At 40.0% G+C, this 144,179-nt stretch overlaps 1 protein-coding gene across 1 annotated transcript; it reads left to right on the top strand.

Moving 5' to 3' along the window:
* The first annotated feature begins 92,825 nt into the window (after window positions 1–92,825).
* Window positions 92,826–137,126, top strand: LOC108696164 (G-protein coupled receptor 54). Its single transcript, XM_018225266.2, has 5 exons — window positions 92,826–93,708; window positions 116,704–116,828; window positions 131,774–131,909; window positions 135,614–135,852; window positions 136,715–137,126. The coding sequence occupies exons 1-5, from the start codon at window positions 93,417–93,419 to the stop codon at window positions 137,069–137,071; spliced, it is 1,149 nt and encodes a 382-aa protein (XP_018080755.2). The 5' UTR covers window positions 92,826–93,416; the 3' UTR covers window positions 137,072–137,126.
* Window positions 137,127–144,179: the final 7,053 nt, after the last annotated feature.

The following is a 144,179-nucleotide window of genomic DNA, read 5'->3' as shown; positions in this document are numbered from 1 at the left end:
GAATCGTTCGATTCGAAGTCGAAGTCGTAGTCTAAGGTCGAAGTAGCCAATTCGATGGTCGAAGTAGCCAAAAAAATACTTTGAAATTCGAAGTATTTTTTATTCTATTCTATTCCTTCACTCGAGCTAAGTAAATGTGCCCCTCAAAGTGATAGCGTACAAGACATCCATAAGATGTCTGGCAGTAAATGCAACCCCCGACATCACCAGTCCCACCTGAATTCACTGGCCAACCCCTGATATCATCTATCCCACCCTCTACGTCATCCACCTCGCCCCCTGCCAGTTTTCTCCCACAAACTAAAAAGGTGGCACCCTTCCAATGATCCAGAAATGAGGGGTCTGGGAATCAGGCTTAAATAGCACTATAACAAGCTGTTGCCCATAGCTGGATAGGGGGCATGGGTCAGGGAAGATTGACTTAGTGGCAGCATCACAGAAGGCACTTTGTCAGGATCAAGCTGCTGTCACATTGCTTCCTGTGGCTCAAGCGGGAGGAGCAGTGGCAGATATACAACAGGTCCCTGGTTTGAAACCAGGGAGTTGCTGACAGTCAGATGTGCAACTTAAAGCAATAAGTGATTTGTGCATGGCTGTATGAGGTACAGATTAATTAGACTTCCCTATTTACAGAACCATTGTAAAATATCCATCTGGTAAGTATTTTAAACCTTTTAATTCCACTAATAATAGCATTCACCGAGAACAAACATCCATTTTTGGGAACACCAGGACAACATTTTGTGTAAAATGTAGAAAGGAACCAGCAGCACACTGTGTTCAAGTTGCAAAAGTGCACCAAAATTTATTAAGCCCACATCATACAATTAGGCAACGTTTCGGGCCCGCCAGGCCCTTTATCAAGCCCTACATGTTATTATGACCCAGTGACAGGAGTGGGTCCTCCAGTTACAGCACCTGACACTACAAGAAGTGTGTATCAGTAAGGTGAGCGCTCCATGTTTACAGGTGTAAACATTTTGTGTAAAATCCAGAAAAACATGTAAAATCAGGGAAAAACACCTACTGAAATGCATTATAAACTGGGGGGACCACAAAAAATTGTGTAAAATATGGCTAAAGTAATGGTTTGTAAAACTAAGGTTTCGCTGTAATTATTAAGTAACAGCAGCTGTTTGTTAGGATCTATTTACTCAATTATATGATTATATAATATTATATATTATATAGTGCACTCACATTTCTGTCTGCAGGATAAGTTAATGGCCCCTAATATATATGTAACCCTGTTTTAATCCCTTCCTTTAATATGGGATATACACCAATGTCTTACTATACAGGTCCTGAATTCCCTTTGCTAAGTGAAAGGATAGTGGGAATTTACCTATCATGGCAGTGCCTCCACCTAGTGGGATCCCGGAATAGACCTGCGGGTGGCCCCACTAGGAAACAATAATTACACAGCAAGTGCTGTATAACAAATGGAACTTTATATGACAAGAAAAGTGCAGATTAAATATGCAATTCACATATCAATGTCCCACTACCCTGGGAAACCTGTTGCAGTCCAATCCTGGCACATCCTTACCAGACAAAGTCCCACACTCCACTCCTGGTGGACAAAGAGTCTCAGTTCCTTTTCCCCAAGACTCTTGAATTATCCCCAGGTAGTGCTACCTGCCCAAATACCTCTCCAGATGGACAGAGGTAGTTGCTCCCGTGTAGCAGGCACATGAACAAAGCATGTTTCTCAAACAGGGGACACATGCTGGATCCTTTCACTGCCTTCAAACAGGCACAACTCACCTGTGGGCCTCACAGATGGGTCAGGCATCTACAGCCAAGCCCACAAAGCTTGCTTAAATCTTCAGGGTACAGCTCCCAACACTATCCACAGTGTGAGCACAACAAACCCCCTTTACTCCTCTCGACACAGCTCCCAGCAGTGTGAGCACATTACATCATCTCCACATGGAATTTGAACTCAAGACCCTTCTTGTCAAGCTCCAAGGCTTGGGGCTCCTGTACCCCAAGCCCTTCCAGGGGCTTCTCACACCTTTGGCCCCTACATCTTTGCAGCAGTTCCTGTTCACTCTTTTCTTAGTGAAAGTGAAAGCAGAACTCCTGAGCCTGAACACATGTTCTAGCTATATGAAGCAGTTATGCAGTGACACAATCTGGCCAAATCCAGTATCTGCTAGGGCACACTGCATTGGGCAAAAGAACACTTCCCCTCCCCTCAATTTAGGTCCAACCCCTTGCTGGCCAGGCAGGGGATTTCCCACCATGTCAGATTTCAGACCATAGGGGAAATTAACCGTATGGATCCCTACATATCCTAAGACGTTTTACGTCTTAGCAATGACAAATAAGTATATTGAGATGTTATAGCCTCCAGTGAATTATTGATAGAAAAGACTTGACAGTATGGATATAACCACAGAATTACCAACAATGCAAAATATATGGAAATATATAAAGTATGATAAATATAAATAAATAACACCTACACATTCCACATATTTCACAGAACACCTGCAACACTATATTAAAAGTAGAAAATTAGAGATCACTAGATCCAGTATAGCAAATATTATTTTTTGGGCTTCTTTATCAGCCCAAGGTAACTACAGCCCTTTAGAAGGTAAGATCTGTCTCCAAAGATGTTCCAGTAGCTCCCAGTCTTCTTTTCTGCTGATGTACTGCATATGCTTTGTGCTGTCAGTTACTAAGCTTAGGGTCTCACAAAATACTTAATAGATATCATATAAATGTCACATTATAAGTCTGATTAGTAAATCATTCAGATTATCTGTACATGCCAACTCAGAAACCAGCACAATTAGAATCAGAGTGTAATAATCAGCCCTGTAGCATCAGTTTGTATGACAGTCAAGCCTATTTTTGCTTGATGATTTCCAACAGTTGTTGCAGATGCCCCTAACAAAATTCAAGATGAGACACTCCTGTAACAACGTTGATTTCCTGGATCATTACTACTATAGAGATGTTGAAGTTCAGTATAGCATTTCTAGCTATATTCGTTTTTTTTAAATTAATTTAATTTTTTTAAACTCTTATTTAAATAGTTCTCGCCCATTACTGTGACTGATACTCTATCTAAAGGACAATTAAGACACCCAAAAGAATTTGGTGAATATGAAATACTGATTATTGTGAATGGGATGCAGCACTGAGCACAAGTATACTGAAGTGCAAGGAGTGCATTTTGACGTATGGGGTTTTACGCGCAACTGTGCTTGTGGTCTTAAATGACTCTTTTGTAGGAATGCAAAAAGCATAGAACTGACATACAGGTGCAGCAGCACCAAAGAAATAATGGATGTTAACACTGGTTGCTGTCTGGGAAATAAAAACTTGCAGCCTAAAGCTGGTGTTAATGGATTTAAGGTAATGATCATTTTTAGCATAAAGCCTGCAACTAAAGTACTCTTTGCTGATATTGCTGGTTCATTTAGAGAACAGATGAAAAAGCTCTACGTAATTGTGTTGTTTACATCTGCTTAGAGGCACTGTGTGTATTGCAAATTGCATTGCATATATGTCATTATTAATCCTACCCTTATATAATTATTGATGCCCCTGCCTTGTTAACTACCATGTTGACTCCTGGGATTAAATGGATAGTGCTTCTTTAGAATTTCCTATTTTGTATAGGTCATTTGGTTTTTCAAGGCCATCCCTGTTCATGATTTTTGTGATTAGATCCATTTGCCACTTAGCTCCTTTATTCTTATTATACATGTTCAAATAGGACAGCTTTAATTGTGCTTCCAGTAGAAAGCCTTTTTTTAAAAAAAATCTTTTTTCTTGGAGCTATGTTTCAGAACCTTTCAACTAAATACCAGTCTGTTGTGTTCTGATACTTGATTGTTAGATTAGTTTAGATTAGATTAGATTAGTTTGTTGTTAATGACTGATGCATGGAGACAAATTTGCTGTGAAAAGTCCCGGTCTAGCGGGGCGTCAGGGATGCCCGCAGCCTTAGTCCATTGCGTGCCGACGCACACTAGTCCTTCTGCCTTCTGGCTTGTGTGCCGGCTGCTTCCAGGGTTATGTCCGCCGGCGCGTGATGTCATCACACTTTGTCGCAAAATTTCACAATTTAAGTGGGCCTTGGCCAGTTTCTCACTGCCCAATGTAAAAGTCTTTTCATAGTTCCTGGGTGATTTATATTCTATGTTCTGAGCAAGTCCGGACTGAGAATTAAAATAGGCCCTGGCATTTCAGGTACACAGAGACCCAATCAGCCTACATAGAGGCCCAAACAGCTCCCACCAGCCCACTAAATACTGACTTTCTATTGGACCTCTTAGCAGCCCCTCTGGCATTTGCCAGAACCCACAGATTTCCAGTCAGGGCCTGGTTCTGAATTATTGCTAACCCTGCCTGTCCCTGACTTTGTCCAGTTTGCTGCCTGTCCCGACCTCTGCCTTTTTTTGACTTCTCTCTTGGATTCTGCTCTTTGACTCGGCTTGTGACCCTGACTACGCTTACTACACGTGGTTCCCTTGCCTGCCTAGAACTCTCTCATTGGTCCTCGAATTGACCGGGACCTTGGGGATTGTTCTGGGTTTGGGATACCTATCGTAACATCTGCCTATTGACTCTCATGCTTGATAAAAGACAGATGGCGGTCTACTAATTGGAAGGCACAACTGCTGACTAAATAACCTGTTGAAATATAGCTAGACTGGTAATGGAAGATTAGCAGGTACTTCATTTTAAAGTATTTTATTTACTTTTTAACAAATGGTAAAAAAACAACAGAAAATGACCTGCAAATATGGGAACAAGGGACATATTGGCATTACACTGCTACACTTTTTTTTTTTTTTACCATAATGGAGGCTCTATTGTTCATTTTCCCTAGATTTTGTTATTTTAGGAAGGTTGGAAACAATATTGTGAAAAACTGTCCACACTTTGAAAAGTTTCAATTTGGTAGAGACAATCATGACCAGGACAACCAGGGTAAGAATATCAAGGTTCAGCGTTTCAGTTAAGGAAAGATGAGATGGACTCTTATGCCATCTGTGTGTACTAGTGTTAGCCCACCAGAACTTGTATGTTATTGACTGTCCATAACTTAAAGGGATTTTTATGATGTAGTTTTCATTTCTAAATTACACTGTTTACATAACAAACAATTCACTCTAACACATAAAATGTTATTCCTGAACCAAAAAATGTATTTAGTTAGTTGTAATATTGGTGTGTATGAAGCCATCTCATTTCATTTTGCCTGATCCTATGCTTTTAGAAAGAGCCAGAACTTCATAATGGAACTGATTTCAGATCAACTATTGTTACTCCTACTCAATGTAACAGGAGGAGTCATGGTAGAACTTGGATTTTTTCCAGTGAGTGCTATTCTTTAGTGAAGGGCGAATTTGTCCCATTTCACTTCTCCCGAAGAATTAGCGAATTTCCCGCAAAATTCGCGAAACAGCAAAAAATTTGCGGTAAAATCGTGAAATCGGAAAGTTTCACAGAAAAAGCATGAAATTCTGACATTTTCACGAAAAAATCGTGAACATCAGACATTTTTACAAAAAAATCGTGTAAATGGGACATTTTCACAAAAAATCGTGAGAATCAGAAATTGACGTCCGCGTCCAAACTGACGCTGGCTTTAAAGTTGGTGGGCGTCTAAATAGCGTTGACGCACGCAATTTTGACGAAAGCGACTTTTTGGACGCATGTCCAAAAATTTTTGGAGATTCACTAATTTATTCGCCGGCGGCGAAACGTGGAAATTCGCCCATCACTAGTGGAGATAGTAAGTAGATTCCACTTCTCTTATTTTTTGTTGTAGTATGTTTAATTCATGGTCTCTTTGTTTACATAGATTTGTTGCTTGTGAGATAATTTCTCCCCATAGTGTGGCAATATGTGCAAACCAAATTGTTTTACAGTCAGTGTCCTGAGTTGTGCTGTCTTTCAAATAGGTTTGTATTATGGATTTAATACAGTCATAAAGAGTTGTTTAGCCTCCTGGGGGGGGGGTTGGGGTGTTTTTCCTATATGTTGGGCCTATGTCTGCTGTCTGGAGCATGTTTGCACCATAATTGTAGGCCTATCCATGCCCTCTTTACCTGTGAAGTGGTTTGGGTGTCTGCCAGTGTAACATCTATTCTGTAGTACATAGAGTGTCTGGGGGAGTAAAACACCTAGGGGCACATTTACTAAGCTCGAGTGAAGGATTCGAAGTAAAAAAAATTAGAATTTCGAAGGTTTTTTTGGGTACTTCGACCATCGAATAGGCTACTACGACCTTCGACTACGACTACGATTCGAATGATTCAAACTAAAAATCGTTCGACTATTCGACCATTCGAAAGTCGAAGTACTGTCTCTTTTAATTAACCCTCGATATTCGACCCTTAGTAAATGTGCCCCCTAGTCTGTTTCAATGGGGTGTTGAGCCTTCCAAACATGAATGAAGGCAAATTAAAAGAGCTTATTTGCTTTATATTTGTGTGCTTTGTTATGGCCTAGGTTCCTTTTTTGTGGGGTGTTTAGGTCCCTAGAATTTAGTGAACAAAATCGAACTGTTGCATGCATCACTCGCTTGCTTTGGTTATATAGGGCAGGCCCATTGGTGCAAGGCTCAAGAGTCTCACCTATCTTATTAGTTATAATTGTATCTAAGTGCATTTAACAAAAATTGCACCATATAGAAAGAGCACAGTGCCCTAGTCCCTGCAGGTAGCTATGATGTAGTAAAGTGCTGCCTGCTGATTGACTGAACAGCTGTCAATCAAACTCACTTCCTGTTGTCTGGTGAACTGGCTTCAGCCTGCAGCTTCCATTTGTGACAGTTGGGCTGGCTCAAAATAACTGTAGAAGTTTTCTCCACTAACAAGTAAGAAAAAAATGAAAAAATAGGGCAATTTTATTGTGTTGGAGGGGCGGGTGGGGCAGAAATAACCCAATAGGGGTTTGTAGAATTATTGTATACAGAGAAATCGAAATTGTATCAAAATTGTACCAGTGAATGCAGAAGATGATTATGCCTGGTCATTATGAATGAGGTCATAATGAGCAGGCATAAAGGAACTAAGTGTTATTCTGAATGGATATTGGATAGTATAGTAAAGGTATGGTATGATCCGAACTAATATATATTTAATCCTTGTTGAAAGCAAAACCAGCCTATTGAGTTTATTTAATGTTTACATGATTTTCTAGTAGACTTAAGGAATGAAGATCTAAATTATGAAAAGATCTGTTATCTGGAAAACCCCTGGTCCCGAGCTTTCCAGAAAACAGGTGCCATAACTTTAATGGCATTTGTAACATTGACCATGAGAAATGACCTGCTCATCCCATATGACATTTTATATTGGCATTATAGTAAACCAGTTCCATCCTTTTATGTGAAAACAACATTTTTATTTGGTTTTTGCTAGACTTTTTTAAATGTAGTTTTGTCACATTAGAAATGATTGGCTGTTGTTAGGACACATGATCATATGTAAATGACTGGCAAATTCTAAGCAACGTTTCAATTGGTCTTTGATATGTATTATTTTTTATAGTTTATTTGCCTTTTTTCTGACTCTTTCCAGCTTTCATTTAAAAAACAAATACTTTACTATACTATACTAAAGCTATACATTTATTGTTTTTGCTACTTTTTATTAACTATCTTTCTATTCAGATCCACTCCTATTTGTATTCCAGTCTCTTATTCAAGTCAGTGCATAGTTGCTATGTTAATTTCAACCTTAGCAACCAGATTTCTGAAATAAACTGGAGAGCTGCTGAATTAAAAGTTAAATAACTCAAAAAACACAAATAATAAAAAATAAAAACCAAATGGAAATTGTCTCAGAATATCACTCACTACATCATACTAAAAGTTCACTCAGAGTCTATAATTTGGTAAAGGCTTATCTTAAGCAAGGTATTTGTATCTCCAACCTATATAATTTTTGCTATATATGTGCTTTTTACTAATGCATACTAGGGATGCACCCAATCCAGGATTCATTCGGGATTCAGCCAGGATTCGGCCTTTTTCAGCAGGATGCCTGGCCGAACCGAATCAGAATCCTATTTTGCATATTCAAATTAGGGGCTGGGAGGGAAATTGCGTGACTTTTTGTCACAAAACAAGGAAGCAAAAAATGTTTTCCCTTTCCCATCCCTAATTTACGTATGCAAATTAGGATTCAGATTCGTTCAGTATTCAACATAAATACAGGTGAATACAGTGATTAATGCAAACATCATTTCACCATCCATACAAAATGCACACTACACATTTTACTAAACTTAGCTTTTCTTCTGGCTTTTTTTCTTTTGCACATATTGAGACACATGCACCTATACAAACATTCACAACCTATTTTCTTTAGAACTATACATACATGAATACACAAAGACAAACATATTCTTATTTTTTTAGTTCTTTATTTTATCATTTTGCCTTTGTATACTGACCACTAACCACATTGTCTGATCAGATGTGATTATGTTATTGATTTGCCTGATTTGATTTTTGTGATTTTATCATAGTTTTATGCTTGCATTGCTGCGTGTTACATTTATTTAGCGTAGATTTGCAGTTTGATATTTACACAGTCATGGGAGGAGCCTTGTTCACATACATATTGGGCATCAAACTGTTTAATAGACCCTTGGCGTTCATGTTTAGGGTGAAATGTAAGAAATTTTGCTGGGCCCAGTGAAATCTGCATATGAAGGGAGCCGGCTGAGTGGTAAAATTCATATAACTTGTGAGAAAAATTGCACTGACCACCAGTAAATCAAAAAAAATGGACTTATTAGCACATTAACTATTTTCTTAACTTTTTATATGGAAGCTTATTGTAGAGTGACATTGGCTGTTTCTGTTGGGATCTATTTACTGAATAATGGGAACATTAGTAGTGAGCATTAGGCAGGCAATATATGGCACACAGGAAGCATAGGGCAGGCAGAGTATGGCACACACAGGGAGCACAGGGCAGGCAGAATATGGCACACACAGGCACTATAAGGCAAGCAGAGTATGGCACACACAGGTAGGCACAGAAGAGCACAAACAAGCAGCATGGGCTGGTAGAGTGTGGCATACACAGGTCGGCAGGATATGGCACACACAGGGTGCATAGAGCTGGTAGCGTAAGGCATACACAGGAAACATAGAGCAGGCAGAGTGTGGCACAAACAGGCAGCATAGGTTAGGCAGAGTATGTATACCCAAGTAGGCAGTATATGGCACACACATGGAGCATAGAACAGGCAGAGAATGGCATAACACAGGTGGGTAGAGTATGACATGTAGGCAGATTATGGAGCACACAGGGAACATAGGGCATGTGGAGTATGGCACACACACACAGGGAGCATAGGTCAGGTAGAGAATGGCACACACACAGAGAGCTTAGGGAAGGCAAAGTATGGTACACAGAGGCACTATAAGGCAGGCAGACTGTGGCATACACTGGTAGGCAGGATATGGCATACACAGGGAGCATAGGACAGGTAGAGTATGACACATAGAGGGAGATAGGGAGCTTAGGTCAGGCAATGTATGGCACACAGGCAGCATAGGTCAGGGAAGGTATGGCACACACAGGCAGAGTATGGTGCACACAGAGTAAATTGTACCGAAAGAGTATGGCACACAGGGAGCTTAGGACAGGCAGAGTATGGCACACAGGGAGCATAAGGCAGGCATAGTATCGCACACACAGGTAGGCACAGAATAGCTCACACAGGCAGCATAGGGCAGGCAGAGTATGGCACACACACAGGTAGGCACAAAATAGCTCACACGGGCAGCATAGGGCAGGCAGAGTATGGCACACACAGGTAGGCACTGAATAGTTTACACAGTCAGCATAGGGCAGGCAGAGTATGGCACACACAGGTAGGCACAGAATAGCTCACACAGGCAGCATAGGGCAGGCAGAGTATGGCACATACAGGGGGAGTATGGCACTGGTAGGCAGAGTGTGGTGAACACACAGGGAACACAGTGCAGGCAGAGTATGATACTCATAATGCATAGGTAGATGGGGAGCTTAGGTCAGGCATGGTCAGGCAATGTATGGCAACCAGGCAGCATAGGGCAAGCAGAGTATGGCACACACAGGCAGAGTATGGCACAGGTAGTCAGAGTATGGCACACATAGGCAGCATAAGGCAGGCAGAATATGGAACACACACTGGGAACTTTGGGCAGGCAGAGTATGGTACACACAAGGAGCATAGGACAGGCAGAGTATAGTACACACAGGGAGCATAGGGCAAGCAGAGTATGGCACACACAGGGAGCATAGAGCACTGGTAGTCAGGGTATTGGATTGGACAGACAGAGTGTGGCACACAGGCATCTTAGAAAAGGTAGAGTAGTGCACAACGATGGCACATAGGCACCATAGGGCAGGCAGAGTCTGGCACACACAAAGGGTGCTCAGGGCAGAGAGAGTATGGCATACATAATGAGGCAGAGTATGGCACACAGGGAGCATAGGATAGGCAGAGTATGGCACACAGAGCATAGGGCAGGTAGAGTGTAGCATACACAGGCAGTTTAGGGCAGGTAGAATATGGCACATACAGTAAGATAGGGAGCTTAGGTCAGGCAATGTATGGCACACAGGCAGAGAATGGCACTGGTAGGCAGAGTGGGGCACATACAGGGAGCATTGCGCAAGTAGAATATGGTAAATAGGCAACATATGGCACAAGTAGGCAGAGTTTGGCACACACACAGGGAGCTTATAGCATACACAGGTAGGTATAGAATATAGTCTTTAGTAATGTAATGCCAAGATATATGATGAATATGTCCCTCTATTTAAATGCAAAATTACTTTTAAGCTGCAGTTTTCTGAGTTCATGATATTGATTGGGAGGGCTGTGATTTATTTGAATTTTGTACCATGAGATTCAATGGAAATTATTTAGTTTCTGCAATAAATTAGCTAGTGGAATATGTAATTTAGTCAATGATAGTATGATATCCTCGGCGAATAATCCTATAGTATGACATCCTGATTTTGTTGTTATGCCAGATATATCTGGGTTTTGCCTAAGTTTTACTGCTAGGGGTTCAACATATGGGCAAATATCAAGTAATCGTTAATATGAAAGGCTTCCAACAGAACCCCTGCGGCAATGACCCTAGCTGAAGGGTTGGAGAAAAGAGGCGATATAGCTTTCATAAATCCCCCCTCCAGGTCAAACTCACTAAAGGGGTTGTTCTCCTTTAAATTCACTTTTAGTATAATGTAAGGAGTGAGACAAATTGCCACTGCCATTTATTCAGCAGCTCTCCAGTTTGTAATTTCAGCAATTTGGTTGCTAGGGCCTGAATTTTCCAAGAAACCATGCACTGATATTAATAAGAGACTGTAATATGAATAGGAGAGACCTGAATTAAAAGATGAGTAACACAAGGTGGTAATAACAATACATTTGTAGCCTTACAGAGCATTTGCTTTTTAGATGGAGTCTGTGACCCTCATTTGAAAGCTATAAAAAGCAAGAAGAAACAGGCAAATAATTAAACTTATTTATAAATTTATTAGAAAATAGAAAAAATGAAGAACATTTGAAAAGTTGCTTAGAATTAGCCATTCTATAACGTTATAACTTAAAGGTAAACCACCCCTTGAAAAGGTGAATTATGTGATCCAAGTGGATCCTGTGGGAACGCCTTTTCTGCATCAAAAGATAGTAAAAATTCTGGGATTTTTTTGTTGTTTGATAAAGTGTCTGTAAACTTCCTTGCGTTGCCTGGGGCTTGTCACCCGGGTACAAATCCTATCTGGTTACAGTTTATAAGGAAGGGTAGGACTTTGTTTAATCTTAGGGCTAGGATTTTAGAATAAAGTTTTAGGTCTGTGTTCAAAAGTGCTGTTGGCCTATAGTTTTGGCATTGATCGTGTGGTTTGCCTGGTTTAGGAATACTGGAGATGCACGCCTGAAGAAATTCTGGTTTAATTTGTCCTATGTTCATAAAATCCTGGAAAATCTTTAAAGGGGATGTTAAGGCAAAATAATAAAATCCCATTTTACTTTCTTTAATGAAAAAGAACCCTATCTCCAATATACTTTAATTAAAAAATGTAACCCTTTTTATAAGAAACTTGACTGTATGCAGTGAAATTTCCCCCTCAATGAGGAACGATTATACTTTCAAGCACAGGGGGGAGGCCCCCCACCTTACTTCCCAGAACTGAAGCAGCTTTGTTTGTTTCCTTGTAAGGGCATAGACACACGGGCAGATTAAGGGAGATTAGTCACCTGGCGACAAATCTCCTCTTCTTCGAGGCGCCTAATCTCCCCGAACTGCCTTCCCACCAGCCAAAATGAAAATTGCTGGCGAGACGATACTCAGAGCACTTTGTTTTCCGTAGTCATCCAAAGTTTCCTCGAGAGGCAACTTCAGGCAACTTCGGAAAATGAAGCGCTCCAAGTGCCACCCACAAGCGCCGCAGGGAAGGCAGGGATGGCAGTTATGGCAAAGTAGTCGCCCCCGAAGAAGAAGAGATTTGTCGATGGGCGATTAAACTCCCTGAATCTGCCCATGTGTCTCTGCCCTAAAGCAGCCGGCAACCGTGTAGAGATTCATATCCGCAGACCCAGTGCAGTCTGTATATTCTGATTATTAATCAGTCTTGCTGTATTGGCTTCTATGGCAGATATTATTTGACATGTGCTGTTTTGATCATTTATGATTAGTGATGGGCGAAAAATTCGCGAAACGGTGCCGGCGTCTTGTTTTTGACGCCGGCGCCTGTTTTTGACGCCAGCGCCCGGTTTTTTTACACCGGCGCCCGTTTTTGACGTCGGCGCCCGTTTTTGACGCCGGCGTCCGTTTTTTCCGAAAAAAATTTTCCAGACCACACTGAGAATATGCATGGTCTTGGTCTTGCAACGATGTTTAACATAGTTACTAGATGACCCCCCTGTGGCCAATATTGAAAGCATAAATCATTTGTTTAATTAGGCTTCTGGTGCAATAAATTCATGTTTAATTTTAGTATACAAAAAGCAGCATTACTAGCATTATTCTATTTTAGACTTTAGTTCCCCTTTAATAGATATGGGTGGGAGTCAAAACCTCTGAATATATGTGTGTATATATATATATATATATATATATATATATATATATATATATATATATATATATATATATATATATATATGTCTTTATTTGCTCCACAAAGATACATATAGTGTATGAGTGTGAATGTCCTGAGTTGTGTTATCTTTGAAATATGTCCTTGTGTGCCAGTAAATTGTTGTTTTGCCTCCAGGATGTTGGGGTGTTTTTCATAGGTGTTGGATTTATGTCTGCTCCAAGTGGAGCATGTTTGGACCAGGTTTGTAGGCCTATCCATGCGGTCGTTACCTGTGATGTGGTTTGGGGGTCTACCAGTATAATATAGTGCAGGGCCGGGCCAAGCCGACCGGGCACCCTAGGCAACCCAGCTAGCAAAAATGCCCCTCCCGACATTGAGGGGGGGCAGCGGCAGAGAAGAGGGCTGGAGTGGAGAGGGGAAGCGGCGGAGGGAGGCAGAGGAGAAGGGAAGTGGCAGAGGGGAGGGCCAGAGATTAGAGGGGAAGCAGCAGAGGGGAGGGCCAGAGATAAGAGGGGAAGCAAAAGAGAGGAGGGCCAGAGATGAGAGGGGAAGCAAAAGAGGGGAGGGCCAGAGAAGAGAGGGGAGCGGAAGAGGGGAAGGCCAGAGATCAGATGGGAAGCGGCAGAGGGAAGGGTCAGAGAGGAGAGGGGAAGCGGTAGAGGGGAGGGCCGGAGTGGAGAAGGGAATGGGAGGCAGTGTTGAGGGGAAGCAGCAGAGGGAAGGGGGAAGAGAGGAGAAGGGAAGCAGCAGAGGCAGGGTAGACCAGCACAAGAAAGCAACTACTTACTGGGGTTGGGCAGAAGAGGTACCTGCACAGTGCCCCCTATTGTTGCGCCCTAGGCAGGTGCCTCTTCTGCTTACCCCTAGTTCCAGCCCTGATATAGAGTGTTTGGGGGAGTGAAATATTTAGTCTCTTTTAACGGGGTGTTGTGCCCTCCAAACATCAATGACGGCAAATTAATGAAAGATCTCTCAGTTTCTTAGCTGCTTATAATTGTTGTCTGTTAACAGGCTGTGTAGAAGATCTATGGATATTTATAAGGGGGTCTGATACACTGTTTATGTCTAACGCCATAATACATTTGACTTTATGGTGCAAATAGGATTGCCACATTTTTTGCAAAAAAATACTGGCCTTCCTATATATTTATATTTTTCCCTATTAATAACATTGGGATTAGCCATCATTTTTACCTTCCGGGCCAATAAAATACCGGCCAGGTGGCAAGCGTAGGTGCAAAGTCTGTTAATGTCTTGGTAAGGAACTGTAGTTGGTTCTTATTGGAAATGTAAAGAGTAATTGTGGTATATAGCTGGTTATCTAATGAACAAATTAACATCAAGTATATGCCTAGGAGATCTATAAGTAGGTGATGCATCTGAAATGGGATATCAGCTCTTATTAGTATAGATACCCCTTAGATGTGGGAACTTTCTATTATAGAGTGGTGGATGGTATAATAGCTTGAGTCTCTTGTTTTAAGTTTATATTCTCTGCTTAGTGCCCAGTGAGTAAAATCTAACCATTGTATGCACTTGCTTTGGCCATAGTTCTGCATAGTACAGAACTAAAGGTTTCAGCCCTGTAATTCAAGGACACTAAGATGTGTTTATTTCTTTTAAAGAGATAACAAAAATGCAACATCAGTTTGAACAATAAGTAAACGTACATAAAACAAAGTAATCTAGTGTAGTTACTCACAGTCAGCTGCAATTTAAACCAAGTGTTGTCCGTGTAGTCGTGGTTCCCTGGATACTCCGTCTTAGGCATCGAATTATTGTCAAAACATCATAGAAGATTGGGAATCACACACTAGTTTTAAAGGTCAAGGCAGGAAACCCCACCCCCAATTACCACAGTGCAAACCATTAACCCTTGCGTGGTACAGTCTTTTTTGTGTCCATGAATACCACATATAAAGTCATTAAACAGCAACTATTTCCACATTTTGCCGTATCTTGAAAAAAGTCCCATTCTGATTCATCCCAGCTGTGGACCATTTCTGTACAAAAGCTGGTGATAAATACATAAATATATACAAAAATTACAAAGGAACTGCTCATCTTTAGAGCCTACCTCAATTGTGCATTGGTTTACTATGTGTAACATACTGGACTGCTGCCCTCTCACAAAACATTATATAAATCTTACCTTTAGATGATTATAGGTGTGCAAATTAGTCTAACCTGGGCAGTCTGTTAGTATGTTACACATAGTAAACCATCTATACCATAGCCTTTACAATGAAAAATTCTTCTTGTCCTTTTCCAAGCTTTCATCTTATGATCTTGTTGAAAGAAATCACTAATTTGTATTTTTCTCTTATCTTTCCCAAACAGAGCCCGGTAAAGTGAGCTGCAGAGTGTCAGTCTGACTGGCAAAGAGATCTGCAGTGTGCCGGGCCTTACCTTCAGATGAGGAAAGTAAAGACATTTGGACATTATGGACTCTCCAGTGAAGGTAAATTGATGCAATCCTTGATTATCGAGTAGATGTCTGCAAAGCCTAAAAGTCACTCTTGTAAAACCCTATAAGTGTTTAAACTACAGGCTATTGCTTTACCACCACTTAGTGCAATGTGCTTCTTTTAATACCCTCCTAGGAATAATCATTTCTTCTAGTCCTTTTCCAAACTTTCTTCCCTAAAGGATCCTTGTTTAATAAAGTTACTAATTCATATGTTTCTCTAATCCTTCCCAAACAGAGCCCGGTAAAGTGAGCTGTAGAGTCTCCGTCTGACTGGCAAAGAGATCTGCAGTGTGCCGGGCCTTACCTTCAGATGAGGAAAGTAAAGACATTTGGACATTATGGACTCTCCAGCGAAGGTAAATTGATGCAATCCTTAATTATCGAGTAGATGTCTGCAAAGCCTAAAAGTCACTCTTGTAAAACCCTATTAGTGTTTAAACTACAGGCTATTGCTTTACCACCACTTAGTACAATGTGCTTCTTTTAATACCCTCCTAGGAATTATCATTTCTTCTAGTCCTTTTCCAAACTTTTTTCCCTAAAGGATCCTTGTTTAATGAAGTTACTAATTCATATTTTTCTCTAATCTTTCCCAAACAGAGCCCGGTAAAGTGAGCTGCAGAGTGTCAGTCTGACTGGCAAAGAGATCTGCAGTGTGCCGGGCCTTACCTTCAGATGAGGAAAGTAAAGAAATTTGGACATTATGGACTCTCCAGCGAAGGTAAATTGATGCAATCCTTGTTTCTCGAGTAGATGTCTGCAGAGCCTAAAAGTCACTCTTGTAAAAACCTATTAGTGTTTAAACTACAGGCCATTGCTTTACCCCCACTTAGTGTAAGGTGCTTCTTTTAATACCCTCCTAGGAATAATCATTTCTCTTGCCTAATTGGGGGACACAGGCACCTTGGGGATGAAGTTACTGCAGCTGGAGATGGACACTAACATGTTAAACTTGACTCCTCCTCCTGCTCTGGACTTCATCCCCTGCCTCCTCCTACAGTCTCCAGTTTCGTTTAGTGTCCTCAGAAGGAGAAGACACAATTTTTTTCAGTGGCTGGAGCAAATGATCAGGACTTCGGGTTAAGATCATGCCACACTAAGGGGCCACTGATTTTTTCAGAGCCCTTCCAGCTAATACCTACTCTGCCCTATAGCCTTCCCGCTCTACGGAGGTCTGCAGGCTTGCTCCTGTCTCCCTGCGCTGTCTTCCTGCTCCCCGGAGGCCTGCAGCAGTGCCATATACCCTACAATGGTGTATACACTTATACAAATATCGATATATGTGGGGAATTCTCTTCACATATTTTGCTATTTGTGTATTTATAGGGAGAAAAGAATCCTCTCGTGGGCACAAACAAGCATCCTTGGTGAGTATTACCACCATTCCTACAACAAAGGAGAAGGATATTCCTCTACCCCTCCCCGTCTATAGACTCCCCAGACTGCTTCTACCCTCTTACTGTGCGTCGCTGCTTTCCGCGCTTCTCAGTTCTTTCCTATACTGCGCCAATCCCTTGCGTTCCACCCTGGAACGCACTTCTGGTTCCGTCTAAGCGCAGCTGCTTGTGCGCGCACCTTCCCGCTCTCCCTTCACTGGCGCCATCGGTTCATCTTCCAAGGACCCTGACTCCACGCGCACCACACCGCATCCTCTGCAGGGACAAGTGGCAAACCCCCACCATAGGGACCCTGCTGCTACCCGCAACCAGGGACCGTAGTGAGAGGAACATTTCGCATCAGCACTTAGGCAAGTTACCTCTCCTTACTTACGACGCACTACATAGAGGTGTTATGCTCGCGTTCCTTACCTCCCTTCTGTCTCCACAGGGCCCAACCCGCACCACGGAGCATTTTTTCTGCCCTATACTCTGCTTCAGGCCGGATTCCCCTGCCTCCTCACAGTTTTAAAAAAATTAAATTACCCTTGTTTCAAGGGGGAACGAGCATTATGACAGACAAAGCAGAGGAGCCCAAGACATCAAAGTCCTCGGCACACACGCGCCCTATAACACAAATTGCCTTTCCGGCCTGCTCAAATTGTAAAGCCAAATTTCACTCGGCCTCCGTGTGTATGGCCTGCAGAACTTCAGAACCCTCGCCACCACCCATGGCTAGCACTTCTGAGTCTGAGTTAATTAGGGCACTCTCACACTCACTTGCAAAACCTGGCCCGCATACCCGAGACCTTAGACAGGGTCCTCGAGCGCTTGTCCCAGCCCAACAGGCCTGCTGACCCCCCTAGCTCCAAACGCTCTGCACTTTCACCTCCAAATTCCCCGAGGGAATCATTCTCCCTCTCTGACGAGGAAGGTCAGGTCCTATCAGAGGATGGCTCTTATCAAGAACACACAGATCCAGACCTAGACACACCCAGAACCCAGAAGGAGGTACTGTATAAGGTCTCATACAAGCAGTGCTTAGTACCCTTAACATAGAAACCGTCTCTACAGTTGAACCTGCTAAAAATATCTTCAAGAGACAAAAGAAAAGCTCATATGTGTTCCCAGCTTACGAACAGCTTGATGAATTAATCAAAGCCCAATGGAAACACCAGGATCACAGGGTACAGATTTCCAGGCGCTTCGCGCAGACATATCCTTTCCCTCAAGAGTGCACTGATCTCTGGGCGTCACCTCCAGCGGTCGACCCTCCGGTGTCCAGACTTTCCAGGAATACCACTATCCCCGTGGCGGACGCGACAGCATTCAAGGACCCCATTGACAAACGTTTAGAGGGGTTCTGCAAGTCATCCTTCACAGCGTCCGGTTCCGCTTTTAGACCTATCTTCGCAATCGCATGGGTCGCAAAAGCCATGGAGGTATTGATAGAACAAGCAGCACAACTTATTGGGTTAGAGGACCCGAATACCGACAATCTTCTGTCACAAATAGCTGACACTACCAACTACATCGGGACGCTGCAATCGATGCAGAAAAGATGGTAGCACGGGCCTTAGCACAGTCCGTGGCGGCTCGTCGGTTCCTTTGGCTAAAAACTTGGTCAGCCGACTTAACATCAAAACGTTTAGTGGTCAGCCTCCCCTTCCAAGGGAAGCTCCTCTTCGGATCCAAACTCGACAAAATAATCTCACAGGCAACTGCGGCAAAAGCACCCTGCTACCAAGCGACCACCTTTCAAGAGGCGACCCTTTTTTCGTCCCTTTAGGCAAGTACAAAGGTCAAAGACTCAGACATACAAATCCAACTCCAACTTCCGCTCACGCTACCAATCCAAGCAGAGATCCAGTTGGTCATCCAACAAAGCACCAACCAAGCCTTCCCAAGACAAGACCAACTCAGCATGAAGGGGTGCCCACCCCGAAGGGATCCCCCTAGGAGGCCGTCTCCAATCCTTTCGGGAGGTGTGGGAGCAAAAGATTCAGGACCAGTGGGTCCTTCGTGTAGTTTCTCAAGGACTTCTAATAGACTTTACCCAACCACCACCCCACAGGTTCTTCATCTCCCGGTTGCCCAGTCATCCACACAACAGAAACAAATTCCTCACAGTCATCCGGGACCTCGTCTCAGCGGGAACAATTCAACCAATCCCACTAACAGACAAGGGACGGGGGTACTACTCAAACCTTTTTATGGTCCCCAAAAAGGACGGCTCCCTGAGACCCGTCTTAGACCTAAAGTATCTCAATCCCTTCGTGAAAAGGTGTCACTTCAAGATGGAATCAATCCAATGTGTTGGCGTCCATGGAAGACGGCGAGTTTATGACCGTCATCGATATCAAAGATGCCTACCTCCACATACCCATACATCCAGCTCACCACCGTTTTCTCAGATTCTTTGTAAACGGTCAGCACTGGCAGTTCGTAGCCCTACCATTTGGACTGTCATCAGCCCCCCGCACGTTCACCAAGGTGATGGCGGCAGCACTAGAAGAACTAAGACTCCAGGGAATACCTGTCATCCCGTATTTAGACGATTTACTCGTAAAGGGCCAGTTCGCATCAAAAACCCTCCACCACACATGCGTGGTTCTACAAACCTTGACAGACCTAGGGTGGATGATCAATTTCAACAAATCGCACCTCATTCCGACTCAGACTATAGAATACTTAGGTCTGATATTGGACTCCGAGAAGGGGAAAGCCTTTCTTCCTCCGGACAAGACCAACACCCTACAGAGCAGGATTCGGAAGCTCAAGAGTGCACACAGGGTGTCTCTCAGAACCGCCATGCAAACCCTCGGTATGATGGTAGCGTCCTTTCCAGCAATTCCATGTGCACAATTCCACACCAGACCGCTACAACACGCGATTCTGATGCACCAACACAAGAATCGACACGATCTAGACCGCCAGATAGTCCTGCCGTCCCAGGTGAAGCTCTCACTAGACTGGTGGATACAGACACATCGGACAGCAGGGGGGAGGCCATTCCCACCCCACCAGTGGACAGTCCTAACAACGGACGCCAGCCTACAGGGACGGGAGGTGTTTTGGACCAGACAACAGTCCAAGGCCTCTGGGACAGGGAGGGGAAGTCCCTTCCTATCAATCTTCTGGAACTAAGGGCGTCCGCTGCTCCCTACAAAGTTTGACACCATTACTCCAGGGCCAAGCAATATGGATACAGTCCGACAATGTAACCGCGGTGGCTTACATAAATCACCAAGGCGGCACCAGAAGCCCCGCAGCCCTGAAGGAAGCAAGAGAGATTCTTCTGTGGGCAGAGAACAATGTTCCAGCGATTTCTGCGGTGCACATACCAGGGGTAGACAACTGGATAGCGGACTACCTCAGCAGGGAAACGCTAGATCAAGGAGAATGGAGTCTACACCAGGAGGTCTTCCAACTTCTCGTGGACAGATGGGGACTACCGGAAATCGATCTGATGGCCTCTCGAAGCAACCGCAAGGTCCCTCGGTTTGTGGCAAGAAGCCTAGACCCAACAGCACACGCAGTAGATGCACTAGTGATTTCTTGGCCGTTCTCCCTGACGTACATCTTTCCCCCTCTGGCTCTACTACCAAAGGTTGTCAAGAAAATCAAACGAGAAGGCACCGCGACAATCCTGGTGGCTCCGTTCTGGCCCAGGAGATCGTGGTTTGCGGACATAGTGGCATTAGCGAAGGACGAACTCTTCCACCTACCTCAAAGACAAGACCTTCTAACTCAAGGCCCTGTGGTTCACCCAAATTCTCGTCAGTGGGCTTTAACGGCATGGCTCTTGAGGCCCTAGTGCTAAAGAGAGCAGGAGCACCAGAGGATGCACTACCCACTATGCTACGCGCACGCAAGCCTGTTTCTTCCAAAGTGTATTATAGAGTATGGAAGACATTCATCACCTGGTGCGAACACAGAGATATCGACCCCCACAGAGCTAGGGAGAAAGATATCCTCTCCTTCCTTCAAGATGGGATGTCGAAAGGCTTGGCCTTGAGCTCTCTGAAACAGGCCCGGACTGGCAATCTGTGGGTTCTGGCAAATGCCAGAGGGGCTGCTATAAGATTCCATAGAAAGTCAGTATTTAGTGGGCTGGTGGAGGGCTGTTTTGGCCTCTCTGTGGGTTGATTGGGCCTCTGTGTACCTGAAATGCCAGGGCCTATTTTAATTCTCAGTCCGGACCTGCTCTGAAAGTACAGGTTTCGGCATTGTCCATCCTTCTCCAAGACAAGTTAGCACTCAGGAGTAATATCAGAACGTTTCTCCCAGGAGCAACTAGGCTGATACCTCCGTATCGCTGCCCGGTTCCACCCTGGGACCTTAACCTGGTACTCTATGTTCTTCAGGAGGATCCATATGAGCCGATAGACAAGATTCCCCTGGCTACGCTGACAGAAAAGGTAGTTTTTCTTCTGGCCATCACATCAGCTCGCAGAGTCTCAGAACTGGCTGCACTCTCATGCAAATCACCCTTCCTCATCATCCACAAGGATAAGGTAGTCCTTCGACCTTCTCCGGATTTTTTGCCTAAGGTTGTTTCCGAATTTCATCTCAACCAGGATATAGTCGTGCCCTCATTGTGCCCAGACCCCAAGAATCCTGGCGAGCGCAAGCTACACAACTTAGATGTCGTACGAGCTATTGAGTACTACTTACAAGCTACAAAGGAGATCCGAAAATCAGATACTCTTTTCGTTATTCCTGATGGCCCCAAATGTGGATCCAAAGCAGCCAAGACTACTTTAGCCAAGTGGATTATGAGTACCAACACAAGAGCCTATGCAGTTAGAGGAAAGCAACCACCTCTGAAAGTGAAAGCGCACTCTACAAGCTCACTGAGCACTTCCTGGGCAGTTCGGCATCAAGCTTCGGCGGAACAAGTTTGCAGAGCGGCCACCTGGGCGTCCCTTCACACTTTCACGCGCTTCTACAGGCTACACACACAGGCCTCAGCCGAAGCCAGCTTTGGGAGGAAGGTGTTGCAGGCTGTTATCTGTTAATCACCTGTATGGGGGTTCAGTGTCCCACCCTCATGGGTTGCTTTGGGACATCCCCAAGGTGCCTGTGTCCCCCAATTAGGCAAGAGAAAGAGTGATTTTTGTACTCACCGTTAAATCTTTTTCTCTTGTCCTATATTGGGGGACACAGGCCTTCCCTCCCTGTATTGACACTGAATTGCAACTTTAGTTTTTTCTCCGCGTTGGGAGTACTTTTACATTTTACATTTTACAAGTTTAAAGTTTTAGAGGGGATTGAGGAACTCCTTTTCTTTTGGGTTATTATGCTCCTTCTTTGGTCAAAACTGGAGACTGTAGGAGGAGGCAGGGGATGAAGCCCAGGGAAGGAGGAGTCAAGTTTAACATGTTAGTGTCCATCTCCAGCTGCTGGAACTTCATCCCCAAGGTGCCTGTGTCCCCCAATATAGGACACGAGAAAAAGATTTAATGGTGAGTACAAAAATCTCTCTTTCTTCTAGTCCTTTTCCAAACTTTCTTCCTAAAGGATCCTTGTTTAATGAAGTTACTAATTCATATTTTTCTCCAATCTTTCCCAAACAGAGCCCGGTAAAGTGAGCTGCAGAGTGTCAGTCTGACTGGCAAAGAGATCTGCAGTGTGCCGGACCTTACCTTCAGATGAGGAAAGTAAAGACATTTGGACATTATGGACTCTCCAGCGAAGGTAAATTGATGCAATCCTTGTTTATCGAGTAGATGTCTGCAGAGCCTAAAAGTCACTCTTGTAAAAACCTATTAGTGTTTAAACTACAGGCCATTGCTTTACCCCCACTCAGTGTAAGGTGCTTCTTTTAATACCCTCCTAGGAATTATCATTTCTTCTAGTCCTTTTCCAAACTTTCTTCCTAAAGGATCCTTGTTTAATGAAGTTACTAATTCATATTTTTCTCCAATCTTTCCCAAACAGAGCCCGGTAAAGTGAGCTGCAGAGTGTCAGTCTGACTGGCAAAGAGATCTGCAGTGTGCCGGACCTTACCTTCAGATGAGGAAAGTAAAGACATTTGGACATTATGGACTCTCCAGTGAAGGTAAATTGATGCAATCCTTGTTTCTCGAGTAGATGTCTGCAGAGCCCAACAGTCACTCTTGTTCAATCCTATTAGTGTTTAAATTATAGTCCATAGCTTTACCCCCTATTTAGTGCAATGTGTGTGAAGCCTTTCTTCCAACATCCTATAAAAAAATTTGTTTCCTTCTTTCTTTTAGTTGCTACACTTAGGAAACCATGCATTTTTAGCACTCTGGATTTGTTTATAAAGCATTTTTAATAATTTTAGAATATTATTGTTTAAATTAAAGGTGAGCCATCTGTAGGCTCACAAGTCTACAATTCTCAATTTAACTTCTCTTTTTAGTTTGCTCAACTTTTGTATGTATAGTGAAGAGTTTATGGTTAGGTGGTTTGTACTTCTGTATCCGTGGTACTAAATACCACAATAAGTGAGCATATATTCAGGCGTTTACTTTTAATCACTTTTGGGAGGATGATTTGAGGCATTTTGATATTGCTGTCTTTAGAGGTGAAAGTCCCATGGCCAAATTTAAAAAAATAACCTAACTATGAGGTACAACAAAGAAAGTCCAGGAATATAGAGGGTTATCTTGTATCTTAATTTGTAAATTTTCTAATTTCCATTATCTGTTTGTTTGCAGAAAACTGCTGTTATCTTGGAGATAATCCCAGGAAGCCCAAATTCTTCTACACACACTAAAGAATTCTTTACATTAGTCTGATCCTTATTCAATGTAACTTCTTAATGCCCTATGGGAAGGGTAGTCCTTCATGTCATGGTTCCCCAGAGGTTTCCTCCACAGGGGGGTTTTTCCTCTCCTGAGTGCTGAAGGATGACTCTCCCTGAGGCCACAGGTTGCACTAAATATTCCCTACCACAAAATACTATTTTCTATAATAAAATGGTGTTTTATATTAATACTTTTAATGTGTGAACCTATTGTTCTTATTGGACCGAGATTGTTATATCTGTTGGACATGTTTGTTATAAATTAGTTTACTAAATTTTATTACCTTGTTAATACAAAATTGAAACTAATGTAAGACTCTTATGTTGTACTACAAAGGCAACCAAAATCTATAAAAAAAAAATACCAAGCAAAAAAAAAAAAAAAAAAAAAGCTACTTTAGTTTATCTTGGTTGTCCTGCTGTTTATACTTTCCTAGGGTTTATGAAATTCACACAGCTTCTTGTAAGACTTGTGTGTGAGTCATATGCTTTGTGTGACAAATGAAAGATTTAACAGAAGCAGTGACATACTGATAAATGGCTAGTAACTATATAATCTCACAAAAAAACTTTTTTTTTGTGTACAGAGCTTTACAGAACTAACTTGGTATAGAATCCTATTTAAAGGGTTAAAGTTGAATGTTCGTGTTTCTGGTGTTTCAGTCTGACAGTTTAGTAATTTAGGTGCAGATTCTGAACTGTTACAATTTTACAACATTACACTGAAACATTTTTCAGCAGCTTCTCTGGAGTATTAGCAACTATTGTATCAATTCTTAGGGAGCTAGCACACTGGCAGATTCGGCAAAATTCAGTTGCCTGGTGACTAATCGCCTCTTCTGTGGGGCGAAAATCTCCCCGAACTGCCTTCCCTGTGCCTGCCGCCTGCTATAATGACAAAACACCAGCACCAATGCACTCGCGGCGCTATGATTTACAAAGTCGTCTAAAGTTACCTCACAAAGTTGCATTCTTCTCCAACCAAGCCCTTGCTATTTATAAAATATTTCAGGTTTGTCACTCAGGTGATGCTGGGATACATTAGTGCCAAACAATGTACATACATGGTCAGTGATACAGACCCCCCCCCCCAACTAATGGAATGACCAGAACAGTCAATTTTCTTTGAAGTGATTTGGTATTAAGGCATATTTAGGTAAAACTGAAGGCAGTGTGGTGACCATAAGTGATGGGTGAATTTGTCCCGATTCACTTCGCTGCAAAATTCTCTAATTTCCCGGAAAATTTGCGATTCATCGAAAAATTGGTGAAAATTGTGAAAAACGGAAATTGACGTCCAGATCCAAGTTAACGCTGGCATTAAAGTTAATGGGCATCCGAATTGTGTTGACATACATCAATTATGACGCGAGTTTTGAGACGTCCCAAAAATTCTGCCTCAGACGAAATTTCAATGGCGAATTTTCGCAGGAGGTTCGCGAATATATTCGCCGCTAGCGAAACGTGGAAATTCACCTTGAATTTATTCGCTCAACACTACTATTCTCATATCTACTAATAGTTGGGGCATGGGAGCATTTTTAGCAATGTGGGTGTCGGAGCTATCTGGTTACCTTCCCGTTGTTCTGTTTATAGGCTGCTGCTGATAAGGGGGGGGGGTCATATCATTCCAATAGCAGTGCAGCAGTAAAGAGTGACTGAATGTCACGGCCGGCACCCAATACCAGAACAAGTGCCAAGTACCCTGGTCTCGGCTCGGCTTCACCAGTAGTGTGACCACCTTTGGGCTTCGGGAGGAGCCCTCCGCTTAATTGGGTGCCACCTGGACTTAACGAGGGGTTCAAGGCGAGATGTTCTGGCTGGCAAAGGGGCACGACTGGATAGCAAGAGTCTTTGGGCAGAAGGTCAAGGAACAAGGCGTCTGGTAGAAACGGAAACAGGACAGACCGGATCAGGACAGGCAGATAACAGAATCGTCAGGCAGGCAAGGGGTCAAAACCAGGTAATCAGACAGACTGGAACAGGCAGAAGGAGTTGTCGTTAGGCAGGCAAAGGGTCTAAACCGGGTAATCAGACAAACAGGATCAGGCAGGCTCGGTAGTCAATAAACAGGCAGGATCAGGATACAGAGGTCAGAATAGTCAGGAACAGGCTGGGTCACACACGGAATGAACAGTCAGGATAGCAAATTCAGGAACAGGTAGCACATGGCTCAGGAAACCACAGGATATGATCCTATAACGGGCACTGGCTACAATCTGAATGGGCCTTATATAGGGTCCTAATTCGGACCAAAACGTGCGCAAATTCGTGCCATTGCGTGCTGGTGCAATCACACCAGCGCGCCTGCACCTTTAAGAGACGTGCAGGCGTGCCGCGCGTGCCCGGAGAAGCACACAATGGCGCCGGCAAGGATTTCAGTGTAGGATTTTGCTGGAGCAGCACTATTAACTGATGCGTTTTGGGAAAAACATGTTTCCTATGACTGATCCTAGATATTACATGTGGGCATTATGTTGTAAAAAAATCAAAAGGCATGCAAAATGGTTTCATTGAGATTATTGTGAAACTGACTGCAGATATCTGTTTTGAAAAAATAGATTTAACATTTTTAAGGGTAATATTACGAGATGGGAAAATGTTAACTTATTTCTTTATTTGGCTGGTTTTCTCTCCAATAAGGATTAATTATATGTTAGTTTGGATAAAGTACAAGGTACTGTTTTATCATTCCAGAGAAAAAGGAAATACATTTTTGTAAAATTCAGATTATTTGGATATAATGGAGTCTATGGGAGATAATCTTTCTGTAATTTGGAGCTTTCTGGATAACAGGTTTCTGGATAACGGATCCCATATCTGTATTATAATTGTGTTTGTATTGTCTTTGAATTTTTTAATAAAGAAAAAAATAAAGATTCCCACATACAGGTTTACATACAGTTATTCGGAAAAAGGGATTTTCTGTTGGCCTGTTTCCCTCATAATACTTACTCTGTATTTAAAGGAAAATAAAGGATAAATCCTATGTTATCAAGGCTTTATCTTCTCCTTCCATGCACATTCTATTGTAAGATCTTGCAAGGCAACTGAAAGAGCTCAGTCCTCTTCAGCTCTTTACCAATTTTCTAAGCAGCTGTACAGTTATAGGTTTAATGCATCAGTGTTTTACACTAGCAATTACTTCCTCTCTTGTACATTAGCTTTACTTTACAGGCAGTACTAGGTTCCATCTGCATGGTCTGTTTATATTTATATTAAAATGGTTGATACAATGAAGTTGCTATTTCATGTTTTCTACAAAAATATTACAGTTTATTATGTAAAAACTTTAAATCATAGAAGATATAGAACATTCTGAGATTGGCTCCCCCCAGTGCTGTTATATACATACTAGTGGTTTTTTTTCTCAGTTCTCTAGTGTAATTATTTGACTCATGACTAGTGATGGGCGAATTTATTCGGCAGGTGCAAATTTGCGGCGAATTCCCACGATTCACCACCGGTGAATAAATTCGCCAAACTGCAGTGAAAATTGACCAGCACCAAAAAAAATGGATGCTAGCGCAATTTTGCCAAAAATGGACGCCTGCATCAAAAATGAGACGCCGACACCGTTTCGTAAATTTTTCGACGTTTCGCAAATTTAGTGGGAAATTCGCAATTTTTTGGTAAAGCGAAACTCCCCAAATCACTACTCATGACTGCCTTTTATTTTCTGGCTAGTTTTCAGTTATGGTTGCTAAAGCCCTACTGCAGGCAAAAGCAAAAAAAACCTTCTATTGACAGCACACAGACTTTTTTTGTTCTACAAAGAAGAGAGAACTCAAATGTGAACATCAAGAGAAAATCTGGTATTACAGATTACAGATTACAAGTAGACATATTTGGGTATGGGATTTTTTTTTGAATAATCAGTTTTTCAATTAAAAAGGACTCTGTTACTTGACTGATGGGAGATTCTCTCCAGAGGAATTCATGGATGGCTCTATTCAATGTAAGGAGCAGCAAGTACGAATGGTGGGAAACAGCAGTGCAAGTCAGTGGTGTGATCAGACTGTGACTCTGAGAGGAGCAGAATATGCAGAGATACAAGAAAGAACTGTATAGGTTCAGAGGCTTTCAAAGTGATGAGAAAGAGTTCTTCTTTTCTTAATTGGTACACATGATTTAAGTAGTGGAGGGGCCTTAGGAAGTACGTAGTTACGAAACGCGTCAGACCTTGGGCTGGTTTTTCCTTTTATCAAATCCGCTGAATACTGGGCGGAGCGATAATTGACTTTGACTGGAGTGCGCTGAAATGTTCGGATTTGCATCGTAGAGGGGCCTGTTCCCTTTTAGATGACAGAAGGGGTTGTCAGAAGGGGTTGAAGGGGTTAAACAGAATTTAAGACAGACTATAGTGAGGAAGGTTAGTGGAAGGTTGCAGTATTGCATGGATTAGTGTCTTAGCTGTTTCTTCTAAAAAAAAAAAAAAGGAGAGATTGTGTCAGTATTGCATACAAAATGGTGACAGATTTTGACCACTTTGGTGTAAATATTGTCAAAGAAAGAGAGGGAGGAATCAAAGACTACCCCTAGACTATATGCTGATTTGACAGGGTTACTAAGCATGCCCTCAGTAGAAATAGTAAACAGGGCGAAGGGCCAGGTTTAGGTGGAAAGATGAACAGTTCAGTTTTTGTTAAGTTCAGCAAGACATGGCATTGGGTCTGTTGTTGAAAGGTAATTACAGATCTGAGTCTCACTTTTAGCTGGTAATGAGTGGTTGATTAATATTTTTTGGATACAGGTATGGGACCTGTTATCCAGAATGCTCGGGACCTGGGGTATTCTGGATAATGGATCTTTCTGTAATTTGGATCTTCATACCTTAATTCTATCAAAATAAGGTTTAAACATGAATTAAACCCAGTAGGATTGTTTTGCAGTCAATAAGGATCAATTCTATCTTAGTTTGGATCGAGTACAAGGGACTATTTATAATTACAGAGAAAAAGGAAATCATTTTTAAAAATTTGGATTATTTTGATAAAATGAAATCTATGGGAGATGGCCTTTCCGGGATTCTGAGCTTTCTGGATAACGGGTTTCCGGATAATGGATCCTTTACCTGTATCATCAATATACAGATGATATTTAAATTTAAATGTGTGAATAAGATCTTCCAAAGACAAGTGTATAGGGAGAATAATGGATCAAGTTCAGAACCTTAGGGCACCCGTTCATTTAGTGGAACTGGTGACGAGGTATTATTACCACAAAGTGCACAGCACACCCACACCTCTTGAATGCATAAGCCTGGTGCCCGGACCTCTTGAATGAAGGCATCCCCCCAAACTAAGCAAGCGAAAATTAAGGTACAGACACTCAAAGCGATAGGGAATTAGTCCCTTGTGTTTAATGTGTCACAAGGGTCAGTTTTTGTCTGGGCACAGTTCCTTATTAAAATAAACAGGCTCTCCAATTGCCTCAGAGCAAGGCTTCAACAAAGACTTCTCAAAAAGACAGATCCAGATCTGCACGTTCTCCAAAGGATAGCTTTTCCCATTCCCTAGAGAATGAGAATATGGTTCTTTGATCAAGTTCATGTCTTTTCTAAGGGGGTGCACTTGCAATTATATGTCTTTTCCCCTCCGTTTCCAAAGGAAAAAAGGAAGTCACATACACCTACTGCTAGAAACTAGCTTCTTAGCTGTTTATTTGTTTGTTTGTTTTTGGTCTTGCTAACATTATTCAGTTGGATTGTTTTTTCTGATGTTTTGTTTATCTAAAAGGTTTTGGTTATATGTTCATAGCACGAATCTGTGCTTATTTATTAGTCAAGTTTTTATTTTACTCAGAGCTAAAATAGAGCATTTAGAATGCATGATGTATACGGTAAGTCTCTTTTGCTTTTACTATTTTTCATAATAGTCTTAATATAATTTCCTGGAATGTCAATGGTCTAAACCATCCCATTTAAATTAACTAGATAATAGGAAGCTCTTTAAAAGGTGGGTGAGTGAATTGGTTTACTCAGCAGCAATTAAAAAGAAAAATGGAGTTATGGTATTATTTAGGAGAAATTTAAATGTAGATATAGAGGGTAGAGGATAGAGGGTAGATACATTTTTGTGGAAGCTAGAATAAATGGCAAATCCTGGTACTTTGCTTCTGTCTATGCTCCTAATAAAGACAAAGAAGCTTTTTTTCTCATAATTAACTAGAAAGATCGCCTAAAATAAATGTTATCATAGTAGGGGATTTCAATGAAATCCATAATCAAAAAATGGATTGTATTTCTGCAATCCCCAAACCTCATGTTAGGAACTCTAATTTGCTTAGTAATTGTATTAACGATTCTGGCCTGAATGATGCATGGAGAATTTTCCACCCATCTGAAAAAGATATGACTTTTTTTTCCCACCCACATAACGTGGGTACAAGAATGGATTATCTGTTTGTATCAAATGATGGTATTGCTAGGATGGCTCATGTTATTATTAAATCTAGTTTTATTGGTTCACAGAGGTTAAAGAGTTTTATCCTTTGGTCATGTCCATCTTTTCTATTAGAGAGAAAAGATTTCATTGAAATGTTGGAAAAAAGATGGATTCTGTTTATTAATGAGCATAGTTGTCATAAAGAGAATTCAACCCTTCTTTGGGAGACCTGGAAGGCAGTCATAAGAGCATTTGGGCAGTGATGGGGCATGCCCCTGAAACATTGTTTGAGCCTTAGTTAAACATTAAATACAAGGGACTCGTTTCTTATTGCAATTGCTTTGAGCACCTTGAGCGATGACGTCATGACGCTGACGCCGCCGTCAAGACGCTATCACCGTGACGCCGACGTACGTTCTGACGCCGGCGACCATTCCATCGCCGGCGACCAATCGGTGGGCGAGAAGAAGCCGACGTCATCACACTGCGACCAGCAGGATCCACGTGGGGAAGGAAGGAGTCGCCATTTTGGACGCCGTCACCATCTTGGAGGTAAGAAACTTCTGTTTCCATTACAGTACCCCCTTCCTTAGGGGGGCCTCAGGACCACCAAAACCGGGACTGGAAGGAAATTGTTTGTGGAATCTTTGGATAAGAAGAGGAGCATGGACGTCAGAATCCTTCACCCAGGAGCACTCCTCAGGACCAAACCCCTTCCACTCAATTAAATACTGTAACCTACCCCTGGAAATTCGAGAGTCCAGAATTCTTTTGACTTCAAACTCTTGGTGTCCATCAATAAGAACAGCAGTAGGAGAAGATGAAGAAGAAGAAGAAGAGTCTTTAGCCGGCTTGAGAAGAGATACATGGAAGACATTAGGAATCCGCATTTCAGGAGGAAGCTGAAGACGAACTGCCACGGAATTGATGATTTCAACAATAGGGAAAGGACCGATGAACTTGGGACCGAGTTTGGGAGTAGGAACTTTAAGATGAATATTCCGTGTAGAAAGCCAGACCTTGTCACCGAGGCAATATTGTGGAGACGAAACTCTTCTCTTGTCCGCGAATTTCTTCTGAGACAAAGAACTTTTCTCCAAATTAGCTTTGGTGGCTACCCAGATGGCAAGCATATGAGCAGCCTGATCATTGGCAGCAGGGACGTTAGTGAGAAGAAGATCTTGAGGGAATGCAAGAGGATTCTGGCCATAGACACAAAAGAATGGAGATTTCTCGGAAGAAGCGTGCATAGCGTTGTTATGAGCGAATTCTGCCCAAGGAAGAAGATCTGCCCAATCGTCCTGGCACAAAGATACATGGCAACGAAGAAATTGCTCCAAAGCTTGATTGACTCTCTCGGCAGCTCCATTAGATTGTGGGTGATAGGCAGAGGAAAATTGCTTTGCATAGCGATCTCCAAAATTTGGAAACGAATTGGGAACCTCTGTCAGACACCACTTCAGCCGGGAATCCATGAAGACGAAAGATATGTTGGATGAATAATTTAGAGAGTTCTTGAGCAGAAGGTAGCTTTCGCAGGGGAATGAAATGGGCCATCTTGCTGAATCTGTCAATCACGACCCAGATAACTGTATGACCGAGGGAAACAGGCAAATCCACAATGAAATCCATTCCAGAGGGTATGGGTAAAGGTAGAAGTAATCCTTTGGGAGGAGAGTGACCAGACTTGGAGGCAGCACAAACAGAACAAGAAGAGACAAAATCTTTGACGTCCTTTCGAAGAGAAGGCCACCATACTAGGCGAGACAGGAGTTCGGTAGTTTTCTTAATTCCAGGATGGCCAGCTTGTCTGGAATTATGGGACTGAGTAAGGATGGAATGACGGAGATCTGGAGGAACAAAAGCGACTCCCAAAGGAGTATCACCAGGAGCAGAGGACTGTGCAGATAATAACTGAGAGGCCATGGTGGGAAATAAGGCAGCAATAATTTTGACGGGAGGCACAATGGGTTCAGGATCCTCGGAACACGAATCTTCAGGAATGAAGCTTCTAGAAAGGGCGTCAGCTTTCCTGTTTCTGGATCCGGGGGGGAACGTGATTACGAAATTGAATTTGGAGAAGAAAAGTGCCCATCTAGCTTGCCTGGGATTAAGGCGCTTAAGAGACTGGATATATTCTAGATTTTTGTGATCCGTAAAGATAGATACTGGCACAGATGATCCTTCCAACAGATGTCTCCACTCTTCAAGAGCTAATTTGACTGCCAACAGCTCACGGTTTCCCACATCATAGTTCTGCTCAGGAGAAGAAAACTTTTTAGAAAAGCAAGCACAAGGATGCAGTTTGCCATCATTAGAAGACCTTTGAGACAACACAGCACCAGCCCCAACGTCAGAGGCGTCCACCTCAATGAAGAATGGTAGAAGAGGATCCGGGTGTCTAAGAATTGGAGCAGAAGAAAAAGAATCTTTAAGGATCTTGAAAGCTTCTAAAGCTTGAGGAGGCCAACATTGAGGTTTCCCACCCTTCCGAATGAGAGACAGGATAGGGGAAATCTTGGAGGAGAAGCCCTTGATGAACTGTCTATAATAATTGGCAAAGCCAATAAACCTCTGGATGGCTTTAGTACTGGTGGGGAGAGGCCAATCCTGAATCGCAGAAACTTTAGCCGGATCCATCTTGAAGCCTTGTTGGGAAATAATGTACCCCAGAAAGGGAATGGAGGAAACTTCGAAGGAGCACTTTTCCAGCTTGGCAAACAGATTATTTCTTCTTAACCGAGATAAAACTTCCCGTACCTGGATTCGATGCTCGGAAAGGTTTGAAGAAAAGATTAGAATGTCGTCCAGGTATACGACCACACATATGCCAAGTAAGTCCCGAAAGACATCGTTTACCATCTCTTGAAAAACCGCAGGGGCATTACACAGTCCAAAGGGCATCACGAGATACTCGTAGTGCCCATCACGAGTATTAAATGCGGTTTTCCATTCGTCTCCTTCTCTGATCCGAATAAGATTGTAGGCTCCACGGAGATCAAGCTTGGTGAAGATGCTGGCACCTTTGAGCTGGTCAAATAACTCGGAAATGAGAGGGAGTGGGTAGCGGTTTTTTACTGTAATCTTGTTCAATCCACGATAATTGATGCAGGGACGTAGACTGCCATCTTTTTTCTCAATGAAGAAGAAGCCCGCCCCAGCAGGAGAAGAAGAAGGACGAATGAAGCCTCTAAGCAGATTTTCCTGGATGTACTCTTTTGTCGCTGCGGTTTCTGAAGGAGAGAGCGGGTAAGTACGTCCTCGAGGAGGCATAGTACCAGGAAGAAGCTCGATAGGGCAATCATAGGGTCGATGAGGAGGCAGAACTTCAGCAGATTTCTTGTTGAAGACATCGGAGAAATCTTGATAGGCAGGAGGAATTGAAGAATTTGGAACAACAGAGGATACCTTGACCAGGGACTGGGCCGGAAGACAGTTCTGTTGACAAAAGAAACTCCAACGAGAAATTTGAGTTGCGGACCAGTCAATGACTGGATTATGGGTGCGCAACCAAGGGAGTCCAAGGACCACTGGAGTCGAGGGCCATTCAATAAGCAAGAATGAAAGTCTTTCGGTATGCAGGGTGCCCACTTGGAAAGATAATTCCAGCGAAGACTTGGAGATGAAGGCAGAAGAAAGAGGTCGGTCATCAATGGCAAGGACACGAAGAGGGACAGCCAGACTTTGGAGAGGAATAGATTGACGTTCAGCGAAGGCTTTATCCAAGAAGTTCCCAGCTGCGCCAGAGTCAAGGAAAGCTTCCATTTGGCTTCCAAGAGATGGTCTTGGAAGCCAAATGGAACTGTACAGGAAGAAGGAAACGATGAGCAGAGGTTTGGGGAAGTTGATCAATTCCGCCCAGGTAAGTTTCCCCAAACTTACCTAGGCGTTGGCGTTTCCCGACTTAGCAGGGCACTCATGGGCAAAGTGGGATTTGCCCCCACAGTATAAGCAGAGTCCAGCAGCCCTTCTCCTTAACTTTTCGTGTTCAGAAAGACGAGCACGACCAATCTGCATAGGTTCTTCAGAGGTGGAAGGAGAAGTAGCCAGAGCCGAGGAAGCAGGAGTAGTACTGGGAAGGATAGGTCTCTGGAAGTGGGGAGCCAGGGGAGGTTGAAACTTCCTCACACGTTCCTTTACGGCAAGGTGCTCTCTTTGGCGGGTGTCCACTTTGACTGCTAAGGCCACCAGATCCTCCCAACGAGTAGGCAATTCTCGTGAGACCAAATCGTCCTTCAGGCGCATGGACAACCCGTTGTAGAAGGCAGCGTGATAACTGTCGTTGTTCCAATTAGTCTCGGCAACTAGAGTGCGGAACTCAATGGCGTATTCGGGCACCGAACGTGTTCCTTGGCGGATCTGGAATAAGCGGGAAGAAGCAGATGCAGACCGGCCAGGAGCATCAAACACAGTGCGTAGATCACGAATAAAGGCCTTCGAGTCATCGATCAGGGGATCCTCTTTCTCCCACAACGGTGATGCCCATTCCAGGGCTTTACCAGTCAAGCGGGTAATGATGTATCCCACCTTGGCACGTTCCGAGACGTACTGATGAGGTAGCAGAGTGAACTGGATTTCACACTGATTGATGAACCCTCTACAAGCCTCAGAGTCACCACTGAAGAGTGGAGGTGCCGGAATCCGGGGTTCAGAGACGTGAAACGGCGCCACTGGAATAGTGGCTGAAGCAGAGGCAGGAACCTGAGCCATAGGACCGAGAGCCGACAACTTGTCCAGAATGGCCTCCAGGGCTTGGCCGAAGTGCGTCTGCTGAGCTTCATAGGCCTCCATGCGAGAGGCAATCCCACGAAAGGCTCTTCCGAAATCTGGTTGAGCCGCGGCCTCCTCAGATGGGTCCATGGCCCAAGTATAATGTAAGGGCCCGAAGGCGCAGTTGGAGTGCGGACCAAGGAGGAGGCAGGTAGTCAGCGAGTTCGTGGTACAAAGGGATCAGGCATGAGAATAGTCGAGGTACAGGCAAAGGGTTCAATCCAGGCAGCAAAGGGTCAATCCGAATAACAGGCAAGGTTGGTACACAAGAAATCAGTCAATAATATAACACCCAGGAATCACGAAGATGAACCTATACTTGGGCAACATCTGTAGTGTCCAAGGGGTTTAAATAGGCAAGGTTTGGCGCCAAGATTTGGACGCGATGACGTCATGACGCTGACGCCGGCGTCAAGACGCTATCGCCGTGACGCCGACGCACGTTCTGACACCGGCGACCATTCCGTCGCCGGCGACCAATCGGTGGGCGAGAAGAAGCCGACGTCATCACACTGCGACCAGCAGGATCCACGTGGGGAAGGAAGGAGTCGCCATTTTGGACGCCGTCGCCATCTTGGAGGTAAGAAACTTCTGTTTCCATTACACAAACATCCTTGGTCAGGCACCTTGTAGACAAGCGATATGGGGAAGAAGAAACTGTGAGACCAACGTACCACTGTCTCCCTTCCTGCAGGCTCAAATATGCTGATACCAAATGGATACCAAGATGGTACGGAGTCAGAGACATTCTGCTGAATGAGGAGCTTATCAATTGCTCTCCCACACACTCGTTGATTAGTCCACCTTTATCTGTCCCAGATTCACCGACCCAGTCTACAAACTCATCCCCAGTGCAAAATACTGCTGATGATTCCACTGAATGCACAAATCTTATCTGGACAGCTTGCTACAGAGCATGAAAATAGAGACTATTACACACACAGTTTCATCTGCTGTGACTGCTGCAATCACTGGCTTACAGAGAGGGATCAATGATTTGGGTAAGCATACTTGCAAACTGGAAACATAGACAGATGATATAGCTCAAAGGCTGTTGAACACGTAGGAAGAAAACACTTTTCTGAAAAAGGTGACTCATTAAAAATGACACCTGTAAGGATCTTATAAACAGATTTTGAATATACAGGGGTAGATGAAGACATTACCACCACAGAAATCCTACATTATTTAAGTGACTTATTTACATCTCTATGTCCGGACCTCTCAACTGAATCCTGGCAACTAGAGCAACTGCATCACTCTCTGGGCCCCAAGCACCATGTCATTAAGCCTTGTGGAGTTATAATCACATGTTTTCATTATTTTTCAAGTAAAGAAACAGTTTTTAGCAAAAGTGCTCTCATCTGCCTCTTTGGTTTTCCGTAATCATAAATTACAGATCTTGACAGATCTATCTCAAATCATGCTGGTTAAATGAGGAGATTTCAAACCAATAACTGAAAAGCTCAGGAAACATAATATTCAATATAGTGTCTTTATTATCTATTGTTTTTATATAATAATTCTCCCATGTTTGCTTTACTTATTACTCACTTAATATTAAATAAATATTATCTGGATACCTACAATGCTATAGGCATCTTTGATTTAAGAATATTTTGCTTCAGAATGCCCATGGGAGTGAGCCAGGAATTAGGGAAGGACAGGGCCATGACAGGGCTAGGAAGTTGGGAACTGGAAGAGTGTGTTAGGATTATGGATGTTGAAGTTTGCTGTGTTGCCTTTGAGGAAGGGTGGAGACACAAGGGGTGAATGGAGGAAGGGTATACTCTTTTACCTTGAACAGCTCAGAGCAAGGGGGTAGCAGAGTAGGGGGGCTGGTATTAGTGTAATTTTACAGTAGGAGAGACTCGCCTAGGGGGGAGCCGGTGCAGTATGAAGTGTAAGGCCTAACAGGGGTTAGGTCTGGGGCCAAAGTGATGGAAGGGGCCCAGTGGAAGGGGCCTGAGTTACGAAGGGACAACAGGTGGGCCCTTCACTCTTAGTTATAATTGTTTGCAGCCTTCAGTGGCTATTGAATGCAATTAGGGTCCATCTTTTCTATCTTTAGCCTCTCCAAAAAAAAGTGGAAAACTAAGCTCCTCAACCCTATACAAGCTATTACGAGACCTTGAAATGCAATACAACCTCTACAAAACAGATTCTACACAAATTACCAAGTTGAATAAAGAATTAGCCTGTCATACTGTAAATACATCACAGTTGAAAAAGCTATCCTTTCGACTGAACACTCTTATTGTGAAAAAGGAGACAAGCAACCTGCATTACATGCCAGCAAATTAAAATATAAAAAAAAAAACCACAGACTAATGGGCGGATTTATCAAAATGTGAAATTCGAGCTCACCACAGAAAAACTCACTTCCTATTCTTTCCAATGGGATATTTAGAAGTTTATTAAAGGTGAACGCTAACTTTCACCCATTGATAAATATGCTTCTAAAAATCAAATAGAGTGTGATGTGTGAAAGTTAGAGTTTGCAGATAAATATGCTCCTAGGATTACTTCTATTATTCCCTTTGGGCAGCTTACATAGGACACTGACCAGGTGGGCACACAATTTATAATTATTATCAGCAGCTTTACAACTTACACTTTCAGAGGTCAAAGGATAATTACAAGGTCAACCACACTGACACATTTTTGGACAATTTAACAAAAAAAGACTCCCTTTTTTACATTACTGCACGTTTTGGCCCCAGGGTAGAAATAAAAGTCCACATGAAGAAAGACCAAGCAGAAGAAGAGGATCGCTCCATGGTGCTTGCTGAGAAGAACTGCAAGGCTGGGGCAGTTTTCTGCTAACAGGAGCATCAACTGGGGTATCAGGTAAGTGAATACAATCACTAGGGGTGCCTAACTTTTGCCCCTCCCCCCAGTGATTTCAGCTAACCTCCTTTAAATTGGTCCACAGCAACACCTAATAAAGCACTGTCTTCCTTGCTTGCTTGCACAAAATTGCTTTATCTTTGGAATAAACTCCGTTATAAATATAATCTTCCTAACCTAATTTCAAACCTGGCATCAGTGCTTCTTTCTGTAACAGGTTGGCAACTACTGACTTTTATATAATTGGAGACTCAACTGAACTACAGGCACACCCTATTTTCTCATTTGCACCTATACAAGTGAAAACCGATTCTGTATCTTTTTTTGCAATTGTTTGAATTCTTTTTCTAGCTATGCAATTTCTCATCACCTTATGCAGCCACAGCAAAATGAACCCCCACAGCATTTAAAGCTTTTACTGCTAAGGGACTTCCATTTAAAGGACTGATTTTTACAATTTATAAACCTCTCTTAAGAAAAACACCACCATGTGCAGTGCTGAATTGTCTTTTTGTTTGTACCATCCCTAAAGAAATACCAACTGTTCCTCTTGGGAAACCTCTTCAAATTATGCATAGACATGGCCAAGCTCTGGTTGATCAAGTTCTGACAGCTACTCTCATTTTAGTTGCATCCAAGTTGAAACTCCTTAAGACACCATCTCTAGCTGAAATAATTAGAAGGATAAATGAAAATAGAACTTTTGAATCATCAATAACTTCACTACAAAATTAAACACCACATTAGCAGGATATTTAGTCCAAATGGGACTACAGTTTTGCTTCCCAAGACAACTTCCAGCTGATCTATTATTCATGCAAGACTTCGCTTTTCTGTTTTTTTTCTCTTATGTAGTTTTTATGAACTCATGTTTATAGAAGGGCAATCAAGCAAATTAATATAATATACAATAAAACTAAATCAGTCTTTAGTGTAGCAAGAAATTTGTGTGTATAAATTGAGGCATTCATTGTATTTTAATTTCTGTGTTTTTTTGCATACATGTATGCATGTATACATAGAGTTACTTTGCATCAGTGCTCCTTGGAACTCTCATACCCCTTCTCTCCTGCTATGTTTTGTTTAAACAAACTGCCAAAGCAACAAAAGGTTAAAAGAAATACATTTTCAGCTGAATAAACATGCCATATAACTCTGCCATACCTCAGTTAAGGATGTTGGAAAATACTAAACCTATCATATTGGAATCATTAGAGCCCAGCATGTTTCAATGAACCTTGTACTTACACAGCATGCTATTTTCTCACACCTTACTTGTCTAATATGGTATCCTAAATTAATATAATTAAAGCCACAATTACAACAGTCCTTTCACTATAAATGTGAAGCCATTATTGTGCCGTCTTACCTTTTTGGTGTTTCAGTGAAAATTAGCTTTTTAATTAGATTTGTGAAACATATTTTTTTATTGAATATTTCTCTTGCTATTTGGTTTGCTATTATCATGCTATTTATTTTCAACCCAATATTTAATACATATTGACAATTATAATGATTATGTAGAGAAACTCTCTGCAAAAATTGTTGTCATTACTACAAAGACAGAAAGCAATTAAATAAGCCCCATGACAACTCAGTCTTTTTAATCCCTTTGGAAGCATATTTGCCCAGCGTGCCTGATATCTGGCAGAAAATTGTCATGTCTCATGATTAAACTCCTATGGTTATCTGTTCCAACCAATTTGGTAGTTTGGTTATCAAATACACATATGCAACCTTCAACAGACTTGTACACTTATACACTTGGGCCCAGTTCTATTCGTATCCTACTAGTCTTCTTATCTGGGGACAACACACAGACAAAGGAGTAATACATACTACCACTGTTTATGAATGCCCCATTCAAGATGGTGGAAGTAGGCATGCTCACAAGAATAGCAACCAGAGGAATCTATGATGTGGTAAATGGATAACCAATGTAATAAGGACCAAAAACACCCACAATGTGGGAGATTCAGATGGCAGATTCAGATGGCTTTTGGCCAATCAAAACATCCACTATGGATTAAACCTATTGATGTAAAGCAATATTTCTGTAATTACAAATAACATAAATATAGCAATAAGTAGTCTTCTAAATGACATTGTACAGGTACAGCATCTATTGTCCGGAATGCTTGGGTCCTGAGATTTTCCAGATAAGGGAATTTTCCATAATTTGGATCACCTTATGGTCCAGTTTCAATTTCAAAAGATTATATATAAGCGTAATTCAATTTCAAATTTTTTCCATAAAACCAGATGCAATTCAATTCAAAAACATATTACACTGTTTATCACATGAAAGCTCTATTGAAGTCTACAAGAAAAGTTTTTTCTCCTCAAATTGAATCTTGACCATAAATTTTCTCTTGATAAATGATAAAATAATGCTTTCTCATAAATCCGAATGTGGCCCTATGTCTGCTAAATATGGGTTCTGGCAGCGTAGTTTGTCGAATGCAAGGTATTGTTTTATTATTACAGAGAAAACGGAAATAACTTTTAAAAATTATTTGCTTAAAATGGCTCCCAACAGATCCCATACCTGTACAATAAATTGTACAATGGAAGTGGCCTAGCTTATAACAAACATACTGATAAAAGCATATTGACTGGGGCCATTTCTATTAGTAAATTAGTATCAGTGCTAGTGGATACATTTTCAAAAACAAACATTATCAGTTACAAGTTTATGATCATAAAATTGCCAAGCCACCATACCACGTAAAGGTAAATATGATAAATCTCTATATTTGCCTTGGTAGTAGTAAATTCAGCCAGACCAGCACTTCGTTTATGCTTTTGACTTAAGCTTGGCGTGCTTCCACAAGCTACTTTGTGTATTTTATACTTCAGCAGCATTCCTAAGGAAGAACGGCCTAACCTTCATGTACTTGCAGTACCCCTTCAGCACCTTATGCATCTTTATTTAAATTGGTGAGTGTAGTACTTATCTCACTTTCTTCTATCTATCTATCTCTCTCTGTCTGTATATCTATTCATAGTTATCGCAAGTCCATAAAAAGGCACTGCCTTGGTGCTACAAAAGAGAATTAACAAGCATCCATAAAGAAATGATGCACTTCAAGGACTCAACATTTCAGTCCTGCTTGGACCTTTGTTAAAACAACCCAGGGAGGACCCAAACATTGAGTTAATAAATATTTGTTGTACTATATTTTATATCTCATATATCTTATATAAAAAGCGGAAAGTGTGTCTGTTTCTTTGCGTATTTATGCTTTTAGAAATGTTATGACCAATTGCAAAAAATTTCTCATGGATGATCTCATCCAAGAGGATGTTATCAAGTACATCTGGTTCGAAAGACAAACAAAAAAGTACAATAGCCCTGCATATCTTAGGGCCCTGTGTCATTTTTTTATGTCAAGTTACCACAAATCATTTATATGGACACAGGAGGCAACCAAACTTTTCAGGGCCTTTCCTTTCATCTGGGCATCATATAGTATCAGAGAAGTACATTGGGCCAAATGAGAAAACATGTAGCTACCTAGGACTTTTCAAATGTGCTGAGCATTAAAAAAGTTTACCCCAAAATCTTGTGGCACTCCCTCTGACCAATCACATTGCACCATTCCATAGTTTTGTTTGTGAAGATTCTCATTCATCTAGATCATGATATATCTATAGAAATAAGTCAAATCAACTAGACGTACTGTGTTTTTTCCTTGAAGACGTTTCACCAGTCATCCAACTGGCTCTCAATTCAGAATAACTTGTACATAGGATCTTGCTTCGCTATATATCCTCTGGAATGTTGCTCCAATCAGCATAATTTGTTTGTCATAATCAGCAATGATGTAATTAAATTAGGTGTTGATTGTATTAGCAAGATTGGAGCTTTGATGTGTTATTAAATCTTGAAGTAAGATTTACAACTTATTCTGAATTGAGAAAGCCAGTTGGATGACTGGTGAAACGTCTTCAAGGAAAAAACACAGCAAGTCCGACTATAGATATTCCATAGTTTTGGACAACTACACAACACGACATTGTAGTAAAATACCTTTTCTCTACCAATACTGACTTTTTTCTGAGTATATACTAAAAAAAATATGCCTTGTGGTATGTCAAGTGCTCTTGGTTCCTTAATTACATTGTTTCAGTACATATAAATATTTCATAGTCATATAGACATATCTATAAAGATCTTTACAAAAAAAACTTACTATAATGAAAAGGGAAACCATTTTTAACAGATCCATATGGTGTTTTGTAACCAAAAACTGGAAACCAAATTAATCAATACAGTATACTTAAATAGCTTCCAAGAAAGTCCAGTCATGTGAAAACAGGAGCAGCGCCAGTCTTAATAGCAATAGGTGAAAAGCCTTTTTTTCAAGACTATATACAAGCAAAAAGTGCACTATATCATGAGTAGGTTTAACTTATTATATGCTTTAACCATCAGCCACAAATAAAAGAAGTTCCCAGAAAACTGATAGTAAGATGTCATCAAGGCTAAATTCATTATACTCCTCCTAAGCAACAGAACTGTCATAAATGTGGGATGAAACATTCCCAAACTCTAGGTAAAAGAAACAAACAAATGTAAAAATGTTCCATAAATGCACAGAACAGATCAAATCATCTAAAGAGTCAGCCCTACCAGATATATATTCATAACATGGAAGTGTCCAACACAATTTGCACTGTATAAAAAAACATCCAAGATACTTTACAGGTAGAAATCCTGTTCCGATACTCAGCGGATGGGAGAAATGCTACTCCAAGGAAACAAAGCTCTGGCACTGTAGGTCCTGAAAATACAAAGAAGAATTACAGAAACAGCTAATGTTCATCGGCTGCATTAATTAACTACGGATGAATAAAAATGCTCACAGGGCAATCTTAATGTGGCTCATAGAGGCTCTGTAAAATAAAGAACCACATCCAAACTTCAGTATTCAGACTTTGGATACTACCATGTGGCTTAGTCCCCAAAAGGAAAACTATTAGCTGAAAGAGACACAAAAAGCAGAATTAAATATCCTATCATTAATTCCAGTACGAAAAAAGCAGCAGCAGACAGCTATAATTTTGATCAACAAACTTTGTAAAACACTGAATAAAATAATACACTTTATGAGTAATGCTAAACTGTTGTAAATACATGTTATTAAAATAGCGGGTAGCACAGTAATCAAATTGAACTTTAATACAACTCCTGAATAAACAGAACTGCAGTGATGTCCATAGCATATTTATTGGCAGTAGCATTTATTATTGGCAGTAGCATTATGAAAATATGAAAAGACTGTAGCTTGCATCACAATAATATATATATATATATATATATATATATATATATATATATATATATATATATATATATATATATATATATTAAAATATATATATATATTTGTACAAACAATATGTATAACATTAAGTTTTTCTGCAGTGCTGAACTACAGAAATACAGCAGTATTTTCAAAACTATGTGCTTTAAGAACAAAAATAAAAAGCCAAAGAAACACAAGTGACTTGCAATGCACATGAAACTGAATATAATTTACAGGTTCTTAGGGGGCAAAAAAATCTTTTTCATTGGGCTCAAATGTTAGCCCCCTCCTTACTATAGTACTAATCAGCTGCAATAATACAATAATAATGCAAAGCACTTATATACTGAACTGCAGTACTAAATCTGATGTAGAAATTGATAAAAACAATGACATTTTAATATAAGCTTCTGAAGTATACTGAAAGGAAATACGAAGTTTTCTAAATATAATCAACTAAAAATTCGGTACCATTTCTGAAATAATCAAGTATCTTCAATATTCCTCTCTAGGCATCTGTTTCCAGATTGTACATATAAAGTTTCTTATTTCAGTATGATGAAGCTTTTTCGCGATAGTTCCCCTTTAAGCAATCTGGTGACTAGGGTCTAAATCACCCTAGCAACCATGCATTGATTTGAATAAGAGACTATAATATGAATAGAAGGAAGACCTAAGCTCGATTCGAGTTTTAATTTTGAATTTCGAGATTTATCACACTCCGGCCCTTGAGAATTGAATTCGACTATTCGCCAACTAAAACCTGCCGAGTTCATGTATAAGTCACTGGGAGAGGACCAGGGACCAATTTAGGAAATGTTAGTAGCCTTTTCGGAGAAAAAAACACTTATCAAGTTTGTTCAAATTAGATTTTAATTCAGTTTGAGTTTTCGAGTTGGTAAAATTTATGTGAGTTTAAGATATTTTTTTTTATTAAATAAACCCTCAATCGAATTTTGAGTATATTCAAATTTAATAGAGTTTAAAAAAACTCACATGAATTTGAAATTCGACCTTTAATAAATGTGCCTCTAAATGTGTAGCCTGTTTTTTAGATGGGGTCACTGAAGCTGAAAAGCTGGAAAGAGTCAGAAGAGGAAGGCAAATAAATCAAAGGCATAAAATACGGACAAAATAAAAGCCAAATGAAAAGTTGCTTAGAATCGGACATTCTATAACATACTAAGGGGCTAACCATAGCAACTTTTTGCCAGTGTTGGGCAGAGTCTTAAACACAGAGGACCAGAATCAGGGGCCCACACCCCCTTGGGGCCCACTGGAGACACAATAACTTTAATCGTGGGCAGGGGGAGAACTTACAGTATGCACGCCAGCAGCACTCTGAAGCAAGATTCACAGGGAGAAGGGGCCCGACAGGGGGGCCCGGGTTCCCATCCTATACCAGGGCCCGCCGGCAAGTAGTTAAGATACTAATCAGAATCAGCATTAATCTGAAATGGCTTTAACGTAAAGGGCTTGCAGAAACACAAGCAATATGTAATGAACCTATAGCAATCTAAAAAGGGCCAGGAAACGCCATCTGCACTGGTACACACACTATAATACGTGGTCTAATTATAGTGGGGCTTGTTCTGAAATATTGAGTAGTAGCATACTGATTGGCTTTCTCAGGCTAATTACAGAAAATACTGACACTCTCCATTCATTTCTATGGGGTTTTTAAAGGGGTGAAATCTCACTTTCACCCTTTGATAAAAACGCCTTTAAAAATTCCATAAAAATGAATGGAGAGAGGCTGAATTTCACTCTAGCAGACTGTGGCGATCTCTAATTTCACTCTTTGATAAATATACCCCACAGTGTTAATCCTGAATGACCTGAAACACTAAGGGGTATATTTACTAACCATTGAAAAGTCTCCAGCATCCAGCACCCAGCGCAACAGTTCGCCAGGCGAAAATTCACTCAGACTACACTAATTCACTATAATGCAGAGTTTTGTCGTGGGCGCTGAACTCTGGTGACTTTTCACTAGCATTACTTTGGCAGTGCGAGCATTTGATAGTAAAGATCCGCCAGCGTTCATTTCTGCCTATCGAAACTTCGCTAGGGATATTGCACTTCAATTTGTATAGGGCGGGAATTTTAAAGTTGTATGGACTTCTTTATGTTAAATGTTGGTGCATATACTTACACTTTTTAAAACACATGTCCAGGGAACCTTAATAGTGATGGGCGAATTTGCGGCGTTTTGCCGAAAAATTCGCGAATTTCGCGCGAAATTCGCGAAACGAAACCGGTGCCTGTTTTTTTGACGCCAGCGCCCGTTTTTGACGCCGGCGTCCGTTTTTTCGGAAATTTTTTTTTGGCGCCGGCAAATTTTTGCCGCGAATTTTCGCGGGCGTTTCTCGAATTTATTCGCTGACGAATCGAGCAAATTCGCGCCTGGCGAATAAATTCGCCCATCACTAAACATTAATGAAGACAATAGAGTTATTCTAATGCCCTATACATGTGCCCACTGTAAAATTAATGTATGGGGAAAACCGGTTACCCAAAAAAAGTTCAAGTTAGGTCTTTTGTAGGCAATCAGGCTGAAAAAAGGAAAAGACGCCAGTGTTTTTTGGACTTTGATGCATTTTCGGCTCACAGCATTAATGTAAGTGGCAGAAGATTGAGGAAGATCTAGCTACTTTAATGCATTTCGCCTGGTCTGAGAAAGAGGTAATGTTCAGTAAAATCCACATTTTAGTGAATTTAGTGAATTTTTTAGAGTAGCGCCAGAGCAAAAAGTCGCTTGGCGATTGAGTGTGAATGACTGCTAGCGACAGTTTCTTTTGCTAGCGAATTGGCGTCTGCCCACATTAGTAAATCGGCCATGTCCCTGCAGGCGGTAACGCTAGCGAATTGACATTGGCTTTAGCCACTTCGCCCATTATTAAATCTGCCCCTAAGGGGTATATTTATCAAAGAGTGAAGTTAGAGATGGCTGCAGTCCACTAGAGTGAAATTCTCTCCATTCCTTTCTATGGGATTTAGAAAGGCAAATTTATCAAAGAGTGAATTTTCACTTTTACCCATTGATGAATATGCCTTTCAAAATCCCATAGAAAAGAGAGGGACGCAATTGTAAATTATAGCTGTAGCAACATGGATCACAACTGGAATACCTGAAACTGGCTAATTATTTCACTTGAGGCTGAGCAAGATTCCACAATCTTACAAAGCTACTGAGAGAATCAGCGCTGAAGACAGCATTCCAAACTACTCCGTACATAGAATATAGAAAGCAGATTGTCTTCAACAGTGTAAAGGTGGCCATACATAGAGAGATCCACTCATTAGGCGATGTCACCAAACGAGTGGATCTCTCCCCGATATGCCCACCTTGAGGTGGGCGATATCAGGCTGATCCGATCATGGGCCCTAGAGCCCAAGGATCGGATCATAACGTCAGGTATACAGGTGGTCGGATCGTGGGACTGCATCAATGAATAGATGTGGTCCATGAGCCAATGAGATTTTTACCCCTGACCAATCGATTTTGGGGAAGCCTGTCGGAGGGCCCCATACATGGGCCAATAAGCAGCTGACTCTGTTGGCAGCTTTTTATCGCTTTTATCGCATACAGAGTCAATGGAGGGAATACAGGTATTGGCACTGACCTAGCCACACGCCAGTCGTTAAGCCAGTAAATAAGAACTGAGAAAGGGCCATGTGCTCCCAAAACGTTTTATCTAGTGTAAAATGTCACAAGCACCATGGAATAAATTTTGGATCACCATGTTTGCTGCAAAAACAGGTATCTTCTCTTTCTTATTTACTGCCAGCTTTTATCGGCCCATGTATGGCCACCTTAAGCATAATCAAGAAATCCTGGTCCTTTGCTGGCTTTTCTATTTGGAACACTGATAACCTCAAATGGAAAAACTTCACAGGCAATACAGGTATAGGATCTATCATTCAGAGTGTTTGGTACCAGGGAATGTCTGGACAAGGGATATTTGGATCTCCATACCTAAGAGTCTAAAAATCCTTTAAACATACAAATAAACCCAATATGATTTTTTGCCACCAATATAGACTCATGCAGCTTAGTTGCTATCAAGTATTATAATAGAAAACAAGGAAATCACTTTAAAAAAATTAGGATTATTTGCTTAAAATGGGTGAGAACATTCATGTAATTTGGATCTTTTTGGATAACGGGTTGCCAGATAATGGATCCTATACCTGTACATGGTATGAAAACCAGATTATAGCATGCAAAGTTAAAATTAATATCTTAGTGCTAAAGTTTGCTTTACTAAAATTTTGAGTATTTGTATTTGCATATTGCAACAAACATTATATAAAATAATATTATGGATACTAATGCCCAGGGGTTCAATACTAGCACACTTGTCATTTTTACATGTTTAAAAATAATTTTGGATTCATTTTACGCCTTGCTGCAATACCTTTTCCATCTTAATTTTAGCTTGTCTGATCTCAAAGGAGACCATGCTATGATCACTATTCCCTAAATGCTCACCCATGCAAATACTATAGATGAACTTGTTATTATCAGTTATTAACAGGTCCAAAAGAGAGTAACTCCTAGTAGGTTTTTGAAATAGCTGAAATAAAAAGTTGTCATTTAGCATATTTGCAAACCTGTTAACTTTTTCTGACTTGACAACAGAGACAGAACTATGGGTAGGCTGAAGAGGCACGTTCCTAGGGAGCAACGCTGGGGGGGGGGGAGCACTGGGCATGTGCCTCTTGCCTCCATACTACTAGTCCACAGGTGGCGGGGGTGGAGTGAGGTTGCCGGCCAGCACTCTAGGCAACCTTGTTCGGCCCTGCTTGGCAACCCATTACCGCAGTCAATGTCTGGATAATTGCAGTCATTCAGCTTGTTCATTGTGCACATGCATGTAGCATAGGTTGATGCAGTGTTCCCTGATCCAATGTCCAAGCTCTCTCTCAATGCAAGAGGCAGAGATCTTGTAAGGGTGCATTTTATGAAAGAAGAATACTATTGTTTCGATGTGATAGTTGCCCTTTAAGGGAATGTAAGTAAAGTTAAGCCAAATTTCCCCGTTACACCTTTTAGTGCAGTGCAGGTTTTCTAATTGACTTTCCCAATAGGTCAGCTATCTTTTTTTATATAAATAATTAAAGAGCTATCATTTAATTTTTTTGCATAATGCAGTGTTATATATAACACTGAGGGCAGTATTTACTAAAACTTGAATTTATCAAATTTTTTCTATTAAAACAAACTTGACCTAATCCATGAATATTACGAGTTTATATAAAAAAAAATCAGCTTGAAAAAGTCAGTGCGAAAAAAACCTTGCAACAAAATCGTGAGTCAATTTGAATTGTGCAAAGTTTTCGAATTGATTGAATCATCGGTGCAAGAACTCAAATTTATTTGACAAAAAAAAAACAGATCACAATGTCAACAAACATTTTCATGGGCATCTGCCATTGACTTCTACATGACCTCGATAGGTTATAGCTGGAGTATTTTCGAATTTTAAATAAATCTCAAAAAAATCAAGTTTTTTCCCTCAACCAGAAAAATTTGAGGTTTAATAAATAGGCTCCTACCATTCACTGCCATCATCTTATATAACAGATAACAGTTTTATTTATTAGCATATCATTGTGCTCATTTTTTAGTTCCTCACAAATAAGGCATAGCTCACAGAGACAGCAGCTTGTATTATTCAGATTTGTTCATTTATCACATTAGAACAAAATCGAATAGCTGAAGAAGACTACTAAATCATCAGTTGATTAATGATTAATTTCTTCCATGTACTTGTATAAGTCAAGGTCTCTTAAAGGGGAATCAATGGTAATATTTAAAAAAAAGATCTATAAACAAGTAAGGTCATTTAATAAATCTGTTTAACAGTTTCATTGACTTTTTTCTTAACCTACCTATTCTTTTGATTTTCATTGGTAGCATTAATGACTGAGGTTGTCTGTGTCTAATCAGTTGTACGTGTATGAAAATACTAAGGGAGACAACTAAACCACTGAACCTTTAAAATAAACATTATGAAATATATACCTGTACCTCCAATACCAAAATAAAAATTTACTAACAATTGTCCTAAATGCATTTATCAGGATTTCTCATGTACATTCTGTTTTTCTTATCTTATTTTAGTCTTAATGGCTTTTAATTAAAGTAGATAGTCTTTCAACATTAATTTAATATTGATCTGCCCAAATAAATTGTATTTCTATTCACTTTAATACCCGTTCTTTTGACACTGCTACTTCTTTGAAGGTAATGATCTGTCATTAACACAGTTTCTGTTCTCACAAATTAAGTTACAGCAATCAGCAGATCACCTTTTTGAAACCTATTTTTTACCTACTTTGAACGTTTTACTTTTTAAATGTATTCAAAGATTGAAGATAAAAGAGCAAAGACAGCAAAGAGAATGTGAAAATATTCTAAAGCAATAAATGTTATTTGCTATGGACAAAATAATCACAAAATAACCCTCCACAAGATTAGAATTTGAAAAAGCTCCTTTCTTTTCACATTCTGTCGTGTCATATTTAGTGCTGTTGCTTACCATTTACAAATCACAAAAAAAAAACATTTCCAAAATGTTCTATAGACTTGTATTGTGATAAATATCCCACTGTCTGAAAAAACAGTGGATGACTTTTATTCTGAGTTTTTTAGGTCCCTAGAGTATATGGGTTTAGGTCCCTATGGTATTTAGGTCCCTAGGCTATGGAATAATTTCTGGAAAAAAGGTCTTGTGAGAAGAGCCCACATATACTATTATTCTGTAAACCTTGCTTGTAAATTATAGCAAAACCCTTTTTTATAATTTACTGTAAATTGCTGTGTAACTTGCTAGCGCTGTACAGGCCCAGATTTGCGGCAAGGCCACAAAGGCTCGGGGCTAGAACGGCATAAATTAAGGGTCGGCATGCCACCCAGAACTCTGGTAGCAAAAGGATCAGGCCCGGACTGGCAATGTCCCTGTTCGGGCAAATGCCCGAAGGGCCGCTCCAATTACTGCTGAAATGGGCCACTTCTGTTGTTTAATGCAACAGACTACAGCATGCACGGCAATTAATGCCTCTCCTTTGCTTCTCCCTTCACAAGCACTCAAACACATACCAAGCAGCCTTGTGTTCCTCCCACCTCCTATGATTGGCCATCAGTCAGGGAAAGGGGAAGATCACGCCCCTCTCATTGGCCAGCTGACTGGTTGGGGAGTTTCCGCCCTGTTTCTGTGAAACGAGAAGCTGGGGGGAGGAGGTGGAGAGACAGAGAGTAATGAATGGCACGGCAGGCTCCTTCCTGGTCAGTATCAAGCAGCTGGGAAGGTAGGCAGATGATATCCAATTAGTTGCTGAAAGTACCAGCAGAAATCTTCACTGCTGTTTGCTGCTTATTGTGAACTTTTTCAATTGATTGATTTGTCTATGAATAAATCCGTTGATAATGTAAAAAAATCAATTTTACAGTGTTTTTTCTTTCTTTACACTAGTAATATTGCCTAGTATATATATATATATATATATATATATATATATATATATATATATATATATGTATAAATAAACATGTAACCTGCTCTTGCTGTTGAGGGGCTGTGCAAAGGCAGCAGTACAAAGGGCAGCACTAATACATTCCACATGCTTCACAGTGGTTTCATTTTATGACAGAATCTAGCAAAAAAAGAACCTCTGAAATATATTTTTAATGTAGTTGCTACCAAACAGCAGGATTAGTTTAGTAACCCTTTACCTCATCAAGAAGGTTTATTGTGCAGGATAAAGACCATGAGAAAAAATATCTCTGAGTTGGTCCCCCCTCACTCTAAACCTTGCCTTCTGGTTGGTGCCTGCCGGTACTGCATATGACCAGCACACTCTGGCTTTCACTATGTTAATTAAAGCGTTATATTACATTTGTCCTATAATTCAAATTTTCAGCACAAATATGTGCATCATCTGTTATTCTGCACTGCTGCACAATACTGCATATATAAGTAGTGCCTGCATATTTGTGCTTATCTCCTAATTTATTTTAAAGTGAAATCCATAAAAACTCACACTCACGGCCAGACTTACAATCTGTCTGATCGGGGCAAATACCCAAAGGGCTACTCCATTTACTACTGAAATGGCTGCTTCTGTTTTGTGTAGTTAAACTGTAGTCGGTCTCACCAGGGCCCATCAGAGCTACGACAGACTACAGCACGCAGCTTCCAATACAGGAATGGGATCTGTTATCCAGAATGCTCGGAACCTGGGGTTTTCCGGATAACCCATCATTACATAATTTGGATTTTCATACCTTAAGTCTACTAAAAATCATATGCTATCTGTGTGTATAGCTTTTGGGCCTGCGGGATAGTTTATAGATGCTTTTTGAGTTAACTTTTACTATGGTGTAGAGAGTGATATGAGCAATTGGTTTTTATTTTTTTGTTATGTGTAGTTTTTGAGTTATTTAGCTTTTTATTCAGCAACTCTCCAGTTAGCAATTTCAGTTCTGCCTATCCCCTGTCAGTGGTGTAATTATAAGGGGTGGGGGGGGGGGGTTGGGGGGTACTTAGGGCCCACAATTGGATCAACCCAAAATCGCCCACCTCAAGCCGTTGATTTATTTATATACAGTAGGCAACTGTGCTGATGAATTATAGCATCTATGGCAGTATATCACAGTTATTTTGAGAATCATTTTTATCTGCATACACAAGAGGGTGAATAGACCTACGAGGTGCACACCAATATGCAAGTTTTAACCCAATATATAAGTGTGGCTGAGTACAAGAGCATTGTGTGTTTACATGTGGGCTGCTTTGATTTTTTTTGCCCGGGCTGCTTTTTACTCCCAGTCCGGCCCTGAAAAGGATGCACATGCACACGATCCTAAAGAAGGAGGGGGGGGGCGCCAGAGGACGCTGGCCTCTGGGTGCCCTCAGCTAAAATCCGCCCATGTCGCTGTATGGGTAAATAACGATAATTACATAGAATTGAAAAGAGGGAAAATGCATTAATAAATAAGGCCAGAGAGTTCATATTTTTCAATTCTGAAGCAAAGGCTGGAAAATCTTTAGGATATTTATTAAAGGTATAATGTCGTGATTTTTGTGGTGTCATTTTTATTTCTAAATTGCACTGTTAACACTGCAAATAATTCACTCTACCATGTAAAATTTCATTCCTAACCCAACAAGTGTATCTTTTTTTGCTGTAATATTGATGTGTAGGCAGTTATCTCAGATCATTTTGCCTGGTCATATGCTCTCAGAAAGAGCCAACATGGAATTGCTTTCATATACGCTATTTTCTCTCCAACTCAATTTAACCAATGGACCTGGATTTTTACTATTGAGTGATATTCTCATATTTACCAAGGAGCTGTTATCTTGCATCAGGGAGCTGTTATCTGGTTACCTTCCCATTATTCTGCTGATGGGCTGCTGGGGGGTGATATCACTCTAACTTGCAGTGCAGAGACTGAATTTTATCAGAGCGCAAGTCACATGATTGGGGGCACCTTGGAAACTGACATGTGGAAAATTCAACTGTGAGGACCTCCTGCTGCTTCACCCTGTGGCTACAGGTGCAAGTGGAGTCTATTTAAATTCCATCCACGGTAAAACCATTTTTTTTGCTATGGCAGACATTGGTTGGGATGGATGGGAGGAGGAGGATGTCCCCGCTGGGACCACTCCTTTTTCACTGCATGATCCCCCGGTCATAGACTTAGGCAAAAGGTATATTTGGGCCGGTACATATAAACTTGAAAAATATGAAGGTGGTAGTGTCATTCTGCGGGTGCTGTGAACGAACTGTCCAAAGAGGCCAGTGACTTTAATTCTACCTGCCCCTACTGCCATCATGACTGTTGGTTGGGACCCTACATCTTGCACAGAGATCCCAAAATCCATCACCACAGACACAGATGGACTATCTTAGGTGTCTGAGGTTTCTGCCCCCGCACCCTTATAAAGCAACCACCTCTTCTCCCTCTCCGGAGTGGGCATATTTCATTCACAGTCTGCTAGCTTCTCTGCGTGCCAGCATCATCCCAAAAGAGCCCCTACTTGGGGTAAGTTCCAGTGGGGATGAACCTGTGCAGAGTCCTGACAGGAGTGTCTCAGCTAAAGGGAGAGGCCATGCTGTTACAAAGAAAGGGGCTACCACCACTACTTTGCCACTGTCCAGCAGGATGAGGCATGGGGGATGCCTGGGTACATAAATGTACATAAATGTTCAAACCCCTGATCTGTACCAAGCTGAAGGGGTCACAACTTCATTCTACCTCCTCTTCGAGACCCTTGCTGTCTGCAGAGGAACAGGATTTCTGGGTATCCTCTGGGAGTACCAACCCCAAGAAGCTCTCTTGGGTGCAACGCATCATCAATACCCAAGTGCGTGACCGGTGGGGTTACTGCATTCCCCATGCTCCCGAGTGGGTCTACGGTGAAGTAGAGAAAAATTTGGAGGAATGGCTATATAGGGATTTGCCGAGGAAAACAGATGTGGGACCCATAGTATTGTTCCATGTGATCCTCACAAGTGACAGAAGGACATGGCTTTCCTCTGTGACACCATGAGTGGTAGTTTGGGCGTACCATTTTAAAACACCTTGTGAAAAATGAGGACCGACTTTTCAGCTTTAGCTCAAATTTGCCTTATAAGCCACACCCCTCTTATTACATCTCATATGAGGACACCCTGAAGAAATTTGGGGTAAAGCCGTTTTTTCTCAGTGTTGGTGGCCCTAAATTCTTTAGATACCTTCAAAAATTGGCATGATTTGCACCTCAATCTACCACATTTGTAGTTGCCTTTGTATCTTAACCAGGATCTACCCTTCCTCCTTTTGTCTAGTTGCTGGGCAAAAGCTCATGTATCTAGTGTTAATCTACATATCATAGTTGTGTGTGATGACCACTTCTTGCCACACATTAATATAGTGTATGGAAAGGGGTCTATCTTCCTCTTTGACTTCTGGTGTCCTTTTCAGCTGGATGTGCCCATTGAGCCTGGGTACACCGAGGCCCAGTAAAGCCATTGCCCTAGAGGGACCAGTACCTCTAGTGTCTGAGTCAGGGAGCAGGGACCCCGTAAATGAGGTTAGCTAGAGACAGGGTTAGATCTGTTATAGTACTTTCTAGGAGAGTAAGATAGAGAGTAGAGAGAAAGAGCAGCTTTGTGCTCCATCAAGGATCTGTAGCAGATAGTAGCTTCCCAAGGCTCCCAGATTGCCTTTAGTGAATGGACCACAGTGGATAGGGTGTCAGGCTTAGACTTCTTCTCCCTGACCACTCCGATTGGTGGGATCCGGACCACTTCAAGGTACATCTGCCTGGAGGATCTGCCTTACCACTTGACTACATCTTTATGGGAGGCACATTCCTAGCTGACTCATCTGCCTGTCCTAGTGCGCTGGTATTCCAAATACTGCATATGCCTCATTTATGTAAGTAACCCTGTGGGTCATTTGACTTGGACAAATAAACTGTTTACATCTGTTTTCTCTTCAAGAACCTCCTGGCGTCCATTCTTTTCCTTTTAGTATTTTTGTTTTTGACATTTCACTCCTACAACCAAATTCTGCAGTCAATATCCACATCTATAAGTGGAAAGAAGATATGAAGAGCCAGAATGGGTTAATATGGCTTTGTATGCAAAACCAGTAAACTACAAAGGCCCTTAACAGTAATTTTGCATCACAAGAACATATTTTTAAAAGAATTATGTCATGATTTTTATGGAATAGGTTTTATTACTAAATTACACTGTGTATGTTGCAAGTTACTCATTGTACCATTGAAAATGTTTTTCTTGAACCAATAAATGTATTTTTTTTAGTTGTAATATTGGTATGCAATGCAGTAAAGAGTGACTGAAGTTTTTCAGAGCAATAGTCACATGACTGGGGGCACCTGGGAAAATGGCAATATGCCTAGCCTCATGTCAGATTTCAAAATTAAATTAAATTTAAGAAAATCAGTTTGCTCTGTTGAAAAATGTATTTCAATGCAGGATTCTGCTGGAGGAGTGCTAATAACTGCAACATTTTGTAAAAAAACATGTTTTCACAAATATGGTTGCTGAAAAAAATCATACTGGATAAATATGTATTTATAAAAAAATCGGACTGGATAAATATGTATTTATAATACAAAATCATATTAACTGACATCTCTGTTTTTGAAGATGTATACACTAAAAATATATTAAATACTTAGAAACATAGGACCATTGATGTGCATTGATCATTCCACCTTTTTTGTTTGTATCTTTGAAACAAATTTGGACAGATTGGACAGATCAGTAACACTTTGATTATATTTTTACTTCAAATAGCCTTAGAGTGCTCAGACCCCCCTTTGTATTTTTTCTATTATGATGATGACATAATCCAAATATACAGTATTTTCCAAATTATCGTTAGTTATGTTGGCTTTGAAGAAGCCGACATACTGTTCTACTAGTTCAGCTCGTTCTTATTATGTTGGCTTTGAAAAAGCCAACATCTTGATCTACTAGTTCAGCTCGTTCTTATTATGTTGGCTTTGAAAAAGCCAACATCTTGATCTACTAGTTCAGCTCGTTCTTATTCTTCTTCTTATTATTATTATTATTAGCGCCCCCCGGTTTTCTAAACGCTACTCCTCCTACAGTTTTAGGGGTACAAGCGCCAAACTTTCCACACCTATTCGCCTTATAGCAAAGTACGTTGCTTGTGCTTTAGTAAACGATCCCACCCACTGCGCCCGTGCGGCGGACCACCGAAGACGCAGTTTTTCGTATTGACTTTGACAGGGAAAATTTTCAAATCGCTGCCGCTCGTACAGTTTTGAAGCTACACTCCCCAAACTCGGACCACATATTGTTGGTGCCACCCCGAATAAAAATATGTATTTTTGGGGGGCACCCCAAAGTGGGTGGAGCTACCAACAGCCAATGAAATTTTAGCAATTTTCTAAACGCTACTCCTCCCAGAGTTTTAGGAGTACAATTATGAAACTTTGCACACTTGTTCGGCTCATACCCGAATAGGTTGCTTGTGCTCTGTTAAGCAATCCCACCCTCCGTGGCCCTGTGGCGGCCCCCCAAAGACCCCATTTTTTCCCATAGACTTTCATTGGAAAATTTGAAACTTTTGCCACTCGTACAGCATTAAAATTACACTCACCAAACTTGGGTCACTTAGTCATGGGGTCAACCTGAAAAGTTCTGTCACATTTTGGGGACTCCAAAAAGTGGGCGGAGCAACAAACAGCCAATCAGATTTTCCCTATTGACTTCAATGAGAAAATGTCAAACACTGTCATTCCCACAGTGTTAAAGCCAGAGACCCCAAACTTGGCACCATGGGTCACTGGGGTTAGAATTTGGAAAAGTGGGCGGAGTCTACCACAGCCAATCAAATATTAGCCATTTGTTTCAATGGGAAAAGTTAAAACTGTCGCCGCTCTTAGATTGTTCATGGGAGGGTCCTCAAACTTGGCACAGTTGGTCACTGGAGGACCGGGATCAAAATCTGGAAAAGTGGGTGGAGCCAAAAACAACCAATCAGATTTCTTTGATGATTTCAATGGGAAAAATTAAAATTGCTGCCATTTGCACATTATTGCTGTCATGGACCTCGAATATCACAAATGTGGTCACTGGGTGTTTGCACTTCAAAGTTAGGAAAAGTGGGTGGAGCCACCAACAACCAATCAAATGTCATTCATTGATTTTCAAGAGAAAAACATAAAACTGCTGCCATTTTTACAGGTTTAATGTCATGATTCTGAAACCTTAAAGTGTTAGTCACTTGGTGACTCTGGTTCAGAATTAGGAAAAAAAGGGGGCGGGGCAACAACAGCCAATCGGACTTCAGCCATTGACCTTAATGAAAAACGCCAAATTGCTGCTATTATTATGGCGTCCATGCCAAGTGTCCCAAACTCAGCACAATTACTCACTGGGTGACTGTGGTCAAAATTTAGGAAAAGTGGGCGGAGCCAATAACAGCCAATCAGATTTTACCTATTGACTTCAATGTAAAAGTTTCAAATACTACCATTCTCACAGTTTTAAAGCCAGAGGCCCCAAACTTGGTACAGACCATGACTGGGTGACTGGGGTTAAAATTCGGAAAACTGGGTGGAGCTTAAAACAGCCAATCAAATGTTACCTATTGCTAATCAATGTCAATATATAAGTTGCTGCCATTCTTTCACAGTTAATGGCAGGGACATCAAACTTGGCACAGTCGCTCACAGGGGGACTGGGATTCAAATTTTAAAAGTGGGTGGAGCCAAAAACAGCCAATCAGGTTTTTTGGATTGATTTTAATGGTACAATTTGATCTGCTTCAATTTTCACCGTTTTAAACCAGATTCTACCAACTTTGTGTACTCTCTATGCACCAGGGGCGACTGGCCCCAACACCTCTTGCGTTTCAAAGCCAACATCTTGTGGTTTCTTCAGAAACGACACCATCTAGTTCTTATTATTATTATGTTGGCTTTGAAGAATCCAATATACTGATCTACTAGTTCAGCTCGTTCTTATTCTTATTATTATTATTAGCGCCCCCCCCCCATTTTCTAAACGCTACTTCTCCTACAGTTTTAGGGGTACAATTGTCAAACTTTCCACACCTATTTGCCTTATAGCAAAGTACGTTGCTTGTGCTTTAGTAAGCGATCCCACCCAATGCGCCCGTGCGGCGGACCACCGAAGACGCCTTTTTTAGTTTTGACTTTGACAGGGAAAATGTTCAAATCGCTGCCGCTCGTAGAGTTTTGAAGCTACACTACCCAAACTCGGACCGCATATTGTTGGTGCCACCCCGAATAAAAATATGTATTTTGGGGGGGGGCACCCCAAAGTGGGCGGAGCTACCAACAGCCAATGAAATTAGCAATTTTCTAAACGCTACTCCTCCCAGAGTTTTAGGAGTACAATTATGAAACTTTGCACACTTGTTCGGCTCATACCAAAATAGGTTGCTTGTGCTCTGTTAAGCAATCCCACCCTCCGTGGCCCTGTGGCGGCCCCCCAAAGACCCCATTTTTCCCATAGACTTTCATTGGAAAATTTTAAACTTTTGCCACTCGTACAGCATTAAAGTTACACTCACCAAACTTGGGTCACTTAGTCATGGGGTCAACCAGAAAAGTTCTGTCAAATTTTGGGAACTCCAAAAAGTGGGCGGAGCAACAAACAGACTTAAAAAGAATAGGTTTAGGCATTAAATCGGAGCTCACCCTCTTAGATGAAAACGTCTCTTCCTTCGTTCGCAGCACTCGCGGGATCTCCCTCACTTCGCCGAGGGAGTAACAATCACAGCACAGTCCTACCCCGCTCCACGGCGCAGATCGAAGGGAACACTAGAGACGGTATTTTTCAATGTCCTTTCGGCTTTATTTGGCACATCTTAGTGAGTTTCTAGCAGTGGGTTGGTGAGAAAAAACCTACGCGTTTCGTGCCCTCCCTCCAGGCACTTCGTCAGGGTCTAGTGTATTTCACGTGTTCAGGGCTTTAAATAGACTGATTAGTGGGTGTCAATCAAATACATTAAAAAACTCTGTGTAAAAAATTGTGAATTACTATAACAATTATTCGTAATAGAAAACATCATACAATACATCGTACACATTTGAATAATTAAAAAATATGTATATATATACAGATTAATATAGTGATTACAAATTTCATTAGTGACACTCAATATTTGAAATATGTCTATTTATAATAACTGCATCCATCAGTTGCTTGTTGTTTCAGCATAATTCACATTTGTTATATTAGTTTTAAAAAAATGTCCGTTATAAACTTATTTTAAAAAAGAACATTTTATAGAATCCAACTATCAACTGACTGGTTGCTGTTATCATAAAATTCAAGAATTAAAAAATGATATACCGTCTATACTTCTTTTATTTCATTTTTGTTTTTATTTCTGTGTATATTTTTATTTTTATTTTTATTTTATATTATGTTATTATATTATTCATTTGTTTATACTTAGTGTTTTAGACGGTGTATAATGTTATCCCTGGTAGTTTCTACTTCGCCTTGTTTGGAAAAAACATATTATTATTTATTCAATTCTATATGTAAACCTAGCCTGCTCATTTATACGGGGGTTATTGCTATCCTATATTTCCCTTTAAATTAATTACCCAGAATCTGAATGTTTGAAGATCTTGAATGTATTGCTTTGTTAAGGATAGTTAAATAATGTTTCAATCTACAACTGATTTGACGTCACATTCTCTGTTAAGTCCCTTTGGTGACACTGTGTCCAATAAAAGTATCCATTTTATCTCTCTCTTAGATAACAGTTTGTCAATATCTCCTTTCCTTTTTCCAAGTTTCACTGTTTCAATGGCCTGAAAAGAGATAAAGTTGTCATTAGCACCATGTTCATCTACTATGTGTGCTGATATAGCAGAGGTGATGTCCCTCCGATTTATACAGGCAATATGCTCCAAAACTCGATCCTTTAATCTTCTGGTGGTCTTACCTATATATTGTTTGCCGCAGCGACAAGTCGCTAGGTATATTACATTACTTGTGCGGCAATTCACATTTTACAGTCATAAGTTTTCCCTGTACTGGTACTGTGTATTTCCTTTGATATTTTAATAAACTTACAGCATTTACATATTCTTGCCCCACATTTATACGTGCCTGTCATTTGTAACCAATTCTTGTCTTGTTTTCTTTCGGACAACATACTCGGTGACACTTTATCTCTCAGGTTATATCCTCTCCTATACACAAACTGCGGCCTCTCAATGTTCAACCTTGACAGCACCGGATCTGACCTCAAGATTCCCCAGTGTTTGGACACTATTTGTTGTATTTCCTTCGCTTCAGTACTGTATTCTGTAATAAATCTTATTTTCCCATCTCTTTGTTTCTTGCTTTTTGTTTTGTGTGATTTATGCTGTGATAGTAGCTCTGCTCTATTACTTAGTACTGCTTTATCATATGCCATTTTGATATTATTAGGCTCATAGCCTCTAGCAATTAGTCTATCCCACAATTCCATGGACCTATATTCAAACGCTGACCATGTGGAACAGTTGCGGCGTAGCCGCAAAAACTGTCCAATCGGTATACCCCGTAGTAAAGGTTGGGGATGGTTGCTATATCTGTGGAGAAGGGAGTTTCTACTTATCGGTTTTCTATATACATCAGTAAGTACTGTTCGTTGCTCCGACATAAATTGTATATCCAGAAATTCAATTGTATTCTGGTTTATCTTATGGGTAAATCGTATGTTCTTATCATTAGTATTACAACTGTCGACAAAAGACTCTAATTCCATCTCTGTGCCCTCCCATACAATTATAAGATCATCTATGTAACGATGATATTTGATTACCTTCTGAAAGAGTGGTATACACTGTATATGGAATTTCTCTAACCAGCCCATGAACAGGTTGGCATATGAGGGCGCGAACCGCGCCCCCATCGCCGTACCACATTGCTGTAAATAATACACTCCATTGAACATAAAGTAGTTGTGACTCAACAGATATTCAACTGCTTCATTGATAAAAACATTCTGCTCTTGGCTGTATAAATTCATCTCTCTCAGCCAGTAATTTAAGGCTAGTAAACCATCTTTGTGTTCAATGGAGGAATAAAGGGCAGTGACATCCATTGTCACCCACTGGTATTGTTGTGACCACTCAAGATCACTCAATTTATTTATGGCATCACCACTATCCCTAAGGTACGATGGTAGCTGAACCACTATGGGTTGTATCAGTTTGTCCACATATTCACTCAGTCTCTCATTTAATGAGCCAATACCAGCTACTATGGGCCTCCCCTTAGGGGTTCTAGGGTCCTTATGTACCTTGGGAAATGTGTGAAAAATAGGTATCTTGGGGTGCTCAACCCAAATGTATTCCACTTCATTCGCATTTAGGATTCCCATACTCTTACCATAATCTATCAAATTACGAAGTTTCCCTTGAAAGCGTGTTGTTGGATCACTATCTAATCTCAGGTAATCTGTACTATTGCTTAGTTGCTGTAATATCTCTCCTTCATAGTATTCCCTATCTAATACCACAATCGAGCCCCCTTTGTCAGAATTCCTTATTACTATATCTTGATTGATCATCAGTGATTTCAAAGCCAATCTTTCTGCTTTTATAAATTATTCTGTTTATTCTTTATTTGTTTATCTTCTACTTTTTTAGCTAACGCTTTTAGATCACTGATGACCAAATCATAATATCTGTCTACAAAGGGGCCCCTGTGTCCCAATGGATTGAAGTTTGACTTTGCCTTTAGATCTGTGTGAACTACAGATTTGTCAGTACTGTCATTCTCTGACATCTGTATTTGACTCAGATCATCGTTATGCTCAATTCGACTTATGGCCTCCAATACATCCTGTGTCAAAAAATCTTGTGCATCTTGGTCATTATAAATCTCATTCTGTACATTATCATTAGATCCAAAAAATCTTTTCAGGGTTAACAATCTTGTCAATCTGTTCACATCTATAATAGTGTCTATGATAGAGAAATGTTTACTAGGACAAAACGTGAGTCCTTTATTCAATAGTTCTCTTTCACAATCAGTTAATGTATATTTGGATAGGTTAATTACCAAATCCTCCGTGTTGATCTCTTGTTGGTCTATTTGTTCCTCATGTTGTATTTCGTCTGGCCTCTTTTGTTCTTCATCTCCCTTTTTGTGTTTGTTGGTTCCTCCTCTCGTACCTCTTTTTCTTTTCCTATCTTTTTCCTTTTGGTAAAGCTGGTCATTTCTTCGTCCTCCTCTTCTTGGCTTATTTCCAGGTCGCTGCCCGACGTTACTAAAAAAGAAACACTTGGAGAAGAACTTTCAGATCCCACATTAGACATTTCATTATTGGATTTATTAGCATAGTTGCGGTGTCTGTCTGTTTTTATGGAGGGTTTCATCCGCTCCCATCTGCCTCGTTGTGGGTTTAATTTCATTCCCCATGAAAACACCCTCTCTTGATCATAATCGGATTTATCCCTCAGAAATTTCCTTTGTTTGCTCTCCATAATTTTATTCTCCAATGCGTCCAAATCCATCTCAATCCTCTTATTATATTTTTTAAAATCTGGTTGCTCTCTGAATTCCTCCAATGTTACATTTATCTGTGCGATTTCACCATCCAATCGCTCTTGTTCAAATTGGTATTTGGCGATTAGTATTTGCATCAATTTAAGGGAGCATTCTGTGAGGGTTTTATACCATTCATCCATTAATATTTTATCTTGGATTTCAAAGGCTGGGAATTTCTTTATTCTTAACCCCCTCGGTACTCTACTGACTTTAACATAATTTTGCAGTGTAGTTATCTCCCACCATAATTTCAATTCACGTATAGAGACTTTCTGCAGTTTCTTAAACAGTGTTTGCATATCATTAGTCACTATTGCAGTATCCTTAGTTACATTTGTGTCCGTCACTGTGTCTGCATTATCCGAATCATCAAACACTTTGCGGGCCTTTAATAGTCTTTTAGACTTCGGTTGTTGCCGCACATCATCCCCCGTATTAGCGGCTATTACCAAACCCACTGCTTCACTCATTATCGTGCTCTCCGCCATATTATCCACTCGTAAGGAACTCGCGATAATTGTATTCACGATTGCATTTGGAATTAGAGTGGATGGTAGGGCGTCTCAACGATTAATATTTCTAAACCAACGAAGTATTAACTTGTAAATAGACTTAAAAAGAATAGGTTTAGGCATTAAATCGGAGCTCACCCTCTTAGATGAAAACGTCTCTTCCTTCGTTCGCAGCACTCGCGGGATCTCCCTCACTTCGCCGAGGGAGTAACAATCACAGCACAGTCCTACCCCGCTCCACGGCGCAGATCGAAGGGAACACTAGAGACGGTATTTTTCAATGTCCTTTCGGCTTTATTTGGCACATCTTAGTGAGTTTCTAGCAGTGGGTTGGTGAGAAAAAACCTACGCGTTTCGTGCCCTCCCTCCAGGCACTTCGTCAGGGTCTAGTGTTTATCACGTGTTCAGGGCTTTAAATAGACTGATTAGTGGGTGTCAATCAAATACATTAAAAAACTCTGTGTAAAAAATTGTGAATTACTATAACAATTATTCGTAATAGAAAACATCATACAATACATCGTACACATTTGAATAATTAAAAAATATGTATATATATACAGATTAATATAGTGATTACAAATTTCATTAGTGACACTCAATATTTGAAATATGTCTATTTATAATAACTGCATCCATCAGTTGCTTGTTGTTTCAGCATAATTCACATTTGTTATATTAGTTTTAAAAAAATGTCCGTTATAAACTTATTTTAAAAAAGAACATTTTATAGAATCCAACTATCAACTGACTGGTTGCTGTTATCATAAAATTCAAGAATTAAAAAATGATATACCGTCTATACTTCTTTTATTTCATTTTTGTTTTTATTTCTGTGTATATTTTTATTTTTATTTTTATTTTATATTATGTTATTATATTATTCATTTGTTTATACTTAGTGTTTTAGACGGTGTGACGAAGTGCCTGGAGGGAGGGCACGAAACGCGTAGGTTTTTTCTCACCAACCCACTGCTAGAAACTCACTAAGATGTGCCAAATAAAGCCGAAAGGACATTGAAAAATACCGTCTCTAGTGTTCCCTTCGATCTGCGCCGTGGAGCGGGGTAGGACTGTGCTGTGATTGTTACTCCCTCGGCGAAGTGAGGGAGATCCCACGAGTGCTGCGAACGAAGGAAGAGACGTTTTCATCTAAGAGGGTGAGCTCCGATTTAATGCCTAAACCTATTCTTTTTAAGTCTATTTACAAGTTAATACTTCGTTGGTTTAGAAATATTAATCGTTGAGACGCCCTACCATCCACTCTAATTCCAAATGCAATCGTGAATACAATTATCGCGAGTTCCTTACGAGTGGATAATATGGCGGAGAGCACGATAATGAGTGAAGCAGTGGGTTTGGTAATAGCCGCTAAAACGGGGGATGATGTGCGGCAACAACCGAAGTCTAAAAGACTATTAAAGGCCCGCAAAGTGTTTGATGATTCGGATAATGCAGACACAGTGACGGACACAAATGTAACTAAGGATACTGCAATAGTGACTAATGATATGCAAACACTGTTTAAGAAACTGCAGAAAGTCTCTATACGTGAATTGAAATTATGGTGGGAGATAACTACACTGCAAAATTATGTTAAAGTCAGTAGAGTACCGAGGGGGTTAAGAATAAAGAAATTCCCAGCCTTTGAAATCCAAGATAAAATATTAATGGATGAATGGTATAAAACCCTCACAGAATGCTCCCTTAAATTGATGCAAATACTAATCGCCAAATACCAATTTGAACAAGAGCGATTGGATGGTGAAATCGCACAGATAAATGTAACATTGGAGGAATTCAGAGAGCAACCAGATTTTAAAAAATATAATAAGAGGATTGAGATGGATTTGGACGCATTGGAGAATAAAATTATGGAGAGCAAACAAAGGAAATTTCTGAGGGATAAATCCGATTATGATCAAGAGAGGGTGTTTTCATGGGGAATGAAATTAAACCCACAACGAGGCAGATGGGAGCGGATGAAACCCTCCATAAAAACAGACAGACACCGCAACTATGCTAATAAATCCAATAATGAAATGTCTAATGTGGGATCTGAAAGTTCTTCTCCAAGTGTTTCTTTTTTAGTAACGTCGGGCAGCGACCTGGAAATAAGCCAAGAAGAGGAGGACGAAGAAATGACCAGCTTTACCAAAAGGAAAAAGATAGGAAAAGAAAAAGAGGTACGAGAGGAGGAACCAACAAACACAAAAAGGGAGATGAAGAACAAAAGAGGCCAGACGAAATACAACATGAGGAACAAATAGACCAACAAGAGATCAACACGGAGGATTTGGTAATTAACCTATCCAAATATACATTAACTGATTGTGAAAGAGAACTATTGAATAAGGGACTCACGTTTTGTCCTAGTAAACATTTCTCTATCATAGACACTATTATAGATGTGAACAGATTGACAAGATTGTTAACCCTGAAAAGATTTTTTGGATCTAATGATAATGTACAGAATGAGATTTATAATGACCAAGATGCACAAGATTTTTTGACACAGGATGTATTGGAGGCCATAAGTCGAATTGAGCATAACGATGATCTGAGTCAAATACAGATGTCAGAGAATGACAGTACTGACAAATCTGTAGTTCACACAGATCTAAAGGCAAAGTCAAACTTCAATCCATTGGGACACAGGGGCCCCTTTGTAGACAGATATTATGATTTGGTCATCAGTGATCTAAAAGCGTTAGCTAAAAAAGTAGAAGATAAACAAATAAAGAATAAACAGAATAATTTATCAAAAGCAGAAAGATTGGCTTTGAAATCACTGATGATCAATCAAGATATAGTAATAAGGAATTCTGACAAAGGGGGCTCGATTGTGGTATTAGATAGGGAATACTATGAAGGAGAGATATTACAGCAACTAAGCAATAGTACAGATTACCTGAGATTAGATAGTGATCCAACAACACGCTTTCAAGGGAAACTTCGTAATTTGATAGATTATGGTAAGAGTATGGGAATCCTAAATGCGAATGAAGTGGAATACATTTGGGTTGAGCACCCCAAGATACCTATTTTTCACACATTTCCCAAGGTACATAAGGACCCTAGAACCCCTAAGGGGAGGCCCATAGTAGCTGGTATTGGCTCATTAAATGAGAGACTGAGTGAATATGTGGACAAACTGATACAACCCATAGTGGTTCAGCTACCATCGTACCTTAGGGATAGTGGTGATGCCATAAATAAATTGAGTGATCTTGAGTGGTCACAACAATACCAGTGGGTGACAATGGATGTCACTGCCCTTTATTCCTCCATTGAACACAAAGATGGTTTACTAGCCTTAAATTACTGGCTGAGAGAGATGAATTTATACAGCCAAGAGCAGAATGTTTTTATCAATGAAGCAGTTGAATATCTGTTGAGTCACAACTACTTTATGTTCAATGGAGTGTATTATTTACAGCAATGTGGTACGGCGATGGGGGCGCGGTTCGCGCCCTCATATGCCAACCTGTTCATGGGCTGGTTAGAGAAATTCCATATACAGTGTATACCACTCTTTCAGAAGGTAATCAAATATCATCGTTACATAGATGATCTTATAATTGTATGGGAGGGCACAGAGATGGAATTAGAGTCTTTTGTCGACAGTTGTAATACTAATGATAAGAACATACGATTTACCCATAAGATAAACCAGAATACAATTGAATTTCTGGATATACAATTTATGTCGGAGCAACGAACAGTACTTACTGATGTATATAGAAAACCGATAAGTAGAAACTCCCTTCTCCACAGATATAGCAACCATCCCCAACCTTTACTACGGGGTATACCGATTGGACAGTTTTTGCGGCTACGCCGCAACTGTTCCACATGGTCAGCGTTTGAATATAGGTCCATGGAATTGTGGGATAGACTAATTGCTAGAGGCTATGAGCCTAATAATATCAAAATGGCATATGATAAAGCAGTACTAAGTAATAGAGCAGAGCTACTATCACAGCATAAATCACACAAAACAAAAAGCAAGAAACAAAGAGATGGGAAAATAAGATTTATTACAGAATACAGTACTGAAGCGAAGGAAATACAACAAATAGTGTCCAAACACTGGGGAATCTTGAGGTCAGATCCGGTGCTGTCAAGGTTGAACATTGAGAGGCCGCAGTTTGTGTATAGGAGAGGATATAACCTGAGAGATAAAGTGTCACCGAGTATGTTGTCCGAAAGAAAACAAGACAAGAATTGGTTACAAATGACAGGCACGTATAAATGTGGGGCAAGAATATGTAAATGCTGTAAGTTTATTAAAATATCAAAGGAAATACACAGTACCAGTACAGGGAAAACTTATGACTGTAAAATGTGAATTGCCGCACAAGTAATGTAATATACCTAGCGACTTGTCGCTGCGGCAAACAATATATAGGTAAGACCACCAGAAGATTAAAGGATCGAGTTTTGGAGCATATTGCCTGTATAAATCGGAGGGACATCACCTCTGCTATATCAGCACACATAGTAGATGAACATGGTGCTAATGACAACTTTATCTCTTTTCAGGCCATTGAAACAGTGAAACTTGGAAAAAGGAAAGGAGATATTGACAAACTGTTATCTAAGAGAGAGATAAAATGGATACTTTTATTGGACACCAGTGTCACCAAAGGGACTTAACAGAGAATGTGACGTCAAATCAGTTGTAGATTGAAACATTATTTAACTATCCTTAACAAAGCAATACATTCAAGATCTTCAAACATTCAGATTCTGGGTAATTAATTTAAAGGGAAATATAGGATAGCAATAACCCCCGTATAAATGAGCAGGCTAGGTTTACATATAGAATTGAATAAATAATAATATGTTTTTTCCAAACAAGGCGAAGTAGAAACTACCAGGGATAACATTATACACCGTCTAAAACACTAAGTATAAACAAATGAATAATATAATAACATAATATAAAATAAAAATAAAAATAAAAATATACACAGAAATAAAAACAAAAATGAAATAAAAGAAGTATAGACGGTATATCATTTTTTAATTCTTGAATTTTATGATAACAGCAACCAGTCAGTTGATAGTTGGATTCTATAAAATGTTCTTTTTTAAAATAAGTTTATAACGGACATTTTTTTAAAACTAATATAACAAATGTGAATTATGCTGAAACAACAAGCAACTGATGGATGCAGTTATTATAAATAGACATATTTCAAATATTGAGTGTCACTAATGAAATTTGTAATCACTATATTAATCTGTATATATATACATATTTTTTAATTATTCAAATGTGTACGATGTATTGTATGATGTTTTCTATTACGAATAATTGTTATAGTAATTCACAATTTTTTACACAGAGTTTTTTAATGTATTTGATTGACACCCACTAATCAGTCTATTTAAAGCCCTGAACACGTGATAAACACTAGACCCTGACGAAGTGCCTGGAGGGAGGGCACGAAACGCGTAGGTTTTTTCTCACCAACCCACTGCTAGAAACTCACTAAGATGTGCCAAATAAAGCCGAAAGGACATTGAAAAATACCGTCTCTAGTGTTCCCTTCGATCTGCGCCGTGGAGCGGGGTAGGACTGTGCGGAGCAACAAACAGCCAATAAGATTTTCCCTATTGACTTCAACGAGAAAATGTCAAACACTGTCATTCCCACAGTGTTAAAGCCAGAGACCCAAAACTTGGCACCATGGGTCACTGGGGTAAAAATTTTGAAAAGTGTGCGGAGTCTACCACAGCCAATCAAATATTAGCCATTTGTTTAAATGGGAAAAGTTAAAACTGTCACCACTCTTAGATTGTTAATGGGAGGGTCCTCAAACTTGGCAAAGTTGGTCACTGGAGGACCGGGATCAAAATCTGGAAAAGTGGGTGGAGCCAAAAACAACCAATCAGATTTCTTTGATGATGGGAAAAATTAAAATTGCTGCCATTTGCACGTTATTGATGTCATGGACATCGAATATCACAAACGTAGTCACTGGGTGTTTGCACTTCAAAGTTAGGAAAAGTGGGTGGAGCCACCAACAACCAATCAAATGTCATTCATTGATTTTCAATAGAAAAACATAAAATTGCTGCCATTTTTACATGTTAAATGTCATGATTCCGAAACCTTAAAGTGTTAGTCACTTGGTGACTCTGGTTCAGAATTAGGAAAAAAGGGGGCGGGGCAACAACAGCCAATCAGATTTCAGCCATTGACCTTAATGAAAAACGCCAAATTGCTGCTATTATTACTGCGTACATGTCAAGTGTCCCAAACTCAGCACAATTACTCACTGGGTGACTGTGGTCAAAATTTAGGAAAAGTGGGCGGAACCAATAACAGCCAATCAGATTTTACCTATTGACTTCAATGTAAAAGTTTCAAATACTGCCATTCTCACAGTTTTAAAGCCAGAGGCCCCAAACTTGGTACAGACCATGACTGGGTGACTGGGGTTAAAATTCAGAAAACTGGGTGGAGCTTAAAACAGCCAATAAAATGTTACCTATTGCTAATCAATGTCAATATATAAGTTGCTGCCATTCTTTCACAGTTAATGGCAGGGACATCAAACTTGGCACAGTCGGTCACAGGGGGACTGGGATTCAAATTTTAAAAGTGGGTGGAGCCAAAAACAGCCAATCAGGTTTTTGATTGATTTTAATGGTACAATTTGATCTGCTTCAATTTTCACAGTTTTAAACCAGATTCTACCAACTTTGTGTACTGACACCAGGGGCGACTGGTCCCAACACCTCTTGCGTTTCAAAGCCAACATCTTGTGGTTTCTTCAGAAACGACACCATCTAGTTTTATTTGTAAATGTAAGTGCTATTTAAAAAAATATGTCAGCATTTCTGAAACAATGTGGCAAGCCAGCTGATAAATGTTCATTAAAAGAACAGGGGGAAACTTGACGCCTATTAAATTGTTTTAAAAGTCAGATCCAGAGAACAGAAGGGGATTTACAAACATGGCTTTCACTACAATTGCAATTACAAATAGTTTTTGAACCACTGGAAATTTGTAATGATTAGAATTATATTTCCTTTATTATGAAAAAAATCTATTTTTGAGTGAACCCCATTAAAGAAATCTTTCCCTCTGTACCACTCTCAGGAATTAATTCCATCACTTGTTTGTTAGTTTGTTGTTTCATTTTGTGTTTTAGTCATTTTCAGTACATTTTGTCAGTTACTAGGTACAAATATTGATTCTGAGCTCTTTTATCTGTTCTTTTCATGCTTCTTTTTGTAAAGCCTTTAGGCTAAGGGCACACTAGGCGATAGCGCCGCGATTTGACTCGCGGCGACTTTTCGCCGCGACTTTTAATCCGCAATCGCTGTGGAAACTTTGGCGCTGGCGTCTATGGGGAATCGCGAGCGTAAAAACACACGCGGCGATCTTTTTTCTATTGTCGCTCGAAATCGCCTCGCTAGGCGATTTCGAGCGACAATAGAAAAAAGATCGCCGCGTGTGTTTTTACGCTGGCGATTTTACGCGATTCCCCATAGACGCCAGCGCCAAAGTTTCCACAGCGATTGCGGATTAAAAGTCGCCGCGAAAAGTCGCCGCGAGTCAAATCGCGGCGCTATCGCCTAGTGTGCCCTTAGCCTTAAAGAAAATCATTTTTTTTTTTGTGTTGTCCAGTTATAACAGCTTGAAAGGTGAATGTTGATGATTTTTAGCTTCCTTGCTGTTTACTGTGATGTTGATATGCATTTATGAACTCACTCCACAGGGGAACAGCTTCTGATTTAACAACAGTTACAAATGCCTAAACAAAGACAAGCCTGAGAAACTTTGCAGATCAAAAAGAAAATAAATGATGACGAGTATGACATTTTAGAAAAAGCAACTGTGAACAAGTAAAAGTAGAAAATGGTTTTAAGAAGAAAATAGTATCAGAAACACTGCGCTAAACCATTTGATAAACTAAAAGTTTTGCAGTCATTGAGGAATGTTTTCTTTATAACAGCTATCTATTAAGGCATTAGAGCCCTGAAAGCAACTAGATTTATGACATTAGGTTACGTCTAATACCTAGCTTGGTACCACCACAGTCAGATTGTCAGCATGTTTGCTGCTTTGACATTCAGTTAATGCAGGGGTTTTCTGTACGTAACATGCAGTTTTATCTACTTGTATGATAAAAGCTGCTACTGCCTAGAATGCAATGTAACCTTTCATAAAACATGTGATGTCTAATGGCTTAGAATTTGGTTAATACAAAAGGTGTTAAAGTAAATGCCAAGGTCTCATCTGACTTCTGGCTGTGTGTTTCTCTAAATATAGTTGTGCACTTAAAACTTTGCACTGAAGACTGGAGTGTCTGCAGAGATGCAGGAGAGTCCAATCATACTGCACAGTTGAAAACTTAATTTAGGGAAGTGCCCAATCAGAAGCAGATGCTCCACAAATATTTTAATAGCAAAAGGTTGACAGAGGGTAATGGACTGAGCAAAGAGTGAGGCAGTGGAAGCATGGAGGCCAGACTGGTCAAAAGCTGCAGTGACCTGTTGGGCAGTAGTTAAATGCACAGATACATAGCTATGAAGGTAAAAGCAAAATGGTGAGAAAATACATTTGCACTCTTCTTGGAAAAACAATACAGTTTTGCCCAAAAAATGCTTGTAGCAAGCAGTATTCTGCCCCCACCTGGAGGGAGCTCCTATGTGCTCCCCTCCCCCCACCCTCATAATTATAATGCTGGGGAATTTCATTTTTAAGGCTTCAGATTCCACAAACCTAGGAAACATGAACTGTTATGCATACATATGATGGCAGTTCATTACAATCACGAACGTCTATTCTTGGGCCTGTCAGCCTCAGAGTCTGTTACCTACTTGATAAAGAAAGTTTAAATATAATTTGTTTTTAAGACATATAGGTTAACTAAAAGAACACCCTTGTTGAAACAGCTGAATGTTATTTGTAAAGATGATATGATTTGGGGGAATAATTAATCACTGAACATTTATTAAAAACCAGGGAATAGTTGTGTGAAAACAGCATTTGCAGAGTTTCGGAGTAAATACAATTGTCTTAAGCCTCATTTAAAAGGAGAACTAACCCCTAAAAAATGAATGTGGCTAAAAATGCCATATTTTATATAATGACCTTTTTGCACCAGCCTGAAGTTTCAGCCTCTCAATAGCAGCAACAATCCAGGATTTCAAACTTGTCACAGGGGGTCACCATCTTGGAAAGTGTCTGCTACACTTACATGCTCAGTGGGTTTTGAGCAGCTGTTGAGAAGCTAATCTTAGGGGTTGTCGCAAATTATCATGCAGAGAATGAGGTTAACGTACTATAAGCTGAGGCTACAAGGCTAATTATTAAATTATGATGCTAGATGCACTGGTTTCTGAGCTGCCATAAAATAATTATCTGTATTAATTACTAATCATCCTTATATTGTGGCATTTATATTCTATGTGTACTGTATATTGTGAGTCAGTCCCTAAGAAAAATATTTAACAAAGAAGCTAAATTATACAAAGTTACTGAGAACAGCAGCAATAAAAGAAAAAGCTGTAACACATTAGTCAACCCCTACTTGAACTGCTCACCACAATGTAAGCACCCTTGGGCACAGTTGGAGTGGCCTAACACTGTATAAGGCAATTTTTTTCCAATGGGCCCAAGTAAGCTCCACTGTAGTACAATTCCCTTGAATGTTCTTCCACCAGTTATTCTAAATTGTGAAAGCCAGTTGGATGACTGGTGAAACGTCTTCAAGAAAAAAAAAAAAAAAGCAAGTCCAGTTGATTTGACTTATTTCTACAGATCTTCCACCATAGAGTCATGTAACACCAATATCAAAAGGCATCTAATGGTTCTTAGAAAGGGCTCTGGAAGTTAGGTTCTCTGGTGGGCCCTAGAAGAAGGCTCAGTCCAATACTATACTATGGTATTAATTTTCATGCTGCACATAAGCTTTCGAAGAATGGTAGTTATCAAACTGTAGCAGAACCATCCCCGCAGTCTACACTTGCATTGTAACCGGAAGGTGAGGAAGTCCTCCTTTTGTGTAAGGAAGCAGGTATCACTTCGACCAAGGATTTTCATACTAAGGGCCATTTTTATAGGTAAGGAAGGCAGGGATGTCACGGCCGGCACCCAATACCAGAACAAGTGCCAAGCACCCTGGTCTCGGCTCAGCTTCACCAGTAGTGTGACCACCATTGGGCTTCAGGAGGAGCCCTCAGCTTACTTGGGTGCCACCAGGACTAAACGAGGGGTGCAAGGCGAGATGTTCTGGCTGGCAAAGGGGCACGGCTGTTAGCAAAGTCTTTTGGGCCGAAGGTCACGGTACAAAGGATTAGGCAGAAGGATGGTCAGACAGGCTGGGTCGAGGCAGGCGGATATCAGAATCGTCAAACAGGCAAAGGGTCAAACCGGGTGATCAAACAAAGGGTAAAGCAGAAGAGTTGTCATAGGCAGGCAAAGGTCAGGATACAGATTGGAGAGTAGTCAGGAAGCAGGCTGGGTCAAAACACTGATAATTAAATCAGAATAAAAACAGACGCACAAGGCTCAGGAAACCACCAGAACTTAGTTCTATCACGAGCAATGTCTGTACACCGAATTGCCATTAAATAGGATTCAAATTTCACGCCAAAAATGCGCCTTTAAGAGGCGTGCGTCCTAAACCAACATGGCGCTGGTGTTTAGGGACCATGCAGCGGGAGCCGATGGCGCGGCGTGCGACCCCGACAGGTATCCTTACATTACCCCCCTCTCCAGGGGGGGCCACTGGACCCCCAGGCTTACCGGGAAATTTTAGATGGAATTTCTTCCTAAGTTTGTCAGCCTTGATGTCCCCTACTGAGACCCAAGAGTTCTCCTCAGGGCTATAGCCCTTCCACTTAATAAGGTATTGTAGCTTACCTCGTACGAGGCGGGAATCGAGGAACTCTTGTATCTCAAACTCAGGCTGACCTTCAACCAACACTGGGGGAGGAACAGACAAAGAACGAATAACAGAGGCAGGTTTCAGGAGGGATACATGAAATGAATTGGAAATCTTAAAATTAACAGGTAATTGCAGGCGAACTGAAGATGGGTTAATGATTTCAGAAATGGGATAAGGACCGATAAACCTGGGTCCCAGTTTGAGAGAGGGCACCTTTAACTTGATATTTTTTGTAGACAACCAGACCTGATCCCCCACTTTATCTCTACGTGATCTGTCAGCAGCTTTTTTTTGAGCAGAAGTAGCTGCTGACAGGGATTCATGCACTTGTGACCAAACCTTTGAGAATTGCGCGACAGAAGAATTGGCAGAAGGTACAGGGGAACCAGACCCAGAAAAGGAAAAAGCTTTGGGATGTAACCCATTTACAATAAAGAAAGGAGACTCCCCAGAGGAAGAATTGGTAGCATTATTGTATGCAAATTCTGCCTAGGGTAACAGTTCCGCCCACGTGGACTGGTTGTCAGACACATAACACCTGAGGTACTGTTCTAGGGACTGGTTTATCCTCTCAGTTTGACCGTTGGTTTGGGGGTGATAAGCAGAGGAAAAGGATAACTCAATCCCAACCAAAGAACAGAATGCTCGCCAAAACTTAGAAACAAATTGAACCCCCCTGTCGGAAACAATATTTTCAGGAAAACCATCAAACTTAAAAATGCCATTTTAGAATCATGAACCTCCCTCAATACTTGCTCCCTTAACTCCTGCGGTACAAACCATCTCCCTGAAGGGGTATCCATAGGAGCAGATGTTTGAAGGGGAAGCAAAAGAGAAGAAAGGTCAGATTCAAGGGTTGCTATGATCATTTCCCTGGGAATAATGGGAGTACACTCACTAGAGTCAGAAGAAATGGATTCGAAACTCCTAGAGTGCATCCGCCTTGGTGTTTTAAGTCCCAGGCCTGAAAGTCAGAGAAAAATTAAACCTTGTGAAAAATAGAGCCCACCTAGCCTGCCTCGGATTAAGGCACTTAGCAGACTCTATATATAGTAAATTTTTGTGGTCAGTATAGACCGTCACCAGATGTTTTGCACCCTCCAGGAGATGCCGCCATTCCTCAAAGGCCCATTTGACAGCCAACAATTCCATGTTACCTATATCATAATTCACCTCTGCGGGTGAAAACTTCCTGGAGAAGAAAGCACAGGGATGTAACTTGTTGGTAGTCGGGTGCCTTTAGGAAAGGATTGCCCCCGCTCCCAGCTCAGAGGCGTCAACCTCCACAATAAAAGGAAGCGCAGTGTCGGGGTGACGAAGTATTGGGGCAGAACTGAACTCCTTTTTGAGGAATTCAAATGCTTGAACAGCCTCAGGGGGCCACATTCTGGGATCAGCACCCTTATTGGTTAAATTAGTGATGGGGGCCACAATCAGGGAAAATTTTTTAATAAACTGACGATAATAATTAGCAAAACCGAGGAACCTTTGGGTTGCACGTAACGAAAGGGGTTGGGTCCAATCCAGGACAGCTCTCACCTTGCCTGGATCCATTTCTAGACCCTTGCTGGAAATGTTAAACCCCAAAAACTGAACAGAAGAAACCCCAAAAGTACATTTCTCCAGTCTTTGTAAGACCACAAAAACATGTTTTTGATGTTCCTTTGTGTTGGAAGAAAAAATCAGGATATCGTCAAGGTAGACCACTACGAATATCCCCAACAGGTCCCGGAAGATGTCGTTGACAAACTCCTGAAACACAGCGGGAGCGTTACAGAGACCGAATGGCATTACAAGATATTCGTAGTGGCCATCCCTGGTGTTAAATGCAGTCTTCCACTCATCACCCTTCCTGATACGTATCAGGTTGTAAGCCCTCCTAAGATCAAGCTTGGTAAAGACCTTAGCATCTCTAACATGATCAAAAAGTTCGGAAATCAAAGGGAGGGGATAACGTTTTTTTATGGTGATCTTATTGAGCCCCCTATAATCTAGACAGGGGCGAAGACCACCATCTTTTTTCCCAACAAAAAAGAAACCCGCCCCCGCGGGCAATGAAAGAGGGTAGGTTCTACCACGAGGAGGAGTTGACCCAGGGACAAGATCTATTGGGCAGTCATACTGCCGGTGTGGGGGTAAGGTTTCTGCTGCCTTTTTAGAGAAAACATCAGTGAATTCTGCATATGCAGCAGGTAACCCCTCAAGCGATGTAGTTGCTACTACAGAGTGAAAGCATACCCCACCACACATAGTACCCCATTGAATCACCTCCCTTGAGATCCAGTCAATCAGAGGGTTATGCCTTTGGAGCCACGGTAACCCCAAAATAAGAGGAGAGGAAGCACCCTATATGAGGTAAAAAGCTATCTCCTCACAATGCAAATTATTAATACACATGGAAAGGGTTACAGTCTCCTTAGAAATTACACCTGACCCTAAGGGTCTTCTGTCTACTGCCATTATTCTCATGGGGGCACGTAGAGGAACTACAGGGATACAGAATTTAGCTGCAAAAGCAGTATCCAGAAAATTACCCTCCGCCCCTGAGTCCACAAATGTGGACACCTTGACAGAGCCCATAGGCCAGGTTAGTTTAACTGGTAACAAAACCTTAGAGGAAGATTGGGGAGAGGAAACTCCTGCGCCCAAATGGAGCTCCCCTTCTCCATTTAGGTTAGGGAGCCTCCCTTTCCTCCTAGGACATAGGTTCAAGAAATGACCCTTCTCCCCACAATAAATACATAAACCTTGGGAGCGCCTGCGTGCCTTTTCCTCAGGAGTTAGATGAGAAATGCCTAACTGCATAGGTTCCTCCTAAGGCAGAGGCACAGAGGGGTTTGAAAACTTAACATTGGTCACCATATTAGACTTAACATTAGTAACCCCAGAATAAGTAGAAACACCCCTCTCACCCCTTCTCTCCCTTTGTCTCCTATCTACCTGGATGGTGAGAGACATAAGGTCATCCAGGTTGGAAGATAGGGGGTAATTAACAAGACTGTCCTTGACAGGATCAGCTAACCCCAAACGGAACTGACTCCGTAGAGCCATGTTGTTCCACCCAGTTTCTACTGCTCACCGGCGGAACTTGGTGCAATACACCTCCGCATCCCTTCTCCCCTGGCGCAACTTACGAATCGCGGAGTCGGCAGAAGATGTGCGATCCGGGTCATCGTAAAGAATTGCCATGCTGTTAAAAAATGACTAGGGAATAGCGTGCAGGGTCAGAAATAGGCAGCCTTAGGGCCCAAATTTGGGGGTCGCCCAAAAGCAGGGTCATAACAAACCTTACTTTCTCCTCACCAGATGAAAATGAGTGAGGGAAGAAACCAAGGTACAGTTTGCATGCCTCCTTAAACACAAAAAATTTGGTGTGATCCCCACTAAACTTTTCGGGGAACACAATTTTGGGTTCATGGGGCCTTGTAGTATTACCCCACATAGCAGAAGAACCCACAGGAGAAACAGGAACAGGCAGCTGCTGCGGAACTTGCGGATTCTCCAGCTGGCGGGTTAGGTTGTGAAAACCCTGTAGGAGATTGTTCTGCTCCCGCTCATGGTCCTCCAAGCGCTGTGGCAAGGTGGTAAGAAGCACTTCGGTGGAAATTGGAGGAGTTGAAGCAGAAGGAGCAGCAGCATCATCATGACTTTCGTCCTCCATGGCCCGTGATAATGTCACAGCCGGCACCCAATACCAGAACAAGTGCCAAGCACCCTGGTCTCGGCTCGGCTTCACCAGTAGTGTGACCATCGTTGGGCTTCGGGAGGAGCCCTCAGCTTACTTGGGTGCCACCTGGACTTAACGAGGGGTGCAAGGCGAGATGTTCTGGCTGGCAAAGGGGCATGGTTGTTAAGTCTTTTGGGCCGAAGGTCACGGTACAAAGAATTAGGCAGAAGGATGGTCAGACAGGCTGGGTCGAGGCAGGCGGATATCAGAATCGTCAAACAGGCAAAGGGTCAAACCGGGTGATCAAACAAAGGGTAAAGCAGAAGAGTTGTCGTAGGCAGGCAAAGGTCAGGATACAGATTGGAGTAGTCAGGAAGCAGGCTGGGTCAAAACACGGATAATCAGATCAAATCAGAATACAAACAGACGCACAAGTCTCAGGAAACCAGCAGAACTTAGTTCTGTCACGGGCAATGTCTGTACACTGAATTGCCCTTAAATAGGATTCAAATTTCATGCCAAAAACGCACTGGCGCAAGCATGCCAGCGTGCCTGCGCCTTTAAGAGGTGCGCAGGTGCGCCCTAAACCAACATGGCGCCGGCGTTTAGGGACCATGCGGCGGGTGTCCCCGCAACCCGTCGTTGCTTATTCAAAGCATTGTAATCTGATTTCAGATTCACCCAATATCATCCCGCTGTTATTGGGCATATCAGGTTAAGATCTGCCAAACGAGCGGATCTAAAAGTGTATGGCCACCTTTAGAGTTGTGATTCCATAACAGGTGCCACAGATATTGTAGCTCTATTGTATTTATTTTATATTGATTTCAGGGACATCCAACCTGATTGTGGAATCACATAATTTCCAAATTCAGTATGAGGGTTATAACTAGGCTCAGATATACAGACATCTATTAAAAGTTGGACCACTAGACATGTTTAACCAGGCAGTATTATCAAAGCTCATTGCTTGTTACATAGTTAAATTGGGTAGAAAAAAGACAAAGTCCATCAAGTTCAACCCCTCCAAATGAAAACCCAGCATCCATACACACAGCCCTCCCTACTTTTAATTAAATTCTATATACCCATACCTATACTAACTATAGAGCTTAGTATCACAATAGCCTTTGATATTATGTATGTTGCAGTGAGGCCATTCAAAATACAGCAAGCTCTACAATGAACCTAAAAAAGGTTAATTAGATCTCCTGTGCCCTGAGCTGTCAGACCAAGAACTGTTATCAGTGAGTGCTATGGGTTCAGTAAGAGCTGCAGTGTTAGACATTACATGAAAATGAACTCCACTACCGCCACTGGTCAGGAGAAGAGTTTGTTTTTTTAGAACATTATGCCATTATGCCATAAGCCACCCTGTTTTTTTTCACAAAACAATCATATTAGATGATAACTGTAAAAAAACAGCATATTATGCAGCATGTATTATGTAAAGATAGCACAGGAACATCAGATGAAGCTCTCCCTTGTGTGACAGCCTTTCTTCCCACGTCTGCTCACATATTTAACGGCATTGAGGGAACTGGTTGAAAATACAACAGATCCTCTTGCAGAGGCTGTAAACCAAAATGGCAAGGTAAAAAAGAAAGCACTGGAGAGGTAGAGAATGGATAAGGACTTGAGGGTAAGGAATGAATATTAAAGATGAAGAAGAGGAAACAAGTGAAAGGCAATAATAAAAAAAAGTAAAGCATAAACAGAAAAGAGTAAAACTAAAAACAAGAGCAGCAAATTGTCCTGGACATATCTAATATTGGTACAGTTATGGTACCTGTTATCCAGAATGCTTGGGACCTGAAGTTTTCCAGATAAGGGATCTTTCCTTAATTTTGATCGCCATTTTCTTAATTCAACTAAAATATAATTTAAACAGTAATTAAACCAAATAGGATTGCTTTGCCTCCAATAAAGATTAATTCAATCTTAGTTGGAATTTAGTTAAAAACTGATTTATTTGATTAAAATGAAGTCAATGGAAGATGGCCTTTCCATAATTTGGAGCTTTCTGGATAATAGGTTTCTGGATAACTGATCCTATACCAGTCGCTTCTTTTTTTCCTCAATGACATTGCTGCATACATTTTCTATTATCAAAATGTTGTATATTGCACTGTGGAGGTGTACAGTGATGCATTTATGAAAGCAATGTCCCTCAGGACATGTTTTGGATATTTGTTACAAGATTTCTTTAACATAATTATTTTTATTAACTTTTTCACTTTTCAATATGGTTAGTCTAAGAGCAGCGATTCAAAATGCTCACTGTAATAATACAACAAAACTACAAGTAGGAGCAATACAAGAAACCCTTTATCCAAAAAGCTCCAACTTAAAGGGGTGGTTCACCTTCAAGTTAACTTTTAGTATGTTATAGAACTACCAATGCTAAAACAACTTTCCAAATGGTCTTCATTATTTATTTTCTATAGTTTTTGAATTATTTGCCTTTCTGTTTGGACTTTTTCCAGCTTTCAAATGGGGGTCTCTGACCCCATCTAAAAAACAAATGCTTTAAAAGGCTACACATTTATTGTTATTACTACTTTTTATTACTTGTCTTTCTATTCAGGCCTCTCCTATTCATATTGCAGTCTCTTCCTCAAATCATTGCATGATTGTTAGGGTAATTTGGACGCTAGCAACCAGATTGCTGAAACTGCCACCTGGGGAGCTGCTAAATAATAATCGAAATAACTCAAAAATCGCAAATAATAAAAAATGAAAACCAATTGCAAATTGTCTCAGAATATCACTCTCTACATCATACTTAAAGTTAATCAACAGAACAATGGGAAGGTAACAAGATAACAGCTCCTTGACACAAGATAACAGCTCCCTGGTAGATTTAAGACTAATAAGCAATAGTAAAAATCCAAGTCCCACTGTGACTCCTTCAGTTACATTGAGTAGGACAAACAATATAAAAGGTGTAGTTCAGTGTAAAAATAATAACTGGTTAAATAGATAGGCTGTGCAAAATAAAAATGTTTATGTTATAGTTAGTAATATATGTAATATATAAAGGCTGGAGTGACTGGATGTCTAACATAATAGCCAGAAACTACTTCCTGCTTTTCAGCTCTCTAACTCTGAGTTAGTCAGTGACTTGAAGGGGGGGGCACATGGGACATAACTGTTCAGTGAGTTTGCAATTGATCCTCAGCATTCAGCTCAGATTCAAAAGCAACAGTTATGACCCATGTGCACCCCCTCAAGTCACTGATTGGTTACTGCCTGGTAACCAATCAAAGGAAACCAAGGAAGCTGAAAAGCAGGAAGTAGTGTTCTGGCTATTATGTTAGACATCCAGTCACTACAGCTTTTATACATTAAATCTTTGGCTAATTAACTATATTGAAAACAATTTTTATTTTGCATGGGCTCACTACTTAGTCAGTTTTTATTTTCACACTGAACAATTCCTTTGAAGGATAAGTAAACCTTATAAAATTGACGAAAGTGCCATTCCAAGAACTATTGCAATGTACATTCATTATTTTTTTTTCATTCCAAGATATTAAGGGATAAATGTACTGGTAAAATGAATGAATTGTATTACAACAGAGCTACCTGCTAGTCATTTCCTGACCATTCTGACCATCAAGTATGATCTTCTGGTTTGGAAAAAAACAGAAACCTTTCTCAAATCTTTCCTAAGATTTGAAGTCAAGAAAAAGTGTATTTTAAGCATTCAAGAATGTTGGCAATCTAGGTTATTTCAGTTTATTTCCACTATCATGCTTTTTGCAATATTTGTAGGGCTGAACTTCACAATTCGCAGTTTTTCATAAATATGAAAATCAACAAAATGTGATAGCTTTTTTTCACCTTTTACAATTTCCAGTGAAATAAGCATGTATCTCTCTTTTCTTTCTGTGACTGTATGGTATGGTATGGAATATGCAGTTTACTAAAGGGTAAATATATTGCATTCCAATATGAATACTGCCACTGTTCTTAACTCAACTTAACAGAAAGGAGGTACTCTTTGTATAAACAATGCATAGACTACTTGAAAACACTACTGTCTTAATTCAATGCTTATTTTATGATGAAGCCACACATCTATATTATGACACACATCTATATCTAGACACAATGTTATCTAGACACAATGCTAGTTGCACAACAGATAGCCCATAGGATCATATCTGCCAGGTATGCAGTTGCTTAGATGCACACAGAAAATATTTCAAAAATAGAATGTATTTATAACAACCCATATAATTCAGTAAAACTGGCCATTAAACAACCACTAGTAATAAATAATCAGCTAGTAATTGTACTCACTCTAGGATAATGGAACATAATCTCACCTATACAATAAAATTTGAAAAGAGGAAATGATTTTGCTTTAAAAGGGAAATAAACAGTCTAATATAATTATTGCTACATAAACCACTTATATAACCTGTTACAAAGAATTTCCCACAGCATAACACCAGAAAAGCAGTCACATAACAACAGTAGAGAAAATAGAACAAACATATAATGCGGAAACATAATACTGGTGGACTAAAGACCCTTTATACAAAAGTTTACAACCTATTTAAAAGTAAGTAATATAGAAACAATTTGTAAAGATGCAAAAAAGGGAGGTTGTTGGAGCAAGGTAAAGTAAAAATATTTGTAAATACAATGGAAGTGAGATCTGGGGGGGGTTGAAACATGCTCATTTTTGTATTGTAGCAGAGTTATTCTGCCAGAAGTCTAGCTGTTATGCTGCGGGCCAAGCTCCAATGTAGTTGTAGCACCCCCACACCAGGCCACTTTAAAGTGGACCTGTCACCCAGACACAAAAATCTGTATACTAAAAGTCCTTTTCAAATTAAACATGAAATCCAATTTCTATTTTTTATTAAAGCATTCATAGCTGTTGTAAACTCATTTAAAAATCTCAGCTGTCAATCAAATATTGTCTGCCCCTCCTCTATGCCTAGGCATAGAGGCGGGGCAGAAAATTACTTTCACTTTCCATTCAGCACTTCCTAGATGTCACTGCTCTCCCCACATTCCCCCAGTTCTCTTTAACATTTAATTGTGTAACCAGGGCATGGAAATGGACATCAGGTCCCCATTCTGGTACACAAACAAGATTCTGAGTTGATGACAAGGCTTTCCTTAAAAACAGTGTCCACAAAATGGCTGCTGCCTGCTTGTTATAATTTTGAATTCCCAGACTGAAGGAAACAAGATTCAAATAATTTATACAGTGTAATTAAAGTTCATTTTGCTTGACTAATGTGATGAAATAGGATTTTGAATAATTTTTTTGAGTGACGGGTCCCCTTTAAATGGTGGTGAATGAAGTTTATCAGAGCACAAGTCACGTGACTGGGACAGCTTAGAAACTGACAACATGTCTAGCCTCATGTCAGATTTCAATATTAAATATAAAACAAAATCATTTTGCTCTTTTGAAAAATGGATTTCAGTGCAGATATTTGGGGTGAAAAGTTTGAAAAGAACTGTACTAGAGGCTTTGAAATGGAACACTTTAAATGTTTGTACATATGGACAGTAAAGGGACTGGTATTGTATGAACAAATCTTTTTTTCTCTTTTTTTTTTTTTGAACCTTGCACCACTTTAGTTTAGTCTTTTAATTAGCGGACCACAGACCTTTTTATGTTATGAGTAAAATGTCTGTGCCAAAAGATACTTGCAGTGGGTAACAAGTCAGAATTATGCACTGTTGTATGCAGAGGTTAGTGCACTGAAGAGATGAGACAGTTGACCACACAAAACCTTTTCATACTGCTCCATTAATACTGGAGTGACCTTAATTTCATTATAATACACAAAAGCTATGAATATCCTGTAAATTATATCCTTATAAACGGTGAGTTCTGATGTCATCAGTTATAAACGGTGAGTTCTGATGTCATTTCTGTAACATGACTTACTGAAATTTGTGTATTATAATAAATAAAGTACCCCCAGTTGTAAAATATGAGGATATTAGAAGTTACCTCGGAGTTCCATGACCTGTATAAAAACACTCGGCCTTCGGCCTCGTGTTTTTATATGGTCATGAAACTCCTCGGTAACTTATAATATCCTTATATTTTACAAGAGGGGGTACTTTATTCACTATATGAAGCATGCTATTTTCCACCCCCTTCCAAAATGATTTCATGATTACTTTTATAATTTAGGACTAGCAATACTATAATCTGTCATTCAGAATGAAAAGTTTACAAACGAGAAATGAAGCCATTACAAACTGTAGCAGTTTTGAGAATTGCATACTTTCCCTGGGTTAAACAGTTATCTCATTAAAGGCAACGCTTTCCATGAATCTCACATATAAAAACTGAACTGACATGTTCCAAGAAAAATAAATAGTGCTGGTTTCCACAGAAGAATTTTAAAACTCTGAAAGGGGTATTATTCTTAGTACAAATATAAAGTCACAGTTATAATTCACTGGTTCTGGTACTTAAAATCCAGAAAACATGTCAAGAAAGAGATGCATTGATAACAACTTAAACAATCTAATCATTCACTGCAGTATCTGCTGATCTGTATCATTGCCAGGAATCTAAACAGCATGCTTATTAGTATTTCAGAGAATACATTTTCAGTACTAAGTACTATCCATTGGTACCTTGCACTAGGCCAAGAAGAAACAGTTCCATCAATTTGATTCAGATGATTCGATTTCTAAGTTGCATTTTCTGTTATGAATGATACAATTATTTTGGAACATATAATATTATCCACTTACACCCTTACAATATATCATATATTCCCACTGTTTCATCCAAATTGTATATTTTCAGATGCAAGGCTAATGTGCACTTGTGCCAATCCTTTTCTGTTCTTCCTCATCCATCTGCCAGTGTGCACACTTTTGCATTTCCATGCCAAAACCTTCGCTGTGTGTGCTAATAGGTTGATCCAGATTTGTGTGCCCTTATCATATGCCAACATCGAGTATCACACAGGCCCTTTTTCAAATACACGTTAAAGCTCTCTTTTTAAATCACATTATAGACAGAAGAATTCTTTTTACTAATCCCTTATTGTTCAGGTAATAATGTTAGCTCCATTCTGAATGTACAGATATAAACATCATCTGCAATTTTACTGTTCAGCTATAAGAGAAGCTTTCAGTCTCACTGTATAAATATTGTCAGTTTCAGTCTCTCTTACTATACACATATCAAACAAATTTCCATGTTTACAGATTAACAATATTGTTGCTTTTATCTGAATTTTACAGTAAAGATATTTATGTTGCTTCCTGTCTCAAAGTATACATATAATTGCCTTCTTCAGTCGCACTGTACATGTATTAATGTTGCCTCTATATTTATTTTCCCCATACCACTTTCAATGAAAGGAACTTGCATCAAAATGTGCTCCTTGCACTTCATCATAGTTACGCTTGCTGCTGCTCAGTCCTTCCTGCCTTCTGTTCCAAACTGAGCACTGGTGCACTATTGCCGTAGGGTAACCCTGGAGCTACTGCCTGATCCGGAGGTGGCCCTCAGGGCCCTGCATCTATCTTCGCAGTTCAGTTGTGATGAAAGAATACAATTTTTTTCTGCACTTGCAGATGTACCTACCCAGAGACTCTGCAATCAGTAAAGTCGGGGATAACCATTATCAGGCCCAGATTTGTGGCAAGGCCACAAAGGCCCAGGCCTAGTACGGCGAAATTTTAGAAATTTTTTAGGAGTTTTAGGAATTTTTGGTAACCTCTGGTACGGTGATCCTCTTTATGGGTAAAGAGGTTCCCTGCTATTTGTCTATAATGTCCTCTAATGTACTTGTAAAGTTTAATCATATACCTTCTCAAGAGTCTTTTTTTCCAGAGAAAACAACCCCAACCTTGACAGTCTACCCTCATAATTTAAGTCTTTCATCCCTCTAACCAATTTAGTTGCACGTCTCTGCACTCTCTCCAGCTCATTTATATCCCTCTTAAGGACTGGAGTCCAAAACTGCACTGCATACTCCAGATGAGGCCTTACCAGTAACCTATAAAGAGGCATAATTATGTTTTCATCCCTTGAGTTTATGCCCTTTTTTATGCAAGACAGTCGCCCACAGCCACCCGTAAAAAAATCGTGGGCAAATCTTCCCGTGTGCCACTGTCCTTAGGGTGAAAACACACAAAGCTATTAGCAGCAGCTACTTGTCCGTGGCTGCGGGTGACAAATCTCCCGAAAATGCTTCTCCATTGTGTTGTTATATTTGTACCTCTATGACCTCATTGTTGGAGGTATGCCAGATATTTAAATTATTGGAAATGGAGAGGCATTTTCGGGAAATTTTTTGCCAGCATGCGCTGATAAAAAAAATCACAGGCGACAAATTTTCCCCTGCGCAGTAATTTATTCATCTCTTTTGTAAGAGCCAGGAAGTTAGAAAAAAATGGTGCCTTGTGGCTCAAGAATAAGCAAAACAAAATGGTTGTTCATTAATTAAGACAATAATCATAAAATATGTTTAATACAAGCCCTATTCGTTTCAATAATTTTGAATATGGGAGGTACTGCAAATTTAAACAAGGGCTATATTGTACGTAGGCCCCCAAGGGCAGCCTGTAAATACCTATATGATAAATTACACATTTTTAATTTAAAAAAATCTCCCCAGATTTGTTGTGTAAATCCAGCAATGGAGCTGGAAGGGTTGTTACCTGGCCCATCATAGAGAGCTATGGGTGGAAGCAACGTCATGCACAACAAGCTTGGTGGGGGGGTGATCTAAGGATCAATGCTAGCTATATACAACATTACTTTAAACCAGCGGTCTCTTTCGCTACAAATTTCAAGATCTTGCTGTACATAATTAATATCCTGTATTTATTTAGCACTGACATATTCCACAGCACTTTACAGAGAGTATATATCACTCATATTCCCCCTACCCCAATAAGCATGCAATCTAATGTACCTATCACAGAGAAGCCAACGTAGACCTAACGGGATCTGGGCACATCTGGACCTACCTGTTCTGCCCCTGATCTGCACAATCCCACCCTTAATCCACCAAGGAAGATTGTGCTTCCTGCTTTGGCTGCGCATCAGGATATCAGATAAAACTTTTATGCTTTTCAATGGGTTTGGGTGCAAATTACTGATGTATGATGACTGGGTTGTTATTGAGGGTGACTAGGTGTGTGGTAGAGATTAAATCATACCTCCCAAAGTTTTGAAAATAGAAATAGGGACAAAAAGTTTTGCTGTGTGCAGCGCGGTGAAAATGTTTGACCACGCCCATTATATGGCCAAACCCCCTAATTACCATGTTCAGTTTACAAAATTTGGAAGGTTATGGAAAGTTATAACACATTTCTGCGGGTTTAAGGATTAGGTTTTATGAGCAATTACAGTTTTGCTAATGAAGGTAAATTGGCCTTTAAGCTGCAAGTCACAGTTTCCCCAAAAATCCTGCTTCTCTTAAGTAGTTACAATTGTTTATTTGCTTATCATAAATTGTAACAAATGTATCTAAGAGCACCTGCCACTATTCTGGGTTCTTTGCCAAAAGCCAATTAAGTTTTAGAAACTTTGTATCTTTTTCTGGCTGTTCAGTGCAGGAGATCAAAGAGAAAGTCGGGATATTTCAATAACAATCTAGGACTGTGGGTTGAGCTGTCAAAATTGGGACTGTCCCTTGAAAAATGGGACAGTTGGGAGGTATGATTAAATTCATGTGACTCCCAATAAATCCCAGATGAGTCAACATATCTGTTATAACAATCACTAACATTATGGTCAGTTTTAGCAGAAACCGGTTACCATGCCTGTATATTTTTGTATTTAATAGAAGGCAATGTAATAACCGTCGGACCCTAGCTGCTGCCTTTGATAGGCTTTCAGATAAGGTCATGGGTGGATTTTCAGTAAGGCTTGCCCGATCAAGAGTGACAGTTGCGCTTTATGAGCTTTTTCAGGATGGGGTTTAGCAACGGTCCAAAAATAGTCATGGATTAATTGGAGCAAAATCAATGTGCGTGGTGGCAATGTTGTGCCGCCAAGTGAAAAAGAAATGAGGACTGAGCGCTGCATTTTCACATACCATTTTCAAGCATCTGCTTCCTTTTACACTGAGGTACAAAATCAATAAACAGCTTGATCAGTACTAGGTTTTTTTTTTTTTTGCTTTGTGATATATGGTGAATTTGGTTGATGTATTGGTTGCAAAATTTACATTTATGTGTGATATATATCATCTTTGGAAAGTTATAAGGGCAATGACTGTTATAAATCACTTTCAAAGCACAAATCTGGCGAGGCTGTTAATCAAAATGTAACATCTTTATAATTGTAATCTTAGAAGTGATTTCATTCTCTGCATCTGATTTTACTGTTTTATCCTTATTCATGTTCTGCACAGATAGATTTTACTGTCATATATGAAGTTAATGCAATGCTCTGTACCTGTTTTTTTTCCATGACCTTACTGTCATGTGTTAGGTCAGTGCAGTGTTCATTAACCGTATAATACAGTGTAAAGTAAAATCTCCACCCTATGAGCTGTGACAGGTGTTTTTAGTGCCACAGAATCAGAATTATAGGGGGCCAAATCAACTATTTCTCTGCTGATGGAAGAATTGCCACAGACAAACCACTATATATGACATTGGCCTTGTCTTTCAAACAAAAAAATCACCATCTGCCTATTGATAAGACATAGACAAAATAAGATGGTTTTGCTCAAGGGGGGGCAGGGAAAGAGATTGTGTGGTGTCCTATGCTCAGGTAGCTTTTCAGAACCTTTGCTGGTAGTGATGAGCAAATCAGTCCCATTTAGGGTTGCCACCTTCTGGCCCGGTTGAATCCTGGCAGGGGGCGTCTGTGATTCAATGGGGGTGGGACTGTGATACCACGGGAAAGTGGGTTGTGACGTCAGGGCGGGGCTATCACGTGGCATTTGGCCGATTGCCGCATCAATCATAGGGAATTCTGGCCACAGACAAACCACTAATTCCTAATTTGGAAAACTGGGCAGGCAGTTTTGACCCGGGCAAAACCAGAACAGGTGGCAAACCCATCTCCATTTCACTTTGCAGAAATATTTTTCCAAATAGCGCAACTTTTTTCAGCACACAATGCATTGGAGTCTATAAGCATTTTTTGCAGCAATACCTGGTGAAAATTTTAACCCATCCCTATATTTTAGAAATCCCAACACTGAGTTGAACTGGAAAACACTGATATGAAAAGCATAAGTGCTGCATGTGGGCAGGACATATCCAGGAGTGTTGGGCCCAACTATTGAGATATATTATGGTCTGGTAATTAATCTGTAATAAATAGTACATTTAAACCTATTGTATATTTATCAAGTGCTGTTAGAGGTATATATTGAATGGATTCCATTGTACTGGAATATTTGTTCAGTTATTCAGTGTGGGCCTTTTTGACCTTAGCAAGACAAAGTAATTTATCAGTTTATAACATTGAAGTGATTTGACCTGCATTAGAAAATGCCAAGATGTACAGTTACTAATGACTGGGAGTGGTGTGGGGGGAACTGAAGACAGACAAGGCTTATTAACAAGGCATCAAGCTTAAAGGCACACATAATATTTTCTTTCATCTGCGCGGCTGATCCTGCAGCCTGCCTCCTTGTTTAGCAGTCTGTCTGCCTCCCTGCCCCCAGCTGCCTTCTGATTGGATGTGCTGCCAGGACCTGTGTGACTGACATGCTGCACATTGATTTTATACCAGCTGAATGCAACCGCACACTCCCCCTACCCCCAGAAAAGATATGCTTTTTATTACCATCTTCTGCAGTTACAGTTGAAATATGCAACATGTGCCCTATACAGGGAAAATTCTCTAGCAGCGGTCAGTTGTGAGTGCACTGTGTGCCTAGCAAAAAAGAAAAAATACACACCTTAGAGGGATTTTGAAACCCCTAGAGTGGAATGGGGAATGCAAGTTTTTGTAACATTGCAATTATAAAATTAAAAGTGTATTTTTGCAATAATTTTCTTTCAAAGCAAAGTGCATATGCATTGCTTCAATTCTGGTTTAATTTATATGCAGTCAGTTTTTAAATTAACCCCTTTCGCCAAGTCTCCTGTAAGTTTGTTGCAATCCCGTCTTTCATTATTGTATGGTACATACATGTGAAAACGTGCCAAATCATGTAAGATAATTATTTCAAAGCTGCTCAGCACATTTTTACATTTTGAGTAGACTTGCCTCATTTTCAGTGCTTTAAAGGTAATTTACAGGCCATGGTCACACAGGCAGATGCTGTGCCTGTGCAGGTACGGAGCTGCAGAAGATAATGAATACAACTTCTCTATACAAAACACAGGTGGAGAGACGCAGAGCCAACACGATGTGTGTCCAGGGTAGGAAACTTTCCAATGATGAGCTATATACTGTATCACATCAAGGTAACTTTTGCAGGCTCAATATTACATTCTAGGGTCTATTTATAATGCTGTGTGAAAAAATGTGGACCAAATATACCACATATACAACTAGGCATCATAGTGTAATAAAAGAGTACTTATCAAGCTGTTTATTGATTGTGTATCTCTATGTAAAAATACAGTGTAAAAGGAAGCAGCTGCTTGAAAATGCTATGTGAAAATTCAGTGTTTATCCATAATTTTTTCCCTGTGTTTCTATTGTGTCTTTCTTTGCATTTTTTACAGAGCGACTACTGCCAAAACTTAAGGTGGCCATGCACGGGCATACTTTTATCATTCTGTGGTGAACGAGTGTATCGTTAAACGATCGTCTGGCGATTGTTTTACCATATGATATCTTGCAGCAAAGATTCCTACTTCCCCAGCCTCTCCAATTATTATGCTTGGTGTCTGGAAGAGAGGTCGGCACCTCTCCAATATGCATGAGAACAAAAAGAATCACCAGACACTCGACAGCAGGTGAAGCGGGGCGAACCTTTGCGTGTTTAATTCAAGTCTTGTGATGTAACGATTCGGGGGCGGACCCCTTTGTCAGACATGCAAAATATCGTGCACACACTTCATAAATAGCCATTCCAATTAAGAACAACGTGTTAACAAAACACACAACATACTTGCCTAAAACATAAAATTACTAATAATTACTTGTGTATTACAAAATGTGATGCATGCGCATTAACGACGCTGCCGTGCACAGTAACAAAACTCACAGTAACGCTGCTTGTGCGCATGCGCAATATTGTTTGGGGCACATACCGTACACTGAATTCCAGGTGAGTCCGGTCTAGGGGTAGGCAGAAGAGGTAGCTGCCCAGCACCCCCTAATCGTTGCGCCCTAGGCAGCTGCCTCTTCTGCCTACCCCTAGTTCCGGCCCTGCATCACCGTATGATGCGATATAAACTTGTGGTCGGAAGCAGGATGTACAGCATACAGGAAGTGATGTAAAACATTAATCGGTGGATAGTTTGTGGCCGAAAGTTCCTTCGTGTACGGATGAATGTTGTTCAACAAACAATCTACCGGTGAACAACAAACGATCTGTGGAATGGCTTTGTTTATGGATTAAAAGCAAAGATTAAAGTTGCAACTGCATTTTTAGAATGTTCTATTACCGCACACCTCCTTCCACTTTTCTGCGTGGTGGTGCTGGTCCTCCGTTGACCTAGCCCGGTCTCCTTACTGCTTTGTAATTTAAAAAAACGGTCCGCACACACCAATATTGCAGTCGGGGATTGTGCCCCTTTTATTAATGCCACCAACAATCAACGTTTCGGGGGGAACACAGCCTCCCTCCCTGAAGAAGCAACTGCATTTTTACCACTCAGACACAGACTGTATACCCTGCACTTTCAACTTGTAGCAGTGTTTTCGCCTCATCAGACAGTAGGAGTGGTGCCAGCATTGTGTCACTGTCTGTAGTATATAGGCAGTTTCTCCTTCCCTGCTCCATGCAGACATATGAATTTATGCTATGGCGTAATAAACTTCTTTCACATATGAGGTGATAGGGTGATATTCCTGCTTGCATGTGCAAAGAACGACGGTTCTACAACAAATGTTTGTAATTCACACCCACTGCCGATTTTATCCCTGAACGACCAAAATTTTTCAACTCATCCGATCAATGATAATACCAAACCGATCGTTCGTCCAAAGATCGTTCATACACCATCAACAATCCGATAAGCTACCGATATTTTCGAACGTTCTGGAATCAGTCGTTTGGAAGTAAAAAATCTGACCGTGTATGGCCACCTTTACTTGCCGCTTAAATTTTCCCATTGACAATGCATTATGCAATGTCTAAAATAATGGCATTGAATAAAACATGCACCTTGATATATCAGTCATTTATTCTACACGTGATGGCACATGGTAAGATTTATCGCCCACAGTTAAATCTGTGCTACCGTGGGTGACAAATCTCCCTTAAGAAACCCATTACTTACGGCGATCTGGCTTAAACGAGAACTCAACCCCCCAATAAGGAAAAGCACCTACCTACTAAGCGAGATAGTTCCCCCCTCCCTGCTTTCCCCCACATACTTCAATAGGTCTGAAAATGTCCCACTCTCTAAAATATTTCTCACCTAACAGTGCAGAGTAAGCGCAGCGGAGCTTGTGGGTGCCATTTTATGGATCTCGAGTTTTCATCTGTAATAGAGTGCCGTATTGGCGCATTCACAGTTGGAGCAGTCTTCCAGTTTGTGCCGACTGCCCATGCGCCGACAGTGCCGGAACTTGATAAGGAGGACCAGAATTGCCGAAGAGGACAAAAGAAATCCAAAGATCCGGAAGATGGCGCCCACAAGCTCCGATGCGCATACTTTGCACTGTTAGGTGAGAAATATTTTAGGGACCATATTAAAGTATGTGGAGTGAAGCAGGCAGTGGGGGCTATCTTTCTTAGTAGGTAGGGGCTTTTCTTAATTGGGGGGCTGAGTTCTCCTTTAATCACTGGAAAATGTCAAGGGAGGCAATCTCCTGCGATTAAGGTTTTACTTGCTGCAATCTTAATGTTATGGTATAGACTTGACGCCCATGGTAGCAAAGATTTGACTGCAGACCACATATCTCCATGTGTGCCATGGCCCTAAGGTGGATGTTGTCAGGAGAATAGACAGGCAGCAACAGTTAAACCAGGAGAAGTAGGCAAAAGGAGTAAGGAGAATTCTGAATGAAGCAAAGCGAGGGAGGCACATTGAAGTTATTGTGCATACTGTGCAGCAAGAGAACAATGTAGCAAACTAGTAATACAAAAGTGAACTGAGCTTGGAGACGCAATGATGATATCACCCACTTCAATTTTGCTCCAAATAACGCACAGGTTTTTTCAGACTCTGGTAAACGTTATTTAAAGCATGTTGTTGTTGTTTTTTTAAAAAAAATTTTTTAAATTTTTGGTCAGGCTGGTCTGAAAATGCACCTATGCTGAGGAGCTATATATATATGAGGAGCAATATACAACCAACACCGCACCAGTGCATAAACCCCTTGCAGAACAGACACTATGCCAGAAGACGTCTATTAACAACAGTCAGCACAGGGGTCTTTATCTTGAGCTGTGACGCCCCTTCTTCTGCAAGGTGGGAAGAGGTAGTGGGTGGGAGGGAACTTTCCTTATAGGGAACTACAATCTGCATTCTGATTCACTTTAGTGCTGAAAGGACCAAGCTCTTGTTTCTCTGCATCCCATACATTAACATGTACCTCACAATGCACTCGACCTTGCAGAATTCATCCGAGCAATAGCTGCACCCCCCCCTTCCACGCTTAAGTTGCACATTTCCAGATGATGTTCATATAAACGGAGATCACTGCTATCAGCAGCAGGAGCAGAAGTTGCTAAGTTTGTGGATTTTAGTTATAATGCTACAGCACTGGAAGGAGCTGGCTCGTCTGTGACTCATTTTGTTCTGTGGATAGATGTCTTGCTAAATCCTGTCAGTGTTTTAACTGAATTACGGGGAGAAATGTCAAATACCTGATGATTATGAGTCATTTGCTAAGCCAGACTGAATGGACCCTTACTAAACCAGTTTGAATGGATCCTTTTAACTAAGCCAGTTTGAATGGACCCTTACCGGCAGCACTGCCACCACGACTAATTATTCAATTGAATTCTTCAATTTAATGCCAGTGTGAATAGCTGCAGGGTTAGTACTATGGCCAGATAATCGTGTTATATTTGTTGGTTGGTACTGCTCTCTGAACCTGTTACAAAAGCAATCCCACGGTTCCTCACAATTAGACTCCTGGAATTGCAATGACTGCCTTTTTGGGGGTTATGTCAGAATCTTCATCTGGTCCTGAGATGGATAACGAGTCTTTATTTTCCTTTAATAATTCCTGTCTGGGAGGCATGGTCTACCCCTGTACCAATATTTCAGACTTGGAAGAGTATGGGGATCCTCCACGGCCACCTCAGCTGGTGGATGCATGGCTAGTGCCCCTATTTTTTGCCATGCTGATGTTAGTAGGGCTGACTGGAAATTCTCTGGTCATTTACGTAATCTCCAAGCACAAGCAGATGAGAACCGTCACCAACTTCTATATAGGTAAGTGAGCAGGTAGCTAACAAGCCACTCTGGTAAAGGGAGATTACTGCAAAGGCTCAGTGGAATCAGATTATTGGTTTGACTGGTGGTGCAGGAATGGGCACAAAGCATTGGAGCCTATACGGTGGGGAATGGGGGAGATAAATAACCTCCCATACTGGGACAGAAAGTGGATAAAGGATATTGCATACTTTACTAAAGTTTATAGAAATTCTCTGCCATGCCAGAGCAGTATAGCACGGGATAAAAAGGGGGGGGGGGAGACCAAGCTATTGCAGTTTATACTTGAGGACGTCATTGCCTACAGACTTTTCCAGCACTCGCCTCAGGAGGACACAAAGAAAAAATAATTTCAAACGTGTTTTATTTTTTTTATGTAGTGTTTGCAACTTCATATTATTATGTGTGCCTTCTTTGTAATATCTCTATTTGTGTGTGTGTGTGTATATATATATATATATATATATATATATATATATATATATATTTATGTTGTCCTTGTGTTCTAAGGAGAACCTTGTATGAAAGTTTGTGTTAGTCTGACATTAAGCAGATAAACAGTCATCCAGCATTTAAATTTGTAGGAGCTTACTTTTAGGGGTGCACGCCAATTAATGTGTTCACCTTCACATCCTTCAGGCAAAATCCAAAATAGAAAGCAGCACTCCCATATCACAATAAAACCGCCTTTATTTCAAAATTATATCTGGCACAACAACGTTTTGGACCGCTTGGTCCTTTTTCGAAGCTTGAAAAAGGACCAGGTGGTCCGAAACGTTGCTGTGCCAGATGTAATTTTGAAATAAAGGCGGTTTTATTGTGATATGGGAGTGCTGCTTTCTATTTTGGATTTAGTCTGACATTAACTCTGTGTGTGATTGAAAGGGAAAGTTATATATTGATTTGCTAATTAAGTAGTCAACATTTATTGGAAGAGAGTGTTTGAATGTAATTTAACCAATTAGCTGCTGCAGTGCTTGGGGAATTAGAAAAAACTAACCCTGGTTGTAGTGAGAGAGGGTGTTTCATACATTTATGTACCATGAATTATTCAGAGTGGGGAAATGATCTTTTAAGTCTCTATCCACCTGTTCTGTTGAAAGTAAATGGTGGCAGTGAGTGTGTGAGTGCTGCTCTGTTTTGAGGCATCTTGTGTTAGCCTAACCAGTGTGTTAAGCTAGCCATAGATGTAAAGATATACGTGAGACCACGATATCTTGAAATGATCGTTTAAATGTATGATGTGTCCATCAAATAAAAAGACCATTTCAGGCGATATTGCCAGCAAAACTGAAGAGTAGCTGCCTGCTTGACCCTTCAAACATAGATAGATCGATAGACCGATACAGATTTTTAAACCTGGCCGATCAATTTTCTGACAGATGTCGGACAAAAAATCATTTGAATCCCACTAACCGAACCATAATTTGACGAATTGGTCGGGCTGCACTGAAATCGCTCGTTCACCAAAGAAGAATCGTTGTGTCTATGGGGACCTTAAGGCGAGTGAGATTAAGCATGTAACCCCTTTGTAGCCACACACAAAATCAACCATGAGTTGAGTTGCAGTAATCAAGGTGGGAGAGGATAACAGACTGAATAAGTGTTTTGGTTGATTCTGAACTACCAAGTTTGGGAGTTTTCATTTTGAAAGCAGCAAGTAAGTTCGATGTAAAACTTAGTCCCTTTCTACATAGAGGTCCACAGAAAATTTTCCAGGGGGGGCAAGTAAGCTAGTATCAAAAAAGGGTATCATCCCGCAACAGGCAGCGAATCACATCCCAGAACCACGTTCAGTGTCAGGCTGCGTTTTTCCAGTCACTATATGTCCCCCGTGCACTTACTTGGTCACAGCCTTAGGTGGGGAGGTTGCAGCAGTAGGAACTGCACCTGTCGCCATGCTGCCCGCTGCTGCCACTACATTTACAGCGAGAGAAGGACCTCTGATGACATCACCTAGTCACGTGAAGGCATTGTGAGTGGGAGGTGCAGGGGAGATGCGGGAAGGAAGCGAGTGGTGTGGGGCAGATGGGGAGACAAGTAGTGATGGGCGAATTTATTCGCCAGGCGCGAATTCGCGGCAAATTTGCGCGATTCGCCGCCAGCGAATAAATGCCCGCGAAAATTTGCCCGAAAAAAATTGCGAGTCAAAAAAACGGGCATCGGCGTCAAAAACGAGACGCTGGCGCCATTTCGCGAATTTTTCAAATTTTATGCAAATTCGCCCATCACTAGAGACAATTTAATCAGTGCGGTGGGGAGGGCACGTGTGGCTTTTAATTGCGCTGAAAACTCACGTATTATTCACAACTAGCCAAACACACTATGAAATAAACTGCAGCTGTATCTCAGATAACGGCTGCTGCACCCTCCCTTGGCCTCCCAGCTCCCACTAGGATACACCAATGTGTTGTCCCCGCGGCCCACCTTCGTATCTAGGCAGGTATTTGTGTGTGGTGGGCCCTTGCGCAGTTGAATACGACAAGATTTTGCAAGTGTTTGAATATGTGGTGAAAAAGACAGATGCGAGTCTAGGATAACTCCTAGGTAGGGTTGCCACCCGGCCGGTGTTTTACCAGCCTAGCTGGTAAAACACCTGCCAAGGCCGGGGCCGGTATTAAAAATTTACCGGCAATGCAGTTGCCGGTGATTTGTAATATCCTTTTGGGCAGAACTTACCTTTTTTGTAGTGTTCTTCACATCGCCGCAATGTTGCTCCGCCCCTTTTTGTATCACACTGCGTAGCCCTGTCCCTTTTTGAATCATGGACCAACTCCTTTTTGTACTTGCCCCCCACCAGCAGGTTATTTTTTTCACTAAAGGTGGCAACCCTACTCCTAGGCAGTGTGCCTGTGTGGTGGAATGAAAGGTAGTGTTGTTTACTGTGAGTGATATCTGAGGGACAAGGGAAGATCTTGAAGGAAATATAATGAGTTCTGTTTTTGAAAGGTTCTGTTTCAGGTGGCGCTGTGACATCCAGGAGGAGACAGCAGAGAGACAGTCTGTAACTTGGGAAAGGACAGAAGGAGAGAGGTCAGGAGTAGACAAGTAGAGTTGCGTGTCATCAGCATAAAGGTGATATTGAAGTCCAAACTACTGAATAAGTTTTCCTAGCGAAATGGTATAGGGCGAGAACAACAGAGCCTTGAGGAACTTCGACAGAGAGAGGGAACATAGTAGATGTAGAGTTAGAGAAGGCAACTGTAAAGGAACGGTCAGACATATAAGATGTAAACCATGAAAGAGCAGTCACGAATGCCAGCTGAGTATAAATGTCTAGGAGGAGTGGGTGGTCAACTGTGTCAAACACTGCATAGAGATCTTGAAGGAGTATGGAATAGTGACCTTTAGATTTGTCTGTAGAAGATCATTGGTTACTTTGGTGAATTCAGTTTAATTTGAGTTTGTTGGGCGGAAGCCAGTTTGCAGGGGATCTAGAAGGGAGATGTGAGGGAGATGCTGGATGAGGCATTTGTAAACAAGCCTTTCCAGTCATTTGGATGCGAATGGAACAAGGAAAACCAGACCCGCACTAGTTCTCACAGACCCCAGTTCTGTTCTGCACTTAAAAACAATCCTTGTAAATATAGGCACTCAGTAAATCAGTCCACTGTGCTTTTCTATGTGAAAAAAGATCCCCACTATCTTGCCTTAATGTCCTGTGATGTAAAAAGTAATAATGTCCCATTGCAATATGCTACCAAAGCCAAATACACAACAAATCAGCTAATGGCTTATCTTGATGCTATACCTTTCCCCCAATTGACATTGAAAGTGGCCACCTCCCCATTACCTTGGTGGAAGTGCATGACGCAATAGCCTGCCTTCACACCAATAAGACACCTGGCCCAGATGGTCTCCCCTCAGGTGTTCCCTGTAGGTTTGAGGGGATGGCCTCCCCTCAAACCTCCAGGGAACACCTCTCCCCCTGGCTACACAAAACTCTTAATAGATGACACCGAGACGAACCAGCTCCCGCCTCATTCAATGAAGCACTGATAGTTGTTATTCTGAAAGAAGGGAAGGATCTTACAGACCTATTTCCCTTCTCAATACTGATGCCAAGGTTTTTTTTCAAAAGTACTGGCTACCAGACTAAAACAGGTAGTGGAGGAAGTAGATTTACTAATGTGAATATCCGCAGGTCAGTCACAAACATACATGCAAACCATAGTAACCAAGACCAACCTTAGATGCGGCTAAGGCCTTTGATTTCGTGGAATGGTTATATATCCGGGGAATATTGAAGAAATTTGATCTCGGAGACCAATTCATTAGTTGAGTGAAGCTATTATACAAGCAACCAACACCAAGAGTCAGATCTAATGGCCACTTGTCATCAACTTTCAATCTGTATAGGGGCACCAGACAAGAATGCCCTCTATCACCATTCTAGAAATACTGATTCATCAGGCCAGGAATATTGCAGGGCTTCGCTTGGGGAGAATGGAAGAGCACTTCTCTCTATATGCCGATGGCATACTATTATACTGGACAACCCAGTTACAGGCAGTCCTGAGCATAATGGACCGGTTTGGCCAATTCTCAGGTCTAAAGATCAACTAGGGGAAAACCAGCATTTTCTCCATTGATTCTGACATCAATCCTACCTTATTTCCTCCCACCCCTCTGGTCTGGGTAGACTCATTCAAATACCTTAGTATCACTATACACAGAAATGCCTTTATACCCTCAAACCTGGAGCCAATCCTGCCCAACATGATAACATGAAAGAGAAGTAAAGGTGTGGGTAAACTTGCCATTCCTCCCCGAGTTCCTCTATGTCTTTCACAACTCCCTTGTTCCCATTCCCTGCACGTTCTGCACCTCCATAGACACCACACAAACAGCCTTCCTTTGGCAAACCCCCCAGATTTTCTAGGGCAAAACTACAAGCATTGGTATTTTTATTCCTTGGCAGCCCAGTTCTACTATATACAATGGTGGCTCAACCCAGATCCAAACAAACCGAATTTCCCCCTCCAGGCCACCCTAGAAGCTCCATAGAATCCCTTGCCTACAGCCCATTCCGCAAACTCTGTGACCTACATACAGATCATCCAATCATAACCACACCATACAAAGCATGGATGATGGTATTTAAAATCCACAAGTTAAAGTCTCCTCTTCTCTCACCAAACCTACCATTATGAGGAAATTCCTTTCTCCTACATTTGTAGAACATGACATCATACCAAATTTGGCTGCAGTGGAGCCTACGAACACTAGGGAATTTGCTTGAGGAAGGAAAGATCCTTCCCAGGAACGATATGAAACACACCCAAACTTAACAGGTCCTCTCATGGTTCTCCTACTTTCCACTGAGTCAAATGCTCCAAACACAATTCCAGGGAAACAATATTCCCCTCATAATTACATAAATAAAATCAGCCCTAAGGGCCAACCCCACCAAGAAACTAGTCACCACACTATACACACGTCTCCAATCTACTATCAAACCCCCATTCAATGCAACATGGGCTACCCGGACTAGGGACATCCCAGATCTGGAGGAAGATGACTGGGAAGAGGCAACTGATTGGGCCTATGACTACTTAGTCACTACCAAAGATAGGCTAATCCAATTTAAAATTCTACATCGACTTCATCTAACCCCAATCTGGCTGTTCCATATGAACAGATATGAATCATCCCTAAGTGTAGTACAATAGAGGCAAATTACTTGCACCTCATTTGGTCATGCCCCAGAATTCAAGCCTTCTGGTCGCAAGTCCTAACTTGTATTCAGGAAAAAACAGAGCTATGTCTCTTAGGTGTAGTAGACGAGGTCACACCAAGGGCAGCAACAAGAACTCTATTCCGTACTTTACTGTTTTACGCATGGAAATGTGTTCTACTGAACTAGATGTCCCCCCACACTTAAAGGCTGGTTAAACCTAATAAAGACAGCACTCCCCGATACAACTTACCCATGCAACAAGAGGATGCCCCCAAAAATACGAAGTGGTGTGGCGAGGCTGTATGGTTTAAAAGGCAAAATAAAAACCATTCCAAAAAAAATAAAAAACAATAAAACTGTGGGTAAAAAACAGGGTGAGTTCGGTTAAATGTTTACCATTGCATACTGCACTTGCAGTAAACTTTCGTGAAAAATTAACCATTTAAAGAAATAGAAAAAAATGTAAACCATGTAATTAAAAGAAACTTTGTAAATATAATCAATTCAAAATTATATGTTTCTGAAATCAAGACAATGTTCATATTCCCCCTCTAAGCAATCGGTCTATCAATATTCTCTTCCATGTTGGAGTCAGAGCTTTATTGACAACCCTAATAACCTCATTGGTGTGTGTGTTCTGTTTGCCTAGACAATGAATTAGAGATAACTGTATTTCAGTTAGCGATCAATCAAAGTCTGACTCCAGCATAAAGTATTATCTTGATTGCTAAAGGAATGGTACAGAATATTTAATTTCTTATATGTAGAAATGTCCATTTTTCATTTTCACGATAGTTCCCCTTCAATAATTTTTAATCTTAGTTATCTCTCTAGTTCGTAGGATTTGTATATACAAGAGAAATTTGTATCACATCTAAAGTAGTACAATGTCAGTCTGGCCTGATGTTTCTCCAATCTTTAGTCGCTCTGTCAGGATTTGCAGTTTCTGCAGACCTCTATGTTACGATGCGCACTGGAACTGGAGAGCCATGCCCCCCCAAAAAAAAATCTGCATTCCCAGTCCGATACAAGGGTTTCAATCTAGCTGAAAAGATTTCAGTAGCGTGTGCAGCAGGTTTTCAAGTTTGTGCAAGTTGAATCTCTCCACCAAACTGTCCAATTGCATGCAATAGAACAGTTTCTAATTGGACCAGTGTTGTTAGTGGAGTACTGCAGGGCTCTGTACTAGGTCCCTTGCTTTTCAACTTGTTTATTAATGACCTGGAGGTGGGCATTGAAAGTACTGTTTCTATTTTTGCAGATGATACTAAATTGTGCAGTACTATAGGTTCCATGCAGGATGCTGCCACTTTGCAGAGTGATTTGTCTAAATTGGAAAACTGGGCAGCAAACTGGAAAATGAGGTTCAATGTTGATAAATGCAAGGTTATGCACTTTGGCAAAAATATATATAAATGCAAGTTATACACTAAATGGCAGTGTGTTGGGAGTTTCCTGAAATGAGAAGGATCTAGGGGTTTTTGTAGATAACACGTTGTCTTATTCTGGGCAAAGTCATTCTGTGGCTACTAAAGCAAATAAAGTTTTGTCTTGCATAAAAAAGGGCATTAACTCAAGGGATGAAAACATAATTATGCCTCTTTATAGGTCCCTGGTAAGGCCTCATCTGGAAAATGCAGTGCAGTTTTGGACTCCAGTCCTTAAGAGGGATATAAATGAGCTGGAGAGAGTGCAGAGACGTGCAACTAAATTGGTTAGAGGGGCGGAAGACTTAAATTATGAGGGTAGACTGTCAAGGTTGGGGTTGTTTTCTCTCCAAAAAAGGCGCTTGCGAGGGGACATGATTACACTTTACAAGTACATTAGAGGACATTATAGACAAATAGCAGGGGACCTTTTTACCCATAAAGTGGATCACCGTACCAGAGGCCACCCCTTTAGACTAGAAGAAAAGAACTTTCATTTGAAGCAACGTAGGGGGTTCTTCACAATCAGGACAGTGAAGTTGTGGAATGCACTGCCGGGTGATGTTGTGATGGCTGATTCAGTTAATGCCTTTAAGAATGGCTTGGATGATTTTTTGGACAGACATAATATCAAAGGCTATTGTGATACTAAGCGCTATAGTTGGTATAGGTATGGGTATATAGAATTTAATTAAAAGTAGGGAGGGGTATGTGTATGGATGCTGGGTTTTCATTTGAAAGGGTTGAACTTGATGGACTTTGTCTTTTTTCAACCCAATTTAACTATGTAACTATGTAATGTTCCCTCTAATTTCTTCTCGGCTATGTGCACAAAATAATTATTTTGTGCACACATTAAAAATTGTGTGTTCAGGTCAAAATTAATACAAAATGTTGTATTTCAACACAAAATTCTTTGTGCGCATCAAAATTTGTTGTGTGCGCTGGCCTCAAAATTTGCACACACTTTAGTGGAAACATTGATGGTATAGCATAGCTGAGGCTGTAACCAGAGCACTAACCTCTAAACCTGCCGCTCTTGAAATCTTCTTATTGCTCAGATAGGCTGGATAAAGTGCGCACAGCTTAAAAGTAGTATGAGGCGAGTAGGCAAATATTAGTATGTGTCCTTGAGGGACAAAATTAAAAAAGAGAGAAGGGGAGAAAATCTGCAGCATGAAAAGGGCAGAGGCAGAATAAATGAATCAATAAGAAATAGAACAATGGTTGAAATAGAGAAAGGTGGAGTACAGAGAAGAGAAGATAGAAAATGGAGAAGAAAAAGAAGGGAGAGAAAAGGAGGAGGACATATTATATGGCGAGCAAGAGAAATTTTGTAAAAGAAGGGGATGACATAAGATAAAGTTAAAATAAAACAGGGTTAAAGAAGAGGATCAACTGGAAAAAGGCAAGGATACAGAATGCAAAAAAGTGCCAAACAACGAAAAAGCAGAAAACAATACAGAAAGAGATATGAAAGGAGGAGAAATGTTACAAACACAAAATAAATGAAGAGGGGGAATAGAGAGGGTTGTAGAGAATGGAAGAGTAGAGAGGGTAGTTCACAGGATCCACAGGATGAGGGTGAAAGCAGTGGAAAGAAAGAAAATAGAAGGAAAAAGCATAGACCACGGGACACCAAATGACAAGGATTTTTTTCCCTTCCTCTAAGTAAACTAGCAGTTAGGCAGGTTTTATATAGATATACAAGGTTGAACTTGATGGATGTGTGTCTTAATATGTTATTATATATGTAGTATCCACTGTATTTCACTGTATCATATGCCTATGGGGTCAGTCAATATATGATTGATTGGGTTGCTAGTGTCCACGGCCTATAAGGTTCGAACACTTCAGGATATATCATGTCCTTATACAGTACTTCCTGCTTGCCATATAGGTGTGTACTCTACTAGTTCAAATCAGTGTCTGGAATATAACAAGCAGCCCTGTAGCATCAGCTTACATTACAGACAAACTTCATCTTGCTTGATCATCAATGATAACCCCTAAGCTTACCTTCTCAACAGCTGTCCAGAATACAATGAGCAGTGTAGTGTCACCGACAGGACAAGCCTGGATTATTACTAGAGATGTTGAACTTTTAAGCGTGTACAACAAGTTCAGTATATAAAATACAACTGCCCATATTTGTTTTAAACATGGAACAATGATTGGTACTGCTGCGATATATTCTCTTAAAGGAACAGTTCAGTGCAAAAATAAAAACTGGATAAATAGGTAGTGCAAAATAAAGTTTTTTTTCTAATATAGTTAGCCAAAAATGTAATGTATAAAGGCTGGAGTGACTGGATGTCTAACATAACAGAACACTACTTCCTGCTTTTCAGCTCTCTAACTCTTGAGTTAGTCAGCTACTTGAAGGGGGGCTACATGGGACATAAATGTTCAGTGAGATTGCAATTGATCCTCAGCATGCAGTTATGACCCATGTGGCCCCCCTTAACTTACTGATTGGTTACTGCCTGGCAACCAATCAGTGGAAATCAAGAGAGCTGCAAAGCAGGAAGTAGTGTTCTGGCTATTATGTTACACATCCAGTCACTCCAGCCTACATTACATTTTTGGCTAACTATATTGAAAACATTTTATTATTTTTGCACAGCCTATATTTACCCAGTTTTTATATTTACACTGAACAATTCCTTTAAAACTTTGTAAAGACACACCTTAAAATGATCAAGATGTGTCCTTGCAGTGGGCATCGATTCAAATACAGCACAGCCTCCTTACCTGGCCACCCGAAGCAAAATCCTCTTCTGCTTCCTCTGCTACTGAACCCCCTACTACTGCTGTGGGACTACAATTGGGCCCATAGAAATCCTACCATCCACTTCTCAGCAGATGCAGCTGAAGAACAGATTGTTCAGCAAATAAGAGCTGTAGAGCTAATAACTTGGTAATAGGGATGTGCGAATTTATTTGTGGCGAATTTGCGCGTTTTGCCACCGGAGAATAAATTTGAAAATTGCAGTGAAAATTCGGTGGCCGGCGTCAATTAACGGACACCCATTGACTTTAATGTGCGTCAAATATCGATGAAGTCTGAATTGTCGCTGTTGTCAATTATGAGGCCCGCAAATTGACGCTGGCATCAAAATTTGCGTCTCGTGAATTTTTCGACTGTGAATTTCGTGGCGAAGCGAAACAGGACAAATTCACCCATCACTACTTGGTAATGCTTCATTATAAAAATCCAACATCCCTTATAAAAATGTTTGTAATTGCATGGGCTGTTCACTCTCACTGTCATCCGAAGGTGAACAGCTTTAGCAAGAATGAAATTTGTGAGGTTTTAGAAGTTTCTTCTACTTTGAATAAACTCACGATTTATAAAAATAAATAAATAAATCGAATGTTTGCTTATTCATTAAAAAATCTGAATATAAAAGGCTCAATTTAATACAATCATGGAAAAAAACTTGAATACATAGAATTTGCAGTTTACAAGCTCAAAAAAACTAAAATCTTGAATCAAAAAACATGAACATGACTTCTACATGAACTTGCAAGCTTTTAGATGCTGAAGTTTTACATTCGTTTTTTTTCAAGTTTTTTGTGCATAATAAATACCAAACATTTGAGTTTTAAAAAAATGTGTGAATTTGTGCAAATAAATTCAAATCGTGGCTAAAATGTGAACATTGATAATTGTACTTGGTATGTTTAAAGTATTTAATATATAGCTAAATTAGTAATCAATTGAACTTTAACACAGCTGTGTCCATCTTGGAAGAATAAAGATTGCAAGGCATCTGGGAGCAATCGAAATGTGAAAATAAGTAATTTTGGTGCATATAATGTTTTGCTAAAAACAGAACATTAAAAGTATTTTGCAGCAATTAGAATATTTAAATAAAGGTAATTGAAAGATAATTTACCATGTGCAGTTAAATAGCACAAAAGTCTTGCTTACATTGCTGTTAAATGTAAAAATCTATCTATTAAATGAAATACTGGTTATTAAATTCATTTCAAGGTACAGTTGCCAACAATTAATGCAGTTAATTACGTCCTCCGTATTAATTTTTTTTTTGGGTACATTAGTTCTTTTTTTTAATGCAAATGCATATTTTATTTATGTATTGTGATTAACGAATGTGGCTCATAAACTGTATGCAATTATCAATGTTTAATCTATGAGCCAACTACAACATCCTGCTGTTCTTAACTCCCATGTGAAATAAAAGGCACTATGTTTGCCCAGGTGTAGTAACTCATAGCAACCAATGCCTAAGTAAATTGTGGGAGGAGGAGTCATGACACTTCAGGGGCCGGCCGAGCCATAAAGGACTGAAATACTTCTGATTTTGCGAGTAGGCAGGGTTTGGATTGGGTGTGGGACAGGGGCGGATCAACTAGGGATTTAAAATTACCATCTGTCCCCGTTTCCTGGGAACAGGCCCCGTTTCAAGACCCTGTGCCCCATAGCAAATTGCCCCATGAACTGTCCCTGTAATTTGCCCTTAACTTTAAAAGTCTCAGTGTAATGCTACCAACATTGACGCCAAAGAGAATAGGGGCTGGGCCAGGAGATATATGAGTGAAGGAGGGACCGCATAAACCCCTGATGATCACTTATCAATGACAGCTGTCATGGTTGTTAAAGGAACAGTTCAGTGTGAAAATAAAAATTGTGCAAAATAAAAAATGTTTCTAATATAGTTAGTTAGCCAAATATGTAATATATAAAGGCTGGAGTGAACAGATGTCTAATAAAACAGCCAGTATCCAACTTCCTGCTTTTCAGCTCTATAACTATGAGCTAGTCAGCGACTTGAAGGGGGCCACATGGTACATTTCTGTTCAGTGAGTTTGCAATTGATCCTCAGCATTCAGCTTAGATTCAAGAGCAACAGATATGACCCATGTGCCCCCCCCCTCAAGTATCGGATTGGTTACTGCCTGGTAACCAGGGTAACCAGTCAGTGTAAACCAAGAGAGCTGAAAAGCAGGAATTAGTGTTCTGACTAACATGTTATACATCAAATCACTCCAGACTTTATACATTACATTTTTGGCTAACTAACTGTATTAGAACCATTTTTTATTTTGCACAGCCTATATTTTTATTTTTACACTGTACAATTCCTTTAAGGCACCTTGACCTCCTTGCTCCTGCCAGGTTTTCACACCGCTTCCTGGTTGCTAAGGAGATGGCAATAAGGAATAAGGAGTAGAATACATGAATTGGAACTCATAAAAATAGAACAATGCCTCCAAAGATTATGATGTACTAAATATACAAAAGGAAATAAAGCCTCTAAACAACTAGCTGCCTTGCTATGACATAAACAGGTTAATCAAGCTATAGATCACATTTTAGACAAAGAGGGTAAACAGATAAACTAACCCTAAAGCTATAGCTGATACCTTTACCCAATATTATTCTTTATTGTATAATTTGATTGATGAGCCCAGCACGCCACAACCGACACTACAAAACATACAAAGATTTCTTAGCAAAGCAAACTTGCCAAAATTAACTACAGAACACTTACAGATGGTAAATATCCCCATAACGGAGAAGAAAGTTACCAAAGTTATAAAATCCTCAGCATCGGGGAAAGCCCCAGATGGCCTAACAGCACAGTATTATAAACATTTCCAAAAAACTAACTCCACATCTTACTTCTCTCTTTAATTTCATTCTTCAACAAGGACATTTTTCAAAGAAATGCTTAAAGCTAGTATAATTATGATACCAAAACCAGGAAAATCACCTGATCAATGTCCCAACTTCAGACCTATTTCTCTTCTAAACAGTGTTTTAAAATTATATGCTAAAACTATCACAAATAGATTGGAAGAAATTGTACCAATACGAATACATCACGATCAAACAGGCATCACCAAAGGCAGACAAGGATTAGATAACACAAGGAAAATGTTAAATTTGATAGAAATTGTTACCAGGCAGAAGACTCCAACGATAATCTTGGCACTTGACGCCGAAAAATCATTTGATAGAGTCCATTGGCAATATATGACAGAAACCCTTAAAAGCATTTGGTTTTCAAGGTGACATACTCCACGGAATTCTAGCATTATATACATCGCCATCAGCTCATGTTTCAAATTTGGGATTCCTATCAGATTTATTTTTCATAACTAACTGCACCAGACAAGGCTGTCTACTATCTCCTCTCGTTTCTAAACGTACGCTAGAACCACTTGCCAAAACTATCAGAGATTCTCAAGAAATAACAGAAATTAAAGTGGGTACTGCAGAATTCAAGTTGGCATTGTTCACAGATGACATTTTACTATCCCTGACCAATCCTAAAAAAATCGCTAGAGGCGATATTTCAAATATTATTGGACTACAATAGGATCTCTTATTACAAATGAAACATAACCAAATCACAAGCTTTACCACTGGGCATACCAACATTGATTTTACATGTTTTACAAAACGCGTACCCATATCAATTGTCACAATGGGCAATAAAGTACTTGGGGATTGAATTAGTGTAAACAATCAATGATCAGTACAGTATTAATTATCCCAAAGTACTTAATGACATTCAAGCCCAACTTACGAAATGGAGGTCATTACGTATTACTTGGATAGGCAGAATGGCAACAGTGAAAATGATGGCACTACCAAAATTACTTTACTTATTTAGAACGCTTCCTGCCTAAATCTTATCTTAATCATGCCCAAAAAATTCTAAATACATTTATTTGGGGTGGCAAAAAACCTAGAATTAAATGCAAATATTTAATGCAAAGCATAGAAGCTGGGGGTTTTGGAGTACCCAATATTGAAAATTACTACAAAGCAGCAATATTGGATCAAATGATACAGTGGAACCTTCCCACATATCAAAAACATTGGCTATATATTGAACAACACTCAATATACCCACAAAAACACTACAGCAAATCATGTGGTCAGGCGAACCACTTAAATATATAACGGAAAGACACACAATGAGTACTGCATTGAAGCTGTGGAATCAAATTTGCACTGAACCCCATATTCATAAATTTCCAGCTAGGAATACTCCAATTAATATACTAGAAACAAAGATACCAGATCTTAAAATAAATAATTGGGAAGCAAAAGGATTAACGACTATTGGTCATCTTCTAAATCAAACAACAATGAAATCCTTTGAAGAGTTACTGTCAGGAAGCCGGGAGCTCCCTCCAGGGAGGTAGTCAGGATCAAGGAGGAAGCCCTCTTGAGGGTGCAAGGTCGCGGTATCCAAAGGGTTAAGCAAAATACAAGGTCAAAGTCCAGGCAAGAGTTCAATGGCAGGCAGATCAGGATCAAATAACAAGAGTCCAGGCAAGGGGTCAAAACCAAGGCAGGAGCAGGAATCAGGATAACAGGATAACAGAAACCCAGGTTCAGGGTAGCAGAACCTATTCTTGGGCGCCCTTCTGGCATCCTGGGCGCCCTTTTATAGTTGAATTTGGCGCCATAGTGATGTCACTGGCGTGCCTGCGCCGGCGTGTTTGCGCATGCGTGTTTATGCATGCGTCGGCGTTGCGGCGCCGCCATTTTGGATCCTTCGCCGCCGGGAGCAGACGCGTCTCTCCATGCTCCCGGCGGCCTTGACAGTTACAACAATTATATCAGCTACCGAAACATGATTTATACAAATACCTTCAAATTAGACACTTTCTATCTTCATATTTAAATGACATCACACAACTACAAACTGTATTTGAAGCAATATGCTTTAAAGCTCCAGGGCAAAAGAAAAACATATCACGCATATACAAGATATTATCGGATCACCTCATCCAGGAAAAGGCCACATTTTAAAATGGGAAAAGGATCTCCAGATAACTTACCCCCTATCGGACTGGATCAATGCAGCCAACACAGCATTTCAATATTCCAAATGCACAAATATTGAAAACCAAAGAATAATTCTGTACAGATGGTATTACGTACTGCAAATATTACATCGTATGTACCCATCAGAATCTATAAAGTGCTGGAGATGTAACAAAGCAGTAGGAACATTACTTCATATTTGGTGGGCATGTTCAAGAATAATTCCATTCTGGGAAGAAGTATCTGGAATGCTCCAACAAACTACATGTATTTCAACTCAGCTCACACTAGCTTAAGCCTTGCTCAACCTTAAACTTCAGGAGTAGCCAAAAAATTTAAAACGATTAGCATTTCATGTACTCACTGCAGCCAGACTTCTTAGATCTAGGAAATGGAAATCCCCACAAGTACCAAATTTGGATGAATTAAGCGCTTTGATAGACTCCAATCTATCCTATGAGAAATTAGTGCTGGCAAATATACATATACATTCACAAGCTAAACAAAAAACACTTCAACTATGGCAGGACTGGAAAATAAAGCAATCAATTTAACTAATAACGAAGTAATTAAAACAGAGATTTCAGCAGACAATAGATTGCTTTTCTCTTTTTCTTAATCTTTACTTTCCCTTTTTTTGTTTTCCTATTCGTCTCCTTTAATTGTTCTTTATTTTTTTTTGTTTTTTTGAAAAATTGTGTATTACTTAATCTGAAAGCATAATACAAATCTCAAGTAAAAAAGAAATTGACAGCTGTACCAACTATCACTGAAATCCTATAGAGAGTCAATGACAACAGAATTTTTGAATCAAGAACCTCTTTTAACAGAACAACAGCAAACTATCTTAAAATTTGGTCTACATAGGAACTACAAGGATATGCTCCCCCCCCCCTCAATACTCGTATGAGTACTGGGGGGGGGATTGGAATACCCTATTGGCTTTAGTCTGAATTGTTCACACTCTGTAAGGTAAAAGGTTTATGCAAAGAGGATCCGTGAAGATCTGAAACATTTTGTGCTAATAAATATTTTGCAGTAAAACCTGCTGAATTTGTCTGCTCCATCCTATTCCTCTTTGCATATATTATATTGGTCGGACTGGTGTGGCCTAATCAGGAGAGAGAGCAGCAACAGATGGTGGATTTTCGTTAGAACAAACCTGCCTTGTTTAAGGTAAAAGGTTTACAATTGATGTCAGATTATTGTGATGAAAATTATCTCTCTTGCATAATTTTCTCTTCTACATACTGTAAAATCGATAAATACCTTAATAAAAATTATGTTACAAAAAAAAAAAAGGGAGATGGCCCAATGTGACTCCCAGATGAGCAGACTCTGTTTGGACAGGTTCCCTAACTGCAGGTCAATTGAAAACAGCGGAGTTTGTTATGTGCTTAAGTAAAAGCAGTAGGACTCATGCAGATGCACAGACACCTCCTAGCAAAACTGTAATAACACATTAAAACCACAGAAATGTGTTCAAACTTTCATAACCTGTGAAATTTTGTAAAATGGACATGGTGTGGCCACAAAATGGGCATGGTCAAAATATTTTTGCCCCTCTTTCTATTTCCAAAATGTTGGGAGGTATGCCCTAAGTGTTAAAATAAATTTAACTTGGGGAGAGAAGACACAATATTGTACAGGCAAAAACTAAGTGGCACTTGATAAATCTGCATTCTGTTTTTTGGGGGGGAGAGTATGTTTAAACATATAACAAACAAGGAAAAGTTGTGCTCACCACTAATTTTTAAAACCATTAGGCGGGGGTGCAATGAGGCTGTGACCACAAAATACATATAGACAAATACAAGAGGCCTCTGCACTCAACCCATTATCAATATATTTAAGACAGAGACATTTTGTGCATACTGCTACTAAAAAATGCCTTACTCTTTAAACAAAACAGGGATTGTTTGTCCATATATTGCAATATATTTAAGCTGGCCAACTACGTCAAAGTCATCCCATATCTGGCCAGTCCTATGCTTAATTTTCATCTGATTCATTAAGAATTCTATTGCTTCATTATACATTTTACAAAGGGACTAGGTTTAACCTGCAACTTACTAGCTGCTTTTAAAGTAAAACTCCCATACTTGGCTGCCCTTTTATTAGACACCAGTGGGATCACCTGACTATAGTTGGGAAGGGTGGGAGCTACAACATGGAGCTGGTCACTGCTCCTGTATATCTATAAGGGCTCTTACTGAGGAGCGTTTTTACCTGCGCTCCCCTGCGTTCCGTTTTTCTGCGTTCAGCCGCAGGGGAGCGCAGGAATAGACGCATTACATTTTTTCCAATGGGGCTGTTCTCACACAGGCGCATGTAGGCGCCGAATGCAGGTTGAGACGCAACTTGCTGCATTTTTCCAGCGTTCGGCGCCTACACGCCCCTGTGTGAGTACAGCCCCATTGGAAAAAATGTAATGCGTCTATTCCTGCGCTCCCCTGCGGCTGAACGCAGAAAAACGAAACGCAGGGGAGCGCAGGTAAAAACGCTCGTCAGTAAGAGCCCTAACAAACAAGGGAAAGTTGTGCTCACCACTAATTTTTAAACCCATTAGGCGGGGGTGCAATGAGGCTGTGACCACAAAATACATATAGACAAATACAAGAGTCCTCTGCACTCAACCCATTATCAATATATTTAAGACAGAGACATTTTGTGCATACTGCTACTGAAAAATGCCTTACCCTTTAAACAAAACAGGGATTTTTTGTCCATATATTGCAATATATTTAAGCTGGCCAACTACGTCAAAGTCATCCCATATCTGGCCAGTCCTATACTCAATTTTCATCTGATTCATTAAGAATTCTATTGCTTCATTATACATTTTACAAAGGGACTAAGTTTTACCTGCAACTTACTAGCTGCTTTCAAAGTAAATCTCCCAAACTTGGTTGCCCCTTATTAGACACCAGTGGGATCACCTGATTATTGCTGGGAAGGGTGGGGGCTACAACATGGAGCTGGTAACTGCTCTTGTATAACTATAACAAAGAAAAATTTTAAACTTATTGCAAAATTATTTTCTAAAGTGCATTTAGAAATTCTAGGGGGAAATTATTGAATGTTGTGCAGTTAATTGTTTCCAGTACAATGTTGGGGAAACAATAATTTGGAAAAATTGCTAACCAACTAATACTTCCTCGCATACCCCTTTTTTATAATTCATCTTAAAGCTACAGTAGTGCAAGGGCTCCCTAGATTCTCATGTATCAGGCTTGACCTGGAGATTTTTGTATTTCTCTTTATTAGTTCACTCATCCAGTTTCTACACACAGATAGAATGACAATATAAAATAGCTCTGACTATTGCCTTCCCAGCAATGAGTCCTATTTTACTCTGTGGGGTTTTACCTTTAATCATTGTGCCAGCTAGCATGTGGTTTTGATTTGTGGATGTGCTTACCTGTATTTTTAAACAATAAAGGATGAAAGATAAATTATAGAAAATATAGAAGATGAAATAGGGTGAAAAGGTTCAGCTGTGGGAGTGCACTGAAATATAACCTTTACCAACCTGTAATGAATAAAAATAAATGAAAGATCCTGACTCCTGTAAACCTTTTTTCATGTTCAGGTAGCTACTTGTGGGTGGCTTAAGAATAGTCACAAAATTGGTGGTTGTTTTGCTTCTTAAACCTATTAAAACTAAAAGCTTGTTATAGTGTTAATTTCATCTCCTATGCTATTCCATACCTGTGGGCCAGTCCAAAAGAGCTACATTATAAAATATTTTATTTATACAGGTATACAATATCCAAAAATGCTTGGAAACTGGGGCTTTCTAGATAAGGGATCTTTTCTGTAATTAGGACCACCATACTGTAAGTCTATTAAAAACCACATAAACTTTAACTAAATATGATTGTTTTGCCACAAAAATGGATTCATACAGCTTAGTTACCATCTAGTACAACTACTGTTTTATTATTACAGAGAAAAAGAATATTTTTTTTTTAAATAGAATGATTTGCTTATAATGGAGTTTTTACACGATGGCCTTCCTGTAATTTCAGATATTTCTGGTTAATGGATTTCTGAATAATGAATCCCATACAACATGCTTGCAAAATGTAGGTCTGTCAGTTCATTCATATAAACTCCATAGATTGCTTGGCATAACTGCCAATTCATTTAGATGCAGGCTACACTGTTTCTGTTTAGCTATGCAATATATATATATATATATATATATATATATATATATATATATATATATAATGAATAACGTATCATCTGTACAATAGGAGGATATTATTAGTCACCAAGAGGTTCTGTGACTTTTAATACAGGTCATAGAACTCCAAAGTGACTTCTGATACCCCCATATTTTACAGTAGGGGGGGGTACATTTTTTGCACATAAAGTAAGTCCCATGAGTGCTCCTTGTTCTTTATGCTATTACTTTTTGCGGCAGCACCTGGGCTTTTTTGTCTTTTTCTAGGTGTGAGTGCGCTACTCTTACCTGTGCAGGGCAACAGTACATGATGTTCATTTTTTTGGCATTACTGTTCCTTTAAGGAAGATAGTAGACTCATACAAATACAGGAATGAGACCATCTGTTATCCAGAATGCTTGAAACCTGGAGTTTTCCTGATAAGGGATTGTTCCATAATTTGGATCTACATACAGTATATTGTGTAAATAAAACATTTCGAATATAACCATCAACGTTGAAAGTACATTTAAATACTGACTGATACATTATTGTTTGCCCAGCTATTTAAAGCTTACAATGTAAATGGTAACATTACTGTTCTACACTAGTATTCAAAACTGTAGAGCTTTGCTTGTTAAACTGGCAAGCTACTCTGCATTCCTTTACCATATGCAGAAAAAGGACCAAGTTCAGTTTGGTATTGGGTTTCCTGTCTGCTTGTTCCTGTATGGGTTCAAGGTAATCATATTCTTTGCCTATTTAGCCTAGTATGATTTCAAATCCACCTTTCATTACATTTTTTTGATTATTGCAATGTTGTAACTTTAACATTTGCATAAAAATACAAAAATGTTTGCAGCTGTCAGTGTCACTTTCATAAATGTTTGTCTTTGCAGAATAAAACATGATGCTATGAACTTGCATGACTGGGTGAAAAAATTATGCATAAAAATGTCAAAACTCATATTTACCACCTATCAACATATATTAATCCACTGTGAACGCTATAGCATATCTTAATTGTTCCCAAGTAAATATGGAACCTCTTACTTACCATAGCAAACTTACCATAGCAACAAAGTTCAAGTGATAGTGAGAAAAAGAACTAGATTACAAGTCCCACAGTGCACATGTACTAATGGTTTTACACCAACTTCTGTGTTACTAATAATCACTTTATGCTAGCTGGTGAGTGGGCACAGTGTAGCAACAGGGGAAGGGCAAAGAATCCAAAAGCAATCTAATCTGTATAGACCCTTTTCTCTCAGAAGCTATGCAAAAGGGAATATGTGTTTGTTGATCCAGAGATCTGTGAGCGAATAGGACCCCCCACCTTTTCTTTTCAAGCTGTTCAATTAAGCATGGGGTTGAAAAGATGAATAGTTATGAATATGTAATGCTGTCGGTGGGAGGGCAAGATCAACGCAGCTTGAATATTGTCACATGAAATCTATTTAATAATCCACTCTGTTAATTTTGAAGCATTGTAATTGTTTGTAAATATTGTACACTATCATGAGCTGCTCAAGAACCCATCAGGTGGGGCTGGTGCTTGTTATATGCATTTCAAAATATGGGACTTTAGATGCCAAACAAACCTAGATAGAAAAGACTTTCAACACAAATGAATGGGAAACTACATATACAGTAGCTATATTTTTAACTAACAAAGAAAGCAAACAATGCATTACTGCAAGAAAACATGGGATTGTAGAAAACATTAGTACAGTCAGTGGGCTAATCTTAAATCTTAAGTTACTTGATGCAGGAATTTGTAGTTTAGTAATATCTGAAATGCTTACATTTATCTATTAATACGTATGACTGGACCCATGAAGGAAAATAATGTTGTGTACAATGTTATACTAAGCCTAGTGGCATAACATAACTACGGGCAGGGACAAGGTGGGTACCGTATTCCCCAACAAACACACACACACGGGCAGCTGAGTGGGTGGGGGGCTGAGGAGGGACTGTCTAAGGGTGCTCGCTAGATCCAACCTTCAGGAGGAAGGGTCCTGACGCATTCAAGCAATGCAAAATGAAACATGATTATCTTTTCATTTCTGACTCCGTTGTCCAGGTATGGGATATGTTATCCGGAAACCCATTATAAAGAAAGCTCCAAATTACAGAAAGGCAATTTTCGATAGACTCCATTTTATTCAAATTTTTTAAAGTTATTTCCTTTTTTCTGTTATAATAAAACAGTATCTTGTACATGATCCAAACTATGATATAATTAATCCTTATTGGAAGCAAACCCAGCCTATTGAGGTTATTTCATGTTTACATGATTTTCTAGTAGACAAAATATGAATGTCCAAATTATGGAAAGATCTGTACTTCATTCATCAGTGATGCAGGAAGTGGCAGGTTGGGGAGCACCCTCCCCTTTAGCTTGTGTGAACTGGTAACTGGAGAACAGTTTGAAGGGAGATATAGTTCCCCCTCAATGTCTTACTCCCATATGTACAGCGGTTCTGAGTGTGTTAATTCCCCTAGAAAGTCTCACTTGGGGAATAAATAGCAGGATAGTAGATCTTCTAGCTGCCATGGGGGGGATCCAGACAGTACATTAGAGTTTAGTAGATTAGAGATTAGTAGATTGAGCAACTTGCTGAAAAGATTCTGAGTAAAACAGTGCTGCTTGGTTTCCCAAAGGAAAAAGCACTCTGTAAAGGTACTGTGACTCTGTGGAGTAGAACTTTTGTGTTTGGCCTGGAATCCCAGGAGGGGACTGGTAGTAGAGAGGAAAAATACCCTGTGTATTCGTTAGTGCCCAAGTGTGGCCAGGATTTTGTTTTATGCTGTTTTGCTCACAGAGTCTGTATATGTGAACAATAAATGGACTTTACCCTGTTAAAGAACTGTCTGTTCATCTGATCCTGCTCACACTTGTCATTATCCCCCTTCAATGCTTCAAAGAATGCATGCAGTGAGTAATTGAGCCCTGTACATGCCCATGTTTTTTTCACTGAAGTCCTGGACATGAGCGCAAGTGCACTTAGTGGTATGAAATCACATCAGAGCACTTGTATCCATGGAATAGCTGCAAAGGTGCAGGACTGTGCCTCTAATAGATCCCTGTACTCCTGCCACACACTTCCCACATCCCCATCTTCATTCCAGAGCTTAATTGTCTTAATGAAGCAAAAACTAGCCCCAGCTAGTCTCATTAATACAGGCAAGTCAAATGGAATTAGAGTCCCTTAGGGCTCTTACACACGGCCGTTCCGACCTGCGCTCCCCTGCGTTCCGTTTTTTGGCGTTCAGCCGCAGGGGAGCGCAGGAATAGACGCAAGTCATTATTTGAAATGGGGCTGTACTCACTCAGGCGCGTGTAGCAGGAAAAATGCAGCATGTTGCGTCTGAACCTGCGTTCGGCGCCTACACGCGCCTGAGTGAGTACAGCCCCATTTCAAATAATGACTTGCGTCTATTCCTGCGCTCCCCTGCGGCTGAACGCCAAAAAACGGAACGCAGGGGAGCGCAGGTCGGAACGGCCGTGTGTAAGAGCCCTTAGACTAAACAGTTTCAGCTGTCAATCATGGTTAGTAGACTTGACTGATCAGATATCCTTCCTGCCAAAAAAAAGATTTTTTTTATGAGTAGACAGTATGTACATGGGATAGGAATCTAGGTTTGACTAACTGTCAATCCCTGATAAATGCCTCTTTTTCTTGTGCTTTCTTGCACCTTGCTGACACACTCTTGGAACTAGAAGCCCACACATTTGATCTGATGACTAAACTGAAGTGGTTTCTAGACTGGCAACTTACATAGGCTGCATAATAAGAAGCTATGACTTTTAATATTCTAAAGCAGTCCTTTTTGTATTTTGTGATTTTGAGCATGTAATTTGTGTTTACCAACGTTCTCTTTTTTTCCCCACAGCTAATCTGGCAGCAACAGATATAATTTTCCTTGTTTCCTGTGTGCCTTTCACAGCTGCACTTTATCCCCTACCTGGCTGGATATTTGGGGAATTTATGTGCAAATTTGTCAACTACATCCAGCAGGTTAGTAGATGTAGCTATGTTTATAGCATTTGAATATTGATTGTGTTTTGTAATCCAACTGAATTTCTATATATTAATAAAGGAATGTTTGCATTCCTAATTGCTGAAGCAGTTGCTGGTCTGTGCATAGCTTGCATGACATCGCTTTAAAGTGAAGTCTACACCATTAGGACACCCATACCCAGAGGAGTAGTGCTAAATTGTGCTATTTAAAGGGATTCCGTCATGATTTTTATGATGTAGTTTTTATTTCTAAATTACACTGCAAATAATTCACTCTATGATATAAAATTGCATTCCTGAACCAGCAAGTGTATTTTGTTTTTAGTTGTAATATTGTGTAGGCAGCCATCTCAGGTCATTTTGCATGGTCATGTGCTTTCAGAAAGGGCCAGCACTTTAGGATGGAACTGCTTCCTGGCAGGCTGTTGTTTCTCTGACTCATTGTAACTGAATGTGACACAGTGTGATCTGGATTTTACTATTGAGTGCTGTTCTTAGATCTCCCAGGCAGCTGTTATCTTGTAGTAGGGAGCTGCTATCTGGTTACCTTCCCATTGTTCTGCTGATGGTCTGGGGGGGTGATATCACTCCAACTTGCAGTACAGCAGTAAAGAGTGACTTTATCAGAGTCACATGACTGGGGGCAGCTGGTAACTGATTGTCTAGCCCCATGTCAGATTTCAAAATTAAAAATAAAAAAATTGGTGTGCTCTTTTGAGAATCGGATTTTTTTTGAAACACTTTATTTTCAGTATTTTGAACAACAAATATCAGTAAGCATCCGTGACAGCATTTCACATAGATAAAATGACAATCCAGAAAAGTCACACGAAATAGGCATGAGAGTACTGCACACATTGCAGATTTATCTATGTTGGAAATTGCATACATACTGATATAACAGAAAGAGAGAGACAAAAAAGAAAAAGCAGAAAAAAAGACAAAAGTAAAAACGAAAACAAAAGCAAAACCATAAGAGCAGGCAGAGGACATTATTCCAGTATCATATTTAAAAGGAAGGGCAGGTGGGGAACGGCCGGACAATTACAAAACGTGTCAATCTACAGGGAAGCAGGTGACCCAAGAGCTCCATGTCTCGGTATAGATGGGCATCGAAATATTGCTAAGTGCTGAGAGGTATTCCATACGCTTTATTTCCACAATCTTATTCTGTAACTCCTCTATAGTGGGTTTGTTGGGTTGTTTCCATTTCTGGCAGAGCAATCTCCTAGCTGCAGACAGAATGTGATTCATCAACCGCCTAACTGGCTTAACAAAGGTAGAATCGGGTTTCCCCAACAGAAATGTCCAGGGACCCTTTTCAACAGTCACCTGAAGGACTGTATTGAGAAGCTCCCTCACCTCCTCCCAATAGGGGGTAATTACGGGGCAATCCCAAAGTAAGTGTGGCAGAGAACCTAATTGCCCACAATTCCGCCAGCATCTATCCGAAGTAGTGGGATAAATTTTATGGAGCCTCTCCGGAGTATAATACCACTTAAACAGAATTTTATATATGTTTTCCTTGTATTGAACACAAATAGAAGACTTTTTCGCATTGTCCCAAATAGCTTCCCACGTGGTGAGACTCACATCAGCAGGGAACACATGTTCCCAGTATGTCATGTAATCATGTTTGGGGAAGTCTGTCGTAGGGAGACTTACCAACAACCCATAAATACTAGAAATAGCTTTCTTTTGTCCCGGACCGTTCCGAGAATCGGATTTTAGTGCAGAAGTCTGCTGGAGCAGCACTATTAACTGATTTTTAAAAACATAAAAACAACTGCATTTTAAAAACATTTTTCCCATGACAGAATCCCTAAACAAATAAGGAACAAAGAAAAAATGTTTTCTTTTCCACAATAAGTGGACTATTGCTATCAGGATTTTATTTTATCACAATGGGTGTGAACTTCAAATGTTTTGTGGTGCAACCCCTTGCTTTTGTAACCCAGTGGCATATAGGGGCCTGTACCAGTGAATCAATCTTTTTGATTGATCTCCCCAATATGAAGGTCCCAGATTAGTCCACTACTGTTGGAGTTATCTTTAAACAGGCCACTGCAGGTTAATCAATTCATAAGGTTGTACCCACAAGTACCAAGGCTAGGGACAGTCAGCTCAGGAGCTTGGCATAACTACGGTGGGGGCATAGAGTTTGACTGCACCTGGCCTTGGCTACCCATTGGGCCCCCCAGTGATGATTTTAGGATACCAGCCATAGGAAGACTGGAGGGTAAGGGTACAAGGGATTTTTTTGAGGGGTGGGTAGTTAGGGAGGTTTTGGCCAGTAGGGGGGATCCAGTTTGTGCCTGGACCTGTTTGTCTCTAGTTATGCTATAGCTACACAACTAGTGTAGTTAAGGCAGCTATCCACAACTCTGCTCATCAAATAAGGTACATGTTCAGACAAATGAAAAAGAAGGAACAGTACTCTATTGTACAATAGGTTTTTGGGAGCCAAAAACCCACCAAAGAATGTCCACTATAAACACTACAGGATCACCACATACTGATGCATTTAGTGTGAATGGGCACTCACAAGAGACATATAGATACACTGTATATCCCTGAGGTCTTAGGGCAGAACTCCATGGACAATTCCGCCGCCATCCGCCACGTTGCGCAAAAATGCATCACGTCGGATGTGATGGAAATAAGTTAAGCAATTCTATTGTCGGATCGAGTAGCAGCGTTGATGCGACGCGACTGTCGGATGCAGACATCCAACAGTCGCATCAACAATGTGAGACAATCCGACACTAGCATTACTTACCTTATTTCCGGCGCATTTTCGCTTCGGAATCATCTGTGGAGTCCTGTCTACCACTTGGTAAACTATAATGCATTAGCATAAACAAGAGTCATAGAGTGTATTTTTTTTAGCTTAATAATGGTGGCACACGTAGCATTCCAGGGAGTTTAGTCTCCCAGCGACAAATCTCCTCTTCTTCGGCCAACTAATTTCCCCGGAACGATATGTGTGCCACCACCCTTAAGGGGATCTAAACTCCAAATAATGTAAACTTCAAAGTGGTCCTCTGAGCACTTTTGCAATTTAGTTTATAAACTATAGCAAATGCAGAGTGTCCTTTTTTCTAACTACTGTATTTATCCTTCATCTTCTACAATAGAATTAAATTCTGCCCTGAATACAAAGGTGTCCTTTCACCACTGTTTTACTGCTGCTCATTACAACTCATTCTCGCATCAGAGAGCACCACTCCTACCGAATGCCAAGCATTTTAATTAGTAGCCTGTCACTTAGCCGCTATTTTCAGTTCTTCAAATCATAGAATTTCTCTCCAGTTCTTTCCAATTTTGAATGTTATATTGTCTCCTGAAAAACACTGACTTTATCACTATCTGTATATGTTTATTTCTGTAATATTTTGTATCTATGGTATCAGTTCAAAACTGAAGTCCTCACCTGTATTTTACTTTCTGCTTTTTCCAATATTAATTTTTCTCCCATTAGTTGTTTGTTTCTCCACATATATTTTCTGGTCTTTGTACTTCCCTTCTTCTTGTGCCCCTGACATTTCCTTCTCTTACCCTTCCTTTTTCTGAATATGTTCCTGTTTTTCTTTCCACTTTATCCTTATTCCTCTCTTCCTCAGAACATAGTTCTGATAAACAAAAAAAAAACTGCAGTGAATGACCTGTTATACTTGTTGAAGTGAAGGTTAAAATATGAGTTTACCATAAATATAACTGCATACTGCCTAAAGTTGGTCTCAAATTAAAGAAAAAACTGCTCTAGATGAAAGCTCTATAGAAAAATGATTGCTGAGCACTGAAAAAATGCCAATAACGTCAATCAGGTGACTCTAACTCTCTAGTACAACTCGTTTCAGAAGGGAACCAGTACACTACTAATTTATCATTATCTGTATTTAAATGTCATTTATATAGATATCTGCAGTTATGTTCAGAACATTTTCATGCTGAAAGCAAAATTTGGTATTTTTTTCTAGGGAAATAAATGATGAAAAAAACATACCCAATATAAAAAGACGTTTATACACAAAATGAAAAATGAAGAAAATAATATGGTCTTTACAACAAAAGAAATAGCTAAAAGTTTCCAAAGATATTATAATAAACTCTATAACTTAAACGACCAAAAAAGAAAATCCAAAGAAGATGAGCAAAAAATCAAAATTGATATGGCTAACTTTCTGCAAACACTTAAAATTCCGAGAATTCCTACTGAGGTAATGGAAAATTTAGAATTACCATTTACTGAAAATGAACTTAGAAAAATAATTCGAGAACTCACTGTGGGGAAAAGTCCAGGCCCGGATGGATTAACCGCTTTGTATTACAAAAAATTTCAGAATGAGTTACTTACAACACTTTTAGAATTATATAATGAACAAAATAGAAAAAGTAATATTCCAAGCCAATCACAAGAAGCACATATCACGGTTATATATAAAGAAGGGAAGGACCCGACGGATTGTGCTAGCTATAGACCCATCTCCTTAATTAACCTGGACCAAAAAATATTTGCCAAACTTATAGCAGACAGACTACAAAAATACTTACCAATGTTAATACAAAAAGACCAATGCGGATTCGTACCTAAGAGAGAAGGGAAAAATAATATAATTAGAACACTAAATTTGATTAAGACAATACAAAAAAGAAATCAAGAAGCAGTAATAATATCAATGGATGCAGAAAAAGCGTTTGATAGACTGTCCTGGGATTTTATGGAAAAAGTATTATGGTATATGGGATTTGGAGATAAGTTAGTGAGCAAAATAATGTCATTATACATAACCCCAAATGCAAAGGTAAAGATTAATGGTATTTTATCTGAAAAAATTTATATAAGGAACGGCACTAGACAGGGATGTCCCTTATCTCCTATATTATTTGTCCTATGTATTGAAACCTTACTTATTGCAATTAGAGAAGAAGAAGACATAAAGGGAGTTAAAATTAGGGGAACACAACATAAAGTAGCAGCATTTGCTGATGATTTATTATTTTATGTATCTGAACCCAAAATATCAACTCCACACATAATGAAACTATTAGAGAGATATAAAACGTTCTCAAATTTTAAAATTAATTATAAAAAATCTGAAATATTAAACTTAAATCTGAAAAAAGAAGAGGCAGAGCAACTGGAAAAAAAATTTCTGTTAAAATGGTCAAATAAGGAAATTAAATACTTGGGAATCTATATTACTTCTCAAGTAAACCAGTTATACATCAGAAATTATGTCCCATTATTCCAAATAATAGAAAGAGAATTGGTTAGATGTAAAAACATTAATATTTCATGGTTTGGAAGAATGAATATTATTAAAATGATGATACTCCCTCAGATATTGTATATATTCCAGGCTTTACCGATATATTTACCAAAAGGATTTTTTTCAAGAATGAAAAGTATTTTGATGAGATATGTTTGGAGAGATAAACCACCAAGGGTATCATACGCGAATCTGATCGGGAAAAAAAAAGAAGGAGGGGTGAGCTTCCCTTGCCTCTATACTTACTATGAAGCAGTACATGTGTCAAGGGTGTTAAATTGGGCCTTAGAGGATGATTCATCACCATGGTTCAATGCTGAAAGAGGAGAGGAGGGTATATTATTAGGAGCCGTCTTTGGATCAAACATAAAATTAGATGTAAAAATAGATAAAAAAGAGCTTACAGTTGCGCCAACTCTAAAGGTATGGGGAAGGAAAAATAGAAAATTAAATATAATTACTTACCCATCTATTATGAGTCCAATATGTGATAATCCCATCTTTGTTCCAGGCCAAGAAGATAGATTATTGAAAAAATGGGAAGAAAAGGTAGGTAAAATATTGAGAATAAAAGATTTTCTTGAGAAAGATGGGATAATCACAATAGGAAACCTAATAGCAAAGTATGGATACCACCCAAGAACAGACTGGGTATTAAACCAGATAAGACATTTTATCTGTTCTTTGGGAATGGAAGATATTAGGAGACCCTTAACTTGGTTTGAGAAACTTATAGATAGAGGAGAGAAAATACAACATAGTCTATCGAGAACTTATAGGGAGTTAATTAAAGGATCATTAAGCAAACCATGTTTCTTTAAAAAATGGGAAGAGGAACTAAAAATATCTCTATCAGATCAGGAATGGAATTATATTTGTAAAGCTAATATAGACATAGCTAAGGATACAAAACTGCAAGAATTTAGTTATAAGTTGATATCTAGATGGTACTATACACCGACTAACCTGCATAATATGTATGGAATGCCCGAGATATGCTGGAGATGAGGAAAAGAGAAGGGAACATATACTCACCTATGGTTGGAATGTGAGGTGATTAGACCATTTTGGGACTATGTCCGATCTGTAATAGATAAAATGGGAACCCATATATCAGATACAGACATAACACAAATTATACTGCTTTATGATTATAAAAAGAAGAAAACTATCACTGATCCAGTAATTAAATTAATAATAGCTGTGGCAAGGAACATGATACCTCATAAATGGAAAACAAAATTATCAATAAATAAAATATCATGGATTAAGGAAATTGAAGAAATACGAGGCAAAGAAGAAATAATAGCAAAAAAAAGAGGGAAAATGAATAAACACCATAAACTATGGGAACATTGGTGTGACTTCCTAGAAAATGATGGACAACTAAGAAGGGGGGAATAATATAAATTTGTGTATCTATCCTTTTTTTTTTTTTTTTTTTCTTTTTCTTTTCCTTCTTTTTTCTTCCTTCTTTTTGCATTTATTTATTTATGTATAAAGTAAAATGAATTTAATGAAGTTGTGATGAATATGCAAGAAGAAGATACTTATTTTGTATTTATTCATTTTGTATTATACTTTATGTCTTAACAAAAAAATTGAATAAATAAATTAAATATAGAAAAATAAAAAAAAGAAAAAAACATACCCAAGTATAATGTCTGCAGACCAGGCCCAGACTGGCAATCTGTGGGTTCTAGCAAATGCCAGAGGGGCTGCTATAAGGTGCCATAGAAAGTCAGGTTTAAGTGGGCTGGTGGTGGCTGTTTGGGCCACTATGTGGGCTGAGTGGGCCTCTGTGTACCTGAAATGCCAGGGCCTATTTTAATTCTCAGTCCAGGCCTGCTGCAGACACCTCTAACTCATATAATTCTTTTTCTTTAGGTGCTTAGAAAACGGAGGCCTGAATTTGTACTTAATTAATGAACAGATTAGAGTAATAAAGGAAGTTCAGAGGGCTGAAGCAGGGAACACAAGGAAACTACTGATAAGTGCATGGGTTTGTTGCTTTAACCTAAACCAAATTGCAAAATCTCCAAAAGATGCAGTGTTAGATAAGAAGAGTAAAGCTAAAATAACAAAACTGCAAATAGAGCCTCTGTTCGAAAGCTCTTGATAAACCAGCACTCGGCACAACAAATGCAATTAGAGAAGTTCTGCTTTAATGCCACATTTTACAGCTGGGTAGAAATACCATTAATACACTCCCTCCATGGTAATTAAAGATAATGCCAGTACACACATATAATTTCCATAACTCAGAATGCATGTATGTAATGCTTCATAAATATGCACAGTGCATCCCATGTTCTGCACTCTTTAATCAAAGCAGAAAAAAAGTCTGCAAGTACTGCAAATAGCATTGCCGACATTTGTTTAACTGACTTTGATACACTTAATACAGTAGTAATTGAACCAAATCAACCAATCCAAGAGGACCTGTGAAGTATATTGTAATGCATTAGCCCTGTTACCAGTATAAATTAAAAAAGTTTTTAAAAAACGTAAGTACCATTTGCCATATTAAACACAGTCCCAAACCCAGCACTGCTAAAACACATTCTGTTATCTTTGTAAGAGTCAAGAAATGCACCCCCCCCATTAACGATTAAAGATTAAAAATGTTAAACTTTTCATTCTCCCTTTTCCTTTGGACGGCATAATTCTTCCTGTTACGAAGCTTGTGTGATGTGCCCAGCATTGCAGGCCCTTAAATATACACTAATGAGTTAATGTAATAAATGGTCTTAAATTTGCTATTATTCTAGTAACCATGTCAACCAGTCAGCGGTAGAGTTTACTGGCCAGATGTTTGAAGACAAACATCTGATCGGTTGCTGTGGGATACTAGATGTAGGAAAACTGAAGACTTTTTATTATATTACCCTCTTAGTTGCCCCATCCATTTAAATAACTAATGCAAATAAATTGGTACTTGCAACTTAGTTTGTTGCATCTAAACAATACATAAATAGTATGTATAAATGTACATAATTAACCAACAACAGCATGTTATAAAGAGTACAATATCTCACCCAATTTACTCCAATTCTTCCAGCTTTGGCACAGTCACCATATAAAATATTTTATGGTCTCCTTGCATCATCTCATTTTCCCCAAAAAACACTGTGAGCTTACCCATCCCCGCTCATGCCAAATCATCCCTCTAAAATGCTAACTACCATCCATACCCCCAAGGACTATCACCCAAAAACAAGCCCACCACACCATATACACTACAATTAAACAACCGATTACCTCCTAAAACAACTCACTAATGCAAAGTGGGAGGGAGCTTCTTTTAGTGGGAACCGTGCCATACAACTAGTAGATCCCATTATATGCCAGGGTACCACCCTCTAAACAATTCCTAACTAACTATTTGGCAGGTGAAAAATAAAGGGCCCAATTGTGGCCTGTGTCTGCAACCTGTGTCTGTAGATATTGTAATAATGGAACATCAGGGATGCACTGAATCCAGGATTCGGTTCGGGATTCGGCCTTTGTCAGCAGGATTCAGATTCGGCCGAATCCTTCTGCCCGGCGGGGAGGGAAATTGCGTGACTTTTTGTCACAAAACAAGGAAGTAAAAATTGTTTCCCCTTCCCATCCCTAATTTGCATATGGAAATTAGGATTTGGATTCGGTTCAGTATCAGGCTGAATCTTTCACGAAAGGATTCAAGGGTTCGCCTGAATCCGAAATAGTGGATTCAGTGCATCCCTATGGAAAATAAGGTCTAAGCCTCAGCAATTGAATGGGCAGGGAGGAGGCAATAAAGGAATAGGAGGACCTTATCCAATATTGTGCAGGTATCCCAGTATCTGTAGTATCGAAGCATTATGGAGTGACAGATTTTCCATGTGTTTGTTCAGCAGACTCTGCGCCTTTGTACCGTTTACAGCCCAATTTTTTCTACAAAATCATCTTGCTACTGTGTTTTTATTTCATTCTGCATGTTGATTCATTTTTTTCTTTTTATGTCTCTGCCCCCCACTTTCTTTATCTAACAGAATATGTAATTGCCATGGACACTTGGCTGACTAAAAAGAGAATTATGCTGACCTCCAGCATTAAGTGTTTCTTTGATTCAGTCATTTTCTGGAATGTGCACACATCTGGATTCTAAATGGCACATAATGTATAGGGAAACTCAAGCTTGTATATCCACAACTCCTGGCACTGTGGTTTAACTGTAAATATTCAGCCAAATCTTTTGTGGAATATTCAGTATTTGGACAAATAAAAAAAATACGAATTATATGCATCCCTACTTTCTAGCTAATTTTACTATATATGAGAAGTTAGGCTTACATGAGGCATACACAGGAGCCTAAGAAAAGAATAGACTCAAAAGTTAAAAAAAAAAAATCAAATACCGCGCAAGGGGAGATTTTTAAGTTCATATGGGTAGACAAACACCCTGGGGTTTCCTGAAAAACTATACATACCACTAAAAGACAAGGTGGTTTGGGGGTTCCAAATTTTGCATAAACATTACATTACCTTTTATTCATCTACAGTACATGCCCAAATGGGTGAACCAATTATTTTCAATACCCCATTATGCTCTGTTACAGAGTCCTAATATTCTACATCCTCATACTAGCAACCATTTTAATGCAAATTGAAGTCAATGGGCGTCAAAATAATTTTGACATGTATCAATTTCAACACTCGCAACAATTTTCTATACGCGTGCCTATTTTGTCCAAATGTCAATGGTCGTCCGAATAATTTTGATGCGCAACTATTTTTATTCACGAGACTATTCTGATGCACGCCAAAAAAATTTTGACAGCGAATTTTCGCAGCAGTTTCGGGAATTTATTTACCGCGAGGAATTCACGCCTGGCGAATTCATACGCCCATCACTAGTCTCAAGCAGTCTTAATTTGATCAAGTAAATACTGTGGACCCCCTGCTTTATGCTAAAGCATCTATTGTATTCTACTTCTCATAGCTCCTTAAATATATCACTTTTAGTGACCTTATAAAAGGTCCTTCTTAGATGGACATGGTATCCAATCACTTGAACAAAATAAACCCATGGTTTAGGCAGTGTGGTCAAGAAGAAAAGATGTTACATTTTTGGTAGAAGTGCTATTTAGAGAACAGACTACATCCATAGAAAAAAAAATGTTTCCATCTGCTAGAAGTAGTTTCATGGCATAGTCCCAAATCTTTTTATTACAGTGTGAATTTCCTCAGAAGCTCTGCATTATATTTGTAAAAAAGCTGATAGCAAATAAGGGCATACTAAAGCATGGGCTGTGATTGGTCCCAATAGGGATGTTCTCATGGGTATCAAAATAAAAGAAAAAAAGATCTTGAGAGCGGTCCAAGACCCGGACCGAAACGTTGATACATGTAAAATATTTTAATATTTGATATATATGCTCTGTCATAGAAAGGTTGCCATCTCCCCATTTCAAACAGGACATATAAAAATACTGCAATGATGATGTTTAATCATTCATCAACATCAATAATACTCAAGTGCAGTAATCCACAGTAACCAATGGGAGATTTACTTTGAGCCCTTAATGTTCAATGCTGCTATTTGTTGTCACTGCAACACAAATATTTCCATCTAACCAGTGAATCTGAATAATAACCAAGCTGAATCACAGAGCTTGTGTAAAATAAGAGGGACCAGAGGTCACAGCTTTATTAAACATTTATACCAAGAGTTGAATTGAAGATTCGAATTCTTGAGGTTTTTTTAATGGCCAAAACTGTCAAATTCGACTAGGGAATTTTTTAAAATTCTATAAGAGTTTTTTACAAATTCGAAATTAATCATACACTGGCCCTTTAAGAATTCAAATTCGACTATTCGACCACCGTAAACCTGGGATCAATTTGGAGTTGTTTGCAGCCTTTCAGACATTCAAGTTTTTTTTATAGAAAAACTCTTCCTCTTTCTTTTCCTAATCCAACACATGGGGGCCGATTCATGAAGCTCGAGTGAAGGATTCGAATGAAAAAAATTCGAATTTCGAAGTATTTTTTTGGTACTTCGACCATCGAATTGGTTAAATTCGTTCGAATTCGAACGAAATCGAACGAATCGAACGAAAAATCGTTCGACTATTCGACCATTCGATAGTCGAAGTACTTCCCCTTTAAAAAAAACTTCGACCCTCTACTTCGGCAGGTAAAACCTATCGAAGTCAATGTTAGCCTATGGGGAAGGTCCCCATAGGCTTGCCTGTGATTTTTTGATCGAAGGATTTTCCTTCGATCGTAGGATTAAAATCCTTCGAATCGTTCGATTCGAAGGATTTAATCGTTCGATCGAACGAAAAATCCTTCGATCGATCGATCGCAGGATTAGCGCTAAATCCTTCGACTTCGATATTCGAAGTCGAAGGATTTCAATTCGAGGGTCGAATTTCGAAGTATTTTTAACTTCGAAATTCGACCCTTAATGAATCTGCCCCATGGTGACAAACGAAATTGTTCAAAATTACTACCCCATATTTTTGTTTTGTTGTTTGTTTTCTCCGTAGCCTTAGGCGCTGATCCACTTTTTGTGAAAACTCCTATTTTACCAGTTAGACTCCTTGCATATGCAAACATACATTGAGGGGCACATTTACCTAGGGTAGAAGTAAAAACCTTTGACTTCGAATATCTAATGATCAAAGGAATAATCGTTCGAACGATTTTTAGTTCGATCGTTCGATTCGCAGTCGAAGGTCGTAGTTGAAGGTCGAGGTAGCCCATTCGATGGTCGAAGTAGCCATATTCGACCATTCGAAATTCAAACTATTTTTCCTCTATTCCTTCACTCGAACTAAGTTAATGGGCCCCTTAATGTATGGAACAAGTGTGAGAATTCTTTATATACATGTGGCCCTCCCTGTCCTTAACAGTACCCCCAACCAAATCGCCTCCCCCATTTTCCATTCCTATCCCCCCTACCTCATCTAACCTATTCCACTGAAACCCTACTGCACCCTCCCCTTCCAGCTCATCCCTGGCAAAGAGGCTGTAGCCAATTGAGAAACTAGCCCAGTTCTCCAAAACCCCAAATCCTCCTCCCTACACCAGCCATTCAGCCATGCGTTAATCTCCCTAAGCTTCTGCTATCTTCTTAATGTTGATCGAGGCACAGGTAATATATCTGAAATATATCTGAGAAAATTACCTTGAAGTCCTCCGCCTAAACTTTTCACCTAGTTTTTTTAAATAATTTTTGAGGACTTCCACCCCTCCTCTAACTTTGACATCAATACTAATGTGTACCAAGACCGCTGGGTCTTCCCCAGTCCCACACAATAATCTGTCCACTTGTTCCACCACATGCCAAACCCTAGCACCAGGCAAGCAGTAGACCATTTGGCATGAAGGGTCCTTACGACAGATTAGCCTATCCACCTTTCTAATAATTGAATCCCCTATAACTAAAACCTGTCTTTCCTTCCTTGCACTTCCCCAACTGCCTGTATTAGAGATACTCCGAGAGTCGGCTTGCTCTGTACACGCCAGTTGAGAGCAGTCCTCCCCAGCATCTTCAGCCAAAATGGCGAATCTGTTGCTTCAGAAGAACTTTGAACCAGCCCCCTACTCTTCAGTCCCCTAATTCCCTTCTTGACTGTCACAAACCTGTCTCCCTCATTAGCCTCTACTGCCCCTTCTTCACCTACTTCTACTACACTGCCCCCGCCTGTGTCTGCTCTGTGAGCCTCCTTTCCTTCTCCATGTTTGTGGCTCCCCTGAAGTTCCCCCCTTAGAGTCTGCAGTTCAGATACCAAGATGAAAACCTACTGACATCTCTCACACATAAATACTACATGGAACTACTGCTCCAAAAACCACACGTGACAAGACACCCACTGAGTAATACCAGCAAACCCGCTTGCACTCATATTTACACTGGGCACTTACAGTCTCCCAAGTGCAATTCCTCAAAAATGCCTTTAGGTTTTTAATATAAATACTTGCAATCACACACAACACTAACTTATCAGCTCCCACACTTGCTGTGCAGAGAGAAACTTGTTGAGGTATCAAAACCCAAACATGAGCATGCCTTTAGTAGGGGGGAATTGATATAGAAAAAAATAAACCAGTAAAGCCCTATTAAGGCAATCATACTGCAATGCCATTGTACTGTAATATCCACATAGACTGTAAACCAGGGGTGCCCAGACTTTGTTACACTGGGCTCTACTCTTAACCCCTGGCCCCCATCAGGAGATCTACATTGATAACGTGCAGCAATTTTTAAACCATTTTGTGGCCACACCCCCTAATTACCATGTTCATTTTACAAAATTTGGCAGGTTATGAAAGTTTAAACACACTCCCTTCTCCTCTGTGCTTGCTCCTCTCAGCCCTCCCTCCTTCCCTTCCCCTCCGTGTCAGTGTCTGTACCCTGCCCTCCCTCCCTTCCCCTCTGTGTCCATGCTTGTTGCAGCCCTCCCTTCACCTCTGTGTCCGTGCCTGTAACCTTCCCTCCCTCCCTTCCCCTCTGTGTCCGTGCCTGTAGCTTGCCCTCCCCTCCTTTCCCTCCGTGCCTGTAGCCTTCCCTCCCTTCCTACCCCTCTATGTCCGTGCTTTTTGCAGCCCTTTGTTCCCCTCTGTGTCCGTGCTTGTTGCAGCCCTTCCTTCCCCTCTGTGTCCATGCCTGTAGCCTGCCCTCCCTCCCTCCCTTCCTTCCCCTCTGTGCCTGTAGCCTGCCCTCCCATCTTTCCCCTCTGTGTCCGTGCTTGTTGCAGCCCTTCATTCCCCTCTGTGTCCATGCTTGTTGCAGCCCTCCCTTTCTTCCTCTCTGTGCCTGTAGCCTGTCCTCCATTCCTTCCCCTCTGTGTTCATGCTTGTTACAGCCCTCCCTTCCCCTCCTTGTCTATACTTGTTACAGCCCTCCCTTCATTCCCCTCTGTATCCGTGCTTGTTGCAGCCCTTCCTTCCCCTCTGTGTCCGTGCTTGTTGCAGTCCGCCCTTCCCCCTCCTCTGCTCTGAGCCCGGACTTCTGCCCTCCTCTGCTCTGAGCCCAGCCAGCCGTCTCTTGCTCCGACATGGGGCCCCAGGTTGCAGTTTACCAGGAACATGATGGGGATCTACTGGTAGACCCTGATCTACGTCCTGGGCACCCTTGCTGTAAACTGTACAAGGCCGTCTGTGTTTCTCCTGTGGCAGTATGAGGAGGATTTCTTAAAATTCAAACATGGCATTCCCCATGGATTCCGAACAGTTTACTTAACTGTATTAATCTATGCACCTATGTACATTGACCTAATTTCTTCTTGAGAGTGCTGGTTGGGTGGTATCACCTTGGCAAAGACCAAAGGTGAATGTATTAAAGGTGATGCAGTGCTTTGTAGTGCAGATAGACAAGATTAGAATAAACCTCCTGGAGGCATATTGCATAGATACCTCTCAGGGAACCAAAAATGAAGGTGTCAGATGGAACTAGAAGCTTTCAGTAGGTGACTGAAGTTTTCTTGATGGTGCCGACACTGTGGAGCTGTCTGTGATCTTCAGTGAACCAACCAGTGAGCTACCATTGGGAAGATTTTGAAATTATTATTGTATAATGTGGCTGCAGAATAGGAAATCTCTAAAATTGCTATCAGTAGAATTAATTGAGTTAATTGTTTCAACTGAGCAACACATTTATCTTTAATTGAAAGCATTCCTTTTATACCTTCTTAGGTGTCAGTACAAGCCACCTGTGTCACTCTCACGGCTATGAGTGTGGATCGTTGGTATGTGACAGTGTATCCATTGCAGTCCCTGCGCCAAAGAACCCCACGTGTAGCTGCTGCGGTTAGTGTGGGTATCTGGATTGGTAAGTGACTCAGTATAATACTTTAGGTCATGTGTAATAAAAGGCATTAACAAAATGAACAAATAAGAAAATAAAAACATTCTCATTTCACAATGCACTGCAACTGCAAATTTTAATTGCAAATCACACATTAGGACCTGCTTAATGGGACTAAAACATTTTTTTGTACAAACCAACATGTTAAAGGTGTTTTATTACATACACTGGTGCAAATGCCAAAACATACAAAATTGTGCAATTGGCAATTGATTGGCTGTGTTTGTACAACATATATGAAATATAATAATGCAAAATTATTAATGCAGTGAAACAGATGTTTTTTACATCAAAAATAATCATTCTAATCAACTTTCCAGTGTATATTCATTACAAATTTTCATTTGTTTTAAAAATATTTGGAAATGCAGTTGCTATTAAAAGTAGTATCTGTTTATATTCTCTTTGTCACTGTACAAATAAGTAAGATGAGTGTAAATGAAATGTACTATAAATAATGTATTTTCAGTTTTCCCTTAAAGCTTAGATAAAATAATTAGTTATCTCATGCAGACATGCTTTTAATGGACATCATTTTCCTTTGCATTTGGCAGCTGGCTGTAACCCTCTGTGATGTGAACATTCTGCTGTGCTAATTGGCTACAGGTTCATTCTAATTCTGCCAACAACAAAGTTGGTTACATATAATTGAACAGATTAAGAAGGTGTCTATGATTGCTGTTGAAACACCAGTGAAAAACACATGGAAATGAAAACCAGCCAGTACTATGAAAGGTGTAGGAGAGACAAACCTATTCTGAGCTCACATGCCAGAATTTCTTATCAACTGTAAATTATGTTTAGATTTGGTTATTGTGATTCAAAGGACAGTGTCACTTTTAATGCATATAACCAGAAGTACATTATGCAGTGGTATTATCTATGTGCTGGTAATCGAAGTGTCGTAAATTTTCCTGTTTCTCATGTTTAGCTCAAATGACAAAACTATAGAATATTTGTGATTAAAACACCAGGAAAAAAGAATATTCAGCATTAAATCTGCTATATGTATTACTCATAATGCAGTTTTACTTCCCAGAATCCCAGCATAGTTGTGGGTGCCTGCAAGGTAGGATTTAGGGATATTATGTGCAAGGTACATGGTGGATGGATGCAAGAGAACCCTGGAATTAACACCTGCCTTAAAGATATCACGGCCATATACAAAATCACCTGCCACAAGTGTAAGAACACTAAAGAATTCTTAGTGCTCATTTACAGAATAAGGGGCAGATTTATTAAGGATTCGAGTTTTTTACACGAAAATTCAAGTAGTCAAAACGCCTCAAGTCGATCAAGTTTTGTTTTTTTGTTTTTTAAAAACTTGAATATTCGAGATATATTATTCCGCGACCCTGAAAATGGCTCAAATCTAAAAATACACCACCTAAAACCTGTAGAAGTCAATGGCAGAGGCACTAGAACCATTTAAAGAGGTTTACAGCCTGCTTGATGAGTTTTTACTGCTGGGTTTTTCCACCAAAAACATGATTAATTTGAGTTTTTGGGTTGTGGGACTCAAAATACCAAAAATGAGTTTTTGCCATTCAGTTATATTTCTTAAATAAGATGCCATTCGAGTTTTGAGGATATTCGGGTTCATTCGAAGTTAAAAAAAATTCTAAAGATGACAGTAGACGCACCAATAATAACGGACGAAGCGCATTTTTGAACGATATTCAGTGCATGTATGGTGGGAGATGAGCCAACCGATATTGACAGAAGAATGCGATTAATATATATATATATCTCTATATCTCTATATCTCTATATCTATATATCTCTATATATCTCTATATATATCTATATATCTCTATATATCTCTATATATATCTATATATCTCTATATATATCTATATATCTCTATATATATATATATATATATATATATATATATATATCTCAAACAGAAACTATTAAAACCTAAATAATAAAACCTGTAAACCAGTAGTCTAAATCACCCTAGCAATCATTCACTAATTTGAATAAGAGACTGGAATATGGATATGAGAGGGCCTGGATAGAAAGATGAGCATTAACAATAAAAACTAGCATTAACAATAAATTTGTAGCCTTACAGAGCATTTGTTTTTTAGATGGGGGTCAGTGACCACCATTTGAAAACTGGAAAGCGTCAGAGGAAAAAGGCAAATAATTCAAAAACCATAAAAAAGAAAAAATGAAGGCCAATTGAAAAGTTGCTTAGAATTAGTCATTCTAGAACATGCTAAAATTAACTTAAAGGTGAGCCACCCCTTTAAGTTACTGTAAATCCTTTCACAGGTGGATTTGGTTTGAAAACACTTACTTGAATGGTACGATACACATGTGCTTCTCCAGTGGTGTTACTCAGCCACTTTTGCCATTGACCTAGAAATAACTTTTAGTGGGTCGCTCAAGCCAATCACACTTATCCCTGCTTTCTGGAGGCAGCACGTCTGTGGAGCCCTGTTATTTCCCTTCCATGTATCACATAATTAGACCAAAAATAAGTATTTCTTTTTCCACATATTTACCTAGGCACCAGACCTTAGTCCACCCCCTGCCCATCATCAATTGGCACATGCCCAATACCTCAGTACCAAATGCTATATACTTTTCTCACAAGAGAGTAGTAAATATTTGTAACCCAAATTCTACCACTTGCCACTACAACCACCTTTTTTGGAGATATTTTTTTATCTTGATGGTCCGAGGTATCATTTTGTACCTGATACAAATCTTCTTAGGCTCCTTTCCTTAAAGTTCTATCCTTGCCATTGCTTCATTTAATTCAAAGCATTTCAAAGACACTTAATTTAACTAATAATGATACCATGGGGTTGTGGAGGAGAAGGTCCTGTAGAGATATGTGAATGAGAAACTGATGAGCAACAACAATCCTTAATCAGGAACCAGGATATGACATTGTTCACATGAGTACTTCAATTACTGCTATGCGATTGGATTTAATGAAAGCCCTATGCCAACAACCCATTTAAAATCATTATTAAACAACCAATTAAAAGTGAAGTCAGCTTTAGTTAATTACTGTATGATGAGTGCTCCAATTTTCTAAAAATATCTTCTATCTACCAAGATGTTTTCATTGTATTGTAGACTACATTTGTACATCCAGTAACCTAGCATTTGCCAGGATCCACATGCAAAACAACAGTCAGCAGATAAATACATGGTGGGCTAAATATTCCTATATTTATTCTTGAGCAGGCGTTAAGTACAGGGCTCCTATTGCACACTGCAAGCTGCGCAACAACAGCTTGAAAATTTTGTTATTCTTAAGGCAATAGCCTAATTAAAGTTAGTTCGTGTTTTGTTGCTTTGAGCTTCTGAAATTACCCATACTGCTAAGATGATACCAGAGTAGCAGAATGTGCTCTGTGCAGACCACCCAAAAAAATGTTGTGGTATAATAGACTCAACTCCCGCCTGCACTGGTATGCTTTAGATTCCAGAAAGGAGAGGTGAAGCCAGTCCCTTATTGTGTTTACAGATTTTGCCAAACTTAGCAATACAAATATAAAAATAAAGTCCATAAGAACATTTCTGGCCTCCCTGTACAACATACTGAATGTTCAGTGTAATCAACTTGGATAACTTGAACAATGTTCAGCCTGACTTGCCATTTCCATGTAAAAGATCCAACAATCTTTTTTTTCTATGCATAGGTTCCTTCATTGTTTCTATCCCAGTTCCTATCTATAATCAACTTGTAGAAGGTTATTGGTTTGGACCACAGATATACTGCAGTGAAGCATTCCCATCTGTATCACATGAGAAAGCTTTCATCCTCTACAACTTTCTGGTGGTCTACTTGCTGCCATTGATCACAATCTGTGTCTGCTACTCTGCCATGGTATACCAGATGGGTCGTCCATCTGTAGAACCGATCGATAATAGCTACCAGGTAAATTATTCCCCATGTGAAAGACAGGGAAAGATAGGGAAAGATAAAGAGAGTATTATTACAAAAAATGAGATTTGAAAGGAGAAGGAAAGCTACCAAAGCAGTTTATTGCCAATAGATTAGCCACAATAGTGCAAGCTAGAATACTATATTTATTTTGTAGAGTATTTTACCATACCTGAGTAAACAGCTCTAGAAACTCTCTCTCTCTGTGTTTAGGATAACAGCTGCCATATTAGCTTGGTGTGACATCACTTCCTGCATGAGTCTCTCCCTGATCACTCATAGCTCTGGGCTCACATTACAGTAGGGAGGGGAGGAGGGAGAAGGAAAGAGGAGCAAACTGAGCATGCTCAAGCCCATGCCCTGGAGGTTTATGCTGAAAAAGGCAGAAAATCATGTGTACACAATAGAAGGAAAGAAATGCAGTGTTTCTTTTGACAGAGGACAGAGCAGCACTACTTTGAGGGTTTCACGGGTATATCTATGTAGACCTTTCTGATAAAGCTTACTTAGTTTTAACCTTTCCTTCACCTTTAACAAAACAAAATGGCATGAAGAGATTCTTCTCACTATAGGCGTGTGAACGTAATATGGACATGAGGCAATATTAATGCAAAAAACTGTGGAAACTGAGGGTATGTGTCACAGGTAGTGGTTAGTGTGCAGGTACCAAATCAGTGCTTTAACACAGATCAGCTGGAATAGGAATAGGATAGTAAGTCTACATTTATTAGAGGACCAACTATTTAGAATTGAAAGGGGGGCCCTAATATGTAGTCTTTTTTATAGCAGATTTGTAGCACAGTTACAGAATGCTACCGTGAGTGTGCAATTAATTTTAACAAATATTTTCTCACAGGTACAGCTACTAGCTGAGAGATCTGAACTGATGCGTACGAAGATATCACGTATGGTGGCTGTTATTGTCCTGCTGTTCACAATCTGTTGGGGGCCTATCCAGCTATATATCTTGTTTCAAGCTTTTAGTCCCAGCTTTAAACGAGACTACTACACCTACAAAGTGAAGATTTGGGCCAACTGCATGTCTTACACCAACTCATCAATCAATCCTATTGTATACGCTTTTATGGGAGCCAACTTCCGCAAGGCCTTCAATAAGGTCTTCCCGTTCCTTTTTAAGCAACGAGTGGGGAGTACTGGAGTGGCTAATGCCAACGCAAATACAGAAATGCAATTTGTGTCCTCAGGCACTTAAAATTCCAAAGATGGACCAGCAAAGATGGGACATTAAGGGGCAGATTTATCAAAGGTCGAAGTTAAAAAAACTTTGAATTCAAAAAGACCAACCGAACGGTGGTCGAAATTTTTTGAGGTCTAAGTGGGCCTACTTCGAATCGTATGATTCAAAGTAGTGCTACTTTGATCTACTTCGATTCAAAGTTTTTTTTACTTCGAGCTTCAATCTCCCAAACTCCCCCAATTGCCGCCACACAGGTTCTAGGATGTCCCCCATAGGCTAAAACAGCACTTGGTAGAATGGTAGAAGTTTTAAAAAAACAGTACTTCAAAAAAAAAACTGAATCGAAGTATGACTATTCCCTAGTCGAAGTACACAAAAAATAGCTCGAAATTCGAAGTTTTTCACTTCGAAAACTTCACCTCGACCTTTGATAAATCTGCCCCTAATTGTATTATATTGTCATATGAGGCACTGTTTACACAAGGAAGAGACTAGCCATGCAACCATGAAATCAGGACTAAAAACCACTTCTGCCTCATTATTTACTACTTACATTTTCAACAAACAATTATAACGTATGATGCCATTTCCGTGACTATGAAACCTTTTTGAAAAGTTTTTTTGCTCGACTACCTTTACATCCAATAATGCATTCCTTGAAGATGGGCAGGAGTATTATTTTGCTGCACTGGTATAAAATAGAACAATGAATCATCTCAACGGGTATAAGATGAATGATTAATTTAAATGGCAAATGAGAATTGGGGGCTTTTGACAATTGTCTAGAAATACTGTAGAAAATCAACAGAATCCTGCAGAATCCTATACCTAATGTAAAATTATAAATATGCTTATTCTCCATCGAGTCCAGTCACTGAGCTTGAACAGACAATGCATTATAATGGAGAATTGGTCAATAATCAACTAGGGCAGTATGCAAGATAACGGGTGTCTCACACATGGCACCTGATTGTTTGAAAATGAGAAAAAAAACTGCATGCCTCACACATTAATCTATAAAACAACTACTTTGTGTGACTTTTCTAGAAACTGTTTGTAACTTGTGTGCTCTCCAGTGTGTTTGGGCAAATACTAAATTAAGCATCATTTTAAAACACTGGGCAAATTTGCCCATGGGCAGTAACCCATGGCAACCAATCAAATTGCTGCATTCATTGTACTTGCAGCGGGCTTCAAAAAGCTAATCACTGATTGATTGCTATAGGTAACTGCCCATGGGCAAATTTGCCCAGTATTGATGAATGAGCCCCTTTGTCGTTTAATACGAAGGCAGCTAGTGACCATGGTAGTTAAAGGTTTTATTTTGATATATGTAGCGTATGCAGTTGGGATTTAAAAATATACAGGCTATTTATTCTCTTATTGGGACTCGGATAAGATATTATATCATGAAGAAAGAGACTTATAGTACTTGTGGATAGGCATGGTAGAGGAGTGGACCCAGTTCCTTATTATGTTTAGGGATTTTTCCTAACATTTGTCTTACAGGTTTACCTGGATCATGGTCTTTTGTGAACAAAACTTTTCTATTTTTTACATCCAGGGAAAGAACACAGTGGGTCAATTTTGTGTCAATTCATTTCATTATACAATTTCAAATATATTGAAATGGATTGCAACACCACCTATTTACACATATTATTTCCCAACAGTGCATATTTTGTTAATAGCCATTCAAAAGTATAGGAACTCCTGGAAGGATGTTTCCCAAACGCAGGTTTCTGCAATCAGTTGCTTTGGTTTTTCCCTAGTTCTGCTTACAGAGAAATTGTTTTTTTTTTTTTCAATAACTGGCCTAGTATTGGGAACAGACAAAATTAATGGATTAGAGAAAAATTAAGTGAGTTTAGGAGCTTATTTGCAATTTTTTAGAATTACGTTTATGGTTTACAAAGCTGTTTTTGGAGATCAATTGGGTTCAGAAAAGAAATAAAAAGCAGTAGAGCACAGATATTCATTTTAGATAAATTGCAGTCATCTCTCTACAGGTTGCCCTTTAAAGTAATACAGACAAACCACAGAAATATTTTCACCAAAGAATGTCTTTATTATAAATAATGAAAGCTGTAACATCTTTAAAGATGTTGGTCATGTAGTGGTTTATACGTACAGAGAATTGTGTTGGCACAGATGCAAAATCTGTCTAGCAGTGATTATTGTGGCCATAAATCATTTTTCATATCTGATTTGATCACATATACTAATTTTCTACCTACAGTATTTGTTTCATGCTTCTTCAGCGAAGGGGTAATTTACTAAGTGCAAACATACTAGAAAAATTACTGCTGCAGCACCTTTTTGAGAGGTTTGAGAGAAGGCGAGACTGAGACCCGAAACGTTGCCTGGTTGTCTGATCTAATAAATTCAACTTTAAAAATGCTAACGCACCTCTAAAAAGGCGCTGCAGCTGTATTTTTTCTAGAATGTCTCTCTAAAGCTGGCCATAGACGTGTTCGATTGTTCGGTACCATCTCCCGATCTGCCACTAACCATTCAGATCAAATAAAGTAGTAAAAGAACAGATCAGACGATCTTCTGTCCATTATCGGTAGCCGACAGAAATTTTCTAACCAGTCCGATTGTCTGAACTACCAATCGCCATGTCATGCAAAATGTCGGGACACTCCACTCCCGGGCCGAAAAACGTACGAATTTAAGATTCATACAATCAAATTTTTGCGTCTATGGCCAGCTTAACTCCTAACAAGGGTTTCTGGGCTGCTTTGCACCCAACTCACAAGGTTATACAAGGTGGTTGAAGCACACACAACTTCTATTAATTTGGATTTTTAATAAGTGCAGGGCAGGGTGCAAAGTGCAAAAAAAGAGCTAACCCCCATGCTTTTTGTATATTTACACCCTGCCCTGCACATTTAAAAATGACCCAGGTCCATTCTGGAGCACAAAGACCTGCATCTGCCCCATGAATACAGCAATGCTTGCGTTTGTCAATGGATGAGGAAGCATATAGGCCACTGCTTGTCCCCTGACTTGCATATAATTGCATATTATTGAGACATGCAAGGTAGTGAGCGATACCAATCACATTGCAGTCCTTAAGTACTGATAAGTATTGAAGCCACTTATCTACAAATAACTTTGCAGTCTGCATCCATTTTTTTTGCACTTTGCACCATGAATCTTGTTGGTGGAACCATAATCTTGTTAGTGGATTGTCAATAGGATATGATAGTGAAGGTGAAATATGATGAGGCAATTGAAGATCCATGACAATACTTTTCTATTTGACATTAAACACCAAAGTCATTACATTAAATGTTATTGATCGCTTTCTATGGAGCATTTGTAGGAACGACACCAGTTATGTGATGGAGTCCCATGTGCCATCCTGTTTTTCTTTGATAGAAAACAGTCAAATGTGAATGACCCTTAAGCATGTCACTATTAGGTAAGATCATAGTCAGAAATAAAACCTGTCAAGTGACAGGAGCTCTTCACATAGACAAAATTAGTTATTTTTCAGTTATTTAATTACTAAAAATCAGCTAGCAGTTAGGCAGGTTATGTATGGACTTGAACTTGACGGATGAGTGTCTTTTTTCAGCCAAACATACTATGTTACTTTGTTACTTACAATCAGCATGTCGAGAAATTCATAATTGCTTTTATTTAGAGTTTTCATACATACTAATTTATTTATAATAAAACTAAATATATATTTGAAAATGCCCCTTCAAATTGCCAGGATTAATATTCGAATGTCCAACTGAACATTTACATATGGTGCTATGGCAGCAACAGCACACATCCCTTTTCGGGAGTAATGAGACTGTAGCACTTCACTAAAGAGATTTTTTTTTTATAGCTGTTCTGGCAGTCTGCTTAATGGAAGCACAGCTGGGACTTTAGAAATTACGTGCCCCTTGAACTCTTGAGAAATTAGACCTCGAAATTACATTTCTATCTTCTTTTACTTGGAACTTACACATGGCACTGTTTGTTTTTTTAAGAGATATGAGTCAGCTGTAGGACAAGTGGTTATCAGCTCTGGCACATTCAAGTTCAACTTTCCTTTTAGTGGTAAGTGTTCTGATGGATAGGATTGATATGAGTGGAAAAATCTATTGCTGTATTCTATATACAACTAATGGATAAATCAGGGATGTGGTCCAGAAGAGAAATGTACAGGATACTGATACAGAACTAAGTTAGGTGGATTGTTTACAGAGATTGTGCCCTGTGTCTGTACTGGGGAACAAAGATGCACACACACAACTGAGCAAGAAACATAAAGTCCAATGCATACAAGTACACAGGCATATGCTTTGGTCTGAATAAACACCTTTTCACTAATTGACATTATCTTGCTGGATTTTGTGTTGCTCCTATGCGTTAACGGTTTCTAAATGTCCTCCTTGCACGCCCGTATACTTGAAATCAGTATCACACTGTTCAGAATCCTGGTCAAGCGCACCTATCCATGCTGGGGAACCCTGGAGATATTGCCACCATGAACATGGCAGTACTGCAATATGTGCAGCAGAATTCCTCAGTAATGTCCTATTAACAGCACACAACGGAAGTGATGCAATCCCCACTCTGAAAATGTTTGCCAAAACTTGCATTCCACTTGCACCAATGTGCAGTTTTGACAAATAAGACAGAATTGCAGCAGGTGCATCTCCCCTCGCAGCCACAATGACAATGAAATCTTGGTAAAAATATGGCATTGTGGGTAAAAAATATGTTGATTTAGGTCTGAAAGTTGCACTTTGTACCCTTTATGTCACAGCTTATTTCAGCCGATGGAGAAACACCCATTAGGAGCCATTTATGACCTCAACACAATGCAAAATGAGATGCAATTGGCATGTTTTTACCCACAATTCAGTATTTTTCTCAGACTTCCAGCATTATTACTGAAACTAAGGGCAGCTGCACCAGACACAATTGCCGATGACGTGTCCATTTGATGCAGTGGCATAACTTGGGTGGGTCGGGCCAGGCGCAAACAGTCCCACCACCCCAGTTTTAGCAGAGAGCTGATCTGAACTGCATTGCAGCTTCTCTGTAAGTGAGGACAGACACACCAACTTCTGTGTGAACAATAACTTTATGCTTTATAGAACTCAGCATAACATGCGTGCTACAGGAATTTTTTATAGAGAACATACGCAGGAATAGGAAGAAGAAAATCACACAGGGTTACAGGTCAAACATGACATCACATTGCTAAGCAACAATAGACCCTCCCTGCATTAAGTAACATGCACTGCAACAATCTCTGTCTGTTGTTTTCCAACACCCAGACCCCCCCCCCATTCCCAACCCACTCATGCTGCACCCCCGGCCCTTACCACGTGCTGCTATTTTAAAGATATGAGAAGTTCTGGGGAGGGGGACTACAATGCAGCAGACCCCTTGGTCCTGGACCCGCTGTCACCTGGCCCCCCGCGTCTGCGGGGTTTGCTGTATAGGTAGTTATGCGACTGATTTGGTGTCATTTCCAAGTTCAGCATGAAAGTGACATTTGACGCTCTTATGGTGCAACAGCACTGCATCTATTGACACATGTGGGAACCCTGGAGCTACCACCTGGTTCTTCAGATTTCCCCTGTTTTAATAGGTTCAACTGCAAGAAATTTGAAACAGGAGGCAGCAGAGTTGAGCACAACTATATCAAAGTGCACATGTTGATGCAAGTACCTTTAATTAATGGGATTTTGTTGCACAGCTTTTTTTTTTTCTGTGTGGAGCTACCATACCATAAATGACAAGAGACATGGCGGGAGGGGCATTCAGTTGTTTTTCCACACATACACTGGCAGAGAAATTCTACATATGCCATTAGCTTAAATTGAATTAGTTTAATTTCCATGTAGTGTATTACTTACACATATATCAGCTAATGCGTGTCTTGTATTCATTTTGTTCTCATTTGCAGCTGTGCATTGTGCTTCTTCTCCGTGTTACAGTTGAATGTGTAGTGATGTTACCTCTAATGTCTACTTAACCGAATAGAACGAATGTTTTGACTCTCAGAAAATGTCATTACATAAACCTTTTTAGAGAATAAACATACTGTATGAAACTGTTGCATCACTAAGTCCTCAGCTGGGATATTGTTTAGCTCTGACACAAAATGCTAATATGGTGCAGGATTTAATAGCAAAATGTCATGGAAAAGGTACAATGGCTTACAATGTATCACTCCAAAAAGAGCGATGTTTCAAGTGATCTGATGGAAATCTTTACATTCAATATTCAGAACAAGATGAGCGAACAAAATCAGATACGTGTAGACCTGCTGTTTCAACACACACCATCCATCATGTGATAAGCATTCAATTTGAAAATATAAGAAACAGACCAGGAACAGGCAGTACTTTAGTCTGCAAACACCCTTTATTGGTGTATTTTAACTCACGACATGTTTCGGGAGCCAGTCCCTTTTTCAAGTGAAGAACGAAAGCAATTACCACACATTAAGTAACCATTGTAACCCCACCCCTTTGGTGTTCCAGGTGATACTTGTGACATCATGGATAGTTCCATTCCTTTGTTGCATGTACAAATATATCCCAGTAACAGGAATACCATCTCAAAAATGTGAAAAAATCCCATAAAAATAGTCCATAAATAACAGTCCAACCTGTTGGAATAAATACAATTAAATACTTTAAATACTTAAGAAACTGCGCCAAGCCTATCAAAAGTAAAAACATATGAGCACTACAAATGAATGTCTGCCCATAGGCAGGGATCACCCTCGCATGTCGCTCACTGCTATTTTATATAGACTAGCTAGTCTCAATAAACAATTTCTCTACACTTACTTTTGCAGTGTTCTCTTTTTATTTCTGTGACCTGCATAAAACAAAGATACATTAATAATTTGTTACAGAAAACATTTGTAACTAAGTTTATCATTAAACCCTTTTGGTTTCATTGTATCAAGCTGCCTAATCCATTTGTTTTCTTTCTGAAGTAACAACTTTACTCTATCCCCCCCCTCTGGGAGGTAGTTCAACTCTATCCAGGACTCTCCATCTTAGTTGTGAAATATGGTGCTTAGCTTCAAAAAAAATGTTTGGCTAATAGCGACTCATTTGGTTTTTGGGGGTCAAAATTTCTTATATAA

This window comes from Xenopus laevis, chromosome 1L, assembly GCF_017654675.1.
Source record: "Xenopus laevis strain J_2021 chromosome 1L, Xenopus_laevis_v10.1, whole genome shotgun sequence".
Classification (NCBI taxonomy): domain Eukaryota; kingdom Metazoa; phylum Chordata; class Amphibia; order Anura; family Pipidae; genus Xenopus; species Xenopus laevis.
The sequence above is the reverse complement of the archived record's forward strand: the minus strand, read 5'-3'. Positions and strand labels throughout refer to the sequence as shown.

Coding starts and splice junctions, on each gene's coding strand:
- LOC108696164 (XM_018225266.2), top strand. CDS start 93,417: ATGACTGCCTTTTTGGGGGTTATGTCAGAATCTTCATCTGGTCCTGAG. Junction 93,709..116,703: donor CGTCACCAACTTCTATATAG/GTAAGTGAGCAG, acceptor TTTTCCCCACAG/CTAATCTGGCAGCAACAGAT. Junction 116,829..131,773: donor TTGTCAACTACATCCAGCAG/GTTAGTAGATGT, acceptor ATACCTTCTTAG/GTGTCAGTACAAGCCACCTG.